General features: G+C 43.6%; 2 protein-coding genes across 2 annotated transcripts; both read left to right on the top strand.

The window, feature by feature from the left end:
• Window positions 1–15,671: 15,671 nt before the first annotated feature.
• On the top strand, window positions 15,672–16,079 carry NHLH2 (nescient helix-loop-helix 2). Its single transcript, XM_068538151.1, has one exon. It carries the CDS (start codon window positions 15,672–15,674, stop codon window positions 16,077–16,079), a length of 408 nt encoding a protein of 135 aa, XP_068394252.1.
• A 56,533-nt stretch (window positions 16,080–72,612) lies between these two features.
• CASQ2 (calsequestrin 2) lies at window positions 72,613–135,605 on the top strand. The gene is made up of 11 exons (XM_068538150.1): window positions 72,613–72,861; window positions 94,791–94,875; window positions 97,659–97,759; window positions 99,233–99,344; window positions 106,061–106,134; window positions 112,293–112,423; window positions 113,829–113,874; window positions 120,160–120,214; window positions 130,477–130,577; window positions 133,001–133,075; window positions 134,088–135,605. The coding sequence occupies exons 1-11, from the start codon at window positions 72,628–72,630 to the stop codon at window positions 134,304–134,306; spliced, it is 1,233 nt and encodes a 410-aa protein (XP_068394251.1). The 5' UTR covers window positions 72,613–72,627; the 3' UTR covers window positions 134,307–135,605.
• The last annotated feature ends 8,574 nt before the right edge of the window (window positions 135,606–144,179 follow it).

Below are 144,179 nucleotides of genomic sequence, written 5' to 3'. Positions count from 1 at the left end.
GGCTGCCGTTGAAGCCTCTGCTCTGGGGCACAGACCCACCCCAGCCCACAGGCTCCACTTCCTAGTCTGAATGGGCCTCCAGCCTCCACCCAGGTGCCTCAGATGCCTCCTCACCAGGCAGCTCTTTGTGCAGCTGAAGCCCCTGGGCCTCCAGCCCTGCCATCCTTGCCCTCTGCTCTAGCTCCAAGCCTGCTTTGTGTTCAAGCCTCCCCTACTCTCAGCCCAAACTGCTCTGTGCTTCCTCTTCTCTAATTTGACCTCCCATTGCTCCCCCCCACCTCCCAGACTTTTTCAGTGAGTCTTCATAAACTCCTGCTCTGGTTTAGGCATATTCAAGCCACATTTCCCACCTGTCTTGGCCTTAAGCGAAACCTAAGGACATTGCTTTCCCCGGGGTCCTCCCTCAGGAAGGTGGCTGATTCTCCACACTTTCCAGACCTTCAAGTCATCCTCATTTGCCAAGGCTGCTTCTGCACCACTCTCTTCTACCCTCAGGTAAATATCCCTACTCTGTTGAGTCTGACATCACTGTGCTTTACCACCTCCCGCCCCTCTCATCTCTATCGCTTAGCAACCTTTTTCCATTTCCCCAAATGCACTGAAACTGATCAGACTCACAGTCTCCCTGTTTATCCCCTGGTGACTTCAGTTTCCATGTGGACAGCCAGGCCAGTTCCCAGCCTAACTCTTCATTGACCTCCTCAAGGTCACCACGAGTCTTCTGTGGCCACTTCTCCCATGGAACCCAAAGTCTTTCCTGGAGTTCTGCTCTCTGGTCACAGTGCACTCCTTCCCATTTTCCTGCTAAACCTTCTCTTCAATCCCAGAGCAACTTCCATTCTGAGGTTCCTCTGGTTTCTCTCAGTCTTTTGGGACCCACTTCCCTTTCTTCCTTTCAACCTGGACCCAGGAGAATCTGGGTCCAGCTTTCACCACTGAAACTGCTGTAGCTAAGATGGCCAGTGCCCTTGACATTGCCAGATCCAAGGGACAATGTTCATTCTTTCTTTTCTGGAATTCTCTGCTACACATGACACCAGAGTCACTCCCTCCTTCTTGAAATACTTAACCCTTTGGCTTTGGAATCTCACCCTCTCCTGCTTGTTTTTGTACCTCTTGGAACAATTCTTTGCTGTTCTCTATGGACTTCTCTCTCCTGCCCCTGTTGTAAATGTTGCTGATGCTTCAGGGACTGCCCTTGGTTCTTGACAGGAGGAATGGGCTATTCACAGGAGCAGGGTTTGTTTACTTAGGTGTCCAATTCCCTGATTGCACGCTCATCGTGTGTGAAGCACAGTGACTGCTCCTTTCCATACCAGCTGCACAAATGCTGATATTCCACAGGGCCCTGTACTTGCCCCATACTCTTTAACCATGCACACTTCTCTGGGTCATGTCATTCACATCTCATGGTTTCAGCTATCACACATGAACTGAAGATTATTTCCAGCCCAAGCTGCTCTCTAAAATCCAGGTTTTGTGACCCAACTGCCCTATGGAAATTTTCACCTGGATTTTCCATTGGTCCCTCAAACTCATTAGGCTCAAAATGAAACTCGTCACTGAAGATACATGCACCCCAACGTCCATAGCAGCATTATTCACAATAGCAAAGACATGGAAACAACCTAAATGTCCATTGACAGATGAATGGATAAAGAAGATGTGGTGCATATATACAATGGAATATTTCTCAGCCATAAAAAAGAATGAAATAATGCCATTTGCAGCAACATGGATGGACCTAGAGATTATCATACTAAGTGAAGTAAGTCAGAAAGAGAAAGGCAAATACCATATGATATCACTTATATGTGGAATCTAAAAAAAAAAAAAGATACAAATGAACTTATTTCAAACCCAGAAAGAGACTCACAGACATAGAAAACAAACTTATGGTTACCAAAGGGGAAAGGGGGGGGAGGGATAAATTAAAAGGTTAGGATTAACATATACACACTACTATACATAAAATAGATAACCAACAAGGACCAACTGTATAACACAGGGAAGTCTACTCAATATTTTGTAACAACCTATAAGTTATAGGAAGAGAATCTGAAGAAAGAAATAATATCTATCTATCTATCTATCTGAATCTCTGTGCTGCATGCCTGAAACTAACATATTAAAAATCAACTATACTTCAATTAAAAAAATAAAATAAAATACAAACGCCCCCCCGCCCCAAACTCGTTATCTGCCTGTAAATCTTTTCTCCTTTTGATTGTCTCCAACCCGTTTCAAGGTAGAGATTTGAGCTCCATCCATGGTCTCACATCCAATTAGTCAAGTCCTGCTATCACCATGGACATATTCTTTGTAGCCATCCTCTCTTCTCTACCCTAACTCAAGCCTCTATCATCTCTCAGCTAAATCACTCTAGCAATTTCCCAGCAGGTCTTCTTCCTCCAGCCTGCTTTTGTGCTGCCGACACAAAGGTAATATAATTCAGATCTTGTCTCCTGTTTAATCTCTTCTAAGTTATTTAACATGTTGTTTAAGACCCTCGATGAACAGGTCCCTACTTAACTCTCTAGATTAATCTCCCTCTACCACCTGCCTTATACTTTTCAAATGAGTAGCATTTGTTTTTCCTCTGCTTAGAATAGCTCCCTTATTCCCTCATTACCTAAGTAACTCCTACTCAACCTTTAAGACTCAGATTTGTTGTTCATTTCTCTAAGAAGCTGTCTCTGCTGTGTACCATTCCTCTTCATCCCTTTTCCCCTTCCCCCAGAACTGGATTAGTTCTCTCTCTTCTGATCTCCCATAATGTATTGTGCAAACTCTATCTTGGCACTTGGTGCATGATATGTAAATATTCCTTTTACGTGTCTGTCTCTCTCATAGGACTAAGTTCCCTAAGGGCAGGAATTATATCTTATTCGTCTTTAACTCTGATGCCTTGTATAGTATTTGCCTCATTTTATCACTAAATAAATATTTGTTTTTGAACCTAAATAAGCCAAACAAGGATAAATTTATGCAGTAGAGGGGTGATATGGTGGGAGAAGAGGCCATGGTGATACACATCCTGCCATGGCTTCTGTGGTTCTGTGGCTGCCCCAGTGCATTGGCTTCTGCTGAATCAGTTGGAAGGCACTGGAGAGCAGAAGTGACCATCACAGTTAGTGCCAGTGAGTGTACCTCTGCCTGAAAAAGTTCCTCAGCCCTCCCACAACTCTCAGGCCACTGGTGTGGTCATTATCCCTTATGACCACGTACCCACCCGGACCCTGCCCCTTCTGCACTTTGTTTGTGTTGTTTTCTTGGATGCAAAAGGCCACTTTTGTCTTTGATGACCGCAATGCTCCCCAATGCCAAGGCTCAGCCCAAGTGGAACGTCTCCATGTACCTCTTTCTAAGACTCCCTCAATTTGTATTTAACTCCCTTTCTCTAAAATCAAGTGGATGTTATCATCAGCATGATACAATTTAGTTAATATATAGTATCTTGGATAGACTTCTATTTTTTTTCACATGGCTGTCATAATTGACTCAGTCCCTTTGGTAAAAGATAAGGCTTCTTGAAAGTAGGGGACCATGTGTTCATGGTACTTACTCAACAAGTACAAAATTTGCCTAAGTACAAAATATCAGGCCTATACCAGGAGTTGGGAGGAATAGCAACTGAGATACAAGTTCCATCCTCAGTGGACTCAGAGTCTAGTGCAGTGTCTTTTAAGTAAGGGTGTATGCAAGCTAGGGAGATGAGCAAGAAGATCTGTTAAAATTTAGGGAGAAAATATTATAATTTCTAACAGTTCTAATTTCTCTTTCTAATGTTTTAACAAACTTTTTATCTAAAAAAAGAGATTAAGCTTTACTAATATGTAATATGAGGATTGATCCTGGTTCCCTCAATTGATATTTATGTCTTATAATCATATGTCATGCATGGTATAAGAGGATCCTCAGGGAAGAGTGGGAGGTCTCAAACTTACAGGGATTGACAGTGGAGACCTCTGTCATTTAATCACTTTCAGTGTATTGTGATGTATTGCAGTTTGATATGCTTGGTTAAGAGGATTTGCAATTATATTATCTAGCTTTAAGAAAATTAACCCTCACAAAGAGACAAGCGGCTTAAAAAAAATTCATTTAAAGACGTCATAAATTAAACATAATGCTAATAATGCAGGCATGAACAAACAAGAAAATGGCAGCTGTCACTCTGTCCACTGCTAAAATGAACCCTTCATCAGCCACATTTTAATAAAAAACAACGTTGGTCTAAACAGATCCAATAAGAACATGTCCCAAAATTCTAAATTATCAAGAATGTTAATTAATTCACAATGAAATTCAACCTATGTGTATCTTTTACCTTGAGATATAGCTAATGATAGTTCAATGCTATCATAATAACCAAGATTTAAAAATATTGAGCCTGAAGTTTCACTTCTGCTTAAGATGTAAAAAGTTGCAGAGAATGTTGTTTCCATCCTAACGATGAGAAAAATCCAGATAAAAAACAAAATCTTAAGTTTTATTGAGGGCTTCCCTGGTGGTGCAGTGGTTGACAATCTGCCTGCCAAAGCAAGGGACACAGGTTTGATCTCTGGTCTGGGAAGATCCCACATGCCGCGGAGCAGCTAAGCCCATGCACCTCAGCTACTGAGCCTGTGCTCTAGAGCCTGCGAGCCACAACTACTGAGCCTGCATGCTGCAACTACTGAAGCCCGCACGCCTAGAGCCCGTGCTCCGCAACAAGAGAAGCCACCGGAATGAGAAGCCCATGCGCCACAACAAAGAGTAGCCCCTGCTCGCCACAACTAGAGAAACCCCACGTTCAGCAACGAAGACCCAACACAGCCAAAAAAAAAGTTTTATTGAACCTATCAGAAAACTGAGGTCACAAGACAATAGAACAACTTGAGTTCCAAAGAGAGACAAACCCTTCTAAGGAGAGACAGGAGACCCAAACTCTCTCACCTCTGGCAGAGCACATGAGAATAAGGTACAGTCTATGACACAAGTAGGGAAGAAGAAATAGCTATAATTCTAGGGAACTGCCAAAGGCCAAGTGCAGGCTAGTGTGTCAGTCCAGAATAGTGAGAGCCCCAACCCAAGAGAGTTCATACTGTTCACAGACTCTTATTTTTGGACCTCTACTGAGTGCTCATAAAAAGACTAGAGATAGAACATGTATACAGAAGGTAACTGACAGGTGTGAGGGTCAGACACAAAACACCATGCACTTCCCCAGACTCTTCTTGCATGTGAAGCAAAAGCTGTAAGCTTCTGGGGGAGGAGCAGCAAAGATTGTTGCCCAAGGCACAGAAAAAGATGCGTTGTGGGAGGAAGGAAGGGCATAAGAAAAGACTATCTCTAGGGGAGAAGCACAAAGCCATCTTGAGCCCAAAATCCTAAACTAATATCAAGTAGAGGTTTCCTACCACTGGGAGAGGGGAAGCAAACTCCTGCCCAACATCGACCATAAATACAAGGAAGAACTTGGTTGCCATAAGGAAGAGGAGCAGGAATGCAGAGAGGGACCTTGCACCTGAGGCTCAAGTACATAGGTTCACCCCTTAGACTGGGGTAGAACAACAGGGAAATTCTTTTATCCCCAATGGAAGTAACAAAGCACCATCTGTCTAAAGCTGGGGATGGGACAAGCACATGGTGAGAGATCTTCTCTGTGATGCAGGCATGCAGGAAAGGCATGGTGGAGCAAAAATCCTGAGAAAAGCCTCTGGCATAACAGTTCCCACCCTAACCACAAGGCAAAGAGAGCCTACCACTAGGAGAATTTGAAGTCTGTGGGGTACTGACGGTAAGCATAGCATCAATAAAACCCAAACCCAGCTCAACTCTTGACTAGATTGACTTTCCTGACTCAACCCTCCACATTAATGGCCTAAGAGAAGAAGAGTAATGCTCATTTCCTGGCATAAATAATATTTATTTTATTCTCTCCTGTGCTACACGTAATGTCTGGTATTTACTCAAAAATACCACACACACACACACACACACATGCACATACACCCTGCTGTCAAGAGACAATGCAATCAACAGGAGAAAACTCAGGTAACACCCAAATGTTGGACATACCAGACAGTGACTTTACAGCAACTGTGATTAATGTGTAAAAAGATATAGTGGAAAAGGTAAACAACATGCATAAATAGATGGGGAATTTCAGGAAAGATGGAACTGCTTGAAATAAAAAACCCAATATTGGAGATGAAGAATGTCTTCAACATATTCATCAGTAGACTTAACCAGCTGAGAGAATCAATTAACTTGAAGATCTGTCAATAGAAATTATCCAAACAACAATCCAAAGAGAAAGAAGAATAAAACAATGACAGTAACAACAAGAGAACAGAGCATCCAAGAGAGCTAGAACAGTATTAAACATTATAACATACTTGTAATTGGAGTCCCAGGAGGATAAGAGAAGGACAATGGGGCAGAAAAGTTATTTGAAAAACTAATGGCCAAAAATTTTCCAAAAATAATGAATGACACTAAATCACTGATCCAAGGAACCCAGACAACCTCACAGAGGATATATGCCAAACAAACAAACAGAAACACCATACACACACCTAGATACATCATAATCAACCTGCTGAAAACCTAAAATCAAGAGAAAATTTCAATGGCAGCTGGAGGATAAGAGGGAGGAACACATTATATACAGAAAAAGATAAGAAGTAAAGCAGACTTCTTATCAAAAACTATGCAACCAGAAAGAAATGAAGTACATCTTTAAGGTACTGAAAGAAAAAATTAAAAAACAACTACCAACTTAGAATTTTATATCTAAAGCAAATATTTCAAAAACAAAAGGAACATAAAGACATTTTCAGAAAAATAATAGGTGAGAAAATTCAGTGCCAACTGACCTGCTCTGTAATCAACAGTAAAGGGTGTTCTTCAGGCAGAAGAAACATGTTACCAGATAGAAACTTGTATCTACACAATTATGTAAAGAGTTCTGGAAACAGTAAAATGAGTACTTTTTTTTTTTTTTTTGGCTGCACTGTGGGACTTACAGGATCTTAGTTCCCAGATGGGATCAAACCCTTGCCCCCTACAGTGGAAGCGCGGAGTTACAATAATAAATACTAGCGAAGATGCAGAACAACTGCAGTGTTGCTGGTGAAAATGCAGATGGTACAACTACTTTGTAAAACAGTTTGTCAGTTTCTTATAAAGTTAAACAAATACCATACATGCCAACAATCTCACCTCTAGTTTTTTACCCAGGAGAACTGTATACTTATGCCCTCATATATACCTGTATGTGCATAGTTATACCAGATTTATTAGCTATATTCTTAGTATCTAACTGGAAACAACTCAGATGTCTATTAACTTGTGAATGTATAAACAAACTGTATGATATCCATACTGTGGACTACTACACAGTATGAAAGAGGAAGGAACAACTGATACAACAATATGGATGAATCTCAAAAATATTATGCTAAGCAAAAGATGTCAGGCTCAAAAGTTTACATACTCCATGATTCCATTTTTATGACATTCTGGAAAAGGCAAAACTACAGGAACAGAAATCAGATTAGTGGTTTTCTGAGGCTAGGTGTGGAAAAAGGGATTGGCTACTAAGGGGTACAGGGAACTTTTGGGGGTGATGGAAATGCCCTATATTTTTATTGTGATGGTTATATGAATGTATACATTTGTCAAATTCATAGAAGTGAACATCTGGGAAGGGTGAAGTTTACTCTATAAAAACTATACTTAAATGAACTAACTTTAAAAATTAAGCATCCAAAAGCTGAATGCAAATCTCTTGAGTTTTCCAGTGATGTTTAAAAGCATGCCATACTCAAGGTCTAGTACTTTTGAACATTTCACTAAATATAATGATAAATGTTTAGAAGCTTCTTTTGAGGTTTCTTACTTTATAGTAAAAGCCAAACACTCTGCAGGAAATGGCAAAACCAATAAGGTGACGAACTAAAGTGCATTCCCATGTCAGCAAATCCCACTGACAGATGCTTGAGAAACATTGCTGAAGATGTGAAGAAACAAGTATTAGACCAATTTACATGGTGTTGGAAGTTTGCTATTTAGTTGGATGAGAGAACAGCAGCTATTTCTAACATGCTGCAGCTCATGGTACTTTACAGATTCTGTTTCAATAATGAAATACATGAAAAACTTCTCTTTTTAAGAGGGCATTAAAGGTAAAGTGTATGGGAGAAGATACACTCACAACTGAAATGATCTTTAATAAAAAAATGATTTATGGAAAAACTGTGGAGGTGTAACCACTGAGAAAATGGCTGCTTTAATTCAAATAAATATAGGGTCTGGGGCCAAAGTTTCTATCACAAACAAAATTGATTCACTAAATAATTCGACTGCAAGAATTTTCCATAAGGAGGTTGGAACAGAAGGGTACAGGATGTAGCCATGTAGTTAGTTTTAGAAATATGAGTTCTTTAAAGTATGGGTGAATCTTTGCAATATATGAAACTAGAAGAGAGCATATATTCTGCTGCCCCACAAGGAGATATGCTGGCTAGCACCAGCTAGAGACCTGCACGCCGCAACTACAGAGCCGCGTGCTCTGGAGCCAGCGCATGGCAACTAGAAAGAAGCCCGTGCCCGGCAACGAAAGATCCCGCGTGCTGTAACTAAGACCCAGGTAGCCAATCAATCAGTCAATCAATCAATAAATAAATATTAAAAAGAAAGATTAGTGTTCTAAATTTATTTTTCTTTGATGATAAAGGGCTGTAATAGCATGCTACCAGCAGATTAAAAATAAACAAACTCACGCTCAATGTGTCTCTTTAAGTAAAATATATATTTTTAAAGGAGTTAAATGATAACTTAAAAAAAAAAGAAGTTTGTGCTGTGGAGAATGCATTTTGAAGAGAAATATTTGGACATTTTTCTATCGTTACGTCATTTTTTTGCCACTGAAATAACGGAAATATGCCACATATTAAAATCTCCTGTATCTGAACACTTAAAACACGTGGAAATAGAAATTTCCAAACTGTTAAAAACTTTTTCCAAATAAAGAGTTTCAGGGCTTTGAACCCATTTGTTAAAAAGAATAATTCACATTAGAAAGAAAATTGCTAACCAGATTTCAAAAAAACTTTGGCATATTTGTTAGATAATATAGAAAAATGAGAATCATAATTTAGTACAATCAATGATGATCTTCTATTTGGATCTTTGAATCTTTGTATTACATCTTTTTCTGCCATATTAGCCATTAATAAATAAATTGAGCTTAAAACCAGACCATCAAATCATGTTATCTCAAAGGATTAACCAATAACTATAGTAAAATAAAGCTTATTGCTCTTTAAAAAAACTATATATTACCAATAGTATCTTGTGTTGTTAAGAGGTTTTTGTATGATAACAAATAAAATTATTTTATAAATACTGCTAATTTTATGTTTATCACCCTTTTAAAATGTCTTTTTGCGTATGCCTTATAATTACAGAATATGCTACTACAATAGTACATGTATAAAGTTTGTTAATAATGAACATACATACACTGGATATGTATGCTGAACATTTTTACTGATGGGGTGCAAAATTTAAGAAAATAGATTGGAAATAGCTGTCTAGTTGAATTAACAAATAATTACAAAGCCTCTGTAGTCCAACAGTGTCTGGCACAATACGAGACTCACAGGAAGTATTCAAAACTTACTGTGACTCTCTGACCACCTCTGAATGAAAAATGTGGTAATTTATATATGTTTTGTGTGTATATATACCTCTGCCTCAAAATATGCATTTCATTTGGTGAGTAATTCTTCTGCATGAGTATATTTGCGTAGAAAACCATGACCATAGAAGCAGCAGTGCATAGTAGTTGCAGTTTCTGAATTTGGACCACCTGAGTCTAAACCTTGGCCTTATAATTTATTAACTATGTGACCTTGAATAGACTACTTCTCTGTGTCCCAGTTTCCTTGTATGCAACAGGGCCTACCTCATGGCTTTGTGGTGAAGATAAATGAGTTAATATGTGTGAAGTCCCTTGACCTATGTTTGACATATGGAAAGTGCTTACTCTAGGCTACTTGCCAGATATATACATATCTATCTATCTACATACATACACACACAGATACACACACACACACACTGGATATGCATATATTTTGTGTAATTTCATTTATATTTCCTGTTCTCAGTATATATTTATTTATATATATTTATATTGAATAATAAGAATCATGTTATTAACAATATTAATAACCCACACTTATTTGGCATGACTAAATAAACTAAATATTATATATTTAAATATATTATACATAAATATATATATATATATATAAGTGAAAGACTAAATAAACTAGGCATTAGTTTAAGCACTTTACACAGATTATCTTGCTCATCTTTGGAAAAATATATAACATAACATACTTTTGTTATTCCCATTTTACAGATAGAAAACTGAGGTCCAGAAAGGTTAAGTAACTCACTTAAGTTCACACAGCTGGCATATGACAGAGTCAGGAAGTCTGGCTTTTTCTACCTCCCCGCTATTTAATAATATTATTTGCTATTAGGAGTAATAGTTCATAATATCTTTATTTGCCTGGTGCTTAGTATTTTATAAAATACTTTCATATACATTGAGATTCATAACCAGCCTGTGAAGTGAGTTGGGCAGGATCATTATCCTCACTACTATAGGAGAGAAAAGTGGTACAACTGAAACCATGGGTGTCTTTTGGAGGAAGTGTTTCTGTGTTACAAACATCCTGGGTGCCTCTGTACCCAGGGAGTCATTTACCATAAATGTACTGAGTCCTTATAACATGTCAAACTCGGACAGGGGTGCTAGCAATATGAGCCACAATCCTCCCCAGAAGCATTGCAGCCTAGTGGGAGACCAAGGTATGGAAACCAAGAATCACAGCACACAATGTAGTCTCTAAGGGAGATATGAAAAGAGTGCTTATGGAGCACAGAAGGAGGGACCATCTGTGCCGGAGAGGTCTTAGAAAAGGCAAGGGTGGGGCCTTTCCTGGAAGAAAGAATGCGTGTGTGCGAGTGTGAATCCATGTTTGTGACCATGACCGTGTGACTAGGTGGATCTGAGTGTGTACCTGTTTACACGGGCTTACTCATGGGTTGATTTATGCACATGCAGGCTGTAAGTGTGAAAGCTGAAAGCCTGAACGTAAAAGAAAGTGTGCTTGGATTCACACACGCCATAGCGGAATCTGACCTGCCCTGGATGGTCTCCCCATTTCTCCTTCCTCCCCCCAACACCAGGGTAACCAGTTCCTTGCCACTCTACCAGTTGCCTTGTGAGCTATGGTGATTAGACCCACCAGGTTTTCAATCTGTCAGTCTGAATGTGTAGTGGTCTAATAGAGCCCACCAGCTTGTGTGATTGGGGGTGAAGAGTACAGGTATCTGTGGGTGTATATCTGTTTGTATACTTCTGGCTATGTGTGAATGCTTAGTGTTGACTGCTCCTAGCCAGAGTGGGAAAACCTCCCCTCTCCCTTCATCTTCACTATCTTGGGAGTTCATACACTCACCTGTTTCCATTGCCATCCAAATGTGGCTGGCTTCTGCCTTCACTTAAATGTCCTGGGATATGTAAATATACTTCTGTGCCAGGATTGGACAGAGGCAAGGCTGGAAAATGCTGGTGCCCGTTATCTGTGGAGGCACTCCGTGCTCTCCCCCATTCTGGTCCAAGAATCTCCCACAGGATGAAAAATGTGTTCAAAGGCAAACAGGAATGGTGACAACCATGAAGAACCCAGAGGGTCACTCCTAGGGGCGAGCTGGTCAACCCCCTCCCCTGATGATAAAACCTGTTTTTATGGTAAAATTGATCAAGGAGGGAAAGCGAGGACTTTTCTCTCCACAAGTGCTACCTCAGGGACTGAGGAGGTTGGGGGGTAAGGCTGCAATACTCTTTATTTCTTTTAAACTTGCACAATCAAAAAAGCTAAAATGTTTACAAATAATACGCAATTGATGGTGACTAACAGTATCTCTATAAAGTGGCCAAATAGTTGAACTAGATTTTCCCTTTTGTCATAAGACATATAAATTCAGGGCTGTGGGGTCATGTAAGGCAAAGGTATTATGTGCTGGAATACACTGATGATTCGTGAGTGTTTATGTCCTGGCCCAATGCACTGCCACACAGCTAAATATTCGCATGTTAAAATAAGCAAGAATGAACTGCAATAATCAACACATGTAGTATGCCATATTTTAAGTTTAATGAATGAGTGGGTGAAGAGAAAAACAAACATATTCAGAAAAGTAGAATGGTCTCATATATTGATCCTTGAAATTACAATACCTGGATTCTGTTCTCAGTATCAGCAATGACTTAATCTATTGAAAGGTTTTTATCATATATGGGAAAATTAGTCCAGTGGCAGGGTATCTCTCAAAAATATGAATATGCTTAATCAAGCCTTGTTGAAGTGTCTTTTAAAATGTAAATGATTACAAATAAATGTTAGCTGTTGCATATCTGAATATATTTATTGTAGCACCATATATAGTATATATTTCCATGTTCTGGACACAAACATTATCCTAAACTTTAAGGGAAGATATTGGTTTTATAATGTGCCAGGAGAATTTGTCCATAGTCAATATGTTGTTTATTTGCACTTAAATATTGCATCAATAATCTGAAAAAGAGAAATAGCCTGATTATGGCTAGAGATTCTGATTAGAGGCTAAGGTTTCTATCATGGACTGCTTTCAACTGTTATATTTTATGGCACAGATTCAGTGGGAATCTGATCTGCTAAAATATTTGGGCTGTGAAAACTCCCACACTGTGACAGATGTCAAGTCCAATTAAGTGACTCATGTCCAGGTTTCTGTCCAATAGGATTTCCCATTAAATATCAATTTAGGGAAAAAAATTCCATCCCCCTTCTTAAGCCTTTATCTCTTCCACCATCTCCAGGCTGAATCAATTGGTACCAGGAGAGCCAAGAAGCCACACACTGATCTCTGCCTCTTTGCTCTGGCTCTCCCACCCTCCCGCGTCTTTCTCGGCTTCCCTGTCACTGTTACTCCGGGAGACGTTCACTTTTCACCACCCTTTCTCCAAACATCTCCAAGCCACTGACTATATATATTTTGCTACAAGGTAAAGAAAGGAGGGGGTGGGGGTGGGAGATGTAACCAAGCCTTGAAAGACTTTGAAACTGGAAATATGTGTCTGTTTATACAACATACAAGTAAATGAGGGAAGAGGAAGAGGCAAGCTAAGCCCCGAGTTACAGTATTGTGTTCCTGGGAACTGGGGAGACATCAGCTGAACAAAGCCTTATCTCAAAAAAAAAAAAAAAAAAAAAAAAAAATCACTTCTGAGCAAGATCGAATCTCTGCCTTGCACTTCCCAGTTTCTGCTCAGTCGTATTAAGGGAAGAAAAGGCGTTCTACAGGAGCGGAATCTTATCTTAACCATCTTTCTTATTGATTCTTCCGCTATTAGAAAGTGGAGGAATCAGCCCTTTGATGTGATTGTGTTTATCTCTGCATCTCTTTTGTTATTTATAGAGACCTAGAAGAGGAAAAGAGGCACGAGACTTTTCAACACATCGTTTAAAAAAAAAATCAACAACGAATTTCCCGAAATGTTTGAGAACAATTAAAAGGAAAAGCCGTTTTTGATCTATCAACTAAGTGAACAATCATTCATATCGTCCACATCCTGAGATATTATCGTCCCTCGCTGTGGACACCAGCGAGATGACAGCTGCTTTTTCATTTTTGAATGTAATAAATATTTGCTGCTTCTGATATATTTCGGCATTTCTCCCTGCTATTCCCTGGGATTTTAACTCTAAAAGATTGGAGAAAAGATTATCGAAAAGGCTTTTACAAGGTAAGCCTCCTTTAAATGATTTTTTTCCAGCTTGGAACTAAGTTAGATGATTCATATCGCATTTATAGATGTATTTCAGTGAATGGCTGAAAAAACCAAAATGCATACACGACATGCTATTTACGAATATTTTAAAAAGATTTCTGGAGAAGAATTTAACATGCTTCGAGGGCAACCCGGGAACTTTTTATCCGAACTACAACTATGTTGTGGTTTATTGTGATTTTCCATTACTCGCCTATTTATTTATACCCTTTCAAGGCGAAGGTGTAGCTGCAAGTTGTTCTACTTATAAACGTATCCGTGAAAAGCCCACAGGGAGTCACATGTATTTCACTTGGAGCATTTGTTTTTATTTTGCCTTAGAGGACTTGTTTTCCTCGCAGGGAAATGAAAGCTGCCTTGGAGCCAAATTCGCTCCTAAGCAAGTGCGGTGCTGGGAGCGGATAGCACAGCCCCCGCTTTTGTCTAGGAGCAAACGCTGCGGCACGTCGCCGACTCGATCTCTGTTCCAGCGAGTATCCCTCCAGCGGCGCACTAGGGGCCCGGGGCTCGCAGCCTGGTCCTCCCTCCCGGTGCCCGCGATCGGTGCGCTTAGCCCCCGCAGGTGCCTCCCCGCCTGCCGGACCCTTTCTCGAAGCCCGAATTTCCTCGAAGCCCCACGGCTGGGAGCGGCCCCCTCCCCGGAGGCGCGCGATCGGGGCTGGTCCTCCAGGCGCCCGGGAGGAGCCTGGCTAAGAGGCCTTTCTAGGATCGCATCCTTAAAGGAAGGCTGAGGACGGGCTAGCTCGGCCTCGGCCAGGCCGCCCGGGGACAGCTGAAGGCTCCCGACTCCGGGCCCCCGAGCACCAAACTTTGCGGGCGGGGATGCAGCTCGGGCCGGGGCAGCAGGCGCGGCGCCCGCCTTCCCCCGGCCCTTCCCTTCCCTCCCCTCCCCAGCCTCTCCTTCCGCAGCCACCCGGCCGCCGACCTATTCCCGGGAGGTGGTCGGCAGACTGCGGGCGCATTGTCTTATCCCACGTCGCCGTGTCCCTAGGTCCCCGATGTGTGTGGCTGTCTGCGTGACAGATGGTGCTTCGGGAGCCTGCGAGGGCATGAGAGTCCATTTGCTGTTGAAAGGAGCCTCCACGTTTGTTTAGTCATCTATTATTTCGGAGAAGCGCGAGGCGTACGGGGAAGCCTTCCCGCTCCGGGACGCCTGCTCTCCGTCCGCGCTCGGGGCTGGGTTCCTCTGGAGTCCCGGCCGCCCCGCGCCCCAGACCCGCGCGCGGCCCGCGGGCGCCCAGTTCTCCGGCGGCTTCGCCCCAGGCCCTCGGGGCGGGAAGCGCGCTCCGCGTCTCCCCGCCCCCCCGCAAACCCCAGATGGATTCGTCGTTCGCATTCATTCGTTTGTCAGGGTCGGAGAAGAAGTAAGGGAGGCGGAATGGCCGAGTTGTATTTAGCCGAAGGAGGCACGAAACCCAGGAGCGGCCTCGCAGGCCTGCGGTCGTTCCCCGGAGCAGGCCCGCAGGCCGGTGTGGGTCTCCCGCAGGCCTCGGTGTCAGGCCCAGGATGCGGCCTGGGCCGAGGCGAGGCCTCGCTGGCTCCTGAGCCGGGCGGTGGCGCGGGGCCCGGCTCTCGGGCCTGACCGCCTCGGCGCGCTCTCTCCCCGCGGGGTCCGCTCCTCGGAGCTCGCCGGCCTGCCGTGGGGAGGCGGCCCGGGCCGCGCGGAGGCCCGGCAGGCTAGGCCCTCGCCCGCTCTCGCTCCTATCCAAAGAAGACCCCCATTCCTTTTATTGATCGCTTTTCTGACTCCCCCTCAGCCTCCAAAATGATGCTGAGTCCAGACCAAGCCGCCGACTCGGACCACCCCAGTTCGGCGCCCTCGGACCCGGAGTCGCTGGGTGGCGCGGACGCCAAGGTGCTGGGCAGCGTGTCGGACCTGGAGCCGGTGGAGGAGGCCGAAGGCGACGGCAAGGGCGGCAGCCGGGCCGCGCTCTACCCGCACCCGCAGCAGCTGAGCCGCGAGGAGAAGCGCCGCCGCCGGCGCGCCACGGCCAAGTACCGCTCGGCCCACGCCACCCGCGAGCGCATCCGCGTGGAGGCCTTCAACCTGGCCTTCGCCGAGCTCCGCAAACTGCTGCCCACGCTGCCCCCGGACAAGAAGCTGTCCAAGATCGAGATCCTGCGCTTGGCCATCTGCTACATCTCCTATCTCAACCACGTCCTGGACGTGTAGGGCCGGGGTCGCGGCGCGGGGCCGCCTGGCCGGGAGTGGGTAAAACGCGGCCAACCCGGGCGGTCGCCGCGGCGATGGAGGAGGAGACGGTGGCCCAGCGGGACGGCCGCCGCCACGGCCTTGGACCGGGTAGGAGGCTCGCACCGTGTTCTCTCCTGTCGGCAGGGCGACTCTGGAAGGTTTCCGACTCCAGAAGGGTGGGGTTGTCTGGCGAGCCCTGGGGCTTGTAGGGAGTATTTTCCAGGCAAGGCGAACCTCCTGGAGGCACCGAGACGAGTGGCCTCCAGGCCTCCCCTCCACGTGTTAGGATCCCTTTAAGGGGTTGTTGCTTTAGCCCACTAGAGACTGAGTTCTCCTACATTCATCTCCCACAGATCTTCATGTTTTGAAAGAATGAGGGCAGAAGCTCAGAGTCTGGGCTTCTAACTTTAGACTATCTGGATTTTTTCTAACTGACAAATCACCAAACATCATGAGGGGAGGGGAGGGAATCTCCTCCAGGGCAGAGATTCAAGACACAGAAAGGTGGAACAGGAAACTTTCTGATCCGTTGTGAAAAGAAAGATTATAGTAGAATCCAAGTAAAACAGACAAGCCTAGAAGATATGGTAAGGTTAAAAACATGCATTGAGAACAAACTGATATTGTGGGAAGATTTGAGTTTGGTGAGATTTTTAACCCCAAGGTCTGACGCTAATGTAGACAGGAAAATCCATATTTAAATGGAAATATCTGATTGCTTTTTCAGGCGAAGTGCCCCTTTATATATCCAAAAACATCTATTTGTGACCTTAAACATGTGGACCCATAGGCGCAGTTAGAAAAGACAACCTATTTTTATTTATGTTAGAAGGAGTAGAGTATTTTTTTCAAGACACTTATTTTTCAGAGTGGTGATAATTTTACTTTGGACACTCTGTGCCAATTTATTTATAGTCAAGTGTTTACACTTTCTCCTGTGGAATAATTATGTCTAACTTTTTACGTGTTTGTTGAGATTATACTGTGGTCTTTCTTTTTGCTCTAATTATATTGCACTTGTATAACAAATTTCCCACATCTCCCTGTTTCTAAACATATTTTATATATTAAGATGTTTGTTCCTGAAAGGTTCTTTTGTTGTGACATCAGCAACACTAGCACTTCACTGTTATAGTTTTTTTAAAAAAGTCAGTGTTGTTATCCTTATCTGTAGTTATGTCTGAAAAGTACTTTGCAAACCGTTTATAAGGAGAGTAGCTTCTTTGTGTGTGTGTGATGTTTGTGTGTGGGATGATTTTAGGAAATTAAGTTATTTTCCTAAAAAAAAAAAAAAAAAAGAATTCAGAACTACTTTCCTCTGTGACAACCAAAAAGAAAAGTCTATAACCTGAAAATGTTTCATGTTCTCAGCTGTGAAACTCTTAAAACGAGGAGTGTATTTTAGAGACAAGGGGAAAAAAAAAAAACCACATCTGCTATCCAAAGAATTTAGTCTTTTTCAGGGTTTTTTGGTGTCTCTGTTGCTTTATATAATGCAATATTTTGTAGTGAAAATAGATATAATCTGGTTTCTATCTGACGAGTTTTTCATATCTCATGAATGGTGCGCTGTTTTGCATATAAATAAAGGTATCAAATAAAGTCATCTCCTTTATTTTAAGCATACTGTCTAAAAATAATGAACATACTGGCTGAGCATGAAATATCTTAATGGACTCAATTCCTCAGAAAGGAACTAAAATTAAAAACAACAACAACAAAACCAAATCTTAACATGTATTGAGATATTTGATGCTCTTCCTAAAGTTGGATACTGATCAATCTATAAATAGATGCCCCACATATGATGGTGACATAAATCATGTTTCTCTCAATGAAGAAAAAACATTATCAGTGTTTATATAAAAACATTGCTTGAATCATAGATTCTTTTGCTTTAAAAGCAAATTTAGTAACTGACCCAATCTCTTCAAATTAGAGTTGGGAAACTGGGGTCCAAAGAGTTTATATGCCCTGCACTAAGTCACATGGCTACTTAATGAAAATGAGAAGACCCCAAGATGATGACTCTTAAGTCCTCATGGCACTTATTAAGAACAAGGTGCATTTCACTATTGTACTATAGCACTCAGACATCTAATGAGGACATAGATTTAGGACATGACATCTGCAAGCAAGAAAGAATAACTAAACCCTGGACCAACCTGGAGATATGAAGAATGTTATCTACAAAAGCCCATACTTAATATAATGTGGAATACTCTGTCTATAAGCAGAAGACACGAATAACTTAAAGACTATATATACGTGTATATGTACACACACATATATAGAATATTATCAACTATGAGTCTATATCACACCAAATCTCTGGTTGCAAAGTAAAAAATGCAATTATGTGGATGCTTGGTTTTATAGCTATAAAATATCTGGGATTCTGAGCATTTTTCACTTTTTCTTGTAGTCAGGTTCACAGAATACCTGATCAGGGAGACTTCATTCTCTTCTTCAGCTGAGGAGAGCACTTCCTAGGACATGAAAAATAACGGTGGCTTCTTTGGCCTTGTATCGGGACCAAGTTGTGGTCCCTGCAGCAGTGGTTAGTTGCTCAGCCTGCACACACACTACCTTTGGACTGAGTGTTTGCAGGTCTCCCTTCCCACCTCAAGGAGTGTGGTGAGGTAGCTACTCCCCGTCCTAATAGCACTTCTCTGTTGTAGGACAGAAAAATCGGCCCTGCTCCTTTGCCAAGGAAACGAAGTCAACTTCTAGCCTCCTTTTCCTGGTTTATGAGCCCAACTTCCAACTGACCAACACGGTCCTCCCTCCGACACCTAGGAGGAGCCTATTAACTCCCCTCTCTAGACCAAGTCCCTTTGCCCTTGGAGTTGGACGTAGGGCAGACATGGACAAAGGGCAACATCCCTTCCCAGGTACACAGCCCACGTGATCTCAGGAGAGGATCTTTGCAATGTCACTTCAAATCCGAGGCTTGTGAGCACCCCCCAAAAAGAAGGGCAGCACTGTGGCCTTCTGCTGGACCAGAGGCTGACTGGCTGCCGCCTAGCACGTGGCAGGGACTGAGTACTCCGCCACACATAAGGGAGTAGAGTCTTCTCCGAATAATGATGATGGTGATCACTCAGTCTTACATTCAACAAATACTTATTGAGGACCTACTGTGTACCAGGCATTGTTCTAGGTTCTAAAAATAGAGCAACAAGTGAGACAAAGTCTACTGGAGAAGAGCAGTACCCTGACGACCATAAATAATAGTTAACTTCAGGTATTGCTCAAGGCTATGGAGAAAAATAAAGCACGGTAAGGAAATAGAGAATGGCAGCTGAGGGTGCTGGTGGAGGGTATTATTTTAGCTAGAGCTGTCAGGAAAGGCCTCTCTGAGGAGGAAACCTCTGAGTAGAGACCTAGCTCTGCCTAACCAGCAGCCTCCACAGTTGCTGCCCCTCGTGCCCTTTCTTCTAGCATCCTGTTAACCTGACCTTTGCTCAGGCCACCAACGCAGCTCTTGGGGATCCCTCACCATTCCCCACGGGCGGCAGCCTCAACCTTCACCCCCAGCTTGCTCCCTCTGTAGGCAGAGCTGGGACCACAGTTCCTCCAGCTGCTCCTCTCCCCTCCTGCTCTCCGTCCCCACCGCTCAGCAACTCACCAGGGCATTGCTGCTCCCCAGAAAACGCAGCCCCACCTGGCCCAGCCGACAAGGACACCTGGGCTGCATATTTCTATGCCCAAATGTCCCCTCACTTCTGCCACTGTTTGGAGATGTCCAGAGAAAAGGGGCAAACATTCTGGGTAAAAAAACCCCAAACAACCAAAAAAAACACAAAAAAACCCTTCCCTTGCATGGGGAGGAGAACGGAAGAAGCAGCAGCAGAGGGCATGGGTGGCGGGATGCAACGGGAAAGGAAGAGCAGCCTGAGGTCAGGGGAAATGCGTACGGAAAGAAATGAGGCTGGTGGAGGTGGAGGACTGGGGCCGGGAATGCCTGCTTCCCATATGGACCCTGTTCTTGGGGCTTCCTCCAGTGGCCCTGCCCCTCGAACAAGCATCACCTGATGCTATGATGAGGTTAGTAGACAGAGCCGACCTCTGTTAACACTGGGATTTATCCAGTTCCCATCACTGCTGTCTGTTTCTGGATGCCTGTCTTCCTCCCATGTAGGTTCAGGGCAGCAGGAATTCAGGGGGTGGGGACAGCTAATGTGAACGTGTGTACAGCTGATACGCTTTTTCTGGGCTTAGAAGGGCTATCTCATTTAGTACTGGTAGTGGTAGAAATATTAATAGCTAACATGTATTGAGTGTATACTGTGTGCTTACCGAGTTAAGTGCTTTGCAGACATGATCTCATTTAACTCACAACAACCCAATGCAGTAGGTACTTTTGTCTCCATTTAACATATGAGGAACTTGAGGCTTAGAGAAATAAAATAACTTGCCCAGGGTCACAGAGTCATGTTTGTCAGTTCATCAAAACCCCTGCCCTTACCCATCATACTCCATGGCTTTCCTTTGCCAGAGGGACGGCTGGGCCATGCACATACCCCACCCTTAGCTCCTGCACCCCATCTCTCCACCCACGTGATCAGGGGAAGCTTCAGATCAGACATACCAAAGGAGTGCAGGATCTGCAGTGCACGCACCAGCCATCCAACCAAGGGGACACGTGGAGGCTAAGATTGGGCCTCTGTTCTGCTTGCTGGGTCAAGCGTGTGCCCTGACTTGGGGCTAAACTCTTGGGAAGACACTGCAGGCTAGTGGCAGTCCTGAATCAGCCCCTTCTGCAGGAGTCTGGCGCTGACACTGTCCATGGTGCTACTCTTCACCACCACACGGGTGAGCCTGGCTCTTCGGCCTGCCCCATCCACACCCCTCTGCCCATCAAGGCCCAGCCTCACACTACACTTCATCCCTTGCCTGGACATTTTTCTGGACTCTTCAATGCCTATAGAAAAATAAAACTCCGATTCTTTCTCTGGGCGCAGAAACCTTTCACAACCTTGTTTCAGATCGTCTCGAGCATCACCTTCAGCCGCTCTCCCTGAAGTTAAATGTTCCTGCCAAGTTCAGATTTCTGCACTTCCCTGGAGACGCCTGTCCTTTATAACCTCCACTGGTTTTCCCTCTGCCTAGAAGGCTCTCCTCCAACTTTATTTTTGCCCAGAAAATTCCAATGATGCCATTGTCACCCAGCTCAAGTGTAACCACTTTATAAAACTTTCCTCAATTTCTTTGGGCGGCGTGAGCTGCTCTGCTCTCTGAATCCCAGGTACAATCGTCATTATGCCAGAATTTATCTTTCTCCCATCCCTGTGTTTGAGACCTAAAACTCTGGGGCCAGGTTCAGACCCTGGCTCCAACTTACTCGAAATGTATGATGTTGAACATGTGACTGTATTTCCTTCCTTTTCAAATGTGTGGGATGGGACAATGCATGCACCTTTCTCAAACGCTGCTGTGAGGTTTCCATGGGATAAGGCAGAGTGTTTCCAGAGTAGGAAGAACATAGTAAGTGCTTGGTAAATGTGAACGATTATTATTAACTTTGTATTTATAGTATGCATAGGAAGCTGTATGAGAGAAGCTAAAAATAATAATACGTTAATAATTCATTTATGTATTCATGATTTGTGGTCTCTACCAACTGTATTCATCTGCATATGACACATTATTAACTCTACAGAAAGTCATACAGTAATAATCCCTGTCCTATAAAACAGAAAACATCATAGGTAAGTAAATAGTAATCCATGGAATAAACCATAAACATACACATCTAAGTTATGTACAGGTCTGAGAACCCCACTCTACTCCATGTGGGAGGCCTGGCCAATGCCTTTTCTTTTATCATCTTGGTTTTTCCCATCGCACTGAATGCTGTGAACTCCAGATCTCCTACTAACTAGCTGTGGCCTTGAAAAATTACTTAATTCTGTGCCTCAGTTTTCTCACCTGTAAAATGAGGGGGGGTGATAGTAGTACCTACCCTGTAGCTTTATTAGGAGGATTAATTAAGTTAATTCACATAAAGCACTTAGAACATATCCAGTGCACCTTCAGATCTCAATAGCATTTTCTGTATTGGCTCTTATGGCAGATAACTTTTTCAAAAGTTAAATAGTTAAATTATTTTTGAGGTAATGAAGAGAGAAATTGTTGAAATTTCCTAATGAATTTTGCTAAGTATTTCTGGGTCAGGAGGGAGGTTCCTCATCTCCTTGCTAATCATTCCAGAAAGATACCAAGAAAAGGCAAGAGTTCATAATGCCATTTGCAGCATCGTGGATGGACCTAGAGATTATCATACTAAGTGAAGTCAGACAGAGAAAGACAAATACCATATGACATCACTTATATGTGGAATCTAAAGAAATGATACAAATGAACTTATTTACACAACAGAAATAGACTCACAGACAGAAAACAAACTTATGGTTACCGAAGGGGAAAGGGGGTCGGGGAGGGAGGGATAAATTAGAAGTTTGGGATTAGCAGATACACACTACTATATATAAAATATACAACAAGGATCTACTGCATAGCACAGAGAACTATATTCAATATCTTATAATAACCTAAAATGGAAAAGAATATGAAAAAGAATAAAATATATATATATAAATCTGAATCATTTTGCTGTACACCTGGAACTAACCCAACATTGTAAATCAACTATACTTCAATTAAAAAAAAAAAAAGAAAGAAAGAGTAGGGAAGATTTCATGAGCTTCTTGAATCACAGGAAAAGTGGTAAGATTTGGTGGATGGAGGAGAAGGGGCGGCCTCCCTAGGATCACCTGGAATCAGGATGGGAGAAGTAGGAGGAAAAGGATATGGGGGTCTGCCTGCCTGAGAGGGTCAGACTGATGGAAGGGCCAGAGAGGAAAGAAGATCCTCCAGAGCTGATTCTGTGGAGCAGTATAAGGGCTGGGGATTATCCCCTGAGCAGCGGGAGGTGAGCCTCACTGGAGGGGGAGGTGAGGACGAGGGGGGGAGGTTACCTTAGTTCAGGTGTGAGTCAAGTGGGGCCTGGTGAGTAAAACTCAATCTGCATGAACTTTCTGAGCAACTACATTAAAAAAAAAAAAAACAAAATAAACAAACAAACAAAAAACACTCTTATGGATGATTTCAGAACATCTACCAAAGCTAAGGGGATAGTACACTAGTTTCTAATGTAACTGACATTTCTTTGTACACTTACCCATGCTTCCTCATTACCACTTTGGGCGATTTGAAGCAAATCCTAAATATCACACCATTTCATTCATAAGTACATCAGTAAGTATCTCTAAAAGTTAAGGGACTCTTTTTCTTTTATTATTTTAACAAAACTGAAATGCCATTATTACAGTGAAACAAATTAATAGTCTTTCCTGAATACTGTCAGTGAGCACCTACATTTTTGAGGGGAATTTCACAGCTGGTCTAACCCATGTTTCCTGATTATCTTTTTCCGCCAGCCAGTTGGATTGTCTCTCTGGTAGTCTTCCTTCTATTTTAAAAATCCATCCCCTGTCCTCCTTAACTTTGGCGTGTTCTCTTACTCACATATCGGACAAGAGTGCCCCTCTGGCCACCCTCCCCCTGCCCCATCATGGATGGACGTAACTGGCCACTGTGGCACAGAAGGCCATTCCACACTCACGGCTGCTGTGTGGGCCGTGCTGGGGTAGCTGATGGCTGGCCAGCTACAGCTCAGGGTGACGGAGAAGGGATCACTAGCACACGACAGAGTGGACACAGGGCCAGAGCACAACTTAGGCCGATTTTAAAGATGTAAAAACCAACACTCTGAGGGGTTAAGTGACTCACCCAGTCTCACACCTTCTCAGCGGCAGAACCACCTAGAAGCCTTTGACACCAATCCCGTGCTCGTTCTACACACCGACCTCACGCTGTCTGCCCTGGCGTGTGGTTAGTAGCCCGGTGACTAATAACAATATCAGCAAAAACAACTGCAAACACTTAGCACTCACCCTACGCCAGGCACTTCCCATTAACTCACTTAATCCTCCGACAGCTCAGTGAGACAGGGGCTCTTATTATTCCTAAGTTACAGACAAGACACCAGGACACAGAGAAGTCAAGTAACGTGCCCAAGGTCATGCTGCTAGTAAGGACTTGCATGGGAAAATAAAGCTGAAGGGCAGTAAAATTCAAAAGCTTATACTTTGAAAAGAAGGAAGAAATACAAAAGTTTCTCTTTTGTGAAAATCATATGATAAAAAACTACAGCAATTGAAAGAGCAAATTTTCTCTTTTAAGCAGCCTGGGCCCTGGACTAGACATTGGCCCCCTGGGCTTGTCCTCTCCTGCTGAGACACCTCAGTGTCACAAAGAAGAGGTGACAAGGCGTAAATGCAGGGCGCATTCTGAGCGTGGCTGTAGAGGACTGGGGACGGACAGCGCCACATCTTATTGGTCTGCATCAAGCCTCAGGACAAGCCAGAACGAGTCACTCTAGCGGGACCATCCTGACAGCACTTTAGTCTTCGGAAAAGGTTCAGAAAATCCTAGCGGTTAGTGTCCTGGTCCGATTCTAAATAGATGGAAAAAAGAAATGAGTGTTCTCACTAGGGAGGCTGGGGGTGGGCACTGAACACTTACACAAAGAAAGTGAGCCCATCCAGGAATGGAACGTCTACTGTGTCGTGGGTGTGACAGACGCCAGTGGTCTAGGGCTGTCGCACCTACGTATCTCAACTCCCCTGTCCCTCTATTTCGGAACTTAGTTATCAGGACCCCCAGCGGCAGCCACTTTGTTTTAGTGTCTTGTGGTGTGAGCGGGAGGAGATATTACTTACTGCAATAGCTAATGATTAATTTTTTAAAACTAATGATTTTTAGTGGTTGGAACCTCAGGCGGGCTTTGATGTTCTTGGTCTGTGGGCCGAATGCGGCGATTGGCTGAGCTGCAGGCCGCGCTGCTGCCCCTGTGCTGTCGTATTTGCATGTGGGCCCGGGTTTGTCTTTGGCTGCTTGCACGGTTTGGGATGAGACCCTCGCGTCCCAGGGGAGGGGGGCAGGTGTTGCTCCAGTCGAGCGAATGGAACCAAATTACAGGCCCGTCTGTCACCTCCTCTGGGAGAAGGTGGAGGGAGGGAGAGGACGGGTGATGGGAGGGAGGGAGGAAGGGGGAGGCGGGGGAGGGGAGAGGACACTCTGCTTGCCTCCTGAGGAGCCCGGCCAGCGCGAGACGCAGGGGATGTGGAGCGGGGTGACACTGCCACCCAGGGGACGCGGCGTGGGCCTGCGACCCCAGGCTCTTCGCTGATCCGCCGCGCTCTGCGGCCACTTAGGCCACGTCTACGCGGCTCCGGCCAACACTCAGGCTGGAACTGGTTTTCACTAAATTGACTGATGTATTTTCTGACTGCACTGATTTGGGGGCTGAGTCTCTATTCCACCAAATCTCCTGAAAAGAGACACACACACTCTCTCTCTCTCTAATTAAGCCACACCAATTTGCACGTGTAGACACAGATGCACCTCCGTGATTGTAGCCCTGGGTGGGCACAGCTACTGCACCTCTGCAGGGATTTGTCCCTCAGTGAGAGAGAGAGAGAGAGGGGGTGGTGGTAGAGAGAGATAATGCTGATTCTATCCTGGTGATGTCCTGCAGCTTCATTAACATTTGGAAGTTACTTTGAGGCCGCCAGAGATAAGCAGAGATAATGTGAACACTTTGCTGTCTGGGGCAGCCTCTAGAGATTCCTTCTCCTGAAGGCCCCAGTGTGGCAGAGCAATGTTTTTCTAAGCTACCTGAGAAAAATGCAAACAGATGATGTGGGCCTTTCATGAAACACCATGAACAGGAATAATAAAGTGCCATCGTTTTGCTTTCTCTCATAGAGTGGTACCAAGAATATAAGAGAGAATGCGGGGAGCGGGGGAAACCTCAAACCAGATAGAGTGGTTCTAATAAGAAACAAGTTCTTGTCAAATTCTCCAGACTTGTGCGGAGAAAACCATGTTTCACATGTCTTACCCTTTCTTCTCCCTGCCTCTGGGGTGGGAAAAGTCAAAGCAATTGTCAGCTCCCACTAGCTCTTTCAATGAGAAAAGAACTGAGGCATAGAGTGATGACGTACCGCAGGCCCAAGAAGAGACACATTTCTTCCCCTTTTCTTCAACAATGAAATGATTGACAGAGATAATTCCCTGAGAAGAGAAAAGAATTGCTCGCAGATAATGGGCTGTGCTCAGGTTGTGGCTGGTAAGACCCTGTCCATCCGACGTCAGGTGATGACTGAAAAGTAAAAAATTAATTCCATTATCCAGCTGTTGTTGCTGCGGGGTGCCAAACTGCCCAGATGTTTGGAAACATCTGCGTATTTGACAGCATGTTTGCACCATACATCCAGATGCTTGCTACTGTGTAGACAAAGGCCGAACCTAGACGTGGAGAAGGAAAATAACTAACTGGGAAGAGGGAGGCCAAGAGATGGGGGAAGAAAAGGAGAAATTAAAGGGAAAAAAATGTGAAAAGAGGTAAAAGGGAAAACAAGTGAATATTCAAAAAGAGAACAGCTTTCTGTTTCCTGATAGCCCACCTCCTGGCCTCACTCTTACCTGGCTTCCTGAGAAGCATTTCTGCTTGTCCACGTCTGGGTGAGGGAAAAGGGGACAAAAGGATGGCCTGGAAGACACCCAGGAGGAGACTAGAGGAGCTGTGCCCAGACATTAGGCTCTCCCTGGGTGGGTGGCTGTGTGTCTGAAAAGAGGTGCAACTACCAAGTGAAAAAGGGATGAATGTATTGGGAGAAGGTGTTCTCACACACAGGAATGAAAAGGCAAAATTCCCGTCAAGGATGCCCGCATCAAGCAAAGCATTGAAACGTCCCGGTTAGTCAACTCTGTTTCCAGTTATCAATCAGGATGATGAGCTTGGTATAGACAGAACCAGTGATGGTGTAACGGAAGGAAAAGGGTAATTGACTGGGGGAAGGTTGTGTGGTTGGGTGACAGATTTAGAGGAGGGGATGTGATGTGATTGAGGTGATGGTGGGAGTGTTAGGCTTTCAGAACAGCTCACAAAGCCTCCTGTAATTCCCAAGCTGTCTGTTATCTATGAAATGCAAATCAGGAGGGGAGTGACATCATGTCGGATTCTGGCCACAGGGAGTAATTATTTAGACATTAAAGGCTACTGAAGGGAGTGGTTGACAATATTAATGATGTCCAGATGGACAGAGTGTGATGCTAAAATTATTTTCTAGTACAAAGGACAGGGGAATTTTTATCAGGTTTTCTCTTCTATTGGACGATCTGTATCTCTTCGAGGTATGCCCCCCAAAGAGGTGGTGACACTAGGAGATGGCCTCTGGAATCAAAGCACAGTGGGTTTTGCAGAAGGGGCCAGTCTCCAGCTCCTTGGAGGAAAGGCACAGTTAACACGTGAAAACATTCACATAATAATTATGATTATAAAAGGAGGAAATAATCTCAAGGTGGTGTATGTAACAGGCTACTGTTTGGAAACCCTTCTCTTCCACCACTTGCCCACCCCACCCAGGCTTTCTTACCCAAATGCAGCAGTGTGCAGCAACTTCTTGTCTTCGTGGCCCTCTCTCCTCCCCTCCCCCTGCAATACAAACACTAATCCAGAAGCCTTGGCCGTTAGTACCGGTATCGACTGTATAAGCACAGGTAATGATATTCTCAGTTGTTGATAAACATGAAGAGAAGTGCAGTCTGGCCAAGCCCACAGTGTGAACAAAAAAAAGGAGGAAGCCACATCCTGGGATCCAAATTGGGAAAGGTTAAAGAAAGGTTAAAGAAAATCAGCTTCAAGAAGAAGATTAAGAGGCAAAGTATGCTGATCTGAACTGTAGATCTAACAACGCTGCCTGGAGTTCTACTGTCTTCCCAGAGCAGGAAGTGAGATTTGAGTGGGAATCCACCAGGCTTTCAAACCTGCCGCTCATCTTTCTGACCCATGTCAGACTGAATGGTGCAGCCAGAAGAAACCAAAATGTGTCTCCAATATATGTGGCATTCCTGCATAAAATTAAAGGGATCGGGGCACAAGTGATGCTTTAGCCTCTTACATTTGAAAGTCATTAAATGGGTAAAGAGGAGGATTCAGAAAGTGAATAGATAACTGCAAAAATGGTTTCAAAGATTACCCTCTGGTAATTCTTTTTGTCTTAGGTTATATACCACTAGAGATACATAGTCATATTTATTGTATTTTTAAATTACTTGAAATAGTTTGTCTCTGTATGCTAACACCACCAACTGGATTTATAGTTGGGAATCATTTATTTCATTTTGCTTTCAATTTTCCAGAATTGCTTCTTTAAATTTAATTTTGTTTTAGAATTATGCAGACTATTTACATGTTTCAAAAACCATATCTAGGGACTTCCCTGGTGGCACAGTGGTTAAGAATCTGCCTGCCAATGCAGGGGACACGGGTTCAAGCCCTGGTCCGGGAAGATCCCACATGCCGCGGAGCAACTAAGCCCGTGAGTCACAACTACAGAGACTGTGCTCTAGAGCCCACGAGCCACAACCACTGTCCTGCGTGCCACACCTACTGAAGCCCACACGCTCTAGGGCCTGTGCTTCACAACAAAAGAAGCCACTGCAACGAGAAGCACGTGCACCGCAACGAAGAGTAGACCCCGCTCACCACTAGAGAAAGCCCACGTGCAGCAACGAAGACCCAACACAGACAAAAGTAAATAAATAAAATTATTAAAAAAACCATATCTATAGAATTAGGTGTATATATATATTTTTAAAATAAATTTATTTATTTTATTTATTTATTTTTGGCTGCATTGGGTCTTCGTTGCTGCGCGCGGGTTTTCTCTAGTTGCGGCGAGCGGGGACTACTCTTCGTTGTGGTGCGTGGGCTTCTCATTTCAGTGGCTTCTCTTGTTGCTGAGCACAGGCTCTAGGCACGCGGGCTTCAGTAGCTGTGGCATGTGGGCTCAGTAGTTGTGGCTTGCGGGCTCTAGAGTGCAAGCTCAGTAATTGTGGCACAATGGGCCCAGTTGCTCTGCGGCATATGGGATCTTCCCGGATCAGGGATCGAACCCACATCTCCTGCACTGGCAGGTGGATTCTTAACCACTGCACCACCAAGAAAGCCCAGAATTAGGTATATTTAAAGAATCAACTTTATATTCCCATCATCGCCTCCACTATATTTCCTCCCTCTCCCTACAGAAAACTTGTTTTTATGGTTTATCCTTCTCCTTTTTATATAAGAAAAAAATATATATATAAGCAAAATATGGATAGAGAGATATCATACCTTTCAATTTTTTAAACAGTGGCATGTTATATGTACTTCTTTTCATATTGTGTTTTCATTTAATATATCCTGGAAATCACTCCATAAGAACATGTAGACATAGTCACATGTCTTTAAAAAATATTTTAAAGGTGTAATGGAAAGATAATAAACTGCAAATGTTTACTCCCAGAAGTTTCCTTGTGCCTCTTTATAATTCATTCCTCCATCTACCCTTGTCCCCAGCCAATTTCCAATTTTTCTGTCACTATAGATTCAATTTCATCTTCTAGAATTTTACATAAATGTAATCATATTATCTCTATTCCTTTTTCACTGGCTTCCTTCACTCTGCACAATAATTTTAAGATTCATCCATGTTGTTGCATGTATCAGTAGTTTGTTCCTTTTTATTGCTGAATAGTGTTCCATTAAATGGATATACCACAATATTTACTCATTCACCTACTTGTGGATATTTGGGTTATCTTCAGGTTGGAGCTATTCCACATAAAGCTGCTATGAACATTCATGTGCCAGTATTTGTGTGAACATAATTTGTGGATTTCTTCAAAAGTTAAACATACACTTATATTACAACCTAATCATTCCACTCCTAGGTATTTCCTTTTTTGTAGCCACACTATACTCTCTTGTGTAGAGTTACCAGTTCCTTATTGATGAACATTAGGGTTGTTTTTAGTCTTTTACTATTATAAATAGCACTGCAATATATAATCTTGAGCATCTGTCCTTGGTATTTTTGCCAATGTATGTGAAGGGCAGATGCCTGGAAGTGGGATATTTACCCAAGTTTTTCCAGCGGAGGAGGGGCTAGTAAGCAGAGAAATCATTTAGTTATAGGCATTCTCATAGTGATTGGATTCTGGAAACTTATCAGAGTAGAATCCAAACGTGAACCAAAAGTATCTGAAATTACAGTCCATTCCAACATTCTCCTAGGGCAAATAATGACAGGATCAAAGAGAGATTCACTTTAAATTCAAAGTTCCAATAGGTTAAAAGCACAAGGATGGAAAAAGGTATACTATGCAAACAGTAACAATAAGAAATCTGATGTGGCTATATTAATAACAGACAAAGTAGAATTTAAGACAAGAAGTATTACCAGAGGTAAAGAGGGTACTTCATATGATAAGGTCAATTTACCGAGAAGACATGATCCTAAATGTGCATCCTCCTAATAACAGAATTTCTCCTTAATCAAATACTAAATTTCCATATGCAGTTGAATATTGCTGGATTTTATAAGATCTTTTTCCATTGTTCTGCCTATCTGAAAACCATCTTGTTTTCATTATGGTTTACAAAGCTTTGTAAAGTTCTTTTAATACCTGGTAGATCTCGGCCCTCAACCCAGCCCCACTGCTCTTCTTCTCAGAGTTTTTCTAGCTATTCTTGCTTGTTTTTTGTTTTCAGAATGGACTTTATAATCAACTTATCTAGCCCAGAAAAAAATGTCCGATAGTATTTTTATTGTATTACATTAAATTTGTAAACTAATTTAGGAAGAGAAGATCTTTTTTAATGTTGAATCTTCCTATTCAGGAAAGTGTATTTTAGAATTACCATATGACCCAGCAATCCCGCTACTGGGCATATACCCAGAGAGAACCATAATTCAAAAAGACACATGCACCCCAATGTTCATTGCAGCACTATTTACAATAGCCAGGTCATGGAAGCAACCTAAATGCCCATTGACAGACGAATGGATAAAGAAGATGTGGTACATATATACAATGGAATATTACTCAGCCATAAAAAGGAACGAAATTGGGTCATTTGTAGAGACATTGGTGTATCTAGAGACTGTTATACAGAGTGAAGTAAGTCAGAAAGAGAAAAACAAATATCGTATATTAACGCATGTATGTGGAACCTGGAAAAATGGTACAGATGAACAGGTTTGCAGCGCAGAAATTGAGACACAGATGTAGAGAACAAACGTATGGACACCAAGGGGGGAAAGTGGCGGGGGGCGGGTGGTGATGGGATGAATTGGGAGACTGGGATTGACATGTATTCACTGATGTGTATAAAATGGATAATAACAACCTGCTGTATAAAAAAAAATAAATAAAATAAAATTCAAAAATTCAAAAAAAAATAAATATAACACAGACCACAAATATGAGCCACATATGTAATTTTAAATCCTCTAGTAGCCATACTAAAAAATATAAAAATAAACAGATGGAATTTAAAAAAAAGAAAGTGTATTTTTTCATTGATTCAAATCTCTTTTGTTTATTGATCTTTAACTTATAGAATAAAGCTATAGACAAATTATGGCAGGCTTAATAATACTTACAAAACAGATGTTATCAATCTTGGAAATGCAAAAGAAAAAGCACAGCTGATTGTACTTGCAGGAGAGAAGGGGAGGTGGAAAGAAGTGTAGGGCTTTTACTATCCTTAACTTACAGATTAAGAAATCAGAGTTGATAAAACAAGAAAGAGGGGTTTACATATTTTTGCTGAAGTTAGAGAAATTTAAAAATAGTTATTTTACTATGTTGTGGGAATGAAGAAGGGCGGAGAAAGGTGTATAAAGTATTGCCCACCTTAAATGGAGTTAACAGGGAATGTCTAACTGATAATCCGATGATTTAGAGGTACGGAAGGAACCACTGTAAGAATTAAAAACAATTAGCATTAAAAGTGGTTGCCTCTGGAAAGCAGACTTGGGCAGAGGGGCAAAGGCTTGTGGCATTTCATTTTTGAACCATTTACTTCCGTAACTATTTGCTTAGGTAAATTTTTTTTTTAATGTTTTATTTATTTATTATTTTTATTTTTGGCTGTGTTGGGTCTTCGTTTCTGTGTGAGGGCTTTCTCCAGTTGCAGCAAGTGGGGGCCACTCTTCATCACGGCGCGCGGGCCTCTCACTATCGCGGCCTCCCTTGTTGCGGAGCACAGGCTCCAGACGCGCAGGCTCAGTAGTTGTGGCTCACGGGCCCAGTTGCTCTGCGGCATGTGGGATCTTCCCAGACCAGGGCTCGAACCCGTGTCCCCTGCATTGGCAGGCAGATTCTCAACCACTGCGCCACCAGGGAAGCCCCTGCTTAGGTAAATTTTTAAAACTAATATAAATGTAACACAACTTAAAAGATAGCTTTATATTGATCGACTGTAAATAAAATATTGTGATTTATGAACATTTCCCTAAGTAGGAGAAAGTAGTTGAGTCAATAGTAATTAGACTTCTGCCTGGATATTAGCAGACAATAGCCAATTAAAGATCAGCCTCACACTTCTGATATAGTAGCCTTGGGGGATTCAGACCATGGGAATATGGTTATGTAATGGACGGTTTCGGAAAGTAGGACACCCTTAAAGATCTGGGCCCTGTTCTCAAACTTGGGTTGGTAACACTTAGGTTGCCTTCTTTACATCAGTTGGACACCTATAGATCCAGCCTTATTTTGGAGGTTTTCCTCCTGACCAGCAGAGATGGGAAGTTGCTCACCAATTCATGTGAGATAATCCCCAGCCCTAGAGGGAGCACGCCAGGACCAGGGGTGGGGAAATAAGAACTAGATGATAGCTATCTTTCTGTCTTTCCCATCTGATCCCTGTGCCCCAAGAGGGACTTCTTTTCTTTTTATTAAGTTCCAGGAGTTGATTTGATTCCTCATGTATATTAGGGAAAAGTAAGTAGGCTGTAAATTACTGAAGTGAGTTTGTTGAGTTCAGTCTACAATCACAGGCAGTAATTTGGGAAAGTAAATGATGGAGTAAAAGGACAAGGCATCCTCAGTCAGGGCTTTGAAAAGCCCCAGGCTCAACCACACAACCAGCCCCTACATCCTTCCATGACTCTGCAGCCAAGCTTCTCCCCTCTCCCAGCTGCTCCCCTCTGGCCGAGGATTACTCTTTTATGTCTTTTATTTTTACCTTTTAGTGCTGTCCATTTATTCATTTATTAGATAAAAATACGTGGACTGGTGGGGAGAGAGTGGGAGCCAGGGAACACAAGACAGAGTATGTAGTGCTATCTGTCTCCAGTCTTATATCATTTCCTCCCTTCTTTCCCAGGTCACATCTCAAGTGTTAACTTTACCGTGAGAAGTATGATTATTAGCAGACTGTATTCTCAAGGCTGCTGCCCACCACATCGTCTTTCTGTGGTAAGCCTACAAGGCCAAGGGAATTATGATCTGAAAGAGTCCTTGGTGATCATGGAATAAAAGCAATGAAAGCTGGAGAGCGCTGCAGGACAACCCTCTACCAAGAACAGAGAAAAACTTGGCCATGACAAGCCCCCTCGTAGTCTCCAACCTCTTACCTCTGGGCCTCATGGAGCACCTTAGGTGTTAGCTTTCTAGGAAAGTTGTCCACCAAAGCCTAATTAAATAACACAGAATGATAATTTCCTATGGAGTTTGTTCAAAGCCAAAGTTATATGATGGTACATTTTGCATGTCCAGTCCAACCATGGTGGGAGAGTGTAGACAGGGTCAGCACAAGGACAGTCAAGTCCCAAATCCTTCATTCCCAAATCCTGTGTGATGGAAAACATCCCATCTTACGTGACTTTCCTGATACTTTTCATTGGCGATTATCACATACTTACGCTAGGAAAATAAAATGTTTGTAAACATTAGCCTGGAACAAGGAAGCTGATGGTCTGGGCATTGACACAGTTACTAAGGACAAGGTGACCCAAGGTGACTCAGATATGGGCAGGAATGAAGAAGAGAAAAAGAATTGACAAGAGAAAGGGAGGGAAAAGGCCAGCAGGAATGAAGGAAAAGTAGGGGAGTTTTGTGTCTGGGAAGGAGTTGTGACAGAATATGAGTTGGGGAACATGTTTTCCTTTGCCCCAAGGCCCACCCTCTCTTGTCCATCACAAGCTCAGAGGACTGGGCTCCCCTCAAAGCCACGTGCAGGAGGGATCCCATTCCCTCTCACACTGGGTGCACAGTTAGGGGTCTCCTCTCTCTAACCCTCTCCTTCACCTGACTTGGGACAATGCATAGAGTTGGAGCCTGTGCTCAGCTCATTATTGGTGAGGGATGGAGCTGCAGTTATAAACTACTTCCATTTTCTGGTGTCTCTCAGGCAGCTTGGCCCCTGAGGCTGTGGAGACAGTTAATCTTCAATCAGTCTCCACTCAGATAAAGTCCACGTCCTCTCTGAAGAGGAGACATCTTCCCTGGACCACTGATACCAGATCTCTCTGGTGCCTGGAAGCCCAGCTTGGCTGCCCTGACTCGGATAAGCTTCCCTTGGCCTACTGCCCTCGCACGCCTTCTCCATCAAATTCAACTCCAACAGCCTTTCTTGCAGTTCTGTTTTGCAGGCTGGGTCTGCCTCACCCACATAGTTGCTATCACTGGTTGCCGACATCCCCTGTATTCAACAATTCAAACATTTTTTTGGACTTCAGGTTCATTCTCTAGTTGAAAGAAGTCTGATAACAGAATTTACTAACACAAACATTGGGCAAAAGCGGGTAGGGTGGAAATATAAATTAAACCTTATGGGAGCCCAAGAGAAAAGGTGATTAATTACAACTAAGTGAATCAGGAAATGCTTCATGGACATTGTATATGCACCGGGCCTCAGTGGACAGGTTGCAACAGGCAGAATGGAAAAATGCATTCCAAGGGGGAGTAATGCCATAGGACAAGGACAAAGCTGAAAAAGTTCAGGGTCCATGGAGGTCTGATCATTGAGGGTCTTGAATGCTGTGCTCAGAAATTTGAACTTCATTCTGTAAACCGTGGGGAACCAAGTGAAAGTTTCTAAGTAGAGGAATGACATTATCAAATCTGACAGTATGGACCATTTATGGAGTGAGTCCTTCCTGTGATCCAGGCATCGTGCTAAGCACTTCACAGGCATTCACTCACTTAACCTTCATAATGACCCCTGAGCACGGTGAACTCACACAGTAGTTTGAGGATGGACCAGAGGCAGATGGTTAGGGGAGAGAGAGTAGGAGAGGACGTAACTTCAGCGGCTTAGGGTCCAGGGATAAGGGCCTGGACTCTAGAGTCTGCTAGCAGCAACATGACAACTGGAGTTAGAATTCTGAGAATGTAGAATCAGAGGACCTGGTGGTCAATTGGCTCCTGGAATCAAGGAGGGCAAGTGCCTAGGAGATGGAGAAGGAAAGGCTCCAAGTAAACAGCAGACCCCCGGCTTGGCATTTAGGTCCCCTCCCTCCCACCCGAATGCCAATCTCAGGAGGATGGGGCATTCTGCCATCCGCTGACTGTAAGAATTGGAGATTCAGGGGAGTTACAGCCATGAGGGTTTTTCCAGTTGTTCAGCTGGAAGACGAGGTAGGATGCAGAGGCAAATAGATCAGGAGTAATGAAAGCACTTCCCTACACGAAGCACTATGTGGCAGGCCCTGTGCCAGACACTTCATAGATCTCATGTCATTTAATGTTAATATCAACCCTGTGATGGTCCCTGATTTATTATAAGGAACCTGAGATTCAGAGACATCAGGTAACTGGTCTGAGCTCACATAGCTACTAAGAGGAAGAACTGAGACACACACTCAGAGTCTGTGCTTCTGACTAGTGCATGAAACTGCCGAGGGGAAGATAGACTTCTCAAAAAGAAAGCAAGACAAGTCTGGCTGAAGTTGGGTTCATTCTCACATCTACTCATACATGGATTAATTTATTCATTAACAAATGAATTCATTAATTTGTTCAAACACTAAGCAATTACTGAGCACCTACAATATGGTTGGCACTGCGCGAGGTATTTAAGATAAAAAACTAATAAGAGATCATCTCTGCCCTTAATGAGAACATCTAGACGTGGAGACAGGAGGGAAGGGGGCAAAGGACAACCTTTGAAAGAATGACATGGCCATTGAGGATATGACATAAACTAGTTAGAACTTATTAGGCCTGAGGTAGCAGAAGATTCAATTTCCAGTAGACCTTGAGCGTCATTATAACGCTCATTGCGATAAATTAGCACATGCTACATGACACATCCACAGGTTCCATGACAGTTTCGAGGGGACCATAAAAGGCCAAAAGGTGGGTGGTGGCCCAGTTCCTGGAAATCCCCTCCCTTTCCCCAAAATAGTTGCAATAATCCTCCCACTCATTAGCCTATGGAATTACTCAGCCTATGAAAGCTAACCACCCCCATATTTCAGGGCAGCTCTTGCCTTCTGAGATGGGTTGCATTCTGTCCATGGAATGTGTATCTCTACTTTCACTTTCCTATGGCTCACCCTTGCATCCTCTCCTGCATGAAGCCAAGGACCCTCACTTGGCAGCCCGTCCCAGGGACTCATCCGAGACCTGGGACATGACTGTCCCCTGGCGCCCCATTTTCCTGCAACCTCTTACAAAGGTTATTAATAAATCTGCTTCTTACCTATCATTTTGCCTCTCACTTAATTCCTTCTGCACCGAGATATAAAGAACCGGAGCTTCATTAAGTCCAGAGATGAGTTGTGCTGTTTCAGTTGGAAGATTGTGGGTTCGAGTCCCATCTGAGGTACAGTTTCCGCGTGGAGGCAGACACGTGAACAGCTAATTATAACACACAGAGGAGAGCAGGCAGCTAAGCTGGCTTGCGGGGTGAAGAGGAAACCGGAGAAGACTTTTCGAGGTGATACCCGGGCTCAATCCAGAAGGAGTAGAGGGTGGTTACGCTGAGGTGGGGAAGTGAGAAGAGATCCGTGAACCAGAAAGCAGTGCTGGCGCAAATGCACAGACCGGATGAGAAACAACAACGAGCTCTGTGCCGAGAACCAAAGGCAAGGACGAAAGGCAGAGGAGGCAGGAGGCTGGAGGAGGGGCAAGAGGACGTTCCATTCAGAGTCCCTGAGCCTGAATTTCACCCTGCAGGCCATGTGCAGCTACTGAAGGGCCAACTTACTTTCAATAAAGCTCACTCGGGCTGCAGTGGGGAAGAGACAGGAGGCCAGGAGATGAGGGAGAAAGCTGCTGCGATGGTCCAGGTGAGGGAGGACAGAGATGCAGAGGAGAGGGGAGATCCGAGAAATGTTTAAGGGTAAAATGGGCGGATCCTGGGTGGAAACAAAGGGCCGAGCCTCCCTGAGGATGACTCATGGCCTCAGCTCCATCCTTCAGCAGGCTTCCCACACTCCCCAGCTCTGCACGGGTCATTTGCATACTGATCCATCCTTATGCCCAGTGCAGGCGGCCTGATTGGACGCCTGTGGTTACCAAGCACAGCTACTGGGGGCGCTGAGACTCCACGGACCAAGCTTCAGTCCTGCAGCCACTGACCAAGAAGGGTGTGCCCTCCCCATGCAGGAAAGGGGTAACTCAGAAGGTCTGGGTTTCTCAAACCCTGCACATTTCCAAGAAAAAACCTGACTTCAGGAATGGCCGTTGGCCAGCCCCTGGGTGATGAGCTCTGAGTGCCTGGAATAGTCTGCCTAATTAAAGTGTTTTTGTAGGACTGAAGCCTTGGGCCAGGTGTTACCAGTTTGATCAGATAGTTTATGCAAACAGCGTAATTCGTGGTGAACACCTGTTTTGCTCTGGGGGCTGGAGTCCGGGTAGCTGAGGTTAGTCACACAGCACAGCATGACTACGTGACAGACCCCTCAATAAAAACCCTGGACACCAAGGCTTGGGTGAGCTTCCTCGGTTGGCAATACGTTGTATGTGTTCTCACACACTGCTCCCAGGAGAATTCAGCATGTCCCCATCACTCTGCTGGGAGGGGACAGCTGGAAGCTTGCATCTGGTTTCTCCTGGACTTTGCCCCAAGTGCTTTTTCCCTTCACTGATTTTAATCTGTATCCTTTTGCTGTCATAACTCTCACCATGGATATAAAAGCTTTCCTGAGTCCTGTGAGTTCCTCTAATGAATCATCCAGCCTGAGGGTGGTCTTGGGGGACCTCTGACACACTCTACCCTAGGGGGACAGCAGCTGGGACAGCTGGGGAAGCACGCAGCCCAAACGTGGAATTTCAGCCCAGAGTAAGGCATCATGAGGGTCAAGTCCTGTGCAAACGACCTAAGTGGAACACTGTGTGTGCTGCACAGAACAGGTGGGCAGGAATGCCCAGAACACCAGAGGCTATTTTCCAGTTTATCCCAAATCCAAGGTCACTCTGCTGTTCTCCCAGTGGCCTCTTGGTCCTGCTTTGATCCTGACCTCTATTATCCAACAGAGCACGTTACCTTTTCATTTTCAGCTTTTTCAAAAAGCCTAATGTCCTCCCTCCACCCTTCCAGTTTGTTTCTTTTGCCAGATAGTTGTAGCAAAATTGGACCCATAACTGTAGGCAATTTCCAGATCCTGTAAAACATTATTTACCCTGAACAACAGATGTGAGCATCTACAGTACGCCCTAGAAACTCAATACATCGCTGGGCTGTAAATGTATAGGTTATTTGAACAACATGCTGTAACACAACAGGGAAATTAAACTTCTCAGCAATGGGTATATGAGCTACAATCAGGAAATCTGAGGTGTGATTTTGTGTGAATACAGGCTTTTTGTGCACAACTTTTACCACTTCGTCAGTTTATTTATAGAACATGAGAGAGAATTAATGAACAGTACTCACCTCTGCTTCACATTTATCTGGATAAGGACTTTTAGATTAACAGGTATTTCTGCTTAATTTGCAGTTCAAGCTCATCCTTGTTTTCAACTCCAAGCCTAGGCACTAGAAACTTTTTGTAATATTTCAGTTAAACTAATGAGCTTTAAGAACATATTCTAGTACATCTTTGTAAAGCAGCCCTGAGGTCTCCCCAGGCCCTGACACACCCTGGCTTAGTTTCCTGTTTATTATTTCCCACTCTCTGTTACACTGGGGCCCTCACTTCTGTGCTCAGATCAGTGGAAAGCAAGACAGAGGTTCTTCATCTGTTTATGACTTTGTATGAGGCAGGGTTCAAAGCAGGAAACAGAAATCTGGTGTTTTAAGCAGAAAGGAACTTAATACAGGAAATGCGGGAGGGCAAAGTTATTGGAAGAGCCAGAGGAGTGGATTCTAGGCTGGACTCCAGAAAGTCAGCCCTGGAACCATTGAGCTCAAGTCCACACTGCTGTGCCTGCTAACCAAGCATCCATGGCCTCTGCCACCTCCACCACAACTGCCTCTAGGCACCAGGAAACTAGAAACTGACACTGCTGCAGCACATGCCTGTGTCCTTGACCTTGCTCTTCAGCAACAACAGCCAGCGGAGCAAGAAGACAGCCCCTGCCTCACTTCCATGATTTGAATCCTGCTTATGCATGTAAGTGGCAGAACCTAAATTGCATGCGAGACGCTAGCTGCAAGGAAAGCTTGGGAAATGAAATGCTGAACTTTCCAGCACCTGCAGGAAGTATACTAGGAGGTGAGGATGGAAGCTGAGTCAGGCAATTTGCTGCATCTACTGCAGGCTGTTAAAGTCCCTTCAAGTCTAACATTCCACATATGACCAGGATCCCTGAGATCTCTAGAGAAGAATATAGAAGAGGGAACTATGCCTTCTGCTACCATCTCCTCTCCCACTGCCATTTCCTTGGGAAGAAGTGATTTCCAGGTCATGTGCTGAAGCAAGAAGAAACCCAAAGACATTTGAACCTGAATTCTGACTGAAGCTTTGCCCTAATCATTTGGGGACCTTCACGGGAAGGGTACATAGCTTTTAAAACTATGATTCAAAAGTTGCAAGAGATTTATGTCTTGTAAGAGGTAGAGATACTATTCTTTTAATCTGGGAAAACTCTTGGAATAGAAATTTAGATATGTAAGTAAAAAGCAAGGCCCATAGTTGTGAAGTGGGATGCTTGAGACACCATAGCTGGGAGAAAACAAGTGTAAGCTATTGGATGAAATTTACCTCGGTTTTAGGCAAAGTTGCCTCTCTGCAGACCCTACTTATTTTGGAAAAAAAAAAATTTCTAAACAGAGATTTCAGCTCTTCTGTTGCTTGTTTATGTGAGCCTGTGTGTGTGCACGTGTGTGCACATGTGTGCACGTGTGTGCGCATGTGTGCACGTGTGTGCGCATGTGTGTTCTTGGCCAATTAGTAGCCTCTGAAGCAGAGGCTGTTTTCCTGAATGTCTTTTGTCGAGTTCTGGGCAAAGCTTTGAGGGGCAGCTGCACAGATTCACACAGAGATGAGGAAAAGATTTCCCCCCCACTTTTCCATAAAATTCAGCACAGCTCTGCCACTTTAAGGACTGGTGGTGACTAGGAACATCCTGGAATGGATCTTGCCTTCCTAAAAAAGGGAGGACATCATCTAAAGTGTCAATATTGCCATTCCTTGAAGCTTCATGATTCTTCCAGAGGAAGAAGATGACAGGTGCCATGTAGTGGTTTGTGAGCTCATGAGTGGCACCTCTTCTGAGACTATCCAAAATATAGGGGTAGGGGAGAGAAGGAATTGAAGAGGTGAGGCAGGTGGGTGTTAGTGGGGACAAAAATAAAAGCTTCTACTGGTCGTTAGTAATATAATTTTACTTTCATCCACAGATTGAGAAAGCTGGCAATCTAGACCGTTTACAGTTCTAAGAGGTGACAGGGAAGAAATACAGAAGGTTGGGAACTCACCACGTGGCATTTACTAATATGGACCTCATCAGACGGTGAGGCTGAGCTTGTCAGTCTTCGGTGAGTGATGGCTGGTCTGTCTCGTTGGGCACGCAAGAACTTGAGACCAGGTTTTGCTCCTTCAGAAGTCCTCTCTCCATTTTACTCTCATTCCAAGCTCCCTTCCTCAGATACAGATATGTATACATCCTTCCCATCCTTGAGGAAATTGCTTATATTCTATGGTCTTTAGAAAATTATTTTGAGGATTGCGGATTAGCAGGTAAAGCATTAGCACTTGGCTTATGGTGATGGTGAGGATGCTGATTTAAGGAGATCATAACACTCCCAGGAAAAGGTGTGAGGGGATGAGACAGCTTCACTGAAACATCTTCCTCTTTGCAGCCCAACTTGCCTCGCCCACTTAACTTCTAACTCCTCTGACTAGTTCCAGAAAGACTTTCAATCTAGCCCTTTGATCCTAAGAGTGGGCACTGACTCTAAGTCTGTAGCCGGAAGGGGTCCTGGAGACAACCCTTTATTTTACAGGAAAAGAGCTAGGACTTGAGAGTTTCTGTAACTCTCCAACTCTATCATTTGGGTTTTCTACCACCTTCATCAAAATATTGAAGGAAACTCACTGATGGCAGAGATGCCATAGCTTTCCATTTTCAAACTCAGCAAAGGTTAAAACCCCCTAGCCTTTTCTGTCAAGCATCAATCTCTTAATTTTGATTGCAGTGTGCCCCCAAAAGTGCCCTGCTTAATTGGATCTTGGCGGGGGGAACCTTCTTTAACTCCGAAATAGGGATTGTAGGGAGTATTCAGGAAAAATAAATATTTTAACCAGAGATGTTTCCGTTTGTTTCATTGGTTGTTCTATATATTTCCGTATTTTCTTTCCTAAAACAATATGAGGTATGAAAAGCAAAGCTTAAAAAACAACACACACATAGATGGAAAAGGGTACTTGAATGGGGGAAATGGCAGAGATTTGGCTAGTAAAAGAGAAATGCATTTGGGACCTCTGATTTTGAAGAATATTACAGAACTGTTACTTGGATAAATCTGAAGGGAGAGTCCAAGGAACTTGAGAGTGGATTTTAGGAATTCAGGTGGAAGACATTATACTGCAAGTGTCTCAGAGTTTGTGCAATTGAATGTGACTATAATTGGTGACGGGACAAAAGATTGTTTGAAGGTAGGGTTTTTTAACCTCAGCACAATTGACATTTTCGGCCAGACAATTCTTTGATGTGGGGACTGTCCTGTGCATTGTAGAATGGTTAGTGGCAGCCCTAGCCTGGAGTCGTTAGATACAAGTAGCAATTCCACAGTCTTGATCACCAAAAATATCTCCAGACATTGATAGATGTCTCCTGGGGCACAAAATCATCCCCAGTTGAACCAGCGTTTTAACGAATAAGCTTGCGTATCCGTGTGTAAACTCACATTAGCAGAGGGAGTAGGGGAGAGAATGAGGTTGTTAGCATTTGGAACCTGGAAAGTTAGCAGTTCCCTTTTAATTTTACATATTTCTTTTAAAGGGTGTCTTCAGAACCTCAGCAAGTACCTCCGTTTAGCCTTTCCTCCTTATTCCAAAATACCATCTGCATCTTCATTGGTAAGGGCTCCCCCTACTGGACATGTTGTTATTAATCCTTCAGTCTCCCAAAACTAAGATCTTGCCCCTTGTGCTAGGATATTGAAGCAACTCACCACATTTTATTTCCTGTCACAAATACACTGAAGAAGCTCAAAGGTCATCTACTATCCCACAAGTGGAGCAGTTTGGAAGCACTGTTCCACACGAGGGCTGTTAAATTCAAAGACATCCTGGGAGAAGGGGAACAAAGTTCAGTGCAAACGTCAGTCATCCCTCCACTCAGAAATAGGTTATTGGGGTTCAAAGGAGGCAAAGAGGCATATAGGAAATTGTTGCCTGGAGTATTCCTTGCTTCCCTCCAAAGCGGGAACTTCTGTCGCCTCAGTAATTCTCTGCCTGTGACCATGTATCTGACCCCGAGAGGTCTGTTTCCTTGACTCAGAGACTGAGAAAGTCCCTTCCTTTTTCTCTCCTTACCTCCTCTGTGGCACCATGGGGCCTGGGAACCCCAGTCGTGTCTTAAATACCTGTCTCTGAGGTGGCACCAAGCCTAATAGTGGTTGAATTTCTAGAAGGAATTCCTTCTATATTGCCAGGCCTTTAAAAGTCCTGAACACCTCCACGAAGAACGTAACCGAAGAACCAATCCCCGGCGGGCATCCACTGATCTCAGGAGATGTTAGCAGCAGAATTCACTCATTCAATAACTATTTACTGGGTATTAACTCTATGCCGGGTACTGGCTTAGGTGCTAAAGAGAGGCGTGATCCTACCTTGAGGAAATTCACCATAACGTAGGGAAAATTGATGAACAAAGTGGTGGGATAGGGAAGCACAGGGTGCTACAGGAAGACTTTCAAGAGTGCCAACAGGGATTATCAATGATGGCTAAAACTGGAAACCAAAGGACGATGAAGGGCTTTGTAATAGGTGGTTCAGGTTAACATCATCTGAACACAAGGACGGATCCTAACATCTCTAAAAGTGAGACAGCCAGTCATGTGTTCCTTCCAGAGTGAGAGTCTAGGAAGTACATAGCACCACTTAAGGATTATTACTTAACAAACAAAAAAAAGGGTACTGAATCTAGTCAAGTCTCTGGATTTAACTACCTATTTACAGGAAACATAGAGGTTACAGGAACATGGTAAATGACACCAAGAAGATGCAATCAGACAAATTCAGAATGAGGGAAATTCTACAGAACAAATAGCCTAGTTTCCTTTTTTTTTTTTTAATTTATTTTAATTTATTTATTTTTGGCTGTGTTGGGTCTTCGTTTCTGTGTGAGGGCTTTCTCTAGCTGTGGCAAGCGGGGGCCACTCTTCATCGCGGTGCACGGGCCTCTCACTATCGCGGCCTGTCTTGTTGCGGAGCACAGGCTCCAGACGCGCAGGCTCAGTAGTTGTGGCTCACGGGCCTAGCTGCTCCGCAGCATATGGGATCTTCCCAGACCAGGGCTTGAACCCGTGTCCCCTGCATTGGCAGGCAGATTCTCAACCACTGCGCCACCAGGGAAGCCCCCAACCTAGTTTCTTAAACAAATAATTGGAATGAAATAGCAAAAAACAAAACAAAACAAAACAAAACAAAACAAAACAAAAAAAGAGGAGCTGTTAGAGATTAAAAGAGATTTAACACATTAAGACACAAACCAACCAAATGTAACTTGTAGACCTGGCTTAGATCTTGATTCAAACAAACCAACTATGAAAAGACATCTTGGGGATAATTATCTGAAATTGAACATGAACTAGATATTATATGATATTAAAGAATTATGAAATTTTTTGAGAATAATAATGGTATTGTGGTTATGTTAATCTTAAAAGAAGAGTCCTTATGTTAGAGATAGACAAGGAAGAGCTCACAGATGAAATGATATGATATTTGAGTTGTCCAAAATAGAATTACTTGCACAATTAAAAGGTAAGTGAAAAGAAAAAGAAAAAACGAAAGTTTAGAGACAGGTCTTTCTTGTTCACTATTAACATACAAGAGAAACCTCATTTAATTAAGGTGTTGAGTAGAAAGCCTGACTATAGAAACCAGATTCCAACGATGTAGAAAATTGCAGGGAAGTCTTCTGGAGGGGAAGCAGAGAATTCAGGTAGGATATGTTCTGAGACCTTGCTACTGAAAGAGTGGTCCATTACCCAGCAGCACTAGCATCTTCCGGGTTATTGTAAATGCAAAATCTCAGGCCCACTTCCGACCCACCGAATCAGAAACAGTCTTTTAACAAGATCCCCAGGTGACTCAAATGAACGTTAAAGTTTGAGACCCACTGCTCTAAGTGCATGCTCATTTTTTAATGAAGTTGCTTCATTATCCACTCCGAAAGCTCCGAGTGACCAAATCTAAGATTTCATGCAGGATCCCCTGAGAGCAAAGATTTGTGTATTAATCTGTTGCAACACCTACACTGGCTCCTTTACTAATGGCTGATCCACCATCTATTCCTGGCCCCCAGCCACACAACATCCTCCCTGCCATGCTTTCTAATTGGTAATGTGCCACCCATGACCTTGACCAGATGGTGTACTGCCTTGAGACCCCTGGCCTCATCAGCTGATTCCACACTCAGGCAGAGTCACATTATAAAGGGAGGCTAGTGCCTGGAGCATCCGTAGAGATGGATGGGCCCCCAAAGATTGTGGCATGCAATTAAAGGGAAAGAACTCTATTAAGTATTTTTATGAGAGGCCAAGGCCCTTTACAGACAAGGGTCACCAGTCCGGCTATTAATCTAGTCTTGCTCTGTCCTTCAAATAGAAAATACTTTACATATGAAGAGATATGAGGAGGGCACAGGGGCAGCTGTGGAGTGCTTCAAATCCATTCCGATAAGTGGGACTCTTTTCCACCCTCCTTTTCCCAAGACAGGAAGAAAGGTTTATCTCCATTAGTATTATCTATCCTTTTGGACAGAGTCAACTTGGAAGCAGCATCTACGTCTTCTTTGTGATTAACTTTTGTTCATGCACATGGCTGTTTAATGAATATTGATTCTGGAGATTGCTTTGGTTAATAGGGTCTGAGGAATTTCACACTTAATATCCGAGGTGAGATGAGGCACGTGGCATCCTTTCAATTCTCCAGGAACTGGCAACCGTATCACAGCCTCTTTTATGAAGTGTCTTAAAAGAAATCCTTTCCATAGTTCTGAATGTCTGCCATCAGGTTCGCCCAACATCTTCAAGTCTGACTCTTTCAGTGTTGCTTCAGTTGCCCTGGGGTCAGGAAGACAGAGCTGAGCAGCCGGACTGCATAGAGGTAGTGGTTTAGGATGTGGGTTCTGAAGCCACATTGCTTGGGTTTAAATCCCAATTTTGCTATTTACCAGCTGTGTAATGTTGAAATTACTTAGCCTCTCTATGCCTCAGTTTCCTGCATATAAAGTGGGGATGGTAATGACTTCTACCTCACAGTTTTGTTGTGAGGATTAGATGAGGTAATGTACGTAAAGCTCTCAGAACAGTGCCTGGAACAGAGCAAGAGTTCATTAATGTTATTTATTTTTACCTACGCAAGTACTTACTATGTTCCAACACCAATTCTCTGACACCAACTAGGTGTCCTATAGTTCAGTTCAATTCTGATACTAACTACCCAGAGGAAACACAGACCCCACAAGTTAAGGACACTGAAGTTAGTGTCAGATCCCACAAGATAAGGGACAAGGTTCCCAAGACTGCCCTTACTTCAGACGCCAGTTGCAAGTGGTTTTCTCAGGATACCTGCACTTCTGTCTGGCTTGGCTACAAATTAGGGGGTTTTCATGACCGTCCTTCAGGTTTGATAATTCACTAGAGTGACTAAAGGCTACAACTCAGGAACTGCCTAATAGAAGAGACACATAGGGCAAACTCTTGGGGAGAAAGGCACAGAGATTCCTTGCCTTCTCTGGTGTGTCACCCTCCCGGCACATCAATCTCTTCGCCAACCAGGAAGCTCTCCTGATTGCTGGGTTTCATTATATGGGCGTGATTGATTAAATCATTGGCCATGTGGATAAAGAAGGTGTGGTATATCCAATATATATACAATGGGATATTACTCAGCCATTAAAAAGAATGAAATAATGCCATTTGCAGCAACATAGATGGAATTAGAAATTTTCATACTAAGCGAAGTAAGTCAGGAAGAGAAAGACGAATACCATATGATATCACTTATGTGTGGAATCTAAAATATGACACAACTGAACATATCTACAAAACAAAAACAGACTCACAGACATAGAGAACAGACTTTTCGTTGCCAAGGGAGGGGTTGGGGGAGGGAAGGACTGAGAGTTTGGGATTAGCAGATGCAAACTATTATATATAAGATAAAAAACAAGGTCCTACTGCATAGCACAGGGAACTGTATTCAGTATCCTGTAATAAACCATAATGGAAAAGTCATATGTGTATATATCTATATATCTATATAGATATATATATATATGACTGAGTCACTTTGCTGTACAGCAGAAATTAAACACAACATGGTAAATCAACTATACTTCAATAAAATTAAAAAAAAAAATCATTGGCTACATGACTGAACTCAATCTATAGCTCCCCTCCCCTTCCCAGAGATCAGGGGTGGGGTTGAAAGTTCTAACCCTCTCATTATAATCACATGGTTGGTTTTTCTTACATGACCAGTCTCTGCCTTTAAACTATTTAAGGTCCCATCAAAAGTCACTTCATTAGCATAAACTCAGGTATAGTCAAAAGGGGCTCTTATGCTAATAAAATACATTACTATCACTCAGGAAATTCCAAGAAGTTTCGCAACTCTGTGCCAGGAACCAAAAATAAAGGCCAGCTGTATTCTTTATTATACTGTACTCAACAAATATTCTGAGCGCTTATGTTGGGCCAGATACTATGCTAGGCATTGGGGAATAATCTATATATTCAATGGTTTTCATTAAACCACAAGCCCGGAAGACAGTGCCATATCCAGACCATTAATCAGGACCACTACCTTTGCTTCTCCATCATGACCACCCACACAGAACCATATCTCAGGGGTTTTGAGAATCACAACCTTTCTGAGCTGCAGGGCACCTAAGACCTTACTGGAACAACTCTACCCCTTTTAGATGAGGAAACCAAGAGTTAGTTGGCCAAAGATTATATTCACCAGTGACTGACCACGTCGTGACTGCCAGTCTGGAGCTATTTCCATTCACCATGAGCCATGGGATCAGACACATTGGTACCTGTGTCAAAGGTGGGAGGTAGATATTTACTGTCCTTTGGATTAAGGGCCTAGTCATCCTCCTCACTGACTATTATGGCCCTCCCAGTTGGCTTGGAAGACGAACAGAACATGCTAGGGAGAGCTGTTGATGTGAGGAATAGCATGCTCTTTCTCCCTTCCCCTCCTCCTAAGTCATTCAGCTCTCCTACCACCACCTTCCACCCCTGGAGGAAAGGTCCTAATACTTTGGCAAGTCCATTCCATTCAATATTTGGGGAAGGGGGTACCCACTAGGTACAAAGCATCCTGCTAGCTGCTGAGTATACAGAGCTGAGTAGGTCTTATATGACATCTACATACATAATTTGAATGTGAAAAAAAATGTGGGAAATGTGGTACCAAAGGCATAATATACTATCAAAATTAGAGGAACAAGATGAATTAAGGTGAGGAGTCCTAGTGTAACACTTCTTTTACAAGGTATTTACCCATCTGCTAATCTGAAGGCCAATGAGGAAGGATCAAGAAACTAAAATATGTTGAGTGCCTGTCATGATATACAAACACAGGTTGTTTTATTTACCTTCAACCTCTTAAATTAGAGGTTTTCAAACAATTTTGATTATGTAGATTCTACATCCAAAGACAAAGAAGAAACCACAAAGAGAGGGTAGGAGGGGAGCACTCGCAATATAATCAAATCCCATACCTTCTGGGGTGGGTGACCCACAAACTGGAGAATATTTATATCACAGAAGTTCTCCCACAGGAGAGTTCTGAACCCCACATCAGACTACCCAGCCTGGCAGTTTGGCATCGGGAGGAGGATCTCCCAGAGCATTTGGCTTTGAAGGCCAGTGGGGCTTGATTGCAGGAGCCCCACAGGACTGGGGAAAATAGAGACTCCATTCTTGGAGGGCACACACAAGTTGTCCTGCACTCCAAGACCCAGGACAAAAGTAACAAAAGGAGCCTGGGCCAGACCTACCTGCTTGTCTTGGAGGGTCTTCTGGGGAGTCAGGGAGCAGCTGTGGCTCTCTCTGGGGTCATAAATGCTGGTGGCAGAAATATAGGGGAGTGTTCATGTACTTGAACTCTGGCTGGAGCAGCCATCTTGTTTGGGTCCTTTGCACCGAGATCTGACCCCACCCAACAGCCAGTAGGGTCCAGTGCTGAGATGCCTCAGGCCAAACTACCAACAGGGCGGGAACACAGCCCCACCCATCAGTAGACAGGCTGTCTAAAGACTTCCTGAGCCTACAGCCACCTCTAGACATGCCCCTTGACATGGTTCTGCCCACCCGAGGGCCAAGACCCAGCCCCACCCACGAATGGGTGGCATCAGTCCCTCCCACCAAGAAGCCTGCACAAGCCTCTAGACCAGCCCCACCCACCAGGGGGCAGACACCAGAAGCAAGAAAACTATAGTCCTGCAGCCTGTAGAACTGAGTCTGCAAACATAGGTCAAACCTACCCTGGGTTAGCTGGTCCCTGGTCCATGGGTGACAAGAGGGAAGCATACTGCTGGGACACATAGGACATCCCTTATAGAGGGCCACTTCTCCAAGACCAAGAAATGAATGAAACTTCCACATACATAAAAATACAAATAAAAATTTAGACAAAAGGAGATGGCAGAGGAATATGTTCCAGATGAAGGAACAAGATAAAACCCCAGAAGAATAACTAGGTGATGTGGAGATAAGCAATCTACCTGAGAAAGAGTTCAGAGTAATGATTGTAAAGATGATCCAAGAACTTGGGAAAAGTATGGATGCACAGAGTGAGAAGTTACAAGAAGTTTTTAATTTTGATTATTTATGTACCCTAATTTTTGAAACATTTTGACAATGTCACTCATACATATTTAGTTATGGATAAAATGTGAACATGTACTGATATATTGTGCAAAATACATAAAATAGAGTAAGATAATAAAGATGATAAATTTGGAAGATTGTATTTTCCAAAAAAGGCATATCAACATGATCTACACTTTTTGCAACATGACATTGACACTCCTTGATTGAAGAGTGATGTCTATGTTCCCTGCCCTGAGACCTGGGCAGAACTTCGTGACCACCCAGCTAGACTAGGTCATAAGAGGAGATACTGCTTTGCTTGGCTCTTTTTCCTCGTGGGATATGTGCCTTGGGGGCCCTGAGCCGATATATAAGAGTAGTTGGCCCACGTGGAAAGGAGCTGACAGTCAGCTCCACTTGGCCAGTTTGATTAATTAACTTCCTGACTTCAAATGATTCAGGTCCCAGCCTTAGAACTGACCCAGGTGACACCATGTGGAGCAGAGAAAAGCTTTCCCTGCTGAGCTGTGCCCAAATTGTGAAACAGTAAGCAAAATCAGTATTGTTGTGCTAAGCCACAAAGTTTTGGGATGATTTGTTCTAGAAAATGAGAAAGATGAAGTGAAAAATATTTCTAAAATTATTTTACTTTATTAACGGTACAAAAACCTCTTAGAGTCTTTTAATGTTATAATTCATAATATTTTTAGTGAGAATAATATAGTTGGGTACACGTTGTTAAAAATCAAACAAACAGGGGCTTCCCTGGTGGCGCAGTGGTTGAGAATCTCCTTGCCAATGCAGGGGACACGGGTTCGAGCCCTGGTCTGGGAAGATCCCACATGCCGCGGAGCAACTAGGCCCGTGAGCCACAACTACTGAGCCTGCGCGTCTGGAGCCTGTGCTCCGCAACAAGAGAGGCCGCGACAGTGAGAGACCCGTGCACCGCGATGAAGAGTGGCCCCCACTTGCCGCAACTAGAGAAAGCCCTCACACAGAAACGAAGTTACAACACAGCCATAAATAAATAAATAAATAAACCCAAAAGTTAAAAAAAAAAAAAAAATCAAACAAACAAACTTGGTTTAACATTTTACAATGCAGTGATTCAAAACGTGGTTCTATGCCCAGTTTATTTTCCCACTAGATTTTTTTTATTGAGATATAGTTGACATATAACAGTATATTAGTTTCAGGTGTACAACATAATAATTTGATATTTGTATATGTTGCAAAATGATCACCACAATAAGTCTAGTTAACATCCATCACCACACACAGTTAACAATATTTTTTCTCTTGTGATGAGACATTTTAAGATCTATTCTCTTAGCAACTTTCAAGTATACAATACAGTATTATTAACTATAGTCACCATGCAGTACATCACATCCCCAGGACTGACTTATTCTATAACTGGAAGTTCATACCTTTTGACTTCCCTCTAGATTTTCATGGCAGACATGGCTGAAACGACACCTCAGTTTTTGAACAGACAATATACACCATAACTGTACCCTGTGGTTAGTGTTACAAATTTGCTCATTCAAGAGTCTTGATAATTTCTAATTTGGGGGCTTTTTGTCAGAGCTAATCATGTTGTTTTTGTTTTTACCCCATAATGTGGCTGACAGAAAGTTCCAGAGTAGAGGAGTGACCTTGCCCTTCTCCTGTCTGCTTTGGTCTGCTGTTTCTATGCAGGAATCTCTTAATGCCACTCATTCATCTCGTGACGAAGAGTTTGGTTAAATCAGATACAGACCATAAGCACTACTGTCGCAGTGATCCGCTCTGGTCCTCCCTGTTTATCACCTCCAGCGCCTCCTCGTCACCCTCAGGATAAATCTCCAAGCCCCAAACCTGGCAGACCACACCCTCCACTCCCGCACATGCACCTGGGTACCAGCCTTTCCAAATCACCTGCAGCCTCTGTTCAGTCTCTCACAATGAACGATTATGGAATGTATTGATACACAGGCATTTAAGTCAAATGGTCAGAAGACAGCAACTCTTTCAAACGTATATACATCTTGCCAATGATGGCAGAGAGAAGGGGTCCAATTTACTTGTATGACTACCTTCTTACACAAAACAATGGCAAAAACCAACAAAACGTTCCTTAAAGGTGTCTGAAATTTTATGGTTGGGAGCTGGGGCAGGGGATCTCTTGTCATAACTACCACAGTATACTTGTCTCTTGTGACTTAGTAGGGACAGTATAATGAGAGTCACCCAACAATTAGCCTTGATCAACTTTCCTTTAAATGCATGATCTTTAACAGCTTTATTATCTTTTAAGTATGGTTTCTATTATCCCCCAGAGCGAGGCTTTTCATCTGGTGCAGAACTTTGGTTTTCAGATAGAAAACCATGGCAAAACAGAATTCTGTTCACCCAAAATTTACATTTGTAGCCAAGCCTTTAAGAACTCATCTATTCTGTAAAGTAGGTATAATTATATTCCTCTTTTCCTTTAGGGATGGAGGAGGGAGATGGAGTAGGCAAATGCATTCAGCTCACCAGTTATTAATGTTGTGGATTATATTCTCTGTGGATTATAAGGGGTGTGTTTTTTATTCTGGGCCAACACTGACTGAGGTACCTAGGGAATAAAAACTCATTTTAAAATTAGCCCAAGTGAAAATAAATAATGAGGAAAGAAAATGCATTGTAAAAAAGAACAATATGATGCATGTGAAAGCCAGATAATACAGTTTTGATCAATCACCACTCTGGACTGTCTTTTCCCTGCTTTCCTTTCTATTTACATGAATAATTGAATGTTGACTACATGATGAAAAGGAACACTTATGAGAAAATATTGCTACCAGGATGATCAAGATTTGTAAAACTTGTGCCTTACTAAACTTCAAGGCTCCCCTCTCAGGAAATTTCTCTTGTTTTCAGAGTCTGTGCCTCCTTAGATTTTAGGTCTGATTTGCGTTTCACGCTGATGGACCTTCTAGGGGGTGAAGTAGCTCTCCACACCTCTGTGTGTCCTAGGGATCTCTAATAGCATTTCCTTATGAAGTTTCCTCAGACATTCACAATTCCCAGGAGATTCTAAAATGACATTTCTTAACAACACTCACATTTTCTTTTTAATTTCCACTTCCTTTCTCTTTTTCATCCTTTGGAAAATAGTTTGAAGATGTGGTCTCCTTTCTTTCTTAAGTATATAGTGACCTAAACAGCCTTGGTGATCTCTGTGACTCTCTCCCTCCCTTTCTTATTTTCCTTGTCACAGGAGTGAAAGCATCAGAGTTCACTCAAGAGGAGAAGACAGACTTCATTTTACACAATTTCAAAAGAATGATCAGGCTGTCTGTACATGATGGCAACACGGCTATTGTGATGAATCATTTATTAAAACATAAGATTTGTAATACCGATAAAAGAAAATTAATTGTTTGATGGCAAATTCACTTTCCCCACTGTGGTTAAGAACATCCAATAGCTCAGGCCTGGAGTTAGTGGAGTAATATCCAGTAAGTCTTTCTGATGTATCACAGCATCAGGAAACCTTGTAGAGTAATCCCTTGAGGATGTCCCATTGGTATTCAGGGAGCCATCTCTAGGAGCCAGTCAACCTCAATGAACTGTTCTGGGGAAAGTTCTTAGACCTTCCGGAGAGATGCTTTCCAGGCTTCTGTTGACAAGCTATTGATCTGAAGGGCAGAGGGCAATCTGTTTTCCTGTCCACCACTGGAAATTCCAATATTTTCATAGACTCTCTTTAGGAAGAGTGGGAAGTGCCTTCTTTTACTCCTTTTGTGATCCTATTAATTACTAGGACCTTGAACTTGATGCAAAGTAAGTGAAAACTGTTCTTCTACAACTCCTTACACAGGTGGGTTACTCAGCAGATTTCACTACAGCCAAATTGCTTTTATCCCTTTACATGTTTTCCATTTTTTAATCTAGACTTACAAATACAGTCATTGGAAAAAAAGAAAAACAACACTAGCCTTTGGGCCTAATGTATTTTTTTTTAATAATGATTTTTTTTAATGGAACCTACATTGGCCTGACTTCCTTTTGTCTGAATAAAAGCTCTAGCACAGTATAAAAGGGTTGCATGTGCTGAAATGTTGCCCAAGGATATGTGTTATTATTCCTCCCCCCTTGACCAGCAGGGTCTCAGTTCTCTTTCCCTTTCAGCCTTTTGTTTGAACAGATGGGATTGGGGAAGCGAGGGAAAGAAAGCCATTCTGTTCTCATTAACTCTCCCCATACACAAACACAAACCTGGCCTTCTGGGACTCAGAAACGGGACAGCTCCCTCTCCATCGCCATTGAGACCTGATGTAGTGTAATACAAAGAAAGCCAGGCCGAGGACCACATCACCATTTCAATGAGACAGCTCACCAGTGAAATCACATTTATATATGTTTTTATAAATACATTTGCAAAAATATGTGCCTACGTAATATACAACACAAGCAAATATTGTGTGTGCAGAATAAATCAATTTACTATGTATGCTATATAGAATATATTATTTTCATAAATCCCTTTGTCATGTATAATGACATCTTAAGAATACAAATAACATTTGTGATGATAGATAAAGGTATTCTGTGAGCTATAAAATTCTTTTCCCTTTTGTCATATCTTCTCTCTATACAATAGAGTTAAAATATATTGAGAATAAGGGGGTTCTTACTATTTCATGCTTTTTGTTCAGTTGTAATGTAAAAAATATTATTAAGGTTTCCAGTTTGGACGGTTTTGTTTGTTAAAGCACTCCTGGCCAAGAAAAATGTCACAAAAAATTTTAAAATATGGTCCAAATATTGAAGGCTCTCCCTTTGAGTCCTTATAAAACATAAGACATATATATATATATATATATATATATATATATATATATATATATATATATATATATATATATATATATGTATATACATTTTACACACACACATATATATATAGAGAGAGAGAGGGAAAGTGAAAGGTATTACAGAACTAGAGGTTGTTTCCCCCTTGCTGAGCAAATTCTGAGAAGTGCTATCTTTTGTTCTGGATGCTGGATGAGGAAGTGGTCTGGCCTATTTGTTAGATCATATTTGCTTTTAAATCTCCATCCATCCTCATTACTATGATGAGGGTACTGAGGCAAAGATAAACAGAGCCTGAAAAGATGTCTTCTCATGGCCAGATGCTACCACCTGAGCTTTTGACTCCATAAGCGCCACGTCTCGGGAGGGCAAAGAAAAAAGAACTCTGTCCAGGAACAGATGAATTCAAATTTCATAGCACATTCATACACTCAGAATGCAGTCCCAGAGCAGTGAAATGCTACTTTTATTCTTCTAGGACTTCTAAAAGCGTGGTATATGCAGAATAAAAACGCAATGGATAAAACTATGGAGACTGTAAAAGGATAAGTGGGTGCTGGGGCGTTAGGGGGAAGGACAGATGAATAGGCAGAGCACAGAGGATTTTTAGGGCAGTGAAACTATTCTGTGTGATATCATAATGGTGGATACATGTCATTATACATTTGTCAAAACCCATAGAAGGTACACCACCAAGAGCGAACCCTAATGTAAACTATGGGGTTTGGGTGGTAATGATGTGTCAATGTAGGTTCATGGATTGTAAGAAATGTACCTCTCTGGTGGGGGATGTTGATGGGGGGCGAGGTTATGGGGGGGGGCAGAGGAGACATGGGAGATCTCTGGACCTTCCACTCCATTTTGATGTGAACCTCAAACTGCTCTAAAAAATAAAGTCTATTTTTAAAAGAATTTTAAAAGTCTATTTAAAAAAAAATAGATCTTAAGCTGGGACAAAGTGAGAGAGTGGCATGGACATATACACACTACCAAATGTAAAATAGATAGCTAGTGGGAAGCAGCTGCATAGCACAGGGAGGTCAGCTCGGTGCTTTGTGACCACCTAGAGGGGTGGGTTAGGGAAGGTGGGAGGGAGGGAGATGCAAGAAGGAAGAGATATGGGGATATATGTATATGTATAACTGATTCAATTTGTTATAAAGCAGAAACTGACACACCATTATAAAGCAATTATACTCTAATAAAGATGTTAAAAACAGAAAAAAAATAAAAGCCATCACTTAAAAAAAAAAAAAAAGATCACCATGGCATCTCTCTAGGTGGGATCCCCAAACACGGGGGAATATTTGTGTCAAAAGACAAAAGCATTTCTAGGTGGTAAACAATCCTTTGTAGGTCTGTCAAATACTTCCTTGGAGTTTGTTATAAACACAAATTTGTCAGTTTTCTTTTTTTTAATACTGGAAAAAACTGGAGCATAAAATGGTCCAAGCCTGAGTGAGAAACTGAGTGAAACTTTTACTCTTTATTAGCAATTGTTAGCTCATGAACACAGGATTGCAAAGAACCTGCTGAAAATAAAACATTTCATCAACTCTCTAGATCACACCAAAATATGCTGATATTTAATATCTTGTTAGGAAAAAAAGGACTCTGTTATATACCATAATTATTTCCTGCTGTATAGGAAAAAAACACAGATTTGGACTTTAACTACAAAATTTTGGGATATCTTTCAACATTTTTATTTTCAAAATCGGTTTAAATTGACTAGGCTGAGGACAGAGGGAGATGACTATAAACTGGCCAAACAACTGCAGGAAAAAAAGGCCAGTGATAAAAGGCAGCCAATCCCAAGGGGGGTTGTCTAGCAGGGCGCTGCAGGGGTCAGCACTGGGTTTAGTCTTGTTTAATATTTTTATTACCAACCTGAAGGGGGAGGGGAGACTGCATAAAAATGAAATCTGCAGATGGCTACTCATTACAGAGGATTTGCAGACCCCAGGAAGAGCAGGGATGAAATTCAGAGGTTCATTTGGAAAGGTGGTTAGAAAAGGACAAAGAAGGCTGGAAAGCAGTGAAATGGTGAATCCGAGGGCAGGAACTCCAATGCGGTAGGTGAAAGGCATCTCAGGCTGCAAGAATTCTGAAAGCGTCCTGGCAACGGTCGTTAACACAAGCAACCCCTGCATGTCAGGGAACACATCCATCATTTTAGGAGTTTGGACTGGCAAAGCAAAGGTCTATGAGATTGTCTTTAGAATGCTGAATTTAATCATAAGAAGACAAAGGGAATTTAAGTTAGGATCTCTGCCTTCTTAATTGCAGGTGCTCTTGCTGAGGGGTGTTTTAAAGCATATGGGTGATCAAAAAGATCAGTATGCAATCAAGTCCGTGCCATTCTTTGATGTGCACAGACAGCCCCTTGTCCTCAGAGCCTGTCACTCTGTGCAGCTTGGCTCCTTGGAGGCACAGTTAGCATAGCACAAAGTCTTTCTTAGGAAGAGCCCTACCCACCGGTCTGGCTCCCCTTTCCAATGGCCCACTCATAGTTTGAACGGCTGCCCCTGAAACTTCTGCAAGTGTTTATTCGGCCTTCCTTATTCACTCAACAGAGAAGTCATCATTCACTGATACGACTTCCCTATTGCTTCGAACCCTCTATGGCTCCCCACTGCCTGGAGAAAATTGGCATTCATCGGCCTAGGATTCTGACTATCTCCCAAATAGTGTATCGGCTACCACACAACCCCCAGAATCAGACTGATTGGCTTCAAATTGCATGATTCAGAAATGCCCATTGTTTTAGGCACTTTCAGCTACCAAATGGGGATGGTAATAATATCTGCCTTCTGGTGTTGTTCTGAGGGTTAAGTGAGGTAAACGTACATCAAGTGCATACATCGTGCCTGGCACGTCATATGTGCTCAGTGATGCCAGGCCCAAATTTCCATTTGACAATTATTCTCAATCCAGCCTTAATCCCATTTTATAAAAGGATCTTTTAAAAGTTATCTTCCTTGGATAAAGAAGATGTGGTACATATATACAATGGAATATTATTCAGCCATTAAAAAGAACAAAATAATGCCATTTGCAGCTACATGGATGGACCTAGAGATTGCCTTACTGAGTGAAGTAAGCCAGACAGAGAAAGACAAATACCGTATGATATCACTTATATGTGGAATCTAAAATACAACACAAATGAACATATCTATGAAACAAAAACAGACTCACAGATACAGAGAACACACTTGTGGTTGCCAAGGGGGAGGGAGGTGGGGGAGGGGAGGATTGGGAGTTTGGGATTGGCAGATGCAAACTATTATATATAAGATGGATAAACAACAAGGTCCTACTGTGTAGCACAGGGAACTATATTGAGTATCCTGTGATCAACCATAATGGAAAAGACTATGAAAAAGAATATATATATGTATAACTGAGTCACTTCGCTATACAACAGAAATTAAACACAACATTGTAAATCAACTATACTTCAATAAAATTATAAAAAAATTAAAAAGTTTTCTTCCTTGGTTCATCTATGACATAATACTTTATCTATCAGAAATTGATATATCCAGGAGAAATATTTGATCTATCATATAAAAGTGATATTTTCTTATAGAAGCTTGATGATCTGCTCCGTGTTCCAACGGGTGCTGACGTTGGTGACTGCCTTCCTCACAGTGGACTAGCTTATCATATAACATCATTCACCTCTGATCCCAGCCCTATTTTCCAGCCTTATTTTCACCCTTCTCCTTCCCCAGGCCTCTCCTAGTGTGTCTTCCAGGCACAGCTGATTGCTGCCCTTTCTCCACTCACCACGATCGGGTTACCTACCCATGCTGTTTCCCCACCTCACACACCTCGAGTTTTCATGCCTCTGTGTTACTCACAATGTTCCCTCTGTCCTTCCATCACTTCCTTATTTGGAAAAAAAATCTCAGTTACTCTTTAAGGCCCAATCAAGATGGCACATCTTCCATGAAGCCTTCCCAGATCTACTCTGTTCTGTCGTTCTCTGAGAAAAGGAATCTCTTCTCCTGGTCTCCCACGACTACAACTCCCCACACGGCATATCTGTCCGCATCTCCACTGTGAGAGATCCTGGGGTCACCTTCACTTCCTTGCACAGAAGTCCTCAATCATCGTTTGTGAGTGTGGTCAAGCTTGTTAAATTCACGAATGGGAGGCTGTTTTCACGAGAGTACGTAAGACACACACACACACACACACACACACACACACACACACACACACACACACCCTGCCCCCCCCCACCCCACTGGAAGTCCAAGGATTGCCTAGGAAAGGGGCAGATCTGAGGTCTGTAGAGAGAGGATAGCCTGGTTTAACCCACTAGGGCCTCCTGCTGGAGAGAGAAAGCCAGCGCAGGTAGCTTTGAAATTAACGGTGGAACCAGGGAGCCCTTTGTCCCCTGGAACGGGGTCTGGGTTAGCCCCAGAGAGGTGTTGGAAGTGAGACTCCAAGATGCAATTTCACAGTAGGAGCTGCCTCCATCCTCCAGCGCGGCCGCGGCACGTCTGTCCTGGGACAGGCACACGGACTGTGTAATCAGGCTCAGCTGGTAATCAAGGAGCTGCCAAACAGACGCGAGACGAAGTTACCTCCCTGTCCCAGACAAAGTGGCCTTCTTGATGAGGGTTAAAACCAGCGATGGTGGAAAAACAAAGGAAGGGAAGCGGCAGCTGCTACCAAACACCTGGCCAGTGGACGGCTCCCAATCCATCCCTACTCGCCTGCAGACCCTGTAAAGCCGGGGCTGCTTAACGAGGATAAGGCGTTTCAGACCAAAGGTATTTGGTGCCAAAGTCATCATTAGACGAGGAAGACAATGTATGACCATGGTGACAACAAAAGGGCAGAACCAATTTCCTGTCAACAGCTATAACACTTGCCAATGTTGGCCAAGTAAACTCACTGGGACAATGTGCCTCAGTTTCCCTCTTTATTAACTGAGAGGCAGGTGCCCTCACTTCCATGAGGATGATGAGACCTTTTTGTGAGAGAAGATTCCATTTCTTTTCCTGCATGTGTGACCTTGAGGGACCAGAAGGGACCTTGTAATTACGGTCAGAACCATACGAGTTCACGAGCTGTGGGATTAAAAAGTACAAGAGAGGGGCTTCCCTGGTGGCGCAGTGGTTGAGAATCTGCCTGCTAATGCAGGGGACACGGGTTCGAGCCCTGGTCTGGGAGGATCCCACATGCCGCGGAGCAACTGGCCCACGTGAGCCACAACTACTGAACCTGCGTGTCCGGAGCCTGTGCTCCACAACAAGAGATGCCGCGACAGTGAGAGGCCCGCGCACCGCGATGAAGAGTGGCCCCCGCTTGCCGCATCTAGAGAAAGCCTGTGCATGGAAACGAAGACCCAACACAGCCAAAAATAAATAAATAAATAAATTTATTAAAAAAAAAAAAGTGTGAGAGAAAGGAAAAAAAGTCCAGGAAATCAAATAATTACCTAGGAAAGGGGCACTTCTGAGGGTTGGGAGAGACAAGAGCTTGCTCTATTCAATTGATATTTACTAAGGCTCTGCATGCCAGGTACATGCTGGGCACGGAGCATGCAGTGGTGAAAAGAAAACAACCAAAAGCCTACCCTTGGCTTCATGAAGCTTATAGTCTGGGGGACAAATAGACATTAAACAAATCAAATGTGAAACTGCACCTCTAAGTGCTCTGAAGAAGCAAAGGGCTACGGGAGTGGCTAGTGGGGGACTTGACTCATTGGTGAAGGCCACTGAGAAAGTGGCAACTGAGTTGAGAGCTGAAGGACAAGTGGCATTAACTCCCTGAGGGAGGGAAGGATGAGCATTCCTGCTGGAGCAGCATGGGCCAAAGCAGCTTCTTCAATTGCAGGTATTCACTGCATCAATTATTGTCTGGTTCACACATTTTATGCTATAGGTCTACAGTATACAACCAAGGCTGTCTGCAAGGCAAGGCTGCTTTCCACTGAGAAGTGAGGTGATGAGGCAGGGGTTCTTCCTGAGTAGGATGGTAAACTTCCCCCTCTGCAGGGGGCGGAAGGCAGGTCCTGTGTTTCACTCAGTTGTCTGTCTAACAGGAACAAGGTCAAGATGTCCTGATACAGCTCTTGGGTAGCAGACAGTACGATGTGCAGGACTTGCTCTAAGGGAGGGATTTCGACAGGGTCTGTGACATTGGATCGTCTGTATCAGTCAGCTTTTGTCATGATGCTGCTGAAAAACAAGTCAGTCCAGCACTCAGTGAGTCACCACACCCGAATTTATGCTTGTGCTCATGGTCTGCAGTTTTTCTGCAGTTCGGCTGATCTAGAATGGGCTGCCTGAGAGGCTCTGCTGTGCGTCAGCTAGGCAAGGCTCCTGGCTTCAGGAGGGGTTCAGGTCTATTCCACGTGTCATCCTAGGGTCCAGGCTGAAGAGGCAATGCTACCCAAGGCATGTTCTTCTCGTGACTGATCACTGGATGCAAAAATCAGCCATGCAAGCACATTTAAGGCCTCTGCTCATGTTGCATCTGTTAACATGTCAGTGGTCAAAGAAAGCCACATGGTCAAGGTCAATATCAATGGGACAGGATGTATATTCCATCCACAGTGAGATGGGGGGAGGGAATGAATATTTTCTGAACAATAATCCAAATTATTACCCCATCCTTAAGGCCAGTGTTTGGTTATCTTAGGATTAGAAAACTTGTGCTCTGGAAACTCGCTATTTGTATTGTCTGCTATTATTTCCTTTTTGTTCTCCCTTAGTATTTAGTTAAATTCTTTTTGAAAATGTCAGATTGTCTCAGCTGTGCTGTGAAGAACCAAGGGAAACAATTTTGTCCACCCTCAAGCCTGAGTTTAAATGGAAACTGATGTCCCCTGTGGTGAAAATCCCAAGCGGGAGGTGAAACTCAGGGGAACTGTTTCTGACAATTCTTGTTCACAGCCCCTCCCCCCAGCCTTCTTCTCTGCTCACCCCTTGGAGGGTTCTATGGTTTGATTTCATAAGAAAACAGATCCTTGCAGTGTGCATGACGTGTCAGACTCCAGCATGTTGGATACAGTGTGTTTCCATCCTGGACCAAGATGCTTCCAGTTGACTTGCCATCAGCAAGGCAAGCCTCCATAAGTATCACTAGTCATTCTGACCACCAAGGCAGGGCTCTATGCACCAGGTTTCAGGCATGTCTTCATGCCCAGCCAGGCAAGTGAAGTTTACCAGTGCTCCTTGGGACCTATTTCTGTGGACAGAAGAGTAGAGTATGCTCTGTGGTGGGCAGAATCCGCTGGAGCCACGTGTCTGGGTCCAATGGAAGGCTGTTATAAGAAGAAGGGGGAAAGAAGAAGGGACAAGAAAAAGAGCAGACGTCCACTACACTTGACATTCACAGCTTTGGTCAGTCTGGGTCCCATGTATGTTCACAGCATTATTGCTCATGAAGGCTGCACACAACCTCCACTCCAGCCAGAATGCCCCTTGGAATAACCTAGCGAAGAGTAGGGAGTCTGAAATATATACCTATAGATCATCTAGCTCATTAGTTGTGTCACCTCAGGAAAGTCACTTAATTTCTCCGAGTTTAAGGAGTAAGCGATAATATTAACTGAATGTGTAGGAATTTGTTGGGGCAGCAAACAGGTGGAGCAGATTATTCGTGGCCAAGGGGCCCCTCTGTCAAGTTGTACAACCTCACCAGTTTGGAAGCTGGTTTTAGTTATGAGTCAGAGGGAGGATTAGCCGTCCTTCTGCCCTTGGAAGGAGTGGCAAAGGAATGCTTCTGGGTGTCACAAACCCAGACCACCCATTGCCAGATAGAGTAGCTATTCCTGGAACGTTGCTGACATGATGGCCTAGAGGGGATCATCCCTGCTATAAAGCCCCCGTCTCAGGGTGTCACTGATCTGCCCCTGCCCCACTTTGGTCATATGTCCATGCCTCATTAGGCCTGAGAACTCTGCCACGGGACACAATCCCACAAGAGCTTGAGTACCTCCACCCCATCAGGTTGGTCATGTGCTGAGGATGGACGATCAGGGTGTTTCAGGCAGTGCGTAGCTACCATCACAGGACTCAGCAAACAGGACAGGCAGAAAGAGTAATCAGAGGACCATATTAAAGGATAACCCCGGGAAGAGTAAAAGAATCACGTAGGCTGTGATGACTCATCTTGGAGCAGCTAAGAATAGAGTGTCCTTCCCAATCGAAACCTATCCTGTGGCCCATGAGGCAAAGAGACAGAGCTGTAACGAGCAACAAGCTCTACAGCTGGGGCTAGAGATGCAGGCAAAGCCAGTGCTCTTGCACAAGCAAGGAGTGTGTCGCCTCCTTTTCAGGTCCTGTGCGCGGGGTTAAGAGCACTGCTACTCAAGTCACAAAGACCAAAACGCTAGGGAGGGTCCGCAGAGGAGACTGTCAACCAGCCCATCGTGGTCTCTGCGTCAGGTTCCACCTCAACACTAGCGGCATTTGGGGATCAGACAATTCCTTGCTGTGAGGAACTGTCTCGTGCATTGAAAGTTCAGTGCACCGCTGGCTTCTGGCTACTAGGTACCAGTAACACCCCGAACCCCTCCGCCAGAGTAGTGACAACTGAAAATGTTTCCTGGCATTGCCAAATGTCTCCCAGGTCTTCAAATCATCTTTGGCTGAGAATCACTGATCGGGCCGTCTGGACTTAAGCCTCAGAAGAACTGCTAGCGCTTGCAATAATATTTCCTGAGACAAGAGCTTGCTGTGAAATACAGGGACCTCTTATGTTGGTTTATGTATAGCTGTGAAGCCAACAGCCATTATTTGTATAAAAATTTGCCCCAAGCACTTCACAGAGGCTTACAGTGTAGTGGTTAATTATACATACTCTACAGCAAGAATCCCAGCTTCTCCGATCCCAGCTTCACCAGGTATTGTTGGCTGACATTGGGCAAGGGACTTTCATCGCTTTGTGCCTCAGTTTCTTTATCCGTAAACTGTGGATAACCACAGGGACAACCTCACAGGGTATCTGAGACTATATATCTGCAGTTACGTGTAAAGTGCTCCCACAGCACTTGGCACGTGGTGAGCCCTAGAGATGACCTATGCTAGCACTTCTCAGCTGGGGGCTATGACACTCTTCGAAGTGTTCGTGATATGATGGCATTAAGACTGCTTTTTCAATTTTGTTCTTTTAAGTATCTAAAATACTAACTTAAAATCTTGCCACATAAAATAAAACTGCTTGGGAGCCTCCAATTAAGTATCAGTGTACATGCCCTTTAGTGGGGTCAGATAAGCCAGCTCCTGACTCAGGCACTCAGAGTATCCCTCAGCTGCCACTGTGGTTTTGGCTATTGCAGAGCTTTCAATAATCTTTATTCTTAGTCATCACCTTCAAATTTGTGCCTACAATGCACTGTTGTAAAAAGACAAGAAATACAAGGGACATTGGTGCTGAAACACACATTAAGAGGAAGCATATAAGTATTCATTAATTCTGTGAATGCATCTGGAGGTGATCTATATATATAACTCCCCAATAATTTATCTGACCCAAATCCTAATTTACATATCCAGACATATCCAAAATTTCTAAAGTTGGAATCCAAAAAATACTATCATAATTATAATGAATTGGGGTTTTTATTTATTAGGAATAGACTACTCATACCTATGCTGTATTATTTGTTCCAAAGTACTTATAAACAGCCTGCTGCACACCCAGGTGGACGCTGTGATTGCTTCCCCACATTCCTCTGACACTGAGTGTTGTTTGGGTATCCCACCCCTTCCTGGCAGCCCAGGGCTTTGAGGGAAGCTGACCCCACCAGAGTCCCAGTGATTCACTGTAAGTGAACCCCCTGGACTCTAGTTTTCAGAGGTGGGCATGTGACCTACTTTTAGCTCAGGAGACTAATGAAGATGGTTGCTGGTGGTTTCTGGGAAAAATACCCACACTGTCTTCCTGGAAGTGGAAGAGAAAGCATGAAACCCAAGAGTGGTTTGCAGTCATCTATCAACAACCAGGCACAGCCAATAATATGATGAGGATTTAAGACAAGAGAAGGCAGAGCAGAGAGATGAAACCAGAAAAGATCCTGATGACACTGTCAAGCAGATGAATCAAACCAACCCTACAGCCTTCCCTGCCTCCAGTAATACAAGTTAAGCCAGCTTGCATGGGCTTTTTGTTACTTGCACCCTAGCATAATCTCACTGCTATACCTTTAGCTTTTATAATTCTTTATAAATAAACTAAAACAATTATAAAAATTAATTTGTTGAGATAAGTGCAGTCTACAAGAATGACCCACATCATTATCATAGAAACAGTTGTTGTCTAGTTTTGCTTGTATAATCCATAGCTAAATTTCAATTTTCAATTTGCTCTGGTCCTGCCAAAAAAGAAAATCTTAAAATTAAGACCAGAATGGATTAAACTGTTTCCAAAAAATTAACTTCATCACAGAACAAAGTTTAAGAAGACTTACAGGAAATTTAAAAATAAAGCACTTTAGGGCTTCCCTGGTGGTGCAGTGGTTGAGAACCCGCCTGCCAATGCAGGGGACACGGGTTCGAGCCCTGGTCTGGGAGGATCCCACATGCCGCGGAGCAACTGGGCCCGTGAGCCACAACTACTGAGCCTGCGCGTCTGGAGCCTGTGCTCCGCAACAAGAGAGGCCCCGATAGTGAGAGGCCCGCGCACCGCGATGAAGGGTGGCCCCCGCTTGCCACAACTAGAGAAAGCCCTCGCACAGAAACGAGGACCCAACACCGCCATAAATATATGAATAAATAAATAAATTTGTAAAAAAATAAAGCACTTTATTTATAAATGAAGATTTATAAACATTTAAAAAATAATTCACAAAGTCTGGCAGCCAATCAAATATTATCAAGCATTCAAAGAAGCAAGAAAATATGACTGATAATGACGAGAATAATAATAATTGAAACTGACCCAGAATAGACACAGATGTTAGAATTAGCAGACAAGGATCTTAAGATAGTTATTATAATTATATGCCATATCTTCAAAAATTTAATTCAAGGAAGATATAGAAAGACCTAATCAGACTTTTAGAGATGAAAACTATAATGTCTGAGATGAAAAATACACTGTCTGGGATTAACAAAAGATTGTATGTTGAAGAAGAAAAAACTAGTGAACCTGAAAACTTAGCAATAGAAACTATCCAAAATGAAACACAGAGAGGGAAAAAGAATTTTAGAAAATGAAAAGAGCATCAGTGAGCTGTGAGGCAACCCCAAGTGACTCATTATATGTGTAGTTGGAGTTCTTAAGAGGGAGAGGAGACAGAAAAAAACATTTGAAAAAATAATGGTCAAACATTTAACAAATTCAATGAAAACTATAAACCTGTAGTTCCAAGGAGCACAACAAACCCCAAGCACAGGAAACATGAAGAAAACCAAGCCACTAAACCAAGACTAAAAATCAGATGGCTAAAAATCTATGAATAAAAAGAAAATCTTAAAAACAACCATAGAGAAAAAGAATATTTATATACAATAGAACAAAGATAAAGATGACAGCAATTGCTTGTAAGGAACAATGCAAGCAAGATGACAGTAGAACAACAACTTTAAGAAAAAAACTGTTAGCCTGGAACTTTTATCCAGTGAAAATATCTTTCAAAAACAAAAGCAAAATGAAAACATTTTAAGACAAACAAAAGCTACAAGAATCGTCAACAGACCTGCACCACAAGCAATGTTAAAGCAAGTTCTCTGGGTGGAAGGAAAATACCAGACGGCAATCTGGAGCTTCACAAGGCACTACAGACCAATATCCTTCATGAACAAGGTACAAAAATTTTAAACAAAATTTTAGTAAATTTAATCCAAAATTTATGAAAAGGATAACATATCATGACCAAATGGGCTTTATCTTAGAAATCCAAAGTTGAATTACCTTGCAAAAGTCACTCAATCAATCCATTTGGTAATTCACCAAATCAACAAAGTAAAAAGAGAAACCATATGGTCATCTCAATAGATGTAGAAAAAGTATTTTCAACACCCATTCTCAAAAGTAAATTCAATACCCATTTCTGATCAAAATTCTCAGCCAACTAGGAAAGGAAGTGAACTTTCCTCAACCTCATGAAGGGCATCCATAAAAAACCTACAGCTACTATCATACTTAGTAGTGAAAGCCTGAATCCTTCTCTCCTAAGATCAGAGACAAGGCAAGGATGTCCACCCTTCCCACGACCATCAGCAACGTGCAGGAGGTCCTAGTCAGTGCAGTAAGGCAAGCGAAAGAAACAAAAGGTGTCCTAATTTCAAATGAAGAAAGAAAATCTTCGATCTTTGTTTACAAATGACATAACTACCTATGTAGAAAATCCAGTGGAATCTCCAAACATCTTCTAGAATAAGTGCATTTAGCAAGTTTACAGGATACAAGATCAACATATAACAATCAGTTGTATCTCTATACACTATTAACAAATAAATGGAAATCAAAAATTTTAAAAACCTGTCATTTTAATACCATCAAAAATATGAAATAGTATCAGATAAATCTGACAAAAGATATTATGAGACCTAGATACTGAAAACTACAAAAAACTGCCAGAAGAAATCAAAAAAGACATAAATCTATGGAGAGATATACCTTTGGATGTTTGAGAAAGCTCAATATTGTAAAGATGTCAATTCTCCCCAAATTGGTTTACATATTAAACACGATCAAAATCTCAATGGACTTTTTTTTTTTTTAACTTGATGACCTGATTCTGAAGTTCACATGGAAATGTGAGGACCTGGACATCTTGGGGAGTGGATCGAGGGGGCAGTATTCTGCCCGTCACAATCTCCATTTGGACACTTTGACGTAACCTCTATATCCAGGTGATTTTTGGTTTTGGTTTTCTGTTCTTTTACTGCTTTCCCTGAGAAGTCAATATTTCCTTCTAGTTCCCGGACAAATAAACCTTAAGCTTTCCTTTTATCTGCTCTCATGTACATTTTTTTCTGAACTAAATTTCTCATTTTCTTTCTTTCTTCTCTTTTTTCCAATTGTTCCTCTTTTCTCTCTTGTAAAAAAAAAAAAAAAGCTGGTTTCTTTTTATTTTCTTGTCCTTTAAATTTTCTCTAAGTTTTTCTATTTTTGTTTTTCCCTGAAGGAGACAGAGAAGGGTCCCCCTCCTTATGCAGAATAGCCTGGGATCATGACAAGCCAGACAGAACAGGGTCCAAATCCAGTCTCTGCTACTTATCAGCTGTATTAATTTGGTAGAGTACTTGATCTTGAATTTCAGTCTCCTCATCTGTGAAATGGAAGGAATAATACTTAGCTTGATAGAATTTTAAATGAGATGATGTATAAAATGTAACGAGCCCAATGACCGGCTCATAGCAAGCACTGAAAGCATTAGTTCCCTTCTTGCTTTTCCTCTTATACACACAGAGAGCACAGGAGGTGACTCAGTACAGGGTCAAAACCCAGAACATGTCCACAAATGAGCAGTCTCACATTGTGGGCAGCCATCTATGGTTCTGAAGCAATTTCTGGCTTGTCCAAGTGACTTCATGAGCCCCCTGAGAGAGGAGGCATCTAGCTGTTGTTGCAAGTGGTAGAGAAAACAGAAACAAAGCACAAAGTCCACCTTCTGGGTTCAAACCCCAGCTCTGCTATTACTAGCCACGTGACCCTGTGCAAGTTAGTTAACCTCTCTGTACCTCGGCTTATCCATCTGGGAATAATAAAACTATCAACCTCCTGGGTTTTTAAGAAGAATAAGTTAAATTTTGCAGTACTTAAAATAAGACCTGGTACAAAGTTAGTGCTTCGCATTTATTTAACAAATATTTAATGAGAACTACTATTGGCAAGGCCAGTTTCAAGGAATACTTTGAACAGATGCTGTCCCGGCTCCTATAAGGCTCAGTCTAGCTGGGGAAAAAAGAATCCCCAATGGGAGGGATGTTCCCAAGGAGAAGTATGGTTGGTACCTAAGGGGAGTGAATGTCAGCTCCCGGTCTACCCTGAGGGCCTCGCTGAAGAAGTGACATTCGCTAAGATCTGGACGGTTATACAACCTAGCTCTCTTTAAACCTAGCATTGATCTTTCTCTTCTCGGTTCTGTTTAGGAGTTTTCTGGTGCTGGGGACCAGGGAAGGCTCCTGGAGCTGCCTGATATTCAGAGTCAAGAGGAAAAGGAAGGCCTTGGGGTTGCTGGCAGGACCGTTCTGATTTGACCAGAGGAAGCCTCGAGCACCCGGCTGTAGACACAGGCATTTCTGGGACTTTCTCTTCCAGGCCAGCATGCTGACTCCCCTGGCCTGTGGCACAGCGGAATGGAAGGAATGGGCTCAAAGAAAGAAAGATGCCATGCTCAGCTTTGTCCACGGGGTGGAGTATTTTAGCCAAAGAAGGGGCTTTTGGAGGCGGTGAAGTCCTCGACCTCTGCCTTGGAGGAGAGGCAAGCTTGGGCTTGTGAGAGTCACGCCCATCAAACCCTCTTCCGCAGGTAACAGTCAACGAACTTCCTCAAACCTGTGGCCTGTGCCAGGGCCTATCCTGGGAAAGAAAGTATTCTATGGGCAGAACAAATTCTAGAAGTTTAGAGCCAGAAAGCGGCCAGGGGAGACCAGTGAGTCTGACCCTCTTTTCCACAAATTAGAAATGTGAGGGCCGAGAGGTGAGTAGACTCACCAAGGTCACACAGCTGGGTTGAGCTGTGTCAGACCAGCCCAGAATCCAGGTGTCCTGACTTCCGGGTCACAGCCCTCTCTGAGCTGCCTCCGAGTCGTTCAGATAGGTTCCCTACCCTGTGGACCCACCCATGTAGGTGTGAGCCCATATGTCTTATTAACAGACAGAAAAGTCTGAGAGAGAAAACTGATGCTTTCATCGGAGGAAGGAGGAGGTGGATGCAGCGCCCCCTAGTGGTGGAATCCCCGTAGGTCTCAGCGCGGAAGCACCTGCTTCTTCTCCCTGGAAGAAGCTTGCTCTCTGCCTCACCCTTGTGCTCCCTGCTGCTCCTAGGTTCCCTCCTTGAAGATGCTTTCCTTCACCCGCGGTCCAAAAGGGCCACCTCCCACCCACTGTCGCAGGCTCTCCCTTGTCCTTCTCAACTGCTCTTTAGAGCACGTGCCTCTATTTGAAGTCCTATTTTACATGGGTGCACACACATATACCCCTTAAGTACATTGATTATTTATTGCTCATCTCCCCTCCCGGATGTAAACTCAGTGAGTTCAGATGGATAACGTGTCCAACCCCAGTACCCAGTAGAGTGTCTGGTACATAGAATGTGCCCCATAAAAATGTATTTAATTAACAAATAAATGAAAGATCATGGCTTCAAATCCTGATTCATCTGTAAAACGAGTTATGTGAAGATCCAGTTAAATAATATATGCAAAACGGTCCTGCCACCTGTCAAGGGTAAACAAATGAAAGGGGGAGGTTAGAATACGGGATTCTAGGGAGTGGCCACTTGGAGTGAGGGACTGGAAATTGTTAGCAAAAACAAGGGGCCTATGTCATGTATCGTGACAATAGTTAACATACATTTATATTGATTTGTTTCCTCTGTTTTATCCTTTCTTGTTTAAAAGCAAAGACAAAAAATACCTGCTAATGGCACGTAAAGACACACGTACAATTCAGCACAGTCACATAAACTAGGCCTGTGTAGGTGACACCCTGACCTGGGTAGCTGCTAAAACTGGAATGAAAAGCTGATTTGCCAGATGCCAACTTGACTCAGACATGTCAGAAGCATTCCTTGTTTACAAAATAAATACATTAAGGTTGGTGAGCAAGAAGGCAAAGGAAAAACAAAAACAATAAAAAGCAGTCAGAAAAAAATGGCTGGGACATAAAAAGTCGATCAGGCAAAACCTAACCTTACTAAGAGGGGGGCACGCATGTCAGCCCCCGTGTCTAGGTGTGGGTGGACGGTGGGAAACCTCATCAGCACAACACGTGTGAGTGGCCATGCCGTCCTCAGGGCTGGGCTTTGCGGCCCCAAATTGAGCCAGGATTTAGGGACAGGAACTTTCCACACTGGAGCTTTTTATCTGTTAATACACAGTTGGTCATAAGCCAGACTTGAGGGCTAAACTGAATTTTTAAAAATTATCCCTTTACCCTGGTACTTTTCATCAGTTGCAAGTCAGTGGGAAATTCAAAGACTCTGACTTTAAACATCTCTCAGTTTTTTGGTGACATTTAAAAAAAGCATATATTAAGAGAAGTGGAGCAAATTCTAAATAAAGATAAGCCAATGAGATTGAGACAACTGGGAACAGTTTTTGGAAGCTGACCTTGAAAAGACAAGACATACATTGTTTCACTCAAAAATCGTTTTCCCCTTAAATTTTCTAAAGAAATCAGAGATCTGGCACGCTTGCAAGTGACCTGAAAAGCTAACCGCATCTTAGAATGGCTATTCTTGGCTCTATCTTTAAAAGCCTAGAGAATTCACCATCAGAAAGAACTGAATGCTGTCATGGGTTTCAGCGAGGGGTTCCCCAAGGTCCTGGCTTCCTGGACATGAACCTGTCCTAAAGACAACTCCCGTCAGCCTGACTGTCAGCCTCAGGACCTCTGGCTGCAGTAGAGGGGCTTGCTTTCACTCATGTAGGCCACTGAACTTCTTTTTTCCTTCTGTTCCCTGCAAAGTTTGTATGGGACAGAGTCCTTGCTATTTCCAAAGCTGATTTTCCAACCAGAAGAAGAAAAAATTGTGGCCTAAATCATGAGAGCCATTAGACTACTCTAAAGAGTGGAAAGACATGGGTGGACTGTTGTTTGACCAGAAAAGATGGAGCCACGTAAGAAAAGAGGTGTCTGTGGGGGAACTGCCCCATCAGAGTGAAAGCACCCAGGAACACCAGGCTCCAAGGCAGAGCTGAACCCTCACTCAAGCAGTTGGGAATGCGGTCTCTGACAAGGTGCTGAGCTCCCTGAAGCTCAGTTAGCTCCCCTGTGCAATGAGCCCTAATCACGTCTGCCCCAGTTGCCTGCTGGATTCAAGAAGGCAGAGAGAAAAGGGTTCACAAACCATTACTATTAGAAACTGAGAAGTAATTATTATAATAACCTATGTTCCACCATCTCCAGGAAGAATGAATTAACTATAATAGCTGCCGTGTTTGGGTAACTGCTTTGTACCATGGCTTCCCATCTCTGTGTTCCAAGCCTTACAATGTAGTCGTAATTATCCCCATTTTACATGGTGGGCGTCGGGGGTGGGGGAGGGAGATTGAGAGTCAGAGAGGGTGAGTGACCCTCCAAAGTCTATTCAGCCATTAAGAGGCAGAGCACGGATTTGAACTCAGATCTGTCCGGCTCCTGGACTCTCTACATCAGTCTGTCTCTAATGAAGAGGAAAGGGGGAAAAATGATACATTGGGGGTTCATGTTAAAAAAGAAAGATGACGGGGATGATAGCGAAAAGCCTAAGAGGGTTTCTGAGGAAGACTGTTGAACTTTTATTTTATTTGATTTTAGAGCAGGGCAGGATCTCCTGGTGTCAGCGGCGTTCAGCTGTGAGCAGGGGCAGAAGGAGAGGAAATGTGACCCCGGGCGGGCTGGGCTCCTGGAGCGCTTTCCGTGGAGAAAGGGTGACCCTACATCCCTCGCCCAGCCACGGGGACACGGCGCAACGGGCAGCCAGGGAAAGGCAGGTGCAGAACGTCAAGTCCACCTGGGGGTCCGGCTGGTCCCCAGGTCAGCAGTGAGTAGGTAAGGGATGAACAGCCTGCCGGGCAGGGACAGACTGAAATAGTTCCCGGGGGTAATAGACCGATTCAATAGCGTCTGAGTGGCCCTGTGCACATCCTGAGTGGCATCCAAGCGCCACGTCTCTCTCCTCTCCTTTTCTCCTCCTCCCTCTGAGTGAATTTCTCTCCTCTGACCTTCCCGCCCTCCTCATTTCATGTGCACACGTTCCCCCGTCTCCCTCCCACCTCCTCCTCCGCCGGCCTGACAAACTGTATCAGCGAATCCCTCAACAGTGCCATATCTAACTTTTTAATTCATTGCATGATTTATTTTTAGCCTGAAACAACTGCATCCTAAAAATGGAGTTCCTGATGAGACAGGGGCTGGGCAGAGCTATGCGAGGTATCTGGGGCTGGGCCGCCTAGCCTGGCTCTGGTTCTACACACGCATGGGTGTGAGCCTCTGCACGCTTTGTCCCAAGCCCACGATTACAGTCAGCAGCCGGAGGAGGTGAAGAAGGGGTTCTCGGGCCCAGGAAGGGCCAAGGAGAGAGACGAGATCGGCCTCTCTGCTCCCCACTGCTCCCAGCAAGTCTTCTAAGGCACCAGCCTCTTTCCTACACACGGTGTTTCTGGGAAAGAAAAACAAAACTTCGCCCAGATGAAGAGAACCCACCTGTTTGTGATGGCGGTCTACCTGCTGTCCTCCTGCAGGGCAGAGGAGGGGCTGAACTTCCCCACCTATGACGGCAAGGACCGCGTGGTCAGTCTAACCGAGAAGAATTTCAAGCAGGTTTTGAAGAAATACGACTTGCTCTGCCTCTACTACCATGAGCCCGTGTCTTCAGATAAAGCCGCGCAGAAACAGTTCCAACTGAAAGAAATTGTGCTGGAGGTGAGTGGGGGGCCCCCAGACCACGTGGTCCAAGGGAGCGGGAGCTGGCCAGTGGTCGGCATGTGAGGACCTGAGGGCGCTGAGAATGTATCCTGAAGTCTTGCCCCATTTCAGTCTCAGGCAAATCTGAAGATATACTTGTTGCAAAGCTGGGATGTGTGAAAAACAGGGGTGGGTCCAGACTCCTAAGATGGGACAATTGAATGTGCTGCATGGTGCATAATAGTCTGTAAAGATGTAAAGTCTGTCATCTGATGGTCCTCTTGATTTCTCAAGGGCAATAGTTCCAGCTACTCTTTTCCTCAGGGAATGTTAAAGCTATCGTTAAAAAGCCTGACTGAAATGAAATTCAGGGTTATTTGCAGGTTTCATTCGGCGTGCTTATTTCCTACTCCTTGTTCCGTTAAGTCTCCCCATGATCCTGATGAAGCAGGAGTCATTTGACCTTGCCTGTCCTCGTGGGTCAGACGGGGAGTATCACTAAGCGATGAGCCTCTCTTGTGACTTGGTTTTAGTCAACATCGCACAGTGTAGATGTGGGAAGATTTTAGCTGCGCGTTCATTAATGGGAATATTTCTTTTTCTCAGAAAGTTCTTGGTGTGAGTTCAGGGAAGATGCTGAAGTCAGTTCTTATTTCATCTGCATTACATGGCCTGTCTGTAAACCTGGCGCTGGGACCCGTTCTCTAATCCTGTGTGAATGCCCCAGGAGCTCCTCCCACAGTTCCTCCTGGACAGTTTCAGATCGCTTACACTCAGGAACACCTGTGAGTGCCAAGAATTCTAATAGGCACCAAGATCCCTTATCAGTCCCCAGGTCCCGCTCAGCCCAGGCACAAATCTGTGAAAAGGACTACTGGAGAACTACAGCAGTTTATTAACCGGCACAGCCAGAAAGTTCAGCTCAATCAGATGCCTTATTTTCTTTCTTTTTTTCCCAGTGTTATTGAGACATAACTGGCATACTTTGTAATCAAAGACTCTGATGAACAGAATTGCCATGTAAAACCCATGTGCATTTTAATTCTCAAAAAAAAATTGGCTGTAATAAAATCCAGGAAAACCACCCCAAACACATCAAAATATCTTTGATAATTAAAAAAGTATTGCAGAATCCTGTGTCTCCCGATCATCATACACATATCTATTTTCAGAGGATTTATATATGGCAGTGTGGTCATTACAGAGAGCTCTGGTGGACAAAAAACCTTTGTGGGTTACAAGTGAGGAAAAAGCAGGGACCGTTATCAGGTCTTTGTACTATATATACGGGAAAATTACAGGCTGGGAAAAACCGGGACATACAGCACAGCTGCTGTCCAGCCCATGAAACCCTCACTCACATGATTATCTCCATCTCAAACTGCCCTACTCAATTATAGAGACATATTTATGAAAAGTTAATTGAAGGCATAAGTATTCTACCATATATGCTCATCACTGGCCACTTAGCCTAGAACTCAGAAAGAATGCCAGTGCAAGCAGTGACCCCATTTCTGATTCCCTTTTATATTAACACACACGCGCACACACACACACACACACACACACACAAACTCCCCCAAGAATCTGTCTCCCCCAAAGATGAATTCTGTACTCCCAAGGAAAATCCTGAGAAGGAGCTTTGCCCTGGACTCGCCATCCTTCCAGCCACCTTTGATCCAAGAGTGCCCGGCAGAGACTGACAAGGGGGGAGTTCAGCACAGGAGGTAGTCTGATGCCCCACAGACTCCTAAATCGCTAAGGGAAAGAGATCACAGAACTTGGAGTCAGGAGTTCCTGATTTATATTCTGGCTTTGCCTCTACTGGACACATGACATAGGGCAGGTTACTTAATTTCTCTGAGCCTCATTTTCTTATCTATAAATCTGAAAAAAATAATAACTATCATACAGGCTTATGAGATGATTAAATAATAATAATCAACATTTATTGAATGCTTCCTGTGTGCAGGGATTGTATGTGGTAGCTGGTTTGATCTTTACGGTACTTCTCTGTTGTAGATACAGTTACTATCCCCCTTTGACAGATGGGGAAACTGAGGCACAGAGAGGCTAAGTTGCCCAAGATTACTCTACTCATGCAGGTGAAGGCAGTTTTAGCCCAGCCCCTGTACTGCGTTACTGCTGGAATCAAATGAGACAATGTACAAGGAGTTGGTGGATACCCTGTTCAGTATTATTTCAAGAGTCTTCCTTAAATAGAGCACTCAGCCTGTGGGCCTGGGCCTGATGATGCCAGCTGTATCACCAACAGGGCTGAGAGGCACAGAGCCCCAGAGGCACTGCTTATGCAAATGTCCAAACCCTGGGGGAGGTAGGGCTCCCTCCGTGTGGGTCGGGGAGGGGAGGGGTGGGTCTTTGTTGAGATACCTGTCAGGTGCAGGCTGTTCCTCAGCATCCAGGACAAAACTGGTTCCAGGAATCCCATGACTGATAAGAGAGGGTAGATGTGAAACTTTAAATTTTCTTTGTGGTCAGAAAAGCCTATTTTGCCCTCTTAATTCCCTGGACTCCAAACCTACACTAAGGAAAATATCCTGCCCATCCCAGAGCCGTGTCCGTTTGGGATAGAAGGAGGGGAGGAGACAGTGAAATCTCAGCCCTGGGCAGACAGCACAGGAAGGGGGCGGGCTCCTTCCCTCCCAATAGTTTGGGAAGGTGGCTTTCTTTCTTCTTTTTTTTTTTTTGGGGATTTTTGAATTTTATTTTATTTATTTTTTATACAGCTGGTTCTTATTAGTTATCTATTTTGTACATATTAGTGTATATATGTCAATCCCAATCTCCCAATTCATCCCACCACCACCCCCCCCGGGGAAGGTGGCTGTCCATGTTTTTTATCATAACTCACTGTGACCTAATGTGTACAGACACATACTCAGGTGAAACAAAAGTTTCATAGGACAACACATGATTATTTGGGGAATACTTGGATTTAAAATACTTTTGTCTTCTATTTTATTGTTCTTTTCTATTCTTCTATTGTATTTCATTAAAAAAAAAATACTAATCCCAACCTATTAAATTGATTTCCCTCTCCGGTGATGAGTTGCCATCCTCAGGTTGAAAACCCTGGGGAATTTCTAAGGGTTAGAAGGTTAGGAATTAGAAGTTCATAACTCGTCACATAAGGGCCATCCCATTCTGATAAAAAAATCCAAAGGTACTATGGTCAATGTTTCGTCTGCTGCTGTAAGGACTGATGTTGAAACACCCAGAAACAGCCCCATCCACGGGGTAAGGAGGTCACTGCCTGACTTGGGGCCTTGAAATGCAGATCATTTAGTCATACATCTGTCACTTACTCTAGGTTGGGCCTTGGGGTGCACGCTGTGGATACTGGGAACGTGAGGCACTCAGGTGGCTCATAGCCTGATGTGGAAATTACAGTGCAATACAAATGAAAAGCCACAGTGCAACGGGGTCACTGTAATAGTAGGGCAACATAAGGTCCTCTGGGAGCGCAGAGGAAAGAGGAAGCACCCCGCCCTCTGGGAGAGATGTGGAAGACATGACAAGGAAGAATTGATTTGTGAAAATGAGTAGAATTTACCAGACAAATAAGCGAGGGTCGGGGAGGGAACCGCAAGAGCTAAGGTTCTGATAGCTCCCAAATCTTTTCCCACCCCACTAGCTTTTTCCTAAAATTTGGCCACGAGGGCCTTGTTCCTTTAGGTAAAATTTTTATCCCTACTTAGTCAAGCTTCTCTGGGAGAAGCCGTCTTTTAAGACATTGCTATTCATTTACACTTCCATCTGATCAAGTTTGAGTTTTGTGTTGAAAGCAGGGTTTGATAAGGGGAAGAGGAGAAAGGGAAGAATATGAGGCCATTAAAAGCTTAGGCAGAAAAAGGGCAAGTCAAATGGCACCGGGAGGCATCACACTCAAACTTTGCTTTGCATTTGGTTGGGGTCTAATTCTGGGGGACCCCAGTGTTGGTGCATTGTATGTAGCTCTATACAGATGTTCTGTAAATGCTTGTTGAATGAATGAGTGAAGTGTTAGAGCTCAAAAGAACCTTGAGAACCATCTAGATTTTACTGAACCTCTCATGTCATACATACGGCCTTGCAGTGTTGTGACTTACACAGCTGGTAATCCTGATTCTTGGTTGGGCATTTCATCCACAAAGTAACAACACACTCGTGTAAGGATATGTTAGACTATGTGGAAAAGACAAAACAGGCAACAAGAACTGCCACCCAGAACTAAACATGGTTAATGTTCTGATAGAGTTCTTTCCAGTTATTTTTCTATGCATAAAATCACATTTTCCAATTAGGTTTATACCATTTTTATAGTTTTGTTTCCTGCTTATTTCGTTTCAGTATATTGTGAGTGTTCCTATGTCACTAAATAGCTTTAAATTCTTGACAAACAATGTTAATGCTGGCATAGTATTCCACTGTATGACCATACACATTTTTAAGATAATTTCTCTGTTTTTTTTCCTTTGAATTTTTAAAAAAATTTTTATTGGAGTATAGTTGATTTACAATGTTGTGTTAGTTTCAGGTGTACAGCATAGTGAATCAGTTATACATATACATATATTCACTCTTTTTTAGATTCTTTTCCCATATAGGCCATTACAGAATTTCTCTCTTTCTGGATGCTGACACAATTTTCAGGGTTTTAAAAACCTTTGTCTATTTATATTTTTATTGTTGTTTTAACGGACATTCTTTGATTTCTAGCTAGGCTGATTTTTTCATAAAATTATTTGCCATTTACATTTTTTCTTATTTTTCTATGCCTTTTCCCCATTTTTTCTATTGAGGTGTCAACTCAGATTATAAAGGAAGTTGCAATTTTGTATACTATTTCCTTCAGCTTTGGCCAAGTCAGGAAATGTAGTCATACCACAATGGCTGAATCCTGTTAGTACTGCAGGACTCAGAGACACAAGAGAAGGATACGGGCACTGAATTTGATTCTTCCTTGCTCCTTTGTTGCCTGCTTCCACCTTCGCCTTGAAACTGCAGTGCAAGTGCTATGCCTATCATGTTCTATAAATATTGCCAGAGAAAGTCCTCCCACATTCGACATCACTGACCTCTCTCAGGTTGAAATGCTTGAGAGGTGATGTGCTCTAACATGGGCTTCCAAATCAGATAGACCTGGGTTTAATTCCCAAGGAAGTCTGTCTGTGTTCAGGTTCCTTACTTGTGATGTGAGATGCTGGAGACGGTGTGAGGATTCAGTGAGGCAGGACGGCAAGAGCTCAGCTTCTGGCACACAGAAGGTACTGGACAAATGCTGACTCCTTTCAGCCCACACCCCCTTTCAGTCGGGATTTTAGATACAGCCCAGCCTGACCCATCACTTTAGAGACTGAGGACCCCAGGCCACTTTCAGAGAGCTCAGGGCTGGTGATGTGATGCCATGTTGCTTATTCACAGCCAGCCACGCCCAGAAAGGTGGAGTGACTTTCCCTGATCACAGACCCTCTCCCTCTGATCGCCAAGGCTTACGGAGCCTGTGTCTGATAGATTCAACAACATTATCAGCGTCAGTTCTTAAATTAGGCCCCTTCCGCATTTTCGGTCACACTGCAGCCTCCATCCATTTAAGAAGTTCTTCCACTTCCTTCAGGTTCCTTCTAACTCACTCTTTCTCTCCTTGGAGACATATGTTGGAGTTCTCCCCCTAGATTGGAAGCTTCCTGAAGGCAACTGAATTCAAAGCAAACTTGGTAAGGGGGGAAGTTAAAAAAAAAAAAAAAAGAAACAAAAAAACACAGATGGAATCAAGTTCCTATGGACAAGGGCCAAAAAACTGCTTGTGAGCCAAAAACACAACTGAATGAATGGCCTGGTCGTGTGACAGAGGATGCCTTGATGTCAGAAGGAACCCCAGCAGTATGGTGTCCACACTGTGAGTTCCTGAGCTCTCTGGAAATGGTGTCATGGTCCTGCCAAATGCCTAGGCCAGGTGTGGGGAACCATTTACTTCTTCCTCTTCCCCTCCTACCTTCACACAGATCTTATCCCCCAGGCCGAGGCCCATTTCCTTTCCTCTACGCCACTCCACCTCTAGGAAACCAGCATTCCAACCTGAAAAAGAAGGAAGGAAAAGGGGAAAACTTTTCCTAGTGAGCTTCATGCTTACGTAGAAATGATTTCATGGCCACTTAAACATCTCTAGAGGGAAAGGAGAAAGGAGGCCTCAGTGTTGGAATCGCTGGACACTCTGATCACATTCATCTCCAGAGCTGAGGCTGTGCACTGTGTATATATGTCCTATGGGAGCAGCTAAACACACCAACCTGTAACCAATATACATTTACAGGATTAGGAAAAACTACAGGGGATTTTTCTCAGGCAAGTTAGTGTGTGTTTCAGAACATGAAAATACGTACTATGAATCCTTGAATAGAAATACTCATTCGTCAAATATCTGTGGCTCGTAGTGGGACTCTCAGGAATCATAGCATGAATGAATGAGTCACTGAATAGATGGTGAACAAGCAATGCTTTCCACACTGTGAACAGTACATATCACGTGATTTGTTTAGGGTGACTGGTCCCTGGGGCTGGCAGGCAACCTGGGGTCCTGGCACAGAAATAGCCACATCACCCCGGTAGCTGCCCGCCAGGTTGACCGGCTGCACCTGTTGTTTCTCAGGAGGTCCGAGGCTGCTTCCCCTCTGCATCCCCTCTGATGCTTCCCCAGAGGATTCCCTCTGCAGGGCCTTCTTCTCTTCCTGCTTACGGAAGTCCCACTTCACTCACCACAAAAAAGCCACTGCCATCCCCACACATGACCTGCCCAGGGGCTCTCTCCCAAGCCCTCTTGGATATCAAATGGCAAGATCACTACCTAAAAATTATTGGAAATGGCCTGTCCACCAGCAGGGAGGGTTATTGTTATGACTGATTGTCCAGGGCTGGTAAGCAGGTTATTTCCCAATACTTTTTAGACAGTGATTCCAGAACAGATCATCCGTTAGCCCCTACAGGGGAGGAGGAGGCTGGTTCCGTCATCTATGGCAGAACCAAGAACCTGAATCCCGTGCAATGCAGGCTTCTGGGTTCTGCTAAGTATCCTAATGCCGCTGCTCTCAGTCTGCCAAGGCCCACAACAGACTGAGCTCCCTTCTCTATTCAGATCTCAGTTTCCTAATCAATCTATATATCAGTGAGAAATCTTTGGTGGGGTGACTGCAGCCTCTTTAGACTCTGCCATATGCCCAGTGTCATCGACATGACTTTTGTGCACAGCCATCCTCGTGTATCCAACTTCAGATGAGGTTGCAGTGCTTGGGCAAAACAGACAGCTGCGGGTCAGAGTAACTGAATTTCTCTTTCATTTATTATTTGATCCTGGGCAAGTCACAAATATGCATCGCATTTTACTCATCTAAAAAATCAACTGTGTGCTTTCTACCTCAGTGAATTAAGAGAATTCAATGAAAGCAGGTGAATAAAAATTTCTCTTAAGATTATAAGAAGCTGTACAAGTGTCAGGTATTATTACTTTGTTACGTTGTTTACTATTTAGGAACTATGTAGACTGCTGAGTGCCTGAAATACAGCTGGTGCTTATCAAATGCTAATTCCCTTCACCTGTAACTTGAAATGTAGCCCTTGGTCTTGGCCAGTTGCAGTAGTTCTCAACCTTGGCTGCACGTGGGACTCACCTATGGCGTTTTAAAAAAACACCTATGCCTGGGTCTTTCCCCCCGCCGCCCCAAGCACTGATTTAACTTGTCATAGGGGAAGGGATGATATCCAGGTGCTACAGTTTTTAAAAGCTCCCTGGGTGATTCTAATGTGCAGCCAAGTTTGTGGACCACTTGAGGCTTGATGCTCAAAATGTGGACGGCAGACCACACCAGCGGCAATGGTATAGCCAGGGTGTTTGTTACATTTAAACAGGATCCACAGGTGATTCATAGGCATGTTAAAGTTTGCAAGGCACTATACTGGTCTGTTGGGTTGGAGAAATTTTCCAGATGACCATAATCATGTTGCACCTGCTTGACCTTTGGTCTGTTGACTCTCCTGAATGACAATGGACCTGTCAGCATTCCTCTGATTTGGAGGACTGCTGAGACGTGAAGTTGGTCTGGGGGCTGCAGGGATTCAGGTCTGCTCTAGGGACTCGGCCAGGTCTCCCAGTCTTCTCCCACGGTCCCCTCACTCACACAGTCAGTGATTAATACTTTGGACCTCCTAAGAAAGGGAAGATCTGGGCCCATGGGAAGCCTCCCCCTCCTTGAGAGGTTTCCAGTGGAATTACAGGGGTTTCTAAGGCCAGATCAGAAGGTGCCTTAAGAATCTTAGGTCAGGGTCCAGGATTTACCTTCAGAAAGGGAGGAAAAGCGTCTATTTGGTTGCCATGGCACACTTCCCTTTTCTCCAAAAGAGATGACAAATCTGAGAACCCTGGGGGTATATGAATATGGGATACTAACATGTTAGCATGTTTAACACAAAAGTATGGGAAAGCTGCTCAGAGAAAGCTGGTGAGTGCTCTATAACGTGGAACTAAGTCTTGTGAACACTCAAAGAGAAATATTCATTCTTTCATTTATTTGTCAAATACTCATGCACTGCTTACTTAGAAAATGCAGACGACATGGTCCCTGGTAACTAAGGAGTTGGTCTTCTTTTGTTGATGATGAGAACTCACTTCCTTTAGGTCTCTGCTTAAGTGTCATCTCATGAAAGAAGTTATCTTGACCACCTTTATAAATCGCACTCTCCAAGCACCCCCCTTATCCCTTCAACCTTACTTTATTCTTCTCCATAGCACTTGGCTGACATAGTGCATATTGTTCTACACTGCTGTAGAGTGTGAAACCCACAGAGGCAAGGACCTTGTTCTCTGCATTGCTGTACTCCAGCACCTAGATCAGTGTCTGATTCACAGTGGGCTCTCAGCGGTGTTTGCTGAATGAATGTTAAATGAACAGAAGGGGATGGAGGAGTAGGGAAATGGCACTTATTATGAACTTACCATAAAACATGTCCCATGTGGGTGCTTTGCATATGTCATTCTGTTGAATTCTTACAACGTATTCTCACATTATGTACAAAGAAATGATTCCATAGAGTTGAGTAGAAATTGCCCAAAGTCACAAAGCAATAAAATGGCACAGCATGAAGCAGGATTTGAACCCACATCTACTTGTTTCCAAACATCATGTTCCTTCCACTACACCAAGGAACTGGGATTGCTGAATTGGATCGCTTTCTGTTTGTAAGCGGTGCCAACTTACGAAAGGACAAGTGTCTCTAGTTTGAATTCTGGATTTTCACCCACACTTAAGCAGTGTTTAATTTCACAACTGGACTATGTGTTGAGCTGAAGTGACTGGTGTGAGTAGAGGGACTAATGCTTAGCACCACCTACTTGGTATTTAATAAATGTTGGGTGGGTGGGTAGGAGGATGGATGGAGAGAAAAGAAAAAAGCATGGAATTATAGATACATTGCCTATATTGGAAATATATTTCTCCTTGATATCTTTTAAAAATTAAATCCATTTTTAAAAAAGAATTGAGTGGAAATGTGAAAAATTAAACTGAATCTATCAGATTCAGGGAACTGTTTGTCATCCCTGCTTAATCCTGCTGAAATATGGGTAAAACAGATTTTTTGTTTTTTAACCACGGGACTCTCAGTCCAAAATACATACACAGTATGGGCAGAAACCTCTGGGCTCTCTAAGGCTGATGCTGCCTTCATACCTATTTAGCACTGGCAAATGTCCCAGTGGTTGCATTTCCAAACCTCAAGAGAGGAAGGCAAAATGAAATTTTTGGAGGCAAGTGAATCCACAGATGGGATGATGGGGGAACACTGGGCAGAGAATAGCAACACACACAGGATTCAGGTATTTCTTCCAACTGTTCAGTGCCCAAAGATGGGATTCTCCAAACTTGCACCTGCTGCACTCGGAAAACTCAGATGAGGTCAGGCTTATTTTGGTTTGGCTTTGAGACTAAATCCTCGTGTAGAGCCAGTGCTCTCAGAAGATGAATGCCCAGGCTCACTCATAAGTTGCACTTCTCCTTAGAGCCCACGTGCCAATGAACTGTTTGACGTGTGTTTGCTCTGCACGTCTCAGTAATAAAACTAGAGCCTGGGGTGAGATGGCGAAAAGACAAGAGGTGCTATGGTAAGAGTGTGGATTGAGTTGATTACAGTTAAATTTTTTCTTCCATACACAGAATTAATACCGAAATAGAGATTTTACAAAATGGCAAATACAGTGTTGATTCAGAAGTTTTTAGACCATTGGAACCTTCTTTTCTCACTCCTCCCACCCACAAAAGCCCTCGATAATATTCAAGCCCAAATAGGATATCTAGTCACCGTATCCTTGAGGCAGACCTCCTCCCAAAGTTATAAATTTCTAAACGGAGATATGAGAGACCACAAAAGTCACTGTGATAAAAGCATTATAAGGATAATTGTAGTGTAAAGCAGTAAAATAGAAACAAACAAAATCTGTTTCAGAATCACAAGAGTTTTCTTTAAAAGCAGCAGCCCTGCTCACTTGCAGTTTGAGCGTCACTGGTTGGTGTGGAGTATTTTTGCATAACTATCAGCTCAGCCTTGGCATCTAAAATGACTTGTTCCAAAGAATCTGAAAAAGGATATATATACATAATATATATATATTATATATCATATATTATATATATATTATATATCATATAATCATATATATCATATATATCATATATATATCATATATATATATTATATATCATATACCTGTATAGCTGAATCACTTTGCTGTACACTTGAAACTAATACAACATTGTAAATCAATTCTACTACAATTAAAAAAAATAAAAATAGGATGTATTACAAAAAAAAAAATGACTTGTTCCATCAAAAAAGCCAGTCCCCAAAAGTACTGCATCTGTACAATGAAACCTCTGAGGTTCCCTCTTCTGTAGACTGAATGTGGTTTGATCCAGATAAGCCATTTCTGTTTTGAAAGACATGCAGGAACACGGCCAGAGCACCATCTTGCCGTGCGATGGGCTGGGCAGGCCAGAGCCGCTTCTCAGTGCCCAGAGAGCCTGTTCCAGGAGTGCCCGCCTGCTGCCCGGTGCCCCAAGCCAGGCAGAGCTCTCCTCACCATCTGCCGTGTGCTGGGCAGGCAGACGGGCCAGCAGATACCCCTTCACACGCTCACCTGCCTCTACCTTACACTGCCCTGGCTCAGCACGCCAAGCCATCCCTTAGCCTGGCCACACACACCCAGCTTCCCTGTGAAGGAACTGAGAGCATTTCCTGAACCCAAAGGAAAGAGTGAATACAACCCGTAAACAGCAGCCCGCACCATGGCCCGGCAATGCAAGAAGCACACGCTTAGGAGGGAGACCCCGTGGGTCTGAGTCCTTACACTGTCCAGACAGTGGGCAGGTCACTGAGTTGCTCAAGGCTGAGCCCCTTCCTTTGTAAACTAGAGACCACCCACCCCTTGTCCCAGGGTTCCTCTGAAGAGAAAAGAGGGGTGTGTGTAAAGTGAACGGCCCATGTCTGGTGCTCAGGAAAGGACTATTCTCGAATTTACTGTGTATGTGAAAGTACATTGAAAACTAACTCTCAGGTTAGTTATATGTGGCATTTGTTGTCATTAGCAGATGTTATCAAAATAAACACTAGTCAGACATTTCGTAAAGTTCAGCCAAGCAGCAGCAGGTTTCTCTTCTGCTTTTTAATGTGCGCTATGGGGGAGATGCAGCAAAGTGGCCTGTCTGCCATCATTTTACGTTTAGAAGGGCTCTCCCAGCTGCAGCTTCCGTCCTTCCCTCTGATTTTCTTTTTCTTTTTTTTCTGAGGAAGTGCACCAACCTATGGAAAGTCTCGTTAGAAGAGAGACAGTCTCTCTCTGGCTGCAGGAACGCGGTGGATAATGTGTGGGACTCTTCCCAGGAAGGGGGTTACCAAGGGGTGTCGGCATTTGGGCTACCAGACTGCATTTTCACAGGCTCTCAGGAATAGAACTCTGCTGAGAAAAAATTGGAAAAGGGCATGGCCTCACCCCCATATCAGTCAAATCCATTTTCCCCCCAAAATCCCATTGCAATATTTTTAGTATGAAAAACAGAAAACAAAAAAACCCCTGGACTCCAGGAACAGCCTCCCTCAGTCAGTCATTTTGGACATTACAAAACGCTCCCCAGGGAGATTGTGTTTATATGTTAGAGACAGTTGTAAGGCGGTGGTTCTCAGTGTGTGGACCCAGGACCCGCAGCATGAGCATCTCCTGAGACCTTGTCAGACACGCACACTCATAGGTCCCATCCCAGGCCTGCCTAATTAGGAGTCCTGGGTTGGACCCAGCAATCTGGGTTTTTACAAGGCTTCCCTCCAGGTAATGCTGACGCGGGCTCAGATTCAAGAACCACCGGCTTGGGTAATGAGGTTGCCCTATAGTGAATTTATAGGGAACAAACATTCATAAGCACTTGCATACATGTTACTCCTGCAAGAATTAGATCTCGTATTTTCAGATTAGAAAATTGAAATCAGAGAAGTTGTGACCTGTCCAGAGTCTCATACCTGATAAGTGGCAGAGACAGGATTCGGGCCCAGGTCCCTCTGAGGCCCAGATGAAGGGAATGTAATGTACTGGATGAAAGCTTGGGCCCTGGAGCCAGAGTGTCAGGGTTGGAATCCCAGCTGTGTCACTTAAACGCTGTGTGGCTCTGGGCAAGTTGGTTAACCTCTCTGTGCCTCTATTTCCTCATCTCAAACTTCTACTTCATGTGGGTTTTGTGAAGATTCGATAAGATAATTCATGTAAGGTGTTGGAGCAGTTTCTGGCATATAGCAAGCACTCAATAGATGCTCTTTTTATTGTTGTTGTTATACTGCTTCTCAATGTGGTGGAGTGGAAAGAACACATAGCAATGACCTTTGGGTCTTTTCCTCGTCCTTGACCAAGGTGATAGCCCAAAAGTGCCAATAAAAACAATCAACAGCCTCCCTTTCTCTCAAGGCTCTTTTAGAAGCCCCCCAGTCCAGCCCCAAGAGGCCCCAATGTTCACTTGAATCTCATAAAATAGCTGTTCCATTCCCTTGCCTGCCTCTTGCATGGACACATCATGTGCCAACCCCCCAGCTATACATAGCCTGGGCCTCATCTGAGGGCGGTGGAAAGTGACAGATTACCGGAGATAAACGTCAGCTCTCCGGTTTCAGGGGAGGACACGAACAGTAGTTGAATTGCTTGACGTGTGGCCAGATGGTATCAGGGACAGTGGGTGAAAAGAGCCGTTTGGCTCTTGGCTTACGTGGAAAGAGCAGGGTTGCAGCCAGGGTATTTTTAATGACTGGCCTGAGGGACATTCACTTGGAGCAAAGATCTGTGACATTTTCCCCCAAATTTCTCAGCCCTTGATTTTTTTCAGATTCTTGACCCCGCAGAAAGTAACCCCCCTCAGCTCCCTTTAATAAGTAAACACTCCCTTGTCTCTGCTACCGCACGCCTCCCCAGCTTCCTCTGACCATGAAGCAAATCAGTCTTTCTCCTCCAGGAAGACCATTCTTGGGAAGTGGTACAAATGTATCTTTCTTCCTGTCCGTCCCTGGTTTAGGGCTGAGATGTCCCACAAAGGGACTGGACTTGGAGGGACACAGATAGACAGAGAGGGCATCTTGCATGCCCTGTCCTCTGAGGCCAAAGGGAACGTGTCGCCTGGCACTGCTGTGTTAGTATCCCCTTCCCTTTGTGGTAAACTTTTTGACCAAGTGATCCACACCTGCTCTAATGTGTCCTTGCCACCCACTCATCGGCCACACTCTCACTGCTTTGGCTTCTGTCCCAGCTCCTCGCTAAAGGTCACCCATGTCTTACCATCATGAAAGGAGAGGCCTCACAGTGGTCCCATCTCTGTGACTCCCTGCAACATTTGATATGACCACCTGCTCGTTCTCAAGCTTCTCATGACTTTGGAGTCACGAGACTGTGTTTCTTGGCCTCCTACTTCTCCCACAGACCTCTCGGCCTCCACACAGCCTCCTTTTCTCACCTCCTACAAGGCGGCCAGTCCTGGACCCTGTGGTTTTCTTGTACACTCTCCTCACTCCTTCACCCCTCACTTGCACAGTGCCTTCAGGACCTCTCCCCCAAGCTCCAGGTTGGCACCTCCAGCTCTTGGCTGGATTTCCGTGGCCATGAACTCACTGCATCTAAATCCAAGCTGAGAAGCTGGCTCGTGGTTCTGGCATGCCCTCCTGACATCTCTGTTTGCCCTTCACTCCGTTCCCTGGCTGGAGACCCTGGAATCATCTTGCCTCCTCCTCTCCTTGGTTCCCTCCAGCTTCTCCAAGGTCATGAAATAAGTTATCAGGTCTGAATGATTCTCAGCCTCTAACATTACCTCACAAGTTACTTCATGTGCTGCCTTAGCTGGAGACCAGTCTTCTCCCACTCAGTCTCCCAACTGGTCACCTTCGCTTCTACTCTCCTTTCTATCTGTCTGGTCTACGCCCTTAGATCAACCCTCCCTGAACTAAAATTAGCCATATTGTTCTTCAACACAAACATCTCCCAAATCGGAACTGCTAGTCCTAATATTCCAAGTCCTACGCGCTCTTTTTCTAACAAACTTGCCTTAAACACACTACACCTTTCCGCTCCCCTGAGAAGCCCTCTGCTTGAGGACAGAAGCCTCTTCTCTTACACTCACACTGTGCATTTGCCCCTCCAAACCTTCACCTATTTCTGCCGCTTTTTCTTCCTTGGATGTCTTTGCTGCTCTCCTCTGCCTATCCAGACACTCCTCCTCTTTCAAGGTTTAGCTGGTCTCTCCTCTTTCTTCCATGCATTTATTTAATAAACTAATATTTTTCGAGCTCTCCTCTGCTCAGGTACTGTACTGGGTGCTGGAGTTAGTATATGGAGAAAAGCAAACAAGGACATGGAGCTTACAGGCTCGCACGTGGATAGTTGATAGGCAAATGATCGTATAAGTGAACGTGTACTTACAAACTGAGAAAGGGCTGTGAAGGCAAAGCACAAAGCACTATGGACAAATGTAGAAAAGGCACCCAATTCAGACTGGGAGTCAGGAAATGCCTTTTGAGCAACTGACATTTACGTGCAGGCTTCAAGGAGAAATAGGAGTTGGCAAAGAGTGGAGGGAAAGATCTTTTAGAAAGAGGGAAGGGCATGCACAGAAGCAGAGCATGTTGAGTGTCTTTGTGTGAATACAACCAGGTATCCCTGTGGGCAGCTGCGGCCCATATCTTGGCCTAGGACATGGGAGCTGAACGAGGTGATCCTGTGCAAAGACCTCCCGATTCAGGAAAGAACTTGCTGTTTTGAGGAGCCAAGGACAAGTGTGTTAAGTAAGAGGCAGAGTGGCCCCAAATGAAGCTGGAGAGGCAGGCAGGCCAAACCGGGCAGGGCCTCGTTGGCTATGTTAGGGATTTTGGATTTCATCTTGAGTGCATGGAAGTTAAATCTATACTCCTTATCATAGCTTATGAAGCTCTGTATGATTTGACCTCCCTGCCCACGAGCTCTCTTGCTCTGTCTCCATAGCCCTTATTTTCTGTCCTAGTCCTTTAACACTTATCAGCTAATTTTTCATTAGTTTCCTCCCTAATGAAATCACAAGGTCCTTGACTCTGGAATGTGTCTCACACTTTTGTTTAGTATGGAACCTTGATTACAGTAGGCCCTCAATTAATAATTATTGTTCTTTTTCCATCCCAATACGTTAGGCTTTGGTATTTCTGAATTAGTACAAGGTTCAGAACCCTATCCAGCTGTCATAATAGTAAGAAGAAAATATAACACTTATTAAGCACTTACTGCATGCCAAAAACTGTCAAGAACTTTACACATTATCTCATTTAATCTTCTTCAAAACAGCTTTATGAAATAGATATTGGTATTGTCCGTATTTTACAGCAGAGTGACAGAACTTACGACCAAGTCAGGAATCCAGGTCTCTGATGCCAAGCTGTGTACTCTTAATCACTAGAATATACTATTCCTGGGTCATTTATTCATTTAAAGCTGAGATCTATTTCTACCACATCATCACAGAGGTAGCAATGGTACAATAAATACCTATACAATGCAAAATTTAGAAAGAGAAAGGGGGCTTCCTTGGTGGCGCAGTGGTTGAGAGTCTGCCTGCCAATGCAGGGGACACGGGTTCGAGCCCTGGTCTGGGAGGATCCCACATGCCGCGGAGCAACTAGGCCCGTGAGCCACAACTACTGAGCCTGCGCGTCTGGAGCCTGTGCCCCGCAACAAGAGAGGCCACGACAGTGAAAGGCCCGCGCACCGCGATGAAGAGTGGCCCCCGCTTGCCGCAACTAGAGAAAGCCCTCGCACAGAAACGAAGACCCAACACAGCCAAATAAATAAATAAATAAATAGATAGATAAGTCAGGAGCTCTTAAAAAAAAAAAGAGAAAGGACAGGGGGCTTCCCTCGTGGCGCAGTGGTTAAGAATCCGCCTGCCAATGCAGGGAACACGGGTTTGAGCCCTGGTCCGGGAAGATCCCACATGCTGAGGAGCAACTAAGCCCGTGTGCCACAGCTACTGAAGCCTGCATGCCTAGAGCCCATGCTCCACAACAAGAGAAGCCACCACAATGAGAAGCCCGCGCACCGCAACGAAGAGTAGCCCCCGCTCGCCACAACTAGAGAAAGCCCACACACAGCAACAAAGACCCAACACAACCAAAAAATAATAAATAAATAAAATAAATAAATTTATTTAAAAAAAAGAGAAAGGACATACTATGAATATCCACATTTTTACTACTGAGTTATGCATATTATTTAATATAACTTTTTTTATATAAAGTTATTTTTGTACTCAAAAGAATCAGCAATGGTCAAAGCAAATCCTAATGTTCTTGGAAAGAATGAGCACTGCACCAATGCCCAGCGGCTGCATGTACCAACTGATGAGGCAACTCCATTCTCTAGGATGGACAAGAGGCAAGACCATCCGAGAAGTAACCAACCACCCAACCAACCAACCAAACAGACAAAACCAGCAGGGGAAAGATTATAAGTCAACAGGAGAAAACTGGAGTCCAATCTGAAAAGAGTATTCCAGTTTTCTGGGAATTTAGGAAACATATTGACTCTATCTTTTCTCCTCCTCATGGTTGTAAATTTTAATCACTGTAATTGGTGACAATTTCCTCTTTGCCCTTTGGCTCAAAAGTCTCTTAAACTTTTGAAGTACTTGGCCCAGTCCATTCATTCATCCAAAGTATGCTGAGTGTCTCTAAGGAACTATATGAGATACAAAAGAAGCACAAAATGGGCTTTTTCTCCTTAGGGAGGAAAGATGCACAATACTGAACCCTAATGATTGCAAAATAAGTGCCAGAGTGCTGTGTCCCTGTAATGGGCTATTGGGATTCACAAAAAGGAGACTGGAGTCAAAGATGAGTCTGGAGCTGGGCTTTGCAGCCAAGGCCAGGCTGGCAGCAACCGGAGAGAGCCCAGTGGGATTGTGGTGCAAGAGAAAGGAGAATGGAAACTATGAGCTGGAAATCTAGGACCAGAGCAAAGCTGGAGATGAAGCCAAGTGGGAAAGGCAAACAGTGTCTGGCCAGCGCCATCAGCCCAGCAGGGGTTCTTGGTCCTGGAGAGAATGGTCACGTTAGGAGTCAGCCCAGAAGTTCCCAGTCCTTCGCCACAGCCCTTCTCCCCCATCCATCTCACTGCTCTCTCTTGGGTGGCTGCCAGCCCTGGCCACCCTTGGCCTAGGCCCAAGAAGGGTGCTTGCTAGGGCTGATGGAAGTGATGACAGAGCTCAAGTGGGCAGGCTTTGGGCCTAATCGCGGTGGGAGGCGAGAGTGACAGGACACCGCAGGGATTGTGTGTAAGGGTACCAAGGAGAAGGTGGGCAGGTCTCAGCTAGCACAGGTTCCTGGCCCATCTGTGACTGCCAGCTCTGTCTATCCATCCGTGCCTAGGACAATAATTGGCTGTGCTTAAACAGAAAAGCAGTAAAACAGAACTGAGTTTGCCTGAGCTAGCACCTTCCATGCATATATCTTCAAATGTCACATATAAATATCAATAAGATAATGAGAAGGGCATGCTTTACAAGCCTAGGAAAGGCACACATTGGCATCTACCTAAGAAACCAATAAAATGTGGTGATGTGTGTCTAGGAGAGGTCAGAGTTAAATTCTCTGTTTAATTCTCAGAGTTAATCTCTAATATTCTTACTATTATTAATATTTCTCTCCTACACTTAAGATGAAGTGGCCAACAGGGCTAAGCATGGCCCACGGGTCACAGTTGGAAAATATTATGTCACAGCACTTTTGGATGAACTGGCAAGCATTTATAGCAGTGTTGTCCAGAGTGTGGTACAGGATCTGCTGCGTCAGAATCATAGGGCTTGGTAGTGTGGTTTGTGAAAATGTAGATACTTGAGCTCCACCCTCGCTCTATTCTCTACTTTCTGGTGCTGAAGCCCAGGAAACCCCATTTTAACCAGTGCTCCAGGGGATTCTTATGCACACAGAAGTTTAAGAACCACTGTTAGAGGCTCATGCTTTAGGAGTTGGGAAACTTACTAATATCACAAAGCCATCAGGTCTCATCATCATTAATTTTTAATGATAGAAAGGGAACATTTAAGTTAATGTTTTGATAGCACTAAATAGGACAGAGTGGCTTACACTGAAAACCAGAAAACTCATTCAAAAATAACATTGTCTTGGGCTTCCCTGGTGGCACAGTGGTTGAGAATCTGCCTGCCAATGCAGGGGACACGGGTTCGAGCCCTGGTCTGGGAAGATCCCACATGCCGCGGAGCAACTAGGCCCGTGAGCCACAGCTACTGAGCCTGCACGTCTGGAGCCTGTGCTCCGCAACGGGAGAGGCCGCGACAGAGAGGCCCGCGCACCGCGATGAAGAGTGGCCCCCGCTCGCCGCAACTGGAGAAAGCCCATGCACAGAAACGAAGACCCAACACAGCCAAAAATAAATAAATTTATTTAAAAAAAAATAATAACCTTGTCTAATGAATTGAATGCAATAGACTAAAGCCAAGTGACTTTGCAGAAAGACAGACTTGTTTAAGCATTACAGGGACGCTCAGGATGAGTCATAATATAAACACTGATGATTTCTTTCATCCTAAGCCTTTCCTAGTCTCAGCCAAAACCTAAGAAAGAAGAGAAAACCGCCTGAAGAAAGAGGACAGGGAGCATATGAGAAGGTCAAGGAGGGAAGAATGAAGAGGCAAAGAAAACCCTCAGAGAAGTTACAGCAGGAGATGGCCCTTTCAACAAATGGTGCTGGAACAGTTGGACATCCATTGGTTAAAAGCACACCACACACAGCCCTCAAAGTAGATCATGGACTTAAATGTAAAATTAAAACTCTAAAACTTTTAGGGAGTTCCCTGGCAGGCTAGTGGTTAGGACTCGGCACTTTCACTGCCGTGGCCCAGGTTCAATCCCTGGTCAGGGAACTAAGATCCTGAAAGCCACGGGAAACAAAACAAAACAAACAAACAAACAAAAAAATAACTCTAAAACTTTTAGGAAAAAATTGGAAAAAAATTTCAGGATACGGGATTAGGCAAAGAGTTCTTAGACTTGGGCTTCCCTGGTGGCACAGTGGTTGAGAATCTGCCTGCTAATGCAGGGGACACGGATTCGGGCCCTGGTCTGGGAGGATCCCACATGCCGTGGAGCAACTAGGCCCGTGAGCCACAACTACTGTGTCTGGAGCCTGTGCTCCGCAAAAAGAGAGGCCGCGATAGTGAGAGGCCCGCGCACCGCAATGAAGAGTGGCCCCTGCTTGCCGCAACTAGAGGAAGCCCTCGCACAGAAACAAAGACCCAACACAGCCAAATAAATAAATAAATAAATAAACAAATAAATAAATAATAATTTAAAAAGGTGCTAATAGTTAAAAAAAAAAAAAGAGTTCTTAGACTTAACACCAAAAGCACAATCCATAAATGGAAAAACTGATAAATATGACTTAATCAAAATTAAAAACTTTTGTTCTGTGAAAGACCCTATTAGGAGGATGAAAAGATAAGCTACAGAGTCGGAGAAAATATTTGTAAACCACTTATCCAACAAAGGACTAATATTTAAAGAGCTCTCAAAACTCAACTATCAAAAAATAATCTATTTGGAAAATAGACAAGAGACGTGAACAGGTATTTCATGGAAGAGAGCATACTGATGGCAAATAAGTTCATCATCATTAGCCATTAGGGAAATGCATTAAAACTGTAATGAGAGATCACCACACATCTATTAGAAAGGCTAAAATAAAAATTAGTGACAACACCAAATGTTGGTAAGGATGCAGAAAAACTGGATCTCTCATCACTACATTGCTGTTGGGAATATAAAGTGGTACAGCCACTCAGGAAAACAATCAGCAGTTTCTTTAAAAACTATGCAATTATGATACAACCCAGCAATTTCACTCCTGAGTATTTATCGTAAAGAAATTAATACTAACCTTCGCACAAAAACCTATACATGAATGTTTATAGCAGCTTTATTCATAATAACCAAAAACTTGAAACAGCCCAGATGTCCTCCAATGGGAGAATAATTGAAGAAACTGTGGTACCTCGGTACCACGGAAATGCTGCTCAGTAATACAAAAGAATGATCTATTAATATACACAAGAATCTGGATGAATCTCCAGAGAAATATGATGAGTAAAAAAAGACAAACCCAAAAGGTTACATATTATATGATTCAACTTATATAACATTCTTAAAATGAAAAGAAATGGGGAACAGATTAGTGGTTGCCAAAGGTGAGGGAAGAGATGAAGGTGTGGTTGCCAAGGGTTAGGGAAGGGATGAAGAGGGAAGCAAGTGGATGTGACTATAAAAGGACAACATGAGGGATCCTCTTGGTTTTGGAAATGTTCTGTATCTTTACTGTATAAATGCCAATATCCAGTTTCGATATTGTATTATAGTTTTCCAAGATGTTACTTTGGGGCAAACTGGGTAAAATGTACGAGGGATCTCTCAGTATTATTTCTTACAACTGCATGTTAATCTACAATTATTTTTTTTTAAATTGTAAATAAAGAAATGTAATATTAGTATTACATGATCTTTTTGGTAGCTTCTCCACTCTATTCTATTTTAAGCTTCCAGTCAGCCAGATGGCAGGAATTAGATCTCAGGCAACTGAGGGTCTCCCTACTTCCTTATATCTAGGTTTCAGGGAGCTTAACACGATGCCAGTCTTGTGCTTGGTGTCATCATCTAGGCTGGTGTCCACCCAGAGTAGTTTACAGCCATCTGTCCACCTGACACTGTTGCATCCTCTTCACCTTCGGGGCTATACTTCCACCCAGGTACTCTGATAGGTCTTCCTCTCAACTGGAAGCAGGAAAACTGCAGAGGCTGTCTCAGGTCTTTCTACCAGATACACTCAATGGGTATTCTTACTCCTCAAGCCCACGGGGTGGAGGGACTTGAGGACTATCCTGGGTACTGGGGTCACAGGTCTCCTTTGTCCTAAGGTCCCTCAGCCTATCTGGCGTCTCTTGTGACCCCACCGAACCCAAGGTTCATTTGGTAGCTGCGATGGGCTCCAGGCCCCATGTTAGGTATCTGTGGGTATCTAGTAACTCTTTGCTTCCTTTCTGATCCTGCTCTCTCCCAATTCAAATTTTATCTACCCTGAGGGCAGAGAAGGGTGTGCGACAAGGTCTTCCAAATCTTATATCTTAGATCTGGTCCTCACACTTTTCTCTCCTGCTCAGAATTCTACTGAATCATCCTTCCCCTGGGGGCATAAGCATAGAATCCCCACGTTGCTGCTTGAACTGGTCACAGAGTAACAGGAAGTATGGAGGAAAATCCTCTTGTCAACATATCAAAATAGTATCCTGTGGTATTTTCTACAGTCTTTCTGATCTTGATTCACTTACTCTCCTACTTGTCTCTCCCTTCAGCTTGTGGCCCAAGTCCTGGAACATAAAGACATAGGCTTTGTGATGGTGGATGCCAAGAAAGAAGCCAAGCTTGCCAAGAAACTGGGTAAGTGGGATTTTCTTTGAGATATATCATGAAGAAACAAATGTGTCTTGCAAAAAAAAAAAAAATACAGTCATTTTTTCTTGCATGATAACTAGACTATTTTTAAATAAATTTAAAATGATCCTGCATACCTTAGTCTTGGCTTGGGGAAGAGTCTCACAAAAGTAAATACAGGCCTGAATTAAATAATTTCACGTTAGTCATCTAATATATCTTTGTATCAGTACAAGGAAGAGGGTTTCTTCCTGGAGAAATGGACACTAAATATTCAAACCTTTATTTCCAGCTTCTAGAGCATGTTAAAAGGCTAGCTTCTTGATGGTGGGTGGGAAGTATAAATTAGGAATTTGGAAGTAACATATACACACTACTATACATAAAATAGATAAACAGCAAGGACCTACTGTATAGCACAGGGAACTATACTCAATATTCTGTAATAACCTATATGCGAAAAGAATCTAAAAAAACCAAATATATATGTATGTATAACTGAATCACTTTGCTGTACGTGTGAAACTAACACAACATTGTAAATCAAATATACGTCAATTAAAAAAAAAAAGGCTAACCTCTCTGTCTCACTGACATGGTGATCTCTTTGAGGGAGATCAAATCTCTTTTTCCATCACCTATTATTTCCTGACCTCCTGGCTGAAGCAGCCAACAAAGAATGTCATTAATAGTAGTGATTCTAGGGTCCCAGTGGTTTCTAAATTTAAGTCCAAAGCCCAGCTGGGCATTGTCACCAAGGATGAAAGGGAGGATTTAGACGAGGTATGGTTAAGCAAGCGACTGCACAGTGCAAGTTGTAATCTCTTGTGTCAATATGTCATGGTTAAGTGCGAGTGTGCTTTAAGATTCTTACACCTCTAATCCCAAGGAGAGAGAATATAGGTTACTCTGCTGGGTTGCAAACACCCCCAGACATATATTGCCCGTTTCACTTTTTCTGCATGACCAGCGAAGGATGGCTATTAAAAGAGAGCAGGAGGTTATAAAACAGGACCTTTGAAGAAAGGTTAATTGGATTTGGAGTAGTAAGCACAGGATAAAAAAGTTTAGTGGTGGTTCAGTAAATACCTTCAGGCACACGAAAGTGCATTATCTTAGAGAATTTCAAACAACTGTTTTCTATTTTATTTTCAAGAACAGCTTTTTTAAAGAAAGATTTAAATTGTAAGAGACAATATTTAGGTTAGCTACAAGGAAGAACTCATGACTATAAAATGATAATGAATTATTAAGAATGCCTGGGGTATCTCTTTCCCTGGAGACAAATTAAGAAGTTTTATTTTTTTCCCTTGAGCAGGGGAGCAAGGCACGTTCAACTCTTTCCCTAGTCAAAAGCAAGTTGATGAGTTCTGTCCAGCGCCTCTTGATACCCTAGTCTTCTCCCTTCCCGCTGTTTTAATGAGAAGTTGAATTTGGGAGAGTTTCCAGTAAATTTAGTTAGAGGAAAACGCTGGTGTTCCAGAAATCTAAAAATTTAGGGAGGACAAGCTGGGTAAATATTCATAAGAAGGGACTGGTGGATATCCTCCCCATGGAAGGTGTGATAAATGTGATAAATGGGGTATAAATGTCCAAATGAACCTTTGAATGTCGAAATGAAGCTCTAAATGAAATGGGGCGGGTTCTTTCTGACTATTCGATCCTCGGAGTTTACAGGACAGTTGTAGTTTGTGAAACTGCTCCTTGATCTCCATCCCCGTTTCCATGTGCCTGCGTTTGGTCTCTGGACTAGTGCAACAACCTCCTAACTGGTTTCACTCAGGAATTAAGCATGCCATGCAGTTGGACTTAAGGCCAGCCTCAGCTATTTAGCGTTCCTGGCGGGGGGCGGGGGGGGGAAGGGGGGGGAAATGCAGTTCTCCAGCAAGCATTTGTGAAAGTACACAGCATTACGCTGAGAGTGATGGAGGGTAGGAAAGAAGATGCAGAACCTGCCCTTGCAGCATTATCAGCAGACTGGGAAAAGATGTGCGGAATTCAGCTACAATAGAAAAGCAAGCTGTTCATTCTGGCTGCAAACATCTATGGGGAGCCCAGTGTGTCCAGACTCCATTCAAGGCGCTGGGATCCCAAGAGGACAGCAGCCCTACCCTTATAGAGGGCTCGCTGTTGTAGTGAATACCTCTAAATGGAGCTGAGAGCAGATCCATAATGGCAAGGGAGATTGGAGCGGCCTTCTCTGGAAAAATGGGTCGTAAGCTGAGACCTAAAGGATTTGACCGAGATGGGCAAGGGGTGGTGGTGGTGAAGGTCACTCTAGGCCCAAGGAGAACATCTGTGCAGAGAATCATGCGCTGTGATTTTTCCTTCATGTCCCCTTTCACAGCAGCTTTTGGGCAAAAAGCCAAGGGAGTTGCACAGGGATGAGGAGTGCAGTTCTCAAGGGAGCACGGGTCCACCCAAGGGAGGATGTAAAGGCTAGGGCTGGCACTAAGTTGTGGAAGGGCTTGAATGCCAGGCTAAAAAGCCAGGTAGGCAGTGGGCATGAAAACTTTTTGATAAGGAGAATGGGGTCAGCAATACTTTTGGAAAATTAAAGCAGTGGTGGAGTGAAGATTAGATTTTCGGTTCTTGACTATTTCATTTCGAGTTTCCACCCTGGGAGCCCTTCAGAAGTGTGACTGCAAGGGTACTGATCCTAGGGTTCATGATAGTTCCACTGAGCCTGACCCCATGTCACCCAGGGACCCTGAGCCAGACCGTGGCCAATAGGATGGCTCTTCCTACATCAGAATGACTTTATTTGGGGGACTCTTTGTTTTTCTTAGGTTTTGATGAAGAAGGAAGTCTGTATGTTCTTAAGGGTGATCGCACAATTGAGTTTGATGGCGAGTTTGCAGCTGATGTCTTGGTGGAGTTTCTCTTGGACGTAAGCATTTATGCACAGTGGCCCTGCATGGCGCTGTTTGGGTTCAAATACAGGGGGAAGTAAAACCCCAAATTAAGAACAGAGAAGGTGGATAATCTGACCTGGTCTAAGAAAGACTTCTCAAGCTTCACGAAAAACTGAAGCGTGCCTGTATCACGGCAATATCTACGTCTACTGGGAAGCTGGCCCTTCAATCACCTCAGAAACTGTTTTATTAGTGACCAGAGGGTCACAAATCGGGACTGTGTAGTAGTAAGATGTTAATTCTCTTAGCAATTATACACAAACATCCCCAGAATCCCCTTGGCTTTGTTCCAGGGCTTCTGAAGAAAAGTGTAGGAGAGAGAGTTGGATAGTCCCTGGAAGACGGGGTAGCGAGAGGAGTAACAGTCTGCTGAGTGACCCCTCAGGCAGGATAAAAAGAGGCAGGGCTAATGAGCCACCCAATATCACACTCCCTCTCAGCCGTGGAGGTCCAACACCCTGGGGTCCACGTGCTCAGGCAAACAGAGGAACAAACATTATAAAAACATTTTTCCATAGATAAACTCACACTTTCAGTAACAGCTGTGAAGTCAAGTTCTCTTGAACACAGGTGCCTGTGCAGATAAAGAACATCCATACTGGGGATTCCTTATCTACCAGCTAGAATACAGCGGCCTATTGCCTTTTCCCCACTGCCTCAGAAACCCAGAGAGAGGGTCGGAAGTAAGTTGAAGGTTACTTCCTACAAAAAAGTGCGCGTAGGCTCTGCTTGGCCCTCTGGCTAACCCATACCTACCTATAAGCCCTCAAAAAAGCTGAGGGAGGCAACAGAACAACTGTGGGCCCAATGGCCCTGCTCTGGCTCTATCAACCAGGAGGGGGCTTTTAGATGCAAGTACCTTAAAGAATAAGCAGCGTCATTGACCCACACAAATGGAAGACCAGGGCGAGGGCAGATTTTAGGCTTGATCAATCAGGGCTGTAGCTCCATTTTTCTCTGTAAATCACAGATAATGCTCTTTTCGGTGTGTTGGCTTTGTCCTCAGGCTGACTGTTCTCAAGTTGGTTATAAGATAGCTAGAAGCAGGAGCTGATATATCACATTTCGTCATTCATATCCACTGAGAGGGGGGAGAATCCGGCCTCCCATTGCTCTCTTAAAAGGAAAGTAGAACTTTCCCCAGGCCTTCAGGCTTATCTACCCTGGAGATTCATTGGCCAGAATTGGGTCACATGCCATTCCTGAATCAATAACCGGCAAGAGAAATGGAGTTGCCCCCAGACCGATCAGCCTACCCCTTGAGGTAAGGTCAGTTCCTCTAAGGAAAGAACTGTGCTCACGGGGGAAGGTGGGATGGACGTTGAGGCACCAGGACCTAGTCCACAACTTCCCCCCCAAGCACGCTGTACATGTTCCTGATTTCCCCTCTGGGGAGGGAAAATTTCTCTTATTTGAACGTCTTTTGTGTCGTGTGTGTGGCATTCCAGCTCATTGAAGACCCAGTGGAGATCATCAACAGCAAACTGGAAGTCCAAGCCTTTGAGCGCATTGAGGACCATATCAAACTCATTGGCTTTTTCAAGAGTGAGGACTCAGAATGTAAGTTGTCTGTCAGCCCCAGCCTGTCACTCTAAAGGCTCTTTTCCCAACAAGGTGTGTTAGATTATCCAGAAAGAAGATGAGCCATTAGCACATCATGTGCTGGGTAGAATAGAGGGAGAATCTTCCTTGCACCGTATGGAATGGGACAAATGAGCAGAAATTATGCAAAACAGGCGGGGGAGCTGAAAGAACATTAAGGTTGGGCCTTGTTCGCTGACCTTGAAGGGCGCTGAGTATTTGACAGAAGAGAGAAAAGCCCTTCCTCCACCTTTTCCACCTGCCCACCAACCCGTGGGATTCTCTCCCCAGATGGGGCAGAGAGTGGGCTGTCTCTCTGACATCGGCAGCTCCTGTGGTCAGCAGTTGGAGAGCTTCTCAGTTACTTGGACAGCATTAGAGGAAAATCTGGGTAGGGATGGGCTTGGGAGCTACAGCACAATGTGGAAGACTGCTGGCCAACCCCCCTGACCACCAAGGCTGCCTGCAAAGTCACAGCCACGCCCTTTGGTACACTCCCTTTGAAAGCTTTGTGGCCAGCTTTGGGGTGGGCAGAGGAACATATCAGACATCACCACAGCCCACACAGGGGTGATCGGCGTAGCGAGTGGGAGTCAGGAAGAGTCAGGAAGAGAAGGAACCAGAAAGGCCAGCTACTTGAGGACATTTTTTTAAACTGCTTTGGCCACAAGGGCCCTATATGAGTTAGGGCTTTTTCTGGTGTCTGAGCCTTGGAGAGAGGGGCAGTGTTAGAAGGAGCGGGCATAACTATGAAAGAGAATCTGGTAGCATTCGTACGTGTGGGAGGTGCAAATAAGAGCCGCTCGTGACTATTTCTGGAAACTCCAAAATATTTTGAAATTATTTGTAAAGCCGTTTCTGTACCCCATCGGCCAACTGGCATCCTTAGTCATCTCACCAACAACCCACCTATTTTCTCTCTCCCATGACCCAACTGTCTTCTCATTTGCCACATAAAAGCCTCTATTCACCCTCCTTAAGGGTGTGTTTGCGGGAAGGAGCCTAGCCAGGGAGTTTCAACCAAGTTCTTTAGGTGACTTTATTTCAATTTTCACATTCCTATATAGATGCTGACTCCTCCAGGGTGCTTCTCCTGACCCCTTCCACTTTCTCCCCTTCATCTCACTTCCTTCTATTTCCCTTAATCGTTTTCTGCCTTCCCCGACCCCCTCAATTGTGTCTATCCATTTCCATCCTTCTGTTTCTCTCTCTTCCTCCATTAAGCTCAGGATAGCATATAGGGAGGGAGACGAGGCCAAGATTGGGATAAGAAGTACATCTTCCAGGGAATTCCCTGGTGGTTCAGCGATTAGAAATCTGCGCTCTCACTGCCGAGGACCAGGATTCGATCCCTGGTGGGGGAACTAAGATCTCACAGGCCGCGCGGTGTGGCAAAAAACAAAACAGAACAAAACACATCTTCCAGTTTCTACCTTCCCCCACCCTAAATGAATAACAATAATAGCTCCATTTAACTAACATATATCCTATGCCAGGGCCCATGCAAGGAGCTTTCTGTAGACGCCTTAGTTTCATTCTCACAACTAACCTGTTAGGCAGTTACCATTATTATCAGCATTTTAATGATGAGGAAATGAAGGAACAGAAAGGTTGAGTGAACTCACCCAGTATCACACAGCTAGCAAATAAACGATGGAGCCAAGATTTACACCCCAGACATCTGACTTTAATGCTCATACACTGAACCACTGGGCTGCACTTTCAAGACTTCACAGCTTTGTCGGGTCATGGCACACATGAAATGTGACCATGTTTGTAAGGCACATAGTGGTAAACTGGAAGAGACTTACTTGGGCTTAGCAAAAAAAAAAAATTTACCTTCTTAATATAATAATATACAAAATAATAGGAAAGATGTCTAATATTACATTGTATAAAACTACCAAGTAAAATATTTTTAGATTTTGAATGAAAATCTTGTGCTTGTTTCTAAGAATATAGTTTTTGATATTAGGTTTTATGCTTGAAATAGCAACATACAGTTCCTGATCAAGGTTTTAAATGATCTCTTCGAATTCTGGACAGTCACCCTTGACCAGAGACTTTGCTGGCACATGTGGATGGTGGCAAATGACAGGACAACATTCACTGCTTTTTCTTTGATTGATGAACCATCTTTTCTTGCCATTGAACAGAATTTAGATAACCTAATCTCTAAATTGTCCTTCAGGAATGTGAGCATTCTTTCCATTTAACAGCTATTACTTTCCTTTTCAATGACAAATGTAGTGTTAATATTTCTTATGATCATTTGAATAGATTTCAAATCCAACTGAGCTCTTTCATATTATATATTTCAAAATAATAATGAAGCATTTCCTTAGGAATATGCAATTATCGCTCTACTGGTCTTACACCTTTTTCTTAAGATTTAAATAATAAAATTACTAGTGAGCCATTTTAACCTCCTTTTTAAGGTTAAATTTTTGCTTTTAAATTGATAAACTTCGTCAGTACGCTGTGTATTTCACACGGTCCTTGCAATTTTCAGTTCACTTCATTCAGGCTCTCAGCAAGGTCCGGCGTGTTTTGAAGCCAATAATTTATCCTTCGAAGAGTTTTTAACATAATTCAGTTTTTTCAATTCACCTCTTAGCTCATAAACTCTTAGTAAAATTCCCCTGGGACAGTTAGACTGCTTTAGTGTGAAACAGCAGAGACAGGTCTTCTGAACCCATTTCTTCACCTAGAGCTAAGAAGAGAAGGGGCTCTCAAGATTTGGATGTTATCGGGGTCACTTTTTTAGTAACAATCTTATATGTGGAATTCAGACCAATAGGTAAAGTTTATGTAACAAAGAATTTCTGTGAATAAATACTGCTTGAATCTCAAGATTTTCAGAATGAACTTGACAACACAGTCTTTACACCTTCTTGTCATTACAGCCTCACCATCAGTTCTGAAGCCAAAGGCCTACAGTCCTCTTTAATGAGTCAATTAATTATGTCCAATTATTATTTTTGAAAGAAATATTTTTTAATTTACAAAAACAAACAATAATACATTATGAAAACTCCATCTAGAATTAGATTAGCTAATTGTTAATATTTACAGGCATTAGAAAAAAAGAAAGAAGGAAGGTAGGAAGAAAGGATGGTAGGAAGGAAGGGATAAATTGAATAATTCAGAAAATTAAGAAAATCAGTTTTGTGCTCGTTAGGAATACCTAATACCAGATTTTGTTGATAATACTGATTACGATGATTACTAACCTAATAAACAGATAGCAATCATGCATTCCATTGGTGTTAGTAGAAAAATATGAACATTACAGTAAATTAAATCAAAAGAAAAAAACTAAATATTTTAGAGTCTCACAAACCAAAAAACTTCACTGATGATAAACAAACTTGGACTAAAGTAACAATCACACCGAGAAGATCCAGTGGGGAAGACAGGGGAGCAGCCTCTCTCTCGCTGTGATGCTTGCTAGTCTTAGGCACAAAATAATTGTTATTGAAACAGAACATTTATAGAGGGAGCCGTTGTTTTCAAATATAATATTAACTACCGTAAAATCTGAATGGCTGTAGAAAACATCTAGAAAGATTTATCACCAAAAAAATGTATGTCTATCAAGCTCCTTGTAACGTACCCGTGGCCATCACACACTGGCTGAAAGCATCAGGATGTTCTACTAGGTATCCCCGTCTCTCTGTCTATTTCTTCTTGCCTTTCAAAAGAGGCCAAGGTCAGTGAGTGGGGAAGCTAGGAGTGGATAAGGCACCCAGGGAAGCAGTTGTTGAGAGTCCTATATTTCTGCTGTAGTTTGAGGGTGATTGGTCAAGAAAGTTTAATGGCACAGAAGGCATTGGCTTTGCAAATGGTCCCAAGCTTTTCTATAGAGCAAGAACAATGGAGAGACAGTGGAGAAACTGGAAGGATTTAAAACATAAGTAGACTGGAATAGTCTTAGCAGAAAAGGATGCCTAAGAGATTTGGTACCAGATTAGAAAGGACCTGGAAGAACTGGGAGGCTACATCTTCCAGGGAGGTTGGGCATGAAAGTCCATCTCCAGCTTGAGCATGTAGCTATGGATGCTAGCGTTGAGCAAGCGTGACAAGAACTTCCTAGGGGAACTCCGCTGATGGTTAAGAATGCCAAACTGGGGGAAATGTGGAGCTAAAGGGTCAATACCCAGTATGGAAAACCCGGAGGGATGGGCAAGAAAGGTGAGAAAATGCTAAGACACGTCTGCAATAAGCTGGAGGTTGAAGGCTGGATATTCAGGAGCCCATTCCAGAGGGGAAAGAGGAAGTATCGTATAATATCACTTACATGTGGAATCTAGAAAAATGATACAGATGAACTTATTTGCAAATCAGAAATAGAGACACAGACATAGAGAACAGATGTATGGATACCAGGAGGGAAGTGGGGTGGTGGGATGAATTGGGAGATTGAGACTGACATATATACACTACTATGTATAAAATAGATAACTGACGAGAACCTACTGTATGGCACAGGGCACTCTATTCAGTGTTCTGTAGTGACCTAAATGGGAAGGAAATCCAAAAAAGAGGGGATATATGTATATGTATAGCTGATTCACTTCGCTGTACAGCAGAAACTAACACAACATTGTAAAGCAACTATACTCCAATAAAAATTAATCAAAACAAAACAAAAACAAAAACCAAACTAACAAACAAACAAAAAACAGGAAGCGAGGGCAGGAAATATCTAGGGAATCACATGAGATCAAATAGAGCAGAAGACTAGACCGGGTTTCCTGGAAGACAGCTGTTGTTTGGGCAAGGCTAAAGGCTCAACCACAGTTTGAAGCACCAACTTGGCAAATAACCTTTCCCTACCCTTCTTCATCTTAAAAGGGATGTAGATTGGCTCCTCAAGTGAAGAAGAGAGATCTCTGGACACAGATCAGGGCCATTCTTTCTATGAGGATAGGGGTTCATGGAGGTGGAGAGAGGTTCACCTGGAACAGGGGGTCTGGGAAGAGGGGACAGAGGATTCTGATGGAGCCCACTGCTGTCTTAGAGAGACGTAAATAACTTAGGTACGGCTATAACCACTCCACTTTCTATACTCTCCCACTTTCTCTCTGTTCATTCTCCAAATCTCTCATCCACCTTCTTCCCCTCCACCTAATCCTCTATCCCAACTCTCAGGTTTTACGATATATTTTCTGACGACCCAACTACTTTTATGAGGAATGAGTTTGTGTAAACGTGTATCAGTTTGTACAGCTGTTCTTGTAAATTTTTCAACCTCTGTCTTGCCTGTGCTTATTATGCTTTCCTCTATTCTAGCAGCTATCACTTGCATTGTGGTTCTTTAAGGGCCCATAACCCTCCTTGGCTGTGAGCCTTTGAGATCAGTGTCCTTGTCTTACTCATCTTGATGTCCCCTGAGTCAGCGTGATTCTTGAAATGTTTTTCATTGAATATTAGAAAATTCTGCCTGCTCCTGGGATTCTAGCTAAAGCTTATGCCTCTGATGATTAAGGGATATGAAATTCCATGAAATGGAAAAAAAGGTAATCTTGTTAAGAATGAATCATAGTATCATTGACTCTCAGGATTATAGACTTTATGCAGAACAACCACCAACACCACCACCATTACCATCACCCTCACATATCAGACAGGAATACGAATGTTTTACCAAACAATAACTGTCTAGGTGTAGTGAGGCACAGCATGGCCACGCTCATGTGGTCTCATGCTTATCTTGACCAGTTTAGATTCAAGTTTGGGGCCAGAATCAAGCAAGGGCTTGGTTAATTTTTTTTTTTTTGTCTGCATCGGATCTTAATTGCGGCATGTGGGATCTTTGTTGTGGCACTTGGGCTCTTCGTTGTGGTGCACGGGCTTCTCTCTAGCTGTGGTGTGCGGGTTTTCTCTTCTCTAGTTGTGGCACGCAGGCTCCAGGGCGCATGGGCTCTGTAGTTGCGGTGTGTGGGTTCCAGAGTGTGTGGGATCTGTAGTTTGGGGCATGAGGTCTCTAGCTGAGGTGTGCGAGCTCAGTAGTTGTGGCGAGTGAGTTTAGTTGCCCTGCGTCATGTGGGATCTTAGTCCCCTGACCAGGGATTGAACCCATGTCCCCTACATTGCGAGGCGGAGTCTTTACCACTGGACCACCAGGGACGTCGCTGGGCTTGGTTAATTTTAAGTCATCTCTCAGGAGATCAGAATGGAAAAAGAAAACAAAAAGAGGGAAAGAAAAACTAGGAGTTACCCAAAGAAGTACTCCTGTTAAGAAGTTTAAAATTCTTCTGTGATGTCATTTTTGATTGAGTTGCTTTGCATACTAAGTGAGTTTTCTTCTTACCCAGTGCTCACTTATACAGCAGTACTCTTTAGAGGGCACACGTAACTAGCAGTGAGTTTGAGTGAAAAAATTTCTTTTGGTTTTTCTCTCCCTCGTCCTCTCTTCATTTCCTCTGTTTTCTCCTTTCTGTCACCAATTTCTTAAAACACATAAAAGTGTGTTAAAGAGTTCCTCTTTGGGGTGATAGAATGCCAGTCAGTCCAAATTCCTTGGAGTTTAAAATACTATCAAATAATTATCTATCTAAATAATGGTTACTAAATAACTATCCAATCAGAATTAATTGGTTTCCCACTTTCTCTCTGTTATTTAAAGAGAGAAATTTTTGATGCAGTGTGTATCTTGAAAATGTCTCTCCCTTTTATCTTCTTCCTCTTAGATTACAAGGCTTTTGAAGAGGCAGCTGAACATTTCCAGCCGTACATCAAATTTTTTGCTACTTTCGACAAAGGGGTAAGTACCTATGAAACCCCACTTTAACCACTTTAAAGATTGAAATTCCCACCACTTTTCTTTTGGCCACATTAACCATCCTCTATCCATTAATACTTTCTCCAGAAGTGTTAGAAATATGGCAGTAAATATGGCAGTGAATAAGAGATGAGTATGAAGATGATTAATTCAGAAGCTATATAAGGGTATTTCTGAAAGCATCCAATAAAGAGAGATGAACCACTCTTTATCACCTTTAACACTAAGAATGGGAAGTGTGTGAGCCCCGAGTGTGCCAAGACACTGGTCACTGCTTCCTTTTTGTTTAGGGCCATCCTCTGCCTTCCTGGGGTTGCATACTTCCCCCTCTACTGGGTTAGGATGTGGGATGGAGTGGGGAGGAGCACTGACCATGTGAAGCCCTGGTGCTTCAGAAAGTTACTTTCATCCTCAGGAGAAGCTATTGATGTACTTGTCTATAATTCAATGGATCTATATTTTCTGGATGTGGCAAGTTCTTTTTTAAGCCAAAGAACAGCAGAGATAGAGGGATCTTGAATCAATGGGTAATTTATTTGGGGTCTACTAAGGTTGGAGTACTCTACTCTGGCTCCAGTTACTACTAAAATGGCTACTTATTGAGTATTTTCTGTGTGTTGGGCACAATTTGATATATTGCATCTATACTATTTCTAAGCCTTTAAACAACTCCAAAACAACTCTGAAAAGTAAAATACCCTGTTTCTCAGATGAGAAAAGAGATTTAGAAAGGTTAAGTAGTATCCAAACTCTCCAACGAATTAGTAGTAGTGCTGAGATCACAGTTTAGGACAATCTTTACCTAAAACTCATGCCCTTTCTTCTGTACCACACCATTAAGTAGAAGACTCTGTATCTGCCCTTGAGATTCAGGGTGCACACCCACACACCCACATTCATACTCACATCTACACAACACACACAGAACACACATACACAACACCCATATAACCACACACAATACACACACTCACACAACATACAAGTGTAACACATACCTCCTCACACAATCACACTCACACCCACACATATATAACACTCCCAGCACACATACATTCAAACTTACATCCACACCCACTTACACATACTTACCCCAACTAAAGCCCTAAATCACAACATTTACTAGAACAAATAAATCTAGGACAAACTAAGTCCTGACCAAATTCAAATGGTAAAAGTTGAAAGTAAAAAAGGTAAAAGTTACTCCTACTGAGGAGTAAGGCATTGATGAACAGTTCTCATGGGCCTTGATACTATGAGGAGTTCAAGTTTTCTGTGAAAAACAAGAGGAAGCCTGTAGATGCTGGAGCAGGAAAGGAGTATGATGAAAAGAGATTGCATTAAATATATAGACATAACCACTTCTATGGATCTGACCCCAGTCTACAAGCCTATAATCCAGAAGAGAGCTCTATAATCTAAGTAATGTAATCTAAACTTGAAGAAAGTTTACCCTAATCGTTTGGATTAGAGTTGGGAGAGAGCTTAAACAAGAACATCAAAGGGAATAATAACTATCATTTATTAAGTACTTTTTATGTGTCAAGCTTTGTGCTAAGAGCTTTACATAGGTTTTCTTATTTAATCCTCTCAACACCCCTGTATAAGAGGGATTAGGATTCTCAGTCTACAGAAACTGAAACCAAGGCACCAAGAGATGAAGTGATTTGTGATTTGCTCAGGGTCACATAGTGAGTAGGTCAGCCTGACTTCAGAGTCAACTGCTCTGTACTACTGCACTCCAGAGAAAGAAACACTACATGTCAAATGATTAGCTGCCACCTGGCACATAGTAAGCATTCAGTAAATGTTAGCCAGTACTATTGTTAAGAAGAGGCAGTCATCTAAGCCCAGGAGGATGGAGGTTGGGAGGGGATATTAGTAGAGAAGGGGAGGTCCAGAGAAGCCTAAAGTAAATTCATCGCTGGCGTTTGGTTATGATGGGCCAGGAGTGAATAAGGTGGCTCCTGGGTAGGAACTCATCTGAGGAAAGAGAGAGTCAGGCAGGCAGGCAAGTCAGGCCAAGCAAGAAAGCCTCAGTTCTTAGAAGGGTGGTCCAATGCTGAGTTCAGGGTAGTGTCTGTTTTCAGATGTGCCTCCCAGCCCAACCATATGGCTTCATATCTGTGGCCCATGAAGAAGGTGAGGTCAGGCTATAATTAAAAACTCAGAAGGCTCGTCACTAAAAACTCTGTAAGACATTGAGCCATAAGTGCCCTTGTTCATACAGCCTTGTGGGATTTTATAACACTTATAAAGAGAAAGATGCACTCTCTACCTCTATACAGAACAGAAGGAAGATCTGTTTCACTGAGTGGACCGGATCATGCCATTTGGGACTTGAGAACTTGCACTTATCAGTTGCGGAGTGGGGAAAATGGTTGGGTCCAGAAGGCATGGCTGCCCCCAGTCCAAGCCTCAGTGGTGTCCAGCAGGGGGTGCTAGAGCAGAAGAGGTGGGTGGAAGGACCTGGTTGTGAGACACATCCTAGGGAATCCCAGAGGGACCTGGGGAAGGGGAGGTGCTTTATAGACGTTTGAAGTCAGGAGAGGCAAGGGCCCGGGAAGCCCTAATACAGTGCCAAAGATGAAAAACTAACTGGCAGAGGTTGAGATGACTAGAGGACCTGGCCACTGTTGAGATGAAGGAGAGAAAGACGAGAGAAGACACACAAATAACTTAAGATGGCAAGTCTCTGCTTCAAGACAGCAAAGATTGTAAAGCTACTGAAAACATTAGGAAATCTAGGAAGAAGAATCTATACATAGGAACAAAAGATGGGGTGATGAGCTCTAATCTCTACAAGCTGGGAAGACATTCAACTGGAAGGATCTTTCATTTATTGATTCATTCACTCACTTAGCAAGCATTTATTGAGTGCCTGTTATGTGCCAGGCGCTCTTCCAGATGCCAGGGACACAACATTGAGCAAAACAGATTCCTATCCTTGTAGAATTTAGAGTTTAGTATATGGGAGTGGTGGGGAAGGTCTGGGAAAGGAAAAGACGGGAAGACAGAAAGTAAGTAAACAAACCAATAAATATATTATATTAAATGTATTATATGAGTTGGAGAACTGTAAAGAGGATGAGATATCAGGGCCGCTGATGTAGATTTGGGAGTTTAGTAGTTTCCAACCAATGTCCATACTGGTATGCCCCAAGGAGCTTTTAAAAGCAAGGATTCTTGAGTCCCATCTTGGAAATTTGGATTTTTCTAGCATTGCGACCAGGCCCAGAAATATGCATTTTTCTAAAAGCTCCCTGAGAGATTTTACCTGGCACACAGGTTTGGGACCAGCACTGATCTATGGATCTTGATCCTACATCAAGCCACACAAGGGCCTAACCTCCCTGAAGCAAACGGAGCAAGAGTCAGAGGGCTAAGGATGGTGTCCACTCTATGGTACCTCACAGCCTGAAAAATGTCAGTTCTAATCATCTCATGCTATCTCCCACTGGCCTGTTCTTTTCTCAGAGTGAACAGTGAGAAGCAAAATCATTTTTTGAACCATATTGGGCCAAAAGAAGCTGTGATTCTCTAAACAAAGTTGATGGGCAAGACAGATGTTGAGAAGACCTACATTCATTGAGTTGGTTTCATCTGCAACAACCATAATGGCTTGCTAACTTGTAGAAAAACATCTGTTATCAAAATTCATACACATGCAAGTGTCAAAAAAATTGTACTTTGTAACCTTCTTGTCTTTGGCATACTCCATTCCAACTATTTTTTTTTTTTAAGTACAAAAGAATTCATTATATGGACCTCTTGAGTTTTTAATAGCAAAATCCATTCTTACCATCCATGAAACAGGTCTCCTCCCAGAACAGAACCTTGGATATAGTAGACCCCCCGCTAAATATTTTTTGAAGGAATGAAAGAATCAATGCCTCAATCAATCAAATCTCCTTCAGTCTTTACCATCCAAGATACAATTAAAAGAATGGAAGAAAGGAATTCTCTGAGATTCAAAATGAGGAAATTCTATGGTAGTGAATGGGGATATAGTGAACAGGTCTCTGGAAAATTTTGCTCAGTGTTCCAAAGACTTAAACTTATGAACATCATAATCCAACTTTACATTCATGGTCTTAATACTACAGACCCTAACATACACAGCACACATATACACATGCACACTCACGTGCATAGGTGCGTCTCCACTGCTTACCTCAATGGAGGGTCTGATGAGCTCCTTTTCACCTTCAGGAAGCCTTCGTTCTAGAAGACTGTGCTAGGGATGAACTGATGAGAGCATGTTACAAGAGGAAGAAGGAAACCTCTCACTATGACATGCGCAGTGTCAAGGCAATACTTAAAGGGACATAAATTCCTTTCTGTACAGTGTCAAGGAGAAGGTAATTTTCAGATGAAAGGAAAGTTGGAATGGAGGCAAATTGTTAGTTGAGAACACTCTGCTTGACAAATTGCGTACTCAAATTGTGCCTCAGGTTCGTCATTTGTAAAATAAGTATAATAATAGTTCTTACCTCATACGGTCAAAGTGGGGATTCATAAAGTAATCAACTGAAAACACTTTGCAGCAGTGCCTGGCACATAGTAAGCCCTCCATATGTTTGCTATTATTAGTTTTTGCTCATCTGCTCACTTCCTACTTCATATAAGCAGAGTTTCCTGGTTCCTAAAATATGTAGCAAGTGAACTCAGAAAACCAGAATCCAATGTCATTTTCAAGCCCATTCTGTGATGGGCCCAGCTTTGTGAAGAACTGTGTGTAAACCCAAACAGTGGTTGTAGAGTTGCTCTTTCCTCCCTTCCTCCAACCACACTCCTCACCCCCACCCCACTGAAGAGGGAAAAAAGTAAGAAAAAACCCCCACACCTTCTTGTCCTCTAAAACAGAATCAACATGACCATTAAATCTCTTTGACTGCGGCTCTTAACACAGCTTGTTTTCGTTAGCTCTGAGTAGGATGTTGGTATTTCTTTCCCTTAAGTCCTTAAGAAATGTCTTTTGGAATATAGTGACCTGGAATGAATAGCTATTGACGACAAAAGCCATAGGATACCAGTGTGTGCTCAGAATGGACCTCCTTGTGTAATAGCTTATGTAACACCTAGTTCCTCCCCCTCCCCAATTAGTCATGGCTGCCCTGGGCCTCCGCACTGTTGGTTACCACCACAGGGTGTCAGCTCTTAGGCAATTCCTCTTTACTTTCAAGGGAACCACTGTTCATCCCTGTGCTTTCTTGGACCACAGCTTTGAACTAGAAAAGAATGGTATTTGGCTTTCTACAGAGCGTTGCACATTCCAGGCCTCTCAAATCATTTCACAAAAGGAGGTGAGAGTTCAGCAGCTCTGTAGGTGAACACAGCAAGCATTCTGCCCTTACCAGACTGCGTGGCCACGTTAATGAAGAGCGCAGATGGCTCCCAGGCTATGGGCTGGCTCCCCATGCTTTTTATTTGGTACAGGGTGAGCAACTTATCCCAGCTTGCTGGGTACTATCCCAGTGTTAGCACTGAAAGTCTGAATCCTGGGAAACCCCTCCACTCTGGACAAACCAGGATGGTGGGTCACCTTCTGACAGGTAACTAACCAGGCAGTTCCCAGAGCCTGAGAAACCATAAAACAAGCCCAGGACTGAGAGACAACCCTTGGGCCAGTTCTTCAACCAAAATAGCAATTAAGGTTTATGAGCTGATCGCGGACAGATTACTGGGTTGGCCTCTGATTCTGAGTACCTGTATGCTTTAAATGGTTTCTGTCAATTGCCTGTTCTATCAAAACTGATTCAATGAAATCCATACATCCCAGGACACTGAACATGATCTGTTGACATTTGCTTCCTCCTCCAGCCCCTGGCAAATACAATAGAGTGATGGTGATGGTGGAATTAAATTTCCCACCTTTCATTCTGACTGCCCTCTGGCCCTAATTGGATCTTATTTGCCAGAGAAGTTTTTTTCTATCTGTCCTTTGATCACAAAAGCAGATCAGTCCAGCCAGGTGGACCGATGGGTTAGGTGATGAGTTCCTATCATTTCAATGTTTAAGTTAAAACCATGCATACACTTTCATGTCTTTTGTAGAGAACACACACACTTGTAGCTGGACAACCCATTGCTACTCTAGACTAGTGTTCAAGGAAACTATTGTCTTACTTCTGTTACAGGTTGCAAAGAAATTGTCCTTGAAGATGAATGAGGTTGACTTCTATGAGGCATTTATGGATGAGCCCATTGCCATCCCTGACAAACCCTACACAGAAGAGGAGCTTGTGGAGTTTGTGAAGGAGCACCAAAGGTGTCCCAGATGGCATGCAGGGGTGGGGGCAGGGGGGATCCAGGGCCTGGGAGATGGAGAAAAGCCTCTCAGTCCTACCATTTCAGACCCCCAAGGGCAACAACCTGGAGTTAGTAACCCAGCAGAACTGAACTCAGTAGTGTGGCTTTGTTGGTCATTGATCAGTGGCAGGGATGTCACTATATTTTCTGAATATGGGTCTACACTTGCAAACAAGGTTAGACCACCTCCCTGCAGTGAGGAAATCACCTCATACAGTAGGATGTAAGTAAATTCTACAATGATAATGATAGTGATTTAGTGACAGCCTCCTAAAGTACTATGCTAGGTGCTTTTGGAAACTATTTTACCTACTCTTCAACATTATGGGGTAATTATTATCATCCTAATTTTACAGATCAAGGAATTGGGCTCAGGGTAGTTGAGTAACTTAGTCAAGGATGAACATTTTATGCATAGAACTTCTGGGAGAGGAATAGTTGATACCACCAGCTCTAGCATGGATCGGCAAGCTTTTTCTACAAAGGGCCAGATAATAAATATTTCAGGCTCTATGGGCCAGATGGCCTCTGCTGCAAATACTCAATTCTGCCATTAGAGTGTGTAAGCAGTCACAGGCCATATGTAAACAAATGGGTGTGGCTGTGTCCCAAAAGAAGTTTATTTATAAAAACAGGAGCCATTGGCTGGATTCGACCCACCAGCTGTAGTTTGCTGACCCCAGCTCTTAAGGGAGGGACAATACTGGAACATGGAATATGGTGGTGGTTCACCCTCTCACCCACCCACCCTCCCCTCCACATGCTCACATAGGTTCATTGAACCTGGAGCATCATGATTCCATCACCCAGTCAGCTTGGTCCTACAGGGATGCAGCACTTGGAGGAACAAGTATCAACATGTCTAACAGTATCTGTCAACCTTCAAAAAGAAACGAAACCATGAGCAAAAGATAGATTCAACCTGCTCCTCCGAACATCCCTAAAGGGATTTTGATGGATGACCCTGGTGATAAAACAACTGTAGTTCTGGGCTGTTTTCTCTCCTGGGTCTCCTCATTCTGGGCCTGCTCTGGGTTCTCAGGAGTGGCAGCTGTATGTGAGGAGGGAAATGGCTTCTTGGCCTGGGAGTGAGCTGACTCCATGCCCTCTGACACATTATTTGTAATAGACTTTATAATCCTTGGATCAAATGGGCCCATGAAAAGGCTGAGAGCTTTAGGCCCAGCTCTGTGTGTGACACAACAGGGTCAATCTGCTGTCTCCTTAGGGGAGAAAACAGGTATGTAGACACTCTTGAAAATGGACCAACATCTCATTCTACATTTCACTGTGCTGAGGCTTTGGTGTCAGCCGAGGTAATCCCTACTCAAGAAAGCTTATCTTTTTTTTTTTTTTTTTTTCAGACCCACTCTACGTCGCTTGCGCCCAGAAGATATGTTTGAAACATGGGTAAGAAAGTGGCAAACTCTTTCTGCTTTGTAGAGATGGGTACATTCCCCAGGAGGAATACCCCTTTGAGTTCCAAAACTCAAACCAAGTCTTATTTGCCTGGAGTGGATGTCTGGATGGTGGAGAATTTGAAATGTGGACAATATCACACTGAGTTACAACCCAGTTCTTCTGGGCTGGCCAGTAGGCAAAATTACTCTATCTCTAAGTTCATTTCCTAGAGTTTCTACTGGCTTTCATTCACTGGCCACCAGAGACCCAAGGTCACATGGTAGAAGGAGCTCAGACCATGAGTTACATACAGACTTGAGCTCAAGCCCACAATCTGCCACCTAGTAGCTTTGCATCCTAGATCAAGTCACGTGGTCTTTCTGAGCTTTAATTTCTGTATCTAAAATCAGGCTTTTTGTAAGGATGAAAGGTGTGAAGAACCCAGACATAGCGGGTACTCCATTAATGCATGGTAGCTGTTTTTGTAAATATCAACTCAAGGCACCAGAAAACGCTGAGTCAGACTGTCCCTTAGGTCTGTGTCACAGACAAGATGTAAGGTGGGTCAAATAGCATTAGAAAGAGGGCCTTGAAGATACACTCCCCCCTCACCCCCCAGCTTTATACAAAATTCTGTGAACAGTAACAACCAAAGTCTATGGAGCATTTTTCAAAGCATTTCATGCATCCTTTTACTTGGATCTCTCAACAGTTCTAGAAAGTGATATAGAACAATTATTATTTTAGCTTCCTGGGGAAACTGACAATCACACAGATTAAATTAATTACTCACAGATACATAACTAATAAGCATTAGACCTTGGGACTTAAATTTAGACCACCTGGAGCCAAATCTCATTTCTCCAGTATACCTCCTAGAGTGGGCCATGTCCCCCATAAGGCAACATTCTGGCGGGCAGGGGGCAGAAAGGGATTAACATGGAAGCATATATTTACTCTGTAATTCAGAGTCTAAAGTGACAGATGAACAGAACCGTGGAGTAACTTGACACTTTCTGTTTTACTGGCACGTAACTTCTTTGGATGTCTGAAGGTAGAACAAACATTTCACACCAAAGGCAAATGATCTGGTCCAGAGGAGTGGACTATTGAGGAACAACACAGCACAATCGAAACATCTTTTCCTAACATTTAAACCTTTCAAAAATTTAACCTTTAGGAGGTCTCATTATTAGATTTAAAAATAACAAAAAGCGTATAACAGTGCTTTGAAAATAATATTCTTTTTAAAAATATTTTCACTTTTCACTTAAAACAATTTCAGACTTATAAAAAATAGTGCAAAGAATTCCATGATCTCTTTACCCAGATTCCACAAATGTTAACATTTTACTCCCTTTGCTTTATCACACACTCTCTTGATAGATATATAGATTTTTTCCTGAACTGTCTGAGAGTAAGTAGCAGACCCAATTCCCCTTTGCTCCTATATACTTCAGAAGTTGTCTGAAAACAAGAACTTTCTCTTACATAATCATAGTATGCTTATCAAAATCAGGAAATTAATACTAATACAATTCCACGTTTAAATTGACCAGTTGTCACTAATATCCTTTATAGCAAGAGAAAACATTTGTTTTTTCCTGGCCCAGGATCCAATCCTGGATCACAGGCTTATGTTTGGTTGTTATGTTTCTTCAGTTGCCTTTAATCTGGAAGAGGTTGTTGGTTTTTGTCTTTCATGACACAAGGTACCATTTTAAGTCGAGAGTGATTATTACTGTTCTGTTCTGCTATGCCTTTATCTTTACTTCTTATTTTGTTCATTCTTAAGAGATAAGTCTCTAGGCTCCTGGAAGGGAGACACTGCAAAATTGTAGAACCCTTCTCTCAGGCCTTTCCTCACTGACACAGCAGTATCACACCCAAAACCTCCACACCATAGCGGGAGATGTCCTGTGCCCTCCTCCTGACCACAGACACCCCTAATCCTCCACACTGCCCTGAAGAAATGTTCTCTCTCCCATATTGGAGGTAGATGTTCAGAAAGAAAGTTCACTGCCTGGCTTCACTGGAACCCATTCTCTGCTTTCTTTTCACTTAGTAAGTTACAGCTTTTGCTATACTATAAGATAACAGTGATGGCTCACATTATTATATATTCAATTGTTTTCTAGTTGGGAAAGGGCTGTGTATTGAAGTTAACCAGGTAGAGAAAAGGGCAACCAGACTGGTTGACTCCTTTCCAACACCCCATCATGGAATACCCACATGATTCCCCGGAAGCCCTAGCCAGACCTAGTCGGCCCCTCATCCAAGTCTCCAACTAGGGAGGGAGGGCAAGACAGGCCATCCAGGGTGATCTTCACATCCTGAAAAAGGAGGAGCAGAGATCAGTCTGTCAGAAGGCTCTTTGGGGAACCCCTCTGCCTATCCCCAGCCCATCCACATGTGCCCACATCCAAAGCAGCATCTTCATGGGCTACTTGGCCATAGCAACTTAAACGCCACATGTTGGGGAAAGTGACCAGCTCATGAACTTAAAAGTATTTTTCTTCAATACCCACGTCCTTAGACATTGCAAGATATTTAAATAAAATAGTAAAACTAGGTAAAGCTAAAGCAACTATTGACCTTCTTCTCTCCCAAACTCTACAGGTTTTCAAAGCAGCAAATCATAGAAAACACATAACTTATTATTCCTAAAAACATTATGCCTAGTAATATTGGCTGTGTGAAAATCAGACAGCTATTTATTTATTTATTTATTTAGAATATTCAAAGAATGTCAAGGTAGAGCAGGGCGGTCCAGACCCAATGCTGACCTGTCCTTCCTCTTTGAGACTCTACCTTCCCACCAGTTCTCCATCCTAGCAAGTGGTCAGCCAGAGTGCTTAGCAAAAGCCCACAGAAATGGGAGTCAGCAGTTCTTTCTAGAAGAATCTTCCCTTGGTTGCAATAGGAAAGTAGTTACCAGAGGGGGGCAGAGATCTCCTCCAGATGAGCCTCTACACCACTTCACTGCCCCTTAGTTAGGGAGTCTGACAGTTTTAACTGCTTCTTTTTTTCCTTTGCATCTCTTCATTCAACATGAGAGCAAACATTCAACCAAGACTGGAAAGAAACAGAGTTAAATATGAACAATGGTAATTTATCTGATTGGTGTAATTGATGTTTCATTTCTCCTTGGTATCTCTAATATTTGCTAATTTTCTTCAAGCGGTATGTAAGATTTTTATCACTATATTCTTTTTTTTTTTAAGTCAATAAACATTAAGAAGAACCTATTACATTGTGCTAAGTACGGAGGTTATAAAAATAAGCCTTGCTGTCCTGTCCTTAGGAATTCAAGGTTGAGTAGATGAAACAGTCGCAATAATACAACACCAGCCCGGTACGCTTGTTGCTATGACAAAGGGACATACAAAGTGCTAGGGAATCTAGAGTAAGGTATTCACCAAAGTAACTCCCAAATTTCCACTTCTTTGGGGGATCTGGTGCTCAGACACTTTGTATAAAAGCCCCTCGTTGGCCTCTTTCAACTTAAGTAAGAGCCACTGACCAGAGTTTGCAACATCTTCTGCAAAGCCTGTGGAGAGACAATAGATTTACGGAGCCCATTCTGCTGTTGTTCCTAATGTCAGGGAGGAAAATCTTTACCCTCTTAGGTTCATTTCTTAGGGCCTACAAATTAAACTGACAAAAGACAGATTGGCAAGAGAAAAAAAAACAAAACAGATTTAATTAGCTATTTATGCATGCGTGTTCACAAAGAAACGTGATTCAAGGAGGGGCTTATATACCATCTTAATGGGGAATGGGGCGGATAGGGGCAGAGGAGCACTTCTGGGAGAACGAAATGACTTTTTGGAAAGATAAATGGGCCCTTAGGAGAAGAGATGGCAGATATGATAGTTTTGTGATAATGTCTCTCTGAGAAAAGAAAATTAGAGTGATGACAAGTTCTTTGGGGAGGCTCTACTTGTAGGCAGATAAAAGATTTCAGGAATTCAAATGCCTTCAGCCAAAATAGTTTTTATGCCACAGTGGCTTATTCTGGACCCCTTCAGTGAGAAAGAGCATGGGCTTTGGGGCCAGACAGAACTGGCTTGAATCCCAGTTATGTCACGTACCATCTCATGCCTTTAGGTAAGTCACTTAATTCTTGAAGCATTGAATAGGAATAAGACTTTGATTTGAGATTTCGAAACAATGTATTTACAAAGTACTGATACATAGGGTGGCGAATATTATTGTCTCCATTTTCATCATCATTATTATTTTAAGCCATAATGCCTTCCCTCAGAGAGCTTGCCATCTGGTTGAGAAGAGATTTGTGCAATTAAAAAGGTTATTTCCAAGGCAAGGTGATGACTAAATGGGTGATCTGGGCAGCAAAGGCTGTGGGGTTCAGAGAAAGCCCCTGGGGCGTTCTCAGGCCCGTGGTTGGTCAGCTCGGCTCTTCCTCCCCCCATGCACATTGGATTCTCCTTCAGTAACCCCGACTTACCGGCTTGTCCATGGATTCTTGCTCTGTGAGTTTATTACTGAAAACACCTGGCACTGAGCAGCGCCTGCCTCTTTGCAGGTGTTCAATTCAGGTTTGTGGGCTGAATCCTTGAGACCCTCAAAGAGAGAGGCTCTTTCTTTGGGTTGCGTATGGCTCTCCATCCAGGGACCACCTCAGGCCTGGGGAGTGACAGACGTATTATAAGCAACCTCTTAGCAAACGAATATGGATTCTTAATTCTAAAACCAATTGCCAAATGCATTCTAGAAGGGCACACAGAAATGAAAAGAATTAACACTGCTTACTTCCAACTGATGGCAGGAGACAGAGACACGGGGCAGCCTAATGAGAACTGATCAGGATATTCTGTCTGGTGATAATAGCAAATGTAAAATAGTGAAACCTCAGACTCCCCTTCTGGTTGCTGTCAGATTTGTGTAATAAACCTGCACTCAGGCACGCGCGCGCGCACACACACATGCGTTATCTGTAAAATTCAATTCCCCAGAGAGTCTGACCATGGCAGTGCCTACTCTCTTGTTTTTAATAATAATATTTTCCATTTAATCTCTCTTAGACTATTTGGAGGTTTTTGTCCATTCCAAACTCAAAGGGGAAAAAATTAGCATTTAGATAGGATTGCACCAGCATTAAAATCAATTGAAATGGAAACGGAGATCATGGGAGGGTTGAGATGCCTGGAGTTTTTTTTCTTCCCTAGGATGATTCTGATATGACACATTCAGGGCGCCCAGTGAATCCCTCTGCTGGTGTCAGTGATAATCATATTCACTTGGATTTCTCCCCGGTGCCTTGTTCTCACACAACTTCCTCTCCAGGTCTTCTGAGGATCACATTTCCCAAAGAGGGGTCCCTCCAAGCCCCCACTTCTCCTTCTGCAGGAATAATCAATGCAGAGGAGACACAAGGCACATATATATGGTCCTTTCTGCCCAGGACGTAGAAACATGGAATGCCACTTGCTTGCCCATGGATTTGAAATACTCTCTCTGGATTCTTTACCTCGTCCCAGCCTTCACATCCACACACACTTTTACTGTCACGCCCTCAACCTTCCCTAACTCCAAATTCCAGACTCTCCCTGCAGCCTCCCACTTTCATGACATGTTTTAGAGGCCTATCCTGTTTTGGCAAGCTTGGGTTCCCGAGCAGAAAGGACCCCAAGGAAACAACCTGGAGGTCACAGTCAGCAAGGCGTCCCCTACTGAGCACACAGGTTCTGCTTCTTCAATAAGAGATGGCTTAACAGAGAAGCACTACACTTGCATATGATCCTCGTGTGACCAAAACAGACCCACCTCCTAATTTACCGCATAGAGTCCTGTCTGGGGACAGTTTCAGGATCTGTCAGCAGCATTTGGAAGTTTCCATAATCTGGTATATCGCTGATTATATTTGCTGGCGGTGAATTCTTGAGAACACAGACGGACACGCGCACTCACTGAGCTGTGTCCAGAATGCTTGTTGCCCTCAGAGCTCCTGATGAACCAGACTCACATTCTTCCTCATTTTGCCTTTTACTGCTGTTCTCCTGGACCCACCAGACCACCGGGGTGAGGCCCCTTTAGTGCTAATGTCTGTGTGCAGTTGGTGTTTTCCTGTCTTGCAAACCCACTGATCAAACTCCACACATTCCTCCCAGGAGCTCGTCAGTATTCCTGTCCTGAATGCATGCCCTGCTCGGCTCTTCTGTGCCCCTGCGTCCACCCCCCTCCACCACCTCCCATTTCCATTCCAGCCTCTGAGTCTGTCCTTGGTATCTCTCCACCCAGGAGAGTAACTTTGATTCTTTTCTCCCATAGGAAGATGATTTGAACGGGATCCACATTGTGGCCTTTGCGGAGAGGAGTGATCCAGGTAGGAAGCCCCCTGTCTGCTCCTGTGCACCTTAAGCCTGACTGACCTCTCACCTTTGTCAGCCCTCACCCTCTCTTCCGTCACTTCCGGTTTTTCCGCAACCGCAAGGTATCGGGCGCCCCCTGGTGGTCGCCTGTTAGGGACGACTCCACTTTCAAATGTGCACACAGCTAACAGAACGTTGAACCTCATTCTGCCTACCTGCCCAACTAGGAAGAAGCACCAAGTACTGAGGCTGAGGATATTAAAACGTTCTAGCTTTAAGGATGTGTGTGTGTGTAAACGTCTGTTCACATTTAAAGTTCATTTACCAATGTTGTGAACCTAGCCTATGTGAATCACAATCCTACCTTAAAATAACAATCATGTACCCTTTGGTCTGAAAAATATTGTCTGTGCTTAGGAAACTTCATAGAAAGTATTCCCCCAAATAATGAGGACTGGGCAAAACGAGCAGCTTATTTCTAAAGTACAAAATGACCCTATAAATGGATGTGTAATTTTGTTTTATTTTGGAACTTTTTCCTGGTTTCACTCTTTTTAACACCAGTGGAAAGTGAAGTGCAGGAAAAATTAATGTTGCAGGTGGTAAAATGCCGGGTCCCTTCAGCAGTGCTCTGTGAATAAAGGGTCCCCAAAGGGAGGTGTAAGTGGTGATTCTGAAGTGTGTTTTGGAAGACCTGGGACAATCCAGAATGCAACCAGAGAAGGCAGGGGACTTCCTTTAGGATGGCTAAGCAGTCAGGCTTTGGACTATGAGGTGCCTGGGCAGGGATTCCCACCTGATAGTGCCACAAAGCCACCTGGGGCTGACTGAAACAGGACCTTCAGACACCTGTCAGTTCACGGGGCTCTGAGGCAAGTGCTGATGCACCGTGGGGTTTGGGAACCACTGTTCCAGGTAAGATACAATTGTGTGGTATTTTCCTAGGACCTCAGCCTCTTATACATTCACAGGGACAGGTGAGGAAACAAAGCGTCAGAGAAGTTCAACAAACTGCCCAAGAGGGCACAATGAGCTAGAGGGAGGCCATGAAGGAGGGACAGATTGTCTCATTCATCAATATATACCTGGTTCTTGCCCATGCCTTGACACATAGTAGGTGCTCAATAAATGCCTGCGGGCAGATGATTAGATAGGCAGATGGCTGACTGAGACTGAGCCCAATTCTTCACTGTCTGACCAGTAGTTTTTTGGGTTTTGTTTTGTTTTGCTTTGTTTTTTGGTAACACACTATCAGCCTCCACAGTTTCTTACAGACTGAAACCCAAATGTTTTATCATGAAATTTTTAAAATTGAGATATAATCCACATACCATAAGATTCACCTTTTTAAAGTGTGCAATTCAGCAGTTTCAGTATGTTCAGAAAATGGTGCAAACATCACCACTCTCTAATTCCAGAACATTTTCATCACCTCAGAAAAATCCCATACCCATTAGCAGCCATTCCTATTCCCTTCTCCCCCACCCCCTGGCAACCACTTAATGTACTTTCTGTCTCTATGGATTTGACTGTTCTGGATATTTCATATAAATGGAACCATGTAGTATGTGGCCTTTTGTGCTTGGCATCTTTCACTCAGCATAATGTTTTCAGTATTCATCTGTATGTAGTATGTATCAGTAATTCATTCCTTTTTAGGGCCAAATAATATTCCATTGTTTGAAAAACAAATTTATGCTGCAAATTATCTGAAAGCTTCCTTCCCCCCTTTTTTCATTAATTTTTTTGAATGTCCATTGATGTCCCAGTTTTCCTATCATTGACTTGCAGATTTGGAAAAACTCTTCAAGAAAATCTAGTCTGCATCCAAAAAAAAAAAAAAAAAAAAATACCAGTATGCTTCCAGCTTTTTTCCACAGATTCTGGCCACCCCTCAGCCCCTGGAGAAGAAAATAGCAAAGGAAGCCAGTTGCCCAAGGTTTACAAGCTATAATCAAACAGAATGGGGTCCCTGGTGGTGTGTGAACAGAGATGAGATCGCCATGAGCAGCAGCCTGCTGGCCAGACTCCAGGGGGCTTCCTCCCCCGCCCGCACCCCCCCTCCCCTCCCCCTCCCAGGACTGTGGGGAGGCCTGTCTGGCTTTCTGGAACAATGGAACAAAGAGGCCTCCGAGAGGTTGCAGGAACCTGTTTGACCGAGATTGCTGCTGTAATGAATCAAGCTCCTGAAACTACTTCCACCTCCTCCCTGCACAAACACCCCTGGGCCCGAAGCTGTGTCTTGCCCCAAAGGAGCCCAAGCTGGGGCTTGTTACTGGGAAGCTGGAAGAAATGCGCTGGGGGTGGGGGGAGGGGGAGGAGCTCACAGCATCTTTCCTCGGTGGGAGGGAGGGGGGCCTGGCCTGCTCAGGGCTGGGAAAGGGAAAGGCTTTGCCGTGAAAGTCCCTGACTCTGCGACTAGTCAGTCATTACTCTCAGGTCACTGATGTGTAACCGGGCCAGAGGGGCCTGGCTGCAGGACTAGGAATTTCATTCCTACCCAGACAGTACTTCCTCATATACCTTGCTTTTGCTAACAAGCTACATGTGGCCCACTGCGCCAACCAAACCCCTCGCCAAAGCAAACGGGTCATACCTCTAGGAAAATAATACAGCTCTCTTTAAAGAGCTAACAGTCTGGAGGAACTGTGCTGTGAGCTTTATGGAGGTGGTCCTATTTGGCCCCTAAAGCCACCCTGTGATTTATGCATAATAATTATCATCCCAGCGTCAGATGAGAAAAGTGATTCCTAAGGGTTAAATGACTTGCCCAAATCACTCGATGTATCCAAGCCAAGATTCAAATTCTATCAGGCTTTCTTGACCTCTGAATTCATTATGATTCTGAGGAAGAAGGTCGTGACGATGATGGTGATTTACTGTATGCTTAGGTGACATGGCAACCCCATGTGGGAGGTGCTACTTTTATTCCTACTTGACAACTGATGACGCTGAGGCCCGGAGCAGCTGACTTGCTGGGAAGCAGTGGAGGCTGGGATTAAGCTGAGCGCTGTCTGGCTCCCCAGCCGCACCCTGAACCACAAGGCCCTGCCTTGTGTCTGCCGGCCCTTCGGCGTTACTACCCCTGAGGACGTCTGAGTGACCATTTAGCCTGCCCTCCTTCCTCTCTGCTGTCCTTTACCACCCCCTGCACCTCCAACATTTGAAAGACCCAGAGAAGTTCAACGACGCGCTTGAGATCACACGGTTAGAGGCGCAGCGGACACAGCAGCTTAGATTTCTGGCTGGCTCCTTGGTCACTGTCCATCCGACCACACTACCGTCTCCAGGACCCCCCAGCCAGCTGCAGGCTCTGGGCATGCGCAAAGCTGCTGCGAGGAAGTGGGGCGGAGGGAGCCGAGAGAGTACGAGAAACAAGAGGGAGTGAGGAGAGCGAGCGGAGCCATCTGGAAGCTTGAGCGCCCAATCAGTGAAGAAAAGTCAAACTTCCTCCCCACTGATGTTTCCAAATTTGGAATCTACAATTTTTCAGCAGCAGCAGCAATAACAAAGGTCTGAGTGACCGGGGTCTCCCAAGGACTCTCACAGCGGTTCTGACATTCCCAGCCGAGAGCTTGTGTTCAGGGATTGCAGACAATGTCTGCTCTCCGGCCCTGAGCGTAATCGCCAGGTCTCTTCTGCGGTGAGCTCTCATCCCCGTTACCCCCGCAGGCGGGCCTGGCTGGGAAGGACATTTCCGGCTCTCTGGTCTTGCCCGGTGCCCTGTGGTGCGGCCCGGCTTCCTCTTCCACGGCCTCCTCTCAGCCCCTGCGCTCAGAATGCCGCCGGAGCTACTGTTTGACAGGTTTGAAAATGAACGAGTCTCCCCGGCCGCCCCCAGATGTGTCTGCGTCAGGCTGACATCTTCTTTAGAACAGTCGATGAACGGTTCACAAAGTGGCGTTTCTACACCAGCGCATGCTGGATGGATATCCTCCAAGGGTACTGGCAACATTAGCGCTAACAAGCTGGAAATGCACGAGCCGGCTGCCGTCTGCGCCTGGGGAACACAGCCAGTGAGGGGCCCCGAGTCAAAGCCCGATATGCAGGTAGGGAAACAAAGGCATGGAGAAGTTAAGTAGCATCCCCAGGTCACGTGACTAATCAGTGGTAGAACTGGGATTCCAGCCCAGGCGGTCCAGCCCCCAAGCCCAGGCTCTATAACTACCACCTATGCTCCTCTGTATTGCAAAGCTGTACCGCTGGACTTTTCCACCAATGCTGGGCCCCGAGAGCTAGGAGACAGAGCAGAGAAGGAGGGCTGTAGTAAGGAGCGTCAGGGTGTTCTGATGTCGCAGGTGCCATCTCGGGACCGTGGGGCCCACACAATGTCCCCCTGTTCTAAGCGGATGTCTCACTCTAACAGGTGACTGGGTGACTCGCCTTTTCTGGGAGGTGCCCTCAACCTTGTCCTCCCTAGGCTCCCAAAGGGCCCAGCTTCAGATGCCATGCCGCAGCTTTCTGAGACTTCCACACTTACTGGGTGGGCCTTTCTGCAAGGGGACCTCTCAGGTGACAGCCCTCCACACCTTTGTGTCCCAGCACCTGGCCCTGGGTCTAGTACCTGTGGGCACTCAGAACATACCTGCCCGATGAAAAAATGAATCCCTCCCATTAACATTTGAAATGAATTAAATGTTGATGGAGTGGGAAAGAAAGACAGAAAATCTTTGCAGTTTCTTCTGCAAATGCCACACATGATAACAGTGGTATCATTATTATCAGTGAGCCCCCAAGGTAATAAGGGAGCTGTTTTCTCCATCTTCAGACGATGAGATGGAAGCGCCAGAGAGGTTAAGTGACCTGTGCAGGGTCTTCAAACTCCAGACACAACCTCCAAGCTGCGTGATGCCTGCTTATCTGTGTCGTCTGCTATAGAAGCAATAGCCACAGGATCGGGCCAAACAGCCCAGCTTCCCAAGCCTAGGCCTGTCTCCAGGGGCGAGACCCCGAGTCCCATAACTGCACATGGTGTGGCGGCAGGGAGGGTCTTTCAGTGCCTTTATGGAATGAGCACCGCCAGTCCCCGAGGTTGGGTCCAGAGGATGGTGTGATGGCAGCACGCTGAGGGCCTGGGCCTGTTACTTCAGGGCCACTGCTTGGTCTGAGACACACGTGTCTCTGCCAGACAGGGCTTGGCTCCTGACGTGGCTGCGACTGGCCTGGAACTGGTCCCCCAGGGCTTGTGCAGCCTCATTCCCACCAGGCTCTCTCTGCCTGGGAAGGAGGAGCGCATAATCACCGGCTTCCCCTCCCACAGGATGTGATTCCCAGAGGTCTCTGGCTCGCCGTGGGAAACCTGGCCCATCCTGAGCCCTCGGCCCCGGGTCATGGGATCTCAGGGTCCAGGCCCGTGTGGCAGGGACAGAGTCACAGCTTTCACAGCACCGGGCCCCTCTTCTTTAGTTAGGGCCATCTCTGAGATTCCAGGCGCACTCCGGGAAATCGCTGAGACAGCTAACCAAACAGGCTGTAGCTGGGAAGTGTGTGGCTTAGAGGCAGGTTAGAAGGAGGGGAAGGGACCCTCACTACTCCGGGGGAGGGCAGGGGCCGGCCACTAGCCCCATGCTCCACCCGAGTGTCTCCCCATGCCCCTGCCCTTGCTTCCCTCGCTTTGAAGCTCTCACACTGGGCACTGGGATCTCAAGCACAAACTCGAGCAAGAAGATGCAACAGTTTTGGTAGGCATGTCGAGACCACTGATGGATTGTGGAAACGGCTCTCGACCTGCAGACCAAAGACCTGAGTTAGAACCCTGGCTCTGCCACTTGCTGGCGTGTGATGCTGGGCAAGTCAGGTACTCTCCCTGTGTCTCAACTTCATCCTCTTTAAAATGGAGATAAAAACATCTTCCTAACCTCCATCAGGACTAGATGTGAAGATTAAATACAAAAGGACTCAGTAGCCAGTAGCCAGGAAATGCTCAAGAAATACTCATAAAATCAAAGTTGGGCTACATGATTGCAGACTTCCTGCATGTAAAGAACAATGTCCTGTGTGCATAAAGGAAGAAGTTGGGAGATGAACTTCTTGAGAAAAAAGGAGATTTCAGCTGGATGCAAGAAAACGACTCTTGCCTGTCTGGGTTATTGACTCTGTAGTGGACCTTTAGGGAGGTCCGAGGGGCTCAGCCCTGGAAACATTCAAGAGAGAAGACAGACAACTATTCTGGGTGGGGCTATACACCTGCCTGAATCTGTGGGATGTTTGGGAGTCCCTTCTGGCTTTGAAAATGGTTGCTTCTCTAACTAATGACTGCAGAGAATTGTCCTCTAGTTTCAATGGTGAAATAACTGCTAGCCTACAAATTTCAAAATAATATTTCCTCGTTTTTCTTAACCTACCTCTGAAAAAAATTATGGGCTATTCCTTTTGAAAGCTACATGGCCACAATCGTAAAAGACCTCTTAGCTGGGTATATCACTGATAAAGGAAACAGTCATTAATTTCAAACTCATTCATTCATTCATATAATTGCAGCTGTGAACTGTCTTCTGCTTCACATTGAATTACAAAAGGGAAATGTGGCTTCCTACACCTGCCTTCCTGGTCAAAAAGGGAGGGTCCACAGTGGATGTGCCCCTTTTCCAGCTTACCTGTTTTACAAAGAAATAGTTGCTGTCCCTAAGAGGAAACTGAACTTCTAACTTAAAATGTTAACGACTGAATCCATGTGAGGCCAGTGTGACTGCCTTAATTCCGCTTTCCCAGATGAATGAGAATCCATTCCAACAGGCCTATATTCAAGGCTGGGGAATAATGGGGGGAAAGGTATGGGGCTTGTGAGCCTTGGATCAGGAATATCCAAATTAGCTTAATGACTTTAAAACAAAGTAATTAAACCGTGCTTTAACCATGTACTGAGGCAAGGTTCTCACAGTCATACCGGCTGGTACAGCCATCCCTGCAGACCTCAGTCACTGAGTCAGCAACAGGGGCCAGAAGGAATCGCTCCATGACACACCACCTCCTGGTGTAACTGCCTAGGAGTATGTCTTCTCTGACACACGGGGCCGAGACTGTGTCTAACCTCCCCCTTGTGCCCAGATCATTGCACTTAAGACATACGCATTGAATGAACAGATGAGTGACCAGGTTCCTTGTATTCAAGCAGAAGAATGTCAGAGCATTTCAGAAGAATAATGGCTAAACCTTACTATGTGCCAGGTACCATCTAGGTGCCATAGAGACACTAACACATTTAACTAACAGTCATTCTGCGAAATAGGTACTATTATTATCATCCCCATTTTACAGTTGAGAAACCAAGACATTAAATAACTTGCCCTAAGTCACACTCTAAATGGCAGACCCAGGATTTGGACTGTTTGCCCCAAGTGTCCGTGTGTTTAAACATCATGCTGGGCTCCCTCCCTAAAGAACAGGTTCTGTTCTGTTCTTGGAAATATTCAGGGATGCAGAAGGATTATGCCCATTATAAAATCCATCATCCTGAACACCAAAAAGCTGCCCTTGACTCCGGAAGAAACTTCCCCAGCTTTAATGTCAACTCAATTATTAATTTATTCTGGGCATGTTTTTTGAGCTTTCCTTGCTCCTCCATAGACACAAAGAACATCCTTCTCACAAAAACTTTTTGTATTCTTAAAAACAGGCATTAAGCCACCATTTTGACTTCTCTTGTTTATGTAAAAACTCCAATCCACTTGATTTTTCTTGCAGGACCCAGTTTTTGTTCCTTCAGTCTTTCTCTTTTTATCTCCAAACCTGCTCTAAAACATAGAAACGATCCCTGTATGTACATTCTTATTCATAAATCCCGTTATGTGGGTTTTTCCATCAGAAAACCACAGCGTCATCTTGTGTGTTCGGCTTCCGTTCAGCTCTTCTCCCTCTACAGCACTGTGCCTAGACAGTTTCTGCCTTCCCTTTACGTGAGTTAGTCTTCTGCACTTCAAGTTTACTTTCTACCTGAATTCGGGTCTGTGTGGTTGAATTTCATCCTCTTTGTGAATTTCTGATTTGTCACATGTGATTCTCCTCTCCCAGAGTACTGGCAACATCACCTTATTTATTGCCATCCGTCTCTTCCCGGCTGCTGAAAGTAGTCACTGAAGCTGTTGAGGAGAAATCCCCTGCTGCAGTCTGCGTATAATGATACTTAAATCCACAGATAACCCAGGTGGCACCATAGTCCCTGTCCTGTGACACGGCGACACACCCAGAGAAGGAAGATACATAGTGTCCAAGTAGCAGCAGCCAGTGGCACTCTGGAGGGACTTGACTTTCTCGGTCACACATCAGGCAGCAAGAGGAATATCCCTACCTCCACCCCAACCCCTACAGTAATAGATAATGAGCGCTAAAACGCAAGGCCCCATCCATCTCAAGTGTCTGTCATACAATCTCATTTGTCATATAGTTCAGAGCATAGATGGAAAAATCACCTAGGCCACCCGGATCTCTGCTGGAGAGGGCTGCAGGCCATAACGACCCTCTTCTCTACTAGCAGGGTGGCTCTGCCTTCCAGGTAACAAGGCCTGAGGGGGCCTAGTCTGAATCTTTAGTGTGATTTAGCTGCAGTTAAAGAGACTACACCCACTCAAAGCAGAGCTCCTAAGAAGAGTGTGCATTTTGCCTAGAATATGTTAAATATGAGGAAGTGCAGAGAAAAACCTTTCCCAAGAGGCCCCAGGTAGCCAAACAAAGGCTAGGGTGCCTGGAGAGAGGAGAGGTGTGTTCAACAGAGGCCACAGAGAGGGGCTTAGAATGGCTGGGGCCCCCATCTAAAGAAGGAAACTTTTACAAAGAAAGAGCAGTTGCCGTACTGAATTTCTAAGTAGTGGGTGAGTTAGTTGCTTATATAGAAGGTAAATTTCAGGCCACAAATTCATCTATGCAAGAGATACAACTTCATTTTCTAGAACTGAACCTAAATTTTGCCACTGGGTGGTGGAAACTGGGTCTGACAATTAATGGTCTCCCCTCCCCCACCCACCGTCCCTAGGGATCCAGTGTCTTGCTGGTTCTCAGGTATGATGGGTGAAGTGTGCATCTGGTCAGAGTTACCATCATCACCTATCCATGCTGGCATCTGCAGAGAAGTCCGTCATTCTGTCTGGACTCTAGCTTTATGCCAAGGTCACCACTGGTCCCCTTCATCCCGACCGCTGGACTTCTTCAGATCTGCCCCCTCCGCTAGCCTTGTCCGTGTTCCTCAAAACCACAGAGAACTCGGTGGGGCCTCCTTACAATCTTCTCTGCCCTAGTGCTCCTGCACCAGAGGGTTCGCCAAGAGAATCTGAGGTCTTTCCATTTTCATGAGTTTTAAAACAAAGCATGAATCCCCTATACTCTGGGACTCCCTGAAACTGTGGAGTTTCTGTACATGGACACATGGGCTTGCTTTCGTGCACGTGCACATGTACACACACACACATACACACAGGCACAGAGATTATTCTCAGGGACTTGCCAGAGTCTAAACTCTTTAATTCTAGCTGGGAGTGGGGAAGGGATGCTGAGGGTTTAGGCTATCCTTTCTCTTACTAAACATTCTTTCAAAATTTTTGTTTATGATATATATAAAGTTATCCACAGATAACCCTTTCTCATTTCTTCAAGATTTAGGCTTTCTGTGCTCTTGAAGCTGTGAGTTTGTCTTTTGAGGCTTGTCTCTGCTTTTCTTATGAATCATTCCTCCCCTGGGGGGCAACGAATACTTCAAATTGAATAAAGGGATGGCAGAGCATGCAGGGAAATGGTGACGAGGGGAGGGAACTCTATTTACTATCTCAAATCTTTGACACCAACTGTCAATCAGAAGCCCGCTTAGTCTGAAGGTTATAGGAACTCCAGGTTGTAGAAAACTAAGGATCCAGGCTAAACGTTCTTGCTCCATAGAGCAAATGCTATGGGGAACTCTCAGGGATAGTATCAATAAATTATCAGTTCTAAGAGATGGCACAGAGCACTGAGGACCAGACAGGAGCTTCTCTGTTCTGGGGTTGCACTTTCTGACACAAGGCTGGTCAATTTTCATATGCAATTGAGCAAATGGAACTTAGCTTTCAGTTACAACCGGACGCTTCCCTGTGAAACTTTCAATTTCTTTATTCAAAATGTTTATTGTTCCCTTTGAACAAGCTGCTTTGTGGCTGGAGTTCCCATCTGACTCATTTTATAGAATAATCCTATAATTGAGGGTATGCACCAAATGGCCTAAGAAACACTTGTGGAAAAACGGCACCCTGCTCTCCACATTAGAAGCCATATATGCACAGGGCTTACTCAACCTTCTTGAATCCTGCTTCAGATGGCTACGAGTTCCTGGAGATCCTGAAGCAGGTTGCTCGGGACAACACGGACAACCCTGACCTGAGCATCGTATGGATCGACCCAGATGACTTTCCTCTGGTGAGTGGCCCAGACTGGGGCCCCGTCCTTGGCCACCTTCACAGCCTCATGTTCGTGTTTAGTGTGAGACCTGGATGCACGAAGGAGGATGCGACGTAGGAGGGGCACTTGCAGAAGCTCAGTGGCTGTCCCCACCCACTGTGGGAGATCTTAGCCCCTGGGGCAACATTGAACTTAGGGCCTGGTGCCTACACTGACATGGTTAGACTTATTTTTCTCACTCCCTGGAGGCCAGAAGTCCTTCTGCAGGGCCCACTCAAGGGTGTTGGGTGAAATTCTTCTGCCAGCAGCTCCATAGCTGCCCTTCACCCCACCACCACCCCTTGCTATAACCTCTTTCATTTCCTGGGTGGTGACCATCGCTCTGAAGCAAGCTGAGTTACTAAGTAATAAATGTTCAGAGATGAACATTTTGCATAGAGTTAAGAACAACCTCTGCTGGAAATTCCCTGGCAGTCCAGCGGTTAGGACTCCGCGCTTCCTCTGCAGGGTGCACGGGTTCAATCCCTGGTGGGGGAACTAAGACCCCGCAAGCCTCGCGGCCAAGAAAAAGAAAAAAGAACCCTCTGGGAGGACAGAGACCCTGCCTGTCTTGTTCAGCGTGTTCTCCCAGGTCCTTAAAGCCCAAACTCTTGCTGGGTCAGTGATCAATGGCAGAAAGCCTTGATTATGCTTTGTTTTAAAGAGAATAAACAGAATTTGTACAATACATGAGCCCAGTGGTAATGATAATGAGGGTAGCTAATATACTATCTGCCTAGAACTATGGTAAATTCCATGCATCATCTCATCCAGTCCTCTCAACAACCCTGTGAAGTACAGACTATTATAATCCCTATCTTACAGGTGAAAAGAATGACAGCTGGAGAGGTTAAAGCTGTAAGTGGTAGATATACTCTTCCAGCCTAGGTCTGTGTGATGCCAAATGTTGGTCTGTTAGTCAGTAGACTTTAGGTTGAGCTAACTGCTGATACTCAGTACAAGTTTAGTTATTATTAGGATATAAATGATAACTCTATCTTCTTCCAGGAATTATCATTTGTTGCATAGGTCACAACTGATAAAACTATGATTAAATAGACAAAAATGAGGGGTTTTATTGATCTCAAGGGTCCTGGAACCCAATCCTACATAGAGAATGAGTGAATCAAAGGCAGAGCATCCCATGTCACCTGAGGCCAATTTCATAATTCTGGGTAAGCGTAACAAAGTCATGGCCTTATAAGACCCTATATATTACAGCTGTTGTTTAGCTGCGGCCTGGTTGTATTTCTCGTTTACCTGAACTATTTGGTTATGCAAGTTTGCAGATGGTCTACATTTCTCCTGACCTGTTCTATATGTTTGCCTTGTTTTTTGCAAACAAGAAATCTTCAGACTATTCTGATTTCCAAGTTCCTGGCTATCCCCAGTCCCCATGAGACCATATATTTGTCTGGGAGACTTTTTTTTCTTTCTTTTCTTTTTTTTTTTGGCTGCGTTGGGTCTTAGTTGTGGCACGCAGGATCTACATTGAGTCATGCGGGATCTTTTCCTTGTAGCGTGCGGGCTTCTCTCCAGTTGCAGCACGCGGGCTTCTCTCTAGCGGGCTTCTCTCTAGTTGTGGCGTGCAGGTTTTTCTCTCTCTAGTTGTGGCGTGCGGGCTCCAGAGCACGCGGGCTCTGCAGTTTTGCGGCACGTGGGCTCTCTCGTTGAGGAGTGAGAGCTCAGTAGTTGTGGCACGAGGGCCCAGTTGCCCTGCAGCATGTGGGATCTTAGTTCCCCGACCAGGGATTGAACCTGCACCCCCTGCATTGGAAGGCGGATTCTTCACCACTGGACCCCCAGGGAAGTCCCATGTTTGGAAGACTTTCTACCACTGAATATCTCCATTTCCTTAGCCCCATGGCCCCTTACTTTTTTAGTCCTGCCCCAGTCAGAGATTAGTCCACATGGAACCCAAGTCTGGCTGAATGAAGAAGCCCTCTTCTTACTCACGTGCCCACTTACAGCGCACCACTGCTTTCCCGGGCATCTCACGAGCAGAGTGGTGCAAGGTAAGGGATTTTTAAGTGAGACGTTGAAAGAGAGGTGGAGGGAAATGGCTCTTTCACCACACATAAACTGTAAAAGAGCCACAAGTAACTTGGGAATCAGCTTTGGACTATCTCTGAAATATTCTTCCTTACAGCTGTAGAAGCTTTTATATTACATTCTTTCATAGTTTGTGTTATGACATCTTTTTTTTTTTTCATGTTTATTTAAAGTGCTGAACGCTGGGGCCAAGTCTTCAATTTCCTCAGTGCCCGCAGCTGTTTTGGAGACCTTTAACCAATGGTGACCTAATTACTGTGATGGGATGGCAGGTGGGTCCAGCCACAAAAAGTGGCTTTGACAGGGAATGCCTTCTGCCTGCTGTCTAATTTTATTTTTTGTTGCTACAGCTTGTTGCCTATTGGGAAAAGACTTTCAAGATTGACCTATTCAAGCCACAGATTGGAGTGGTGAATGTTACAGATGTGAGTATACCTCATGAAAGTTTGCTCGGATACCCTCAGCCTGCCCTGGTTTCTGCCATGCAGCCCAGACTATGAGATCACGTATAGGAGTCTGGCCCCATGTGAAACGAGCAGGACCCTTGGCCTTGCCAAAGCTCAGGAGACTTGCCAGTGTGGCCCAATCCTAGTCTGAGCCAGTCCCAGCCTATTGTTCCATGGTTCTCTTCCATGGGCACATTTCCTTGCTTATGGAGCCAGCCCAACCTGGTTCACTGACTATTTAGAACTTTCCACACAAGTAAACTCTCCTGTATTTTCTTCCAAAGCCCAACAACAAGGTCTCTTTACGCAAGGGAACCCACACCGGGAGTTGTTATTGCTCAATGGGTGATGGGACAGCTGTGGCCCAGAAGCCCATGGAGGCAATCACCATTGTGTGTGTGTGTGTGTGTGTGTGTGTATTCATGAATATATGGATATATATGATATATAGGATCTATATGAAACTTCTGGTAGGACAGCCATGAAACTACCACCAATGGGACTAGGGATGGGGTCAGGGCAGCCAGAAATACTTTTGCTTTTCACCTTGTATCCTACTGTTCTGTTTTAAAATGTTTTAACTTAAGCAGAATTTTAAATTATGATTATTTATTATTATTATTAATTTAAAAAGTAGTTTACAAAATAAAGAAATGTAGAATTTCCCAGGTGACTGAACATCTACCAACAGGGTAAAAGGACATTGCTAACTGGCTATATATACCTACAATAGAAAAAAAAAAAAAATATATATATATATATATGCAATGGAATACACCTTTCCTTTTATGTTGCACAAACAGGATACTACACACACCATTCTGCAACTAAGCATTTGCATTTAACAGTGTGCACGTATTCCTGATAAGTGTAAGTGACCTGGAGCCCACTCAGCACAGCTGCTTGGAACCCCCTGGCCTTGCTGATCCTCCGTGCACTCACTCACTCACTCACTCACTCACTCACTCACTCATTCTGTCTCTGGCCGCAGGCTGACAGTGTCTGGATGGAGATTCCAGATGGTGATGACCTGCCCACAGCTGAGGAGCTGGAAGACTGGATTGAGGATGTGCTTTCTGGGAAGATAAACACTGAAGACGATGACAACGAAGATGAAGAGGATGAAGAGGATGACGACGACAATGGTGATGACGACAATGACAATTCTGACGAAGAGGATGATGATGACAGTGACGACGATGAGGACTAGCCCCCAACTCCAGACGATTTTCATGAAAACAAAACCACAGCTACCCACCACCATGCAGACAGCACAAGGTAGCAGCAAGCAGCCCTGGCCCACGTCCAGCCAGCTCCTTTCCCTTTTCCAACATCTCTTCTCCCACCTCCTTCTCATCAGGAGATGTGCAACTCAGCAAATGCCTTTCTAAATCCAGCAATCCCACTCAGCAAGGACAGTGGGGAATTTTTCCCATGTCGACTGTCTTGATTGTCATGAAAAAGCTCTCGTGCTTTGTCAGATCATCAGTGGCCATGGCAGTGCCCGAATCTGGCAGTCTGGGGAGAGCGATCCCCTAACACCTTGACTCAGATGTACTTGTTGTCTTTGACTATGGCAGTAACAGAATTCACAGCTTGCTAACTCACAGGCATGGTGTGACCTTATAACCAGAGCCCAGGGAAGACACACAATCCATTTAGCCCCCATGCCTACAACATCAGTTAGGATGCCTCCTAAAGCCAAGAGGATCCCTCTTAGGGAAGGCTCAGGCTTGGAAACAAGTTTATAAATCGGCTTCTCTTGGTTCTATTAAACTTATTTTAAGTGTAGGTCAGACCATTATGAACTCAGATCCAAACCTTTGCATGGCTATTGAGAGGTAGGTCTTGAAAAACATGCGTACTGATGTCACCATCATTTCTAGTACATTAGGATACTGGGATGGGAAGTTGATGTGCTCTCTGAACTTCCCTCTAGGTGACCGTCTCGCATAGACACACAGGGGTTTGTTTTAATTCTTTCTGATGGCTTGAGGTCTCTGATTGGGTCAGCTGGCATCCTAGCCTGAGCTGGGATCCTGATACCCCCTCTCTGTTGCTCCTAGTCAGCCTTCCCATTCAGAGTCAAAGTTGGTTTATCCAGAGGGCAATTAACTCTCCATCTATCAATGCTCCCACAGTTGAACAGAACAATAATCATTAGAGTTCATAATGATACCCTGAGGTACTGAAAAAACCCCTAAGTGCCTTCCGAACTATCTAAAGGTCATATTGTGCTCGGTAGTTTTAGTGTTAAGTGTGCATTATAATGTTCTAATTTATTTTCTCAATCTTTTAACACATGTGTAGGACACTGCAAATTCTTTGAAACTAGGGCAATCCTTTATGGAATAGTAGCTAACTAACTCTGCCATTAAAGTTATATTTTGAAAATACTGAGACTATCTTGAACATCCTCTCCTGATTTTTTGTTTCTGCTCGTTCTCTCTGGGCTCCTGTTCTTCCTCTCTATTCCTTCTTCGTTTTCCTTTCTGGCCCCTCTTCCTCTGCCTGCCCTTTAGATGTAAGTCTTCCACAGTATCACTCAGCTCTAACATTCTTCCAGGACAGTTTATCATCCATGCCCATCAGCTAATAATTTCCAAGTCTGGGTCTCTAACCTTGACCTCTCTCCTTAGTTTTAGACTCACTCATTCAACTGCTTCTGGACATCTTGGTTTGGATGTTGCACAAGTGCTTCAAACAACATCACAAAAGCCAAACTCATTACCTTCTTCCTTAAACTTCTCCTTCTCCTCTTCTTGGAGCCCCAGTTCAAATGATTAGTATCACCATCTGTCCAATTGCCTGGGTGGTCTGAAGGGGTCCCCTTCCCAACTGCTCCCATGGCATTTTGTGCATACCCCAAATCCTGGCACTCATCATTTAAATTGTAGCACATATTTGTATGTCTGTCCTTTCACTAAAACATAGGCTCCTTGGAGACAAGGAATTTATTTACTATTGTATCCCCAACACCTAGCACTTTGCTCAGCATGAAGTAGATACTCATTTATTGAACTGATGGGTGAATAATTGTTTGATCAGCACCGTTGGATCACAGTGCTTCCAAGGCCTCCTTATTTTTATCCCTTTACCTCACAAAACAAGGCAGACCCTTCCCAAGCTGGGCTACGTTGCCATCCAGACAGGCCCAAATAAGTTCCTGGGGAGGTGAGTTTTCAAAGTAATCTTTGAAGCTAACCTTTCAAATAGCCAAGGAATGTGCTCTGTCATGAAAGTGGTCTATTTCCCAGCCCAGAAAAATTCCCTGCTTCTTACAGGCCTGAGTAATATGCATTACGTTTAAATCATGCTATGCTGCTCCTGTGCTAGAAGCACTGAGTGTTAAACTAGTACTATCTGTAAGTAGTAGTGCTGTTTAGTTATTGGTCTAAAACTTTTTCAGCTGATATTTATTGAATGTTTGGTATGTGCCCGGAGCACTATGCTATATGCTTCACATGTATTATCTCGTTTAATCCTTACGAAGATCTTATGAGTTTTGTTATTTTCCCCATTTTACAGATGAGGAAACTGAATGAGGCACAGAGGCCTCGAGTAATTTTCCCAGGGTCACACAAATACTTTAAAGGAGTGTAAATGTAACCCCATTTTTACACTTAAATCAAAGATTTGAACTATATTTAATTCCTTAAATTAAGCAATCAAAGGATTCCATTTCCTTTCTTCAGATGGTGTCCCAAGATGCACTCAAGTGAATTTCTCATAATCCTTTTTACTGCTTAAGCCAGGATGCCCTTTCCCCTTTCATTCTGGAGGCAAGTAATCAATTATACAGTACTAGAAATGTAGGCTAATTAGAACTGTGAGATCTGGCCATCCTGCTAGAAAACAAAATAAAACAAAAAATCATTGTGTTATCAAGAATGCACAATCATTTAAATATATTTCTTTAGACTATCATCTCATAGTTGAAATGAGCTTGTCTTTTCTGTAATAAGGTTGTGTACTGTCCAGGCCCTAGTTTGTATTGCCCAGAAAGCCCTTTCTGTTAATGATGTCACCAGTCATAGGTCATTATCGAATAGCTTTTGATCAATAATCCCTGCTACATCCAGACACACACATCCCTTGAGTGGGCCCTATGGCCTGTCTTCGAACTTCCCACTCTCCCCAGGGCTCCTCAACCCTGCTCAGTGAGCGTCAGAATCATGTCTGAGCTTATTTTAGAAAACACGGACTCCTGTCACCAGCCCAGACTTACTGATACACCGTCTCCAGAGTTGGGGCCTGACCCTCTCCATTTTAACAAGAGTCACTGGGGATGGATGCAAGTCAGCACTGACCACTGCTCTTCCCACACCCCCCAGTCATCTCATCCAGCCTACGGCTTCCAACTCTATCTGTCTCTAGCCAGGCCTCTCCTGAGTTCCAAGCCCCTTGCTCCAGCCATCTCCCCTGGACAGCATCACCGGGATGCCCCATAGGCACCTTAGACCAACACAGCTTTGGGGCTTTAAGGGGGGGGGTGCCCTTAAAAAGTATTGATAGCTCTCTTTTCCTGACTGAGATCTGAACCACCTGAGAAATTAGCTCCAAAAGTCAGCAGTCCAAAATATCACCCTGATTACAGAGAAGCAGTAATTTGGAGACTAGAGATTAGGAGAATGGGCTTCCCAGTTTCCAGCCTTCAAGCACAGGTCATCCAGGTGTGCAGAGAGGACCAGTGCTCTCAGCGCTCAAGGATGGAGAGGCAGGAGAAAAGGAGTGGACCCCTCACACTAACTGCACCCTAAGAACTTCACTCTAAGAAGCATGGACAAATGGCTACCGCCCATTAACCAGGTAACTTACTCCATCTCAGGACGGGAACAAAAGGCCAGCAATGTTTTGGGGAACGTCCTTCACAGAAGCAGAGGAGTGGGGAAGAGGCATCCCCCTCTGACAATGTCCCAGCCAGAAACCTTAGAGCCATTCTGTTGTCTCCCACTTCCGCATCCAATAGGGAGCAAGTCCTGTCCTCTTCTCTTCATTCACTCTTACTGTGTAATTGAGGCTTTACAATCTCTCAGCTGGGTGACCACAAGTTTCTGACTGTACTTCCATCTCCAGCCCTGCACACTGCAATCAAATGATCTTTTGAAAATGAAAAACTGATCATGTCACACACATGCTTAAAATTCTTCAGTGGTTCTCTATTCCCAATAGGTGCTTAAAATTTGTTGTCGTTGTTGTTTTTAAAGATTATGAGGCCAAAGACCAAGTAACGAATGGAAAGTTTTCTGACGGCCAAATGTGGAGTCTAGACTGTGGGGCGTGAGGTTGGGGAGGAACAATGAGGTAGGGCTTGTAAAACTAAAAGTCCTTGAAGAGTCTCTCCTCCGCAAGAGGAAAGCAAAGTCTGAGTAGTGTTGACGCTGGGGCTATCTGGGCTCAGGGATGAGAAGAGCACTGGGGTGATCCATGCTGCAAATGTGGAGCGCCATTTTGGAATGATGGCGTCCAAATGCCTCATCTGGATTATGGCACCCAGTTGTTACTTAAGCGGAAGTGGTGTCAGTACCACTGCCAACGAGCTAAGGGGTCAGGACCAGCTTTGTCCTGGGGTAAAAACTGATTTCCTTTACAGGACACCGGCGGTCTATGTGAAGTGTCTCTCGTCTACCTTCCATCCTCAATGTCTCATGACACCTGCCAACCATCTACCCCTTTGCCCCTCTACTCTTAGAACCTGAAGTTGGCCGAAGCTGCCTGGCTGTTTAACACCGCCAAGTCTTGGCTCATGCTGTTCCATCTACTGGAAAGCCTGTCCTTCCCCATCTGTGCCTGCCTGGCAAACTCCCATAGAGATATACTCTGTGACACTTCCAGTCACGCCCCAGGCAAATCGACCACGTCCTCTGCTGAGGCCTCGCTGCACCCCGTGGAGGCCTCTTACAGAACCTGCAATGTATTGTACTTTTAAGTGTGTGTCTCCCCACCCCAACCCCCTTGCCATTAATCTGAAAGCAACCTTAGGGAAAAGACTTTGGCTGATTCTGTTCTATCCTCAGTGCCTAAACCAGGATTGGTACTTAATCTTTTTCTTTTTAATTTTGTTTTCTTTTTATACAGCAGGTTCTTATTAGTTATTCATTCTATACACATCAGTGTATACATGTCAATCCCAATCTCCCAATTCATCCCACCCCCACCCCCACCCCCTGCCACTTGGTGTCCATACATATGTTCTTTACATCTGTGTCTCAATTTCTGCCCCGCAAACCGGTTCATCTGTACCATTTTTCTAGGTTCCATATATATGCGTTAATATGCGATATTTGTTTTTCTCTTTCTGACTTACTTCACTCTGTATGACAGTCTCTAGATTCAACCACATCTCTACAAATGACCCAGTTTCGTTCCTTTTTATGGCTGAGTAATATTCCATTGTATTTATGTACCATATAGGTAAGGATATGTTCCTTATCCATTCGTCTGTCAGTGGGCATTTAGGTTGCTTCTGTGACCTGGCTATTGTAAATAGTGCTGCAATGAACATTGGGGTGCATGTGTCTTTTTGAATTATGGTTTTCTCTGGGTATATGCCCAGTAGTGGGATTGCTGGGTCATATGGTAATTCTATTTTTAGTTTTTTAAGGAACCTCCATACTGTTCTCCATAGTGGCTGTATCAATTTACATTCCCACCAACAGTGCAAGAGGGTTCTCTTTTCTTCACACCCTCTCCAGCATTTGTTGTTTGTAGATTTTCTGATGATGCCCATTCTGACTGGTGTGAAGTGATACCTCATTGTAGTTTTGATTTGCATTTCTCTAATAATTAGTGATGTTGAGCAGCTTTTCATGTGCTTCTTGGCCATCTGTATGTCCTCTTTGGAGAAATGTCTATTTAGGTCTTCTGCTCATTTTTGGATTGGGTTGTTTGTTTTTTTAAAAATGAGCTGCATGAGCTGTTTCTATGTTTTGGAGATTAATCCTTTGTCTGTTGATGCATTTGCAAATATCTTCCCCCATTCTGAGGGTTGTCTTTTCGTCTTGTTTGTAGTTTCCTTTGTTTTGCAAAAGCTTTTAAGTTTCATTAGGTGCCATTTGTTTATTTTTGTTTTTATTTCCATTACTCTAGGAGGTGGATCAAAAAAGATCTTGCTGTGATTTATGTCAAAGAGTGTTCTTCCTATGTTTTCCTCTATGAGTTTTATAGTGTCTGGTCTTACATTTAGGTCTCTAATCCATTTTGAGTTTATTTTTGTGTATGGTGTTAGGGAGTGTTCTAATTTCATTCTTTTACATGTAGCTGTCCAGTTTTCCCAGCACCACTTATTGAAGAGACTGTCTTTTCTCCATTGTATATCCTTGCCTCTTTTGTTATAGATTAGTTGACCATAGGTGCATGGGTTTATCTCTGGGCTTTCTATCCTATTCCATTGATCTATGTTTCTGGTTTTGTGCCAGTACCATATTGTCTTGATTACTGTAGCTTTGTAGTATAGTCTGAAGTCAGGGAGTCTGATTCCTCCAGCTCCATTTTTTTCCCTCAAGACTGCTTTGGCTATTCTGGGTCTTCTGTTGTCTCCGTACAAATTTTAAGATTTTTTTGTTCTAGTTCTGTAAAAAATGCCATTGGTAATTTAATAGGAATTGCATTGAATCTGTAGATTGCTTTGGGTAGTATAGTCATTTTCACAATATTGATTCTTCCAATCCAAGAACATGGTATATCTCTCCATCTGTTGGTATCATCTTTAATTTCTTTCAAAAGTGTCTTATAGTTTTCTGCATACAGGTCTTTTGTCTCCCTAGGTAGGTTTATTTCTAGGTATTTTATTCTTTTTCTTGCAATGGTACATGGGAGTGTTTCCTTAATTTCTCTTTCAGATTTTTCATCATTAGTGTTTAGGAATGCAAGAGATTTCTGTGCATTAATTTTCTATCCTGCAACTTTACCAAATCATTCATTAGCTCTAGTAGTTATCTGGTGGCATCTTTAGGATTCTCTATGTATAATATCATGTCATCTGAAAACAGTGACAGTTTTACTTCTTCTTTTCCAATTTGTATTCCTTTTATTTCTTTTTCTTCTGTGATTGCCATGGCTAGGACTTCCAAAACTATGTTGAATAATAGTGGAGAGAGTGGACATCCTTGTCTTGTTCCTGATCTTAAGGAAATGATTTCAGTTTTTCATCATTGAGAATGATGTTTGCTGTGGGTTTGTTGTATATGGCCTTTATTATGTTGAGGTAGGTTCCCTCTATGCCCACTTTCTGGAGTGTTTTTATCATAAATAGGTGTTGAATTTTGTCAAAAGCTTTTTCTGCATCTATTGAGATGATCATATGGTGTTTATTCTTCAATTTGTTAATATGGTGTATCACATTGATTGATTTGCATATATTGAAGAATCCTTGCATATCTGGGATAAATCCCACTTGATCATGGTGTATGATCCTTTCAATGTGTTGTTGGATTCTGTTTCCTGGTATTTTGTTGAGGATTTTTGCATCTATATTCATCAGTTATATTGGTCTGTAATTTTCTTTTTTTGTAGTATCTTTGTCTGGTTTTGGTATCAGGGTGATGGTGGCCTCATAGAATGAGTTTGGGAGTGTTCCTCCTCTGCAATTTTTCGGAAGAGTTTGAGAAGGATGGGTGCTAGCTCTTCTCTAAATGTTGATAGAATTCACCTTTGAAGCCATCTGGTCCTGGACTTTTGTTCGTTGGAAGATTTTTAATCACAGTTTCAATTTCATTACTTGTGCTTGGTCTGTTCATATTTTCTATTTCTTCCTGGTTCAGTCTTGGAAGGTTATACCTATCTAAGAATTTGTCCATTTCTTCCAGGTTGTCCATTTTATTGGCATAGAGTTGCTTGTGGTAGTCTCTTGGGATGCTTTGTATTTCTGCAGTGTCCATTGTAACTTCTCCTTTTTCATTTCTAATTTCATTGATTTGAGTCCTCTCCCTCTTTTTATTGATGAGTCTAGCTAATGGTTTATCAATTTTGTTTATCTTCTCAAAGAATCAGCTTTTAGTTTTATTGATCTTTGCTATTGTTTTCTTTGTTTCTATTTCATTTATTTCTGCTCTGATCTTTATGATTTCTTTCATTCTGCTAACTTTGGGTTTGTTTGTTTTTCTTACTCTAGTTCCTTTAGGTGTAAGGTTAGATTGTTTATTTGAGATTTTTCTTGTTTCTTGAGGTAGGCTTGTATAGCTATAAACTTCCCTCTTAGAACTGCTTTTGCTGCATCCCATAGGTTTTGGATCGTCGTGTTTTCATTGTCATTTGTCTCTAGGTATTTTTTTATTTCCTCTTTGATTTCTTCAGTGATCTCTTGGTTATTTAGTAACGTATTGTTTAGCCTCCATGTGTTTGTGTTTTCTACATTTTTTTCCCTGTAATTCATTTCTAATCTCATAGCGTTGTGGTCTGAAAACATGCTTGATATGATTTCAATGTTCTTAAATTTACTGAGGCTTGATTTGTGACCCAAGAGGTGATCTGTCTGGAGAATGTTCCGTGCGCACTTGAGAAGAAAGTGTAATCTGCTGTTTTTGGAAGGAATGTCCTATAAATATCAGTTAAATCAATCTAGTCTATTGTGTCATTTAAAGATTCTGTTTCCTTATTTATTTTCATTTTGGATGATCTGTCCATTGGTGTACGTGAGGTGTTAAAGTCCCCCACTATTATTGTGTTACTGTCCATTTCCTCTTTTCTAGCTGTTAGCAGTTGCCTTATGTATTGAGGTGCTCCTATGTTGGGTGCATATATATATTTATAATTGTTAGATCTTCTTCTTAGATTGATCCACTGATCATTGTGTAGTGTCCTTCCTTGTCTCTTGTAACAGTCTTTATTTTAAAGTCTATTTTATCTGATATGAGTATTGCTACTCCAGCTTTCTTTTGATTTCCTTTTGCATAGAATATCTTTTTCCATCCCCTCACTTTCAGTCTGAATGTGTCCCTAGGTCTGAAGTGGGTCTCTTGTAGACAGCATATACATGGATCTTGTTTCTGTATCCATTCAGCAAGCCTGTGTCTTTTGGTTGGAGCATTTAATCCTTTCATGTTTAAGGTAATTATCGATATGTATGTTCCTATGACCATTTTCTTAATTGTTTTGGTTTTGTTTTTGTAGGTCCTTTTCTTCTCTTGTGTTTCCCACTTAGAGAAGTTCCTTTAGCATTTGTTGTAGAGCTGGTTTGGTGGTGCTGAATTCTCTTAGCTTTTGCTTGTCTGTAAAGCTTTTGATTTCTCCATTAAATCTGGATAAGATCCATGCCAGGTAGAGTAATCTTTGTTGTAGGTTCTTCCCTTTCATCACTTTAAGTATTTCATGCCACTCCCTTCTGGCTTGTAGAGTTTCTGCTGAGAAATCAGCTGTTAACCTTATGGGAGTTCCCTTGTATGTTATTTGTCATTTTTCCCTTGCTGTGTTCAATAATTTTTCTTTGTCTTTAATTTTTGCCACTTTGATTACTATGTGTCTCGGAGTGTTTCTCCTTGGGTTTATCCTGTATGGGACTTTCTGCACTTCCTGGACTTGGGTGGCTATTTCCTTTCCCATGTTAGGGAAGTTTTCGACTATAATCTCTTCAAATATTTTCTCGGGTCCTTTCTCTCTCTCTTCTCCTTCTGGGACCCCTATAATGCGAATGTTGTTGCATTTAATGTTGTCCCAGAGGTCTCCTAGGCTGTGTTCATTTCTTTTCATTCTTTTTTCTTTATTCTGTTCCACAGCAGTGAATCCCACCATTCTGTCTTCCAGGTCACTTATCCGTTCTTCTGCCTCAGTTATTCTGCTATTGATTCCTTCTAGTGTAGTTTTCATTTCAGTTATTGTGTTGTTCATCTCTGTTTGTTTGTTCTTTAATTCTTCTAGATCTTTGTTAAACATTTCTTGCATCTTCTATATCTTTGCCTCCATTCTTTTTCTGAGGTCCTGGATCATCTTCACTATCATTATTCTGAATTCTTTTTCTGGAAGGTTGCCTATCTCCACTTCATTTAGTTGTTTTTCTGGGGTTTTATCTTGTTCCTTCATCTGGTACATAGTCCTCTGCCTTTTCATTTTGTCTGTCTCTCTGTGAATGTGGTTTCCATTTCACAGG

This window comes from Eschrichtius robustus, chromosome 3 (genome assembly GCF_028021215.1).
Source record: "Eschrichtius robustus isolate mEscRob2 chromosome 3, mEscRob2.pri, whole genome shotgun sequence".
Lineage (NCBI taxonomy): Eukaryota > Metazoa > Chordata > Mammalia > Artiodactyla > Eschrichtiidae > Eschrichtius > Eschrichtius robustus.
The sequence above is the reverse complement of the archived record's forward strand: the minus strand, read 5'-3'. Positions and strand labels throughout refer to the sequence as shown.

Excerpts from the sequence above, each read along its gene's own strand:
- NHLH2 (XM_068538151.1), top strand. The coding sequence starts at position 15,672 with ATGATGCTGAGTCCAGACCAAGCCGCCGACTCGGACCACCCCAGTTCG.
- CASQ2 (XM_068538150.1), top strand. The coding sequence starts at position 72,628 with ATGAAGAGAACCCACCTGTTTGTGATGGCGGTCTACCTGCTGTCCTCC. Across the intron at positions 97,760-99,232 it reads TGGTGGAGTTTCTCTTGGAC|CTCATTGAAGACCCAGTGGA; the intron begins GTAAGCATTTAT and ends GTGGCATTCCAG. Across the intron at positions 113,875-120,159 it reads AAGATATGTTTGAAACATGG|GAAGATGATTTGAACGGGAT; the intron begins GTAAGAAAGTGG and ends TTTCTCCCATAG.